This window comes from Pinus tabuliformis, chromosome 2_2 (assembly GCF_031772625.1).
Source record: "Pinus tabuliformis cultivar Carrire ecotype Pingquan chromosome 2_2, CPIR1, whole genome shotgun sequence".
NCBI classification, from domain to species: domain Eukaryota; kingdom Viridiplantae; phylum Streptophyta; class Pinopsida; order Pinales; family Pinaceae; genus Pinus; species Pinus tabuliformis.
The window spans coordinates 785,629,232-785,773,410 of record NC_142300.1 but is presented as its reverse complement, the minus strand read 5'-3'; the positions used below and the strand labels follow the sequence as shown (position 1 = coordinate 785,773,410).

The 144,179-nt window shown below is 38.7% G+C and overlaps 1 protein-coding gene across 2 annotated transcripts; it reads left to right on the top strand.

Annotated features, from left to right (window-relative positions):
• The first annotated feature begins 27,306 nt into the window (after positions 1 to 27,306).
• LOC149195043 (uncharacterized) lies at positions 27,307 to 107,433 on the top strand. Of its 2 annotated transcripts, XM_089405233.1 has the most exons (3): positions 27,307 to 30,331; positions 104,211 to 107,020; positions 107,195 to 107,433. In XM_089405233.1, the coding sequence occupies exons 1-2, from the start codon at positions 27,401 to 27,403 to the stop codon at positions 107,007 to 107,009; spliced, it is 5,730 nt and encodes a 1,909-aa protein (XP_089261359.1). In that variant the 5' UTR covers positions 27,307 to 27,400; the 3' UTR covers positions 107,010 to 107,020; positions 107,195 to 107,433. The 2 variants fall into 2 exon arrangements, with proteins under 2 accessions (XP_089261359.1, XP_089261358.1); XM_089405232.1 differs by having other exon boundaries at positions 104,211 to 107,433.
• The last annotated feature ends 36,746 nt before the right edge of the window (positions 107,434 to 144,179 follow it).

Genomic DNA, 144,179 nt, shown 5'->3' with positions numbered 1-144,179 from the left:
GGGAAAGCTAAAAGGAACCATAAAAAGTCTCAGATCCAGCCTTGAAAGGGATACCAAACTTGGCACAAGTAAATGGAAAATTGTTTGGATGTCTGTACAACATCAAATTGATACTTTTTATGGTTATGTGATAGGTCTCACCACAAACTATGTCCAGTACAGAGTGGAGGCTAGCAAAAATAAAGAAGCAAACAGTAGCAGCTACAAAGACAACATGGCAAGAGATGGAAAAGAGGCGACCAGGAAGGGTAAGAGAGACAATGCAAAAATATTATTGAGGGGGTGAGCAGCCCCAACAGAGAGCAAAGCAAGAGAGGGAGAAAGACAGGACGAGAACACATGAAAACCCTCATCGATGCTTACATGGCAAGGAACCCACCGGAGGTCCGAGCCCAAATAGCTGGCTGGGAGCGAGAACTAAATGACAACATAAGGAACCAAGACATTCCCATGGAAGAATGGGAGGAAATGGTTCATGACCCAGGGAACTCCCGCGGACGACACACGCTCTTCAGACAGACGATCCAGCAATACTGGATCATGAATAACGTGGTGGCTCGGGCTATGACTCTCAATAGGGAACAAGCAGCAAGCAGAGGTTTAGAGGCAAAGGAGGACACCAAGGAGAAGGATCTCATCAAAGTAGAACTCCTCAAGGAGATAGCGACAATCCAAATCCAAACTTATCGAAACAACTTAGCACTGGGAAGAATTGAACAAACACTGCAAGGCATGAAGAGGAGCGAGATGCTGGGCTCCAGTGCCAAAGCACTAGCCCTATTAATATCCTCGGACGAGGATTGAATCAAAGGTCCAGCTACATTTTGTTGAAGTTTTATGACGAATAGTTTTTACTTGTTAAACTTGAATTTCAATATAGATAGTATAGATAATGCTGCTAGACTAATAGAGAAGGACTTATTTAAATTTTGGACAGCTTTCAATGCTGACATGTGGTCACCTGGTTTCCTTCGGGCAAGTAAGGCCACTTGGAACAAATGGAAAATCTGATTTTGGATAAATAATTTAAATAGCGGAAGTACTACTAGGTTCACAAAAAAAAAAGTCTAATCTGTGGAAATAATTGCAATTTAACTACTTCAACATAGTTATGGTTCTAAACATTTTTAAACCCTCATACTCATGTAAAGACTTGTCATAAATTAATTACAAATTCAATGTTCTGCAATCAAAGAGAAATCAAATCTTTATTCAATCGAAAAGTTCGTATGAATATCTTGCACCATGTTGACATTCAAACCATAAACAAATCAAATCATAAGTGTGAGCAAACTTTAATTATAATAAAAACAAACTACTAGCAAATTAAAGCACGAAATAATTCAAATTAACGACAATTAACCACTCTTTGAAACCAAAATCTATCTATCTACATAGAAGAGGCAGTGTGCTTCTCTAACACAAGGGGGCCTTCCTAGCTTGTTGCATGTGTCTGGGTAAACCAAAAGGCTTAAATTGCTACAACCATGATCACAAAATCAATTACAAAATAGTAATGCACCAAACGAGAATTTATAAATCAAAGAACATAGCTTATATTAATATCCAAATGTTTATAGCTTAATTTCCTGTGTGCCCATTGTTAAAACTGTAATGATTTATAAAATATTAAGACAAAATCAGTTAAGAGTTTTAATGCATGTTTTTAGAACAACATATCAATATAAAATTTCATGAATCATTATAAAAGGGAGTTGTCAAGAATGTGTGACAAATTCATGATTATGCGCATGAATTTCTCTCATGAAATCTTGGGATCTCATTGGATTCAATACATATTCCATTCCCCTTCATATGCTTTTCCACCACTGGACTACTCTACCACCACTTGAACTATAGCATTGACCTTGCCTTTGTGCTAATGTGGCAGGTGTTGGGTTGACTTTAATAGGTGAAAGCTTAATATTTCTTTCTGCCACGTCCTCCAACCTACACTTTTGTTGAAACATTTTCGCAACGATATGAACCTATGGTTTGGCTACATAATGAAGGATCCACTGCAGAATGTGTTAGTTTATGTAGCTACAACGTTTTGAACCGTTTTTAGATAGAAATATATAAAACAATAGTAAAAAATGTACATGTCACCTTGGATTTGTCCAGTTTGTAACCTTTGTAGTTCATACACGATTCTTTATCAAAATGATATCATTGTTAATATGGAATAATGACTATGACAAACTTCTAGGAACAAAATTTCCAAACTTAATGATAACATAGTAACAAAAAGAATCCATTTTTAAGTTTCAACGTTAGTGATAGTTAGAGTTTGATGATGCATAGACAATGACATCAATATATTTTGGTTTATGATGGATACTGATAGTTAAATATTTTGCTTACATATTTACATATATATGTTTGTTGTTCATGTTTATGATGGAAAGCAAATGGACAATGAAATTTAAATTATCAACCATGTTTGATTTTGGAGTGCGATAAAATGGATTCCAGCACATTTATTAATTATGATATGTACATTGTTCGAGTTGAAACCCTTAGATAAGTTAGGACCTTTGTCAAATTTGACTAATCTAGCCTTTTACATTCTTGTTACCTACAAATTTATAGTTAAAAATATTTAGAAATTAATTTAAGAAAAAAAATTAAAAAGCAATAGTTTACAAATCTTAGCTTCCTCACTTTCTCCCCTCTTACAAAAAGAGAAGAACTTAAAAGGAAACAAAAATAAAAATAAAAAATTTCACGCTACTCATATTGCATCCAATATAATCTCATACCTTTTATCCTTTTAATAACCTAACAATTAACAATTAATGGTGATCGTAGAAAGGTTTACAAATTTATAATTAATATCTAACACATTAATTGTATATTAATGTCCAACACTTTTATCTTTTTTTTTATATTATTTTATTTCATTTTTTTTATATTATTTTATTTCATTTTTTTTTGTTTAATAAATGTGGTTAATTTTAATTTTTGCTGCTTAACATTGTTGCACATATACATAGGTAGTTGATTTGATTACATAGATTAGATCATTTCATACTGGTCTTCTACCCGATTTTATTTATATTTTAAGTGTTTTACTTAGTTATTTTAATACACTACTTACCTATTTTAATCTATTTCTATGCTAAATTTTCATTGACATTAATAACATAATTCACTAATTTATTTTTCTCCCACATTAAATCTTGTTTCACATATTTCAAATTGATAAGCTCCTCAACATGTGGCATTTATTTGCTGTAAACTATTTTAATATCTTGAAAATAATTAATCACAAACCTTAAATATATTTTAAAATAAACCCACCCACATACACGGAGGTTTATAACCCTTAAGACTTGTTCTCCATTAATGCACATGTCTAGCAACCCTTAAAATTTCCACTAGTTTTCTTTTGTCCCTCGATCATTGGCACCCCCGATATAGGAGCTTGTTAGAGGGTTGATCTTTATCGATTTGAATAGATACAAAATTATGAATGCCATCACTATTAAATTGACCGTCGTCTACTGAGGTTGTAAATTTGGCAAATTTGTGGGGATAAATGGTTGGAATTTGAAAATAAAAAAATTTAAAAATATTAGTAGTAAGAGTATTTGAATCGTATTTTTATGATGGAAATAGATTCAGTGTTATCAAAAATCTTTATTTGAATCGTGTTTTTGATGATGAAAATGGATTCAGTATCAAACAATGTAAATTTTGAAACGGGAACTATAAACTCAAAACGGGAACTCTGGCAAAAAAACATCAAAAATAGTGCTAAAAACGAAAAGTGTGTATACTGGAACGATGTTTTTTTTTTAGGTGTCAATTTTGAACGTGTTTTAAAAATGGCGGTGACTACGAAATTTACTACGAAATTTTCGTGCAAAATATAGCTTCAAAACGAAAGTGATGCTACTGGAATAACGTTTTTTTTTTAGGGTCAATTTTCAAACTTTTTAAAAAATGCTAATAAAACCAATTTTTTATGTCTCAAACAAAGTTAATTTTTAAGGAAAAAACACATTAATGTTTCTGGTAGAATATCATTTTTCTTTCCTAAGTATAAATTTAATATGTTTTCAACCACACCATGCTAGATACAAAAGAAATTGAAAAATTTTCAACTATAAAATTAAAAAACCATGACATTATGAACAAAGTATATCACTGAATTAAATCAAAAGTCTTTATTTGTATATTGAATAAAACAGACATTATATCTCTAATTTGATATTGCATTGTAGATATTTAAACAATAAAATTTATCATACTTAAGACATAATCCAACAACATAAAAATGCTTCATAACTTCTCATTTAACAACATATGGAAAACATTAATTTTATTTGAAGATATGATGCATACATCAGTTATATAATCTGTCTTAAACAATTATTCAAAATCACTCATATTTTCTTGCACACCATCACAATTCACATCTTCAGATGAGTGACTGGATGCTGACGAAGATGTTCCATATTCTTCTCTTTCATCAACTAGTGCCCCATCTGAGTCCACATGCATGCCCAACATTCCAGGTTTCAAAAGTCTTCTAGATCTACGACTGGTTTCAGCAGACTCCCATGTCAACACTATTCCTTCTAGTAACAACCTTTTCAGAATCTCTATCATCTTGAAGCGAAGAGTTCCTCTCTTTGTTAAATTGAAGTCATAAACAAGTATGTCAACATCCTCCAATTGTAATATGTCTGTGCGGCGGCGATTTATATTTGTACCCTTTCTTTTTCTTTTTCGACCATTTTTTTTGTCAACTACCATCTCTGGCTTATACACACCATTGAATGGGTGTGTATTTGTGGCATACCAATGTACTTCAACACTTGTAACATCCTCATTTTCTGTAAAGACCTTTATAACTTTAACAATCCAAAATGGATAGCCTTTGGGATCTCCATCTGCTAGCACTGCAATCATGCAACCCTCCTTAATATCATGTACTGAACCCCTATAAAGGTCTTCCATGGCTTCACGTTGTGCACGAGATCTTCTGGAACCAATATACATCTCTCTTTCCATTGCCTGTGAAGAATTAATAATACCTTGAGTTTGTTGTTGTTCAATAATGTTTACTTCCTCTTGTTCATTCGACACATTTTATGGCCAAATAAATGGATTTTTCTAAGGTATATCTTCATTGGTTGTTGTTGAAATGATATCACTTTGATTATTGAAAAATGACTCCCACCAAACTGAATCAGCAATGTCAAAGTACTCATATGTATATCTAATACATTTTTTAATTTCTTCTACGCAATCAGAATAATTTATATGTCTATTCTGTCTGCGTGCATTCTGAACTTCACCAACTGATTGTAATAACAATATTTTTGATGCAAATATTGGACGATCTGGAATGAACTTCAAAAATTGCAAACCTGATGACGGTGCCCATTCTGTAGTAGTTGAAAACTTCTTGCCCCATATTAGTGTTTTCCCATCAATTTTTTTTATACGAAATTGATGTTGGAAGCTAATGGCATTAAGTTGTTCAATGCATTTCCCCTCACCATATGATCCTAGAATAAACCTTCGCATGTCAACAGTTTCTTCCAACACTTCAAAAGCAGGCTCTGACATGTATGATTTCTTAATACATTCAATTAGTGATGGCAAGCTCCCAACTTCTTTCCTCCTCAATGTGACTGAAAAATGACTGAAAATCTGATCAATATGGTCATGAGTGTGCCCAACAAGAAGGAAACCAACCTTTACCTTTTGAAAAATTCTCAATTCAACAAGCATGTTCAGATACCCAAAAACAACCTGATTTTTGTTTTCACGGCAAGTGTTGTCCAATTGTAGATACAAAACTTCAGGAAGATTACCAGACCAATGAGAAATCACATCATGAATTATGGTTATGGTCAGATTTGCATCATTATGAATATTTGGAGCTATGAAGTACACCCTTGGCAACATTTTCCCATTGAAGACCATACAACCAACCAAGTGAAACTGAATAAAATTTTCCTCTTGTAGATTTTTGGTTGTGCGAACAAAATGTGGTAAAAGTGTTTTCTTCTGGTCCATACCATCAATTATCAAACCCAAATATTTATTTGGATTATCATAACACTTCTTTCGATGCTTGTACAACTTCTTCCTTTCATTTGTTTGTTGTTCGCGATGCTCCTGAAGTTCTTTGACAATTAAATCTACACAACATAAAAGAAATTCATTAAGAAATATGTTTTCATAGTTGATGACTATACAATTTTGAAAGTAAAAGTTATGAACACTTACCTCTTTCTGAGCCTTCACATTTGTCCCTTTTTTATTTAAGAGAAGCACATGTACTGCAAATCCTCATCCTTGTCTTCTTAGGAATACGAACAATATTGAATTCTTTCTTCCATATCTTCACAAAATATTGATATGTAATAAATTGGCCCTGTCCCTCAGCACTTTCTGCATATTCTTTGTATAAGTTGTAGATTTCTCGTCTTGAAAAATTATCTGGAATATGTATTGTCTCTCTATTTGGCATACACTCTCCATGCTTTGAAAAGAAATCTTTCATCCATGACATTGCAGTATTTGATAATGGCCCAAACTGTCTTTTATAACGTACTTCTGAATAAAATGTGGGATCCTTTTCCAAATTTTCTTGAATTCTCGAGAGACGAAAATTCCCAATTGAATGAAACATTTTGAAAGCTTTTCTACACAATAATAAATTCCTAATATGATAATCATAACCTGACAATGTAGATTGCATGCAGCCAGCTAAATATGAGTTTTGCATGCTTTTATTCATTGACAAATATCTCTTCCTGCTTTCTAATGCAAATGTGAAATCCATACGTTTCAAGCAATTTTTTTGGCAACATTCACTTGAAATGAGAGCGCTGATAGAACTTCTTCTCATCAGATATTCTGCTCTACCCCTTGTATAACTAGAATAGTTTGCATTGATACGAAAAGGTTTGCTCCTACTCCTCGGTACAGTATTTCTTGGCAACATCTCCATCATTGGATCATCACTGCTGCTCTCATCCTGTTCTTCATCACTACTGCTCTCATAGTCCTTAGAATCAGGACTAAGAGGACATTGTGATACTCCAATCTTTTGAAAATCATCATCCCGCGCTTCATCACTGCTGCTCTCATAGTCCTTAGAATCAGGACTAAGAGAACATTGTGATACTCCAATCTTTTGAAAATCATCATCCCGCGCTTCATCACTGCTGCTCTCATAGTCCTTAGAATCAGGACTAAGAGGACATTGTGATACTCCAATCTTTTGAAAATCATCATCCCGCGCTTCATCACCGCTGCTCTCATAGTCCTTAGAATCAGGACTAAGAGGACATTGTGATACTCCAATCTTTTGAAAATCATCATCCCGCGCTTCATCACCGCTGCTCTCATAGTCCTTAGAATTAGGACTAACTGGACACTTTGACACTCCATTCTTTTGAAATTCATTATCACACTCATCATCACTGCTGCTCTCATAGTCCTTAGAATTAGGACTAAGTGGACACTTTGGCACTCCATTTTTTTGAAATTCATTATCACACTTTTCATCACTACTGCTCTCATAGTCCTTAGAATTAGGACTAAGTGGACACCGTGACACTCCATTATTTTGAAATTCGCCATCATGCACGTCAAAACTGCTGCTCTCATAGTCTTCAGAATTAGGACTGAGTGGACACCGTGACCCTCCATTATTTTGAACTTCACCATCACACTCTTCAAAACTGCTACTCTCATAGTCCTCAAAATTAGGACTAAGTGGACATCGTGACACTCCATTCTTTTGAACTTCACCATCATGCTCTTCATCACCGCTGCTTTCATAGTCCTTAGAATCGGGACTAAGTGGAAGAATTGACTTTCTATTCATAGTGGAAGAATTCCCGCTATATTCATCAATATGAATAGAGTTGTTACGCGATGAAGATGTTGATGGTGTATAAATCGAAACCTCACCATCAGAACAATCCATCCCTTTCAAATAGAAGATGTTGAATGATACAAATGGAGTCTCCTAAGAAAATTATATAGCTTAAAGAATGAAATATTCCCTCCAAAAAATTTCGCGAAAATATTTCCCTCCAAAAGTTTGTTAGATTTATTTACCTTTATTATTTTATTCTACAATTCATTGAAAAACATAAACTAAATTTTTTTATAAAATCAATCACTGAAATTCAAATTGTAAACTACAACTTCTATATTAATTATTCTAATAGTTAAAGTATATAATATTTACTAAACAACTAATTTTTTTTTATAATTTTTATAATATATTCTAAAACAAATTAATCCCACATTCAATCTATTGTAAAATAACTCTACAATATTCGCTCTATAATAATTTAAAACAAATTATCCCACATTAATCGTACAGAAAAACATCTTCGTAATTTCACTTATATATTAAATTTTGTTATCACTATTACTTACCTCACATCCAGGTTTTCTGAAGTTCGTTGAAAGACGTGAATTTGTGGAGCAGCTATATTGCTATCAACAACATATTCAACGAAGAATTATCGCAATTGAAAGGTAAGTTCAATTTTTTTTTTCAAAAATTTCATATTAAATTAATTTAACGTCGAAGAAGATTTTTTTTTTTAAATTAATAATTTTTCCAAGCCAAAATAACAATTATGTCAATCGTGAGCATGGTGGGCCCAATCAAACTCAATCACCCAATAACCGTGGGTAGGCCGTCGTCGTGCCCCCTTCCCCCAACCCATTACCGATCTTTCCCATTCACCCATGCCCTCTTCCCCCTTCTACCCTACCCATGCGCTAGCCCTTGCCACCCCCAACTCACCCACCCATGCACCCTTTCCCCAACTCTTCCTTCCCTACCCCACAACTCTCCTCCCCATAAGCCCACCCCCTAACTCCCATTCCCCTCCAATCTCAACTCCTCCCCCCCTTCCTTAACGTCGGCCCCATGGGCCCCACCCCCTAACTCCTTCCCCGTGCCCCCTCTCCCTCCACCCCCTTCTGCCCCTACCCCTACCCCCCCACCTACCCCCTAACCCCTACCCTTACCCCCCCCCTTCTGCCCCTAACCCTACCCCATCCCCCCCACACCCCCGCCCTACCCTACCCTAACCCCCTACCCCTCTCGCCCCCTACCCCTACCCCCCTACCCACCCGCCCTACCCTACACCCCCCTACCCTACCCTACCCACCCCGCCGGCCCCTCCCCGGTCGGCCCCTCCCCTACCCCGCCCCCTCCGCCCACCCTCCGCCACCCCTCCACCTCCCCCGCCCCTCCCCGGCCCCCTCCGCCCACCTCGCCCTCCCCTCCCCCTCCGCCGCCCCCTCCCCGGCCCCTCCGCCCACCCCGCCCCCTCCCCGGCCCCCTCCGCCCGCGCAGGGCCACCCCCGGGCCGCCCCGCCGCCGGTCGGGCGGGGCGGGGCGGCCCGGGGGTGGCCCTGCGCGAGCGGAGGGGGAGGCGGAGGGGTGGGCGAAGGGGGTCGGGGAGGGGCTGGGGAGGCAAAGGGGGAGGGGTGGCGGAGGGGGTCGGGGGAGGCGGAGGCGGAGGGGGAGGGGCGGCGGGGTGGGTCGGGTAGGGCGGGTGGGCGGGGTGGGGATGGGGTAGGATAGGGGGTGGGGGGATGGGAATGGGGTAGGATAGGGGGCGAGCGGTGGGGGAATGGGGTAGGGCAGGGGGGGTAGGGTAAGGGGCGTGGGGGGGGAATGGGGGGGGTAGGGGTAGGGTGGGGGGATGGGGGGGGTAGGATAGGGGGCATGGGGGGGGAATGTGGTAGGGTAGGGGGCGGCGGGGGGTAGGGGTAGGGTAGGGTAGGGGGCGGAGCGGGGGGAATGGGGTAGGGCGCGCGTCGGGAATAGGGGGGGTAGGGGAAGGGGGTAAGGGTAGGGCGCGGGTAGGGTGTAGGGGGGGGATAAGGGTTAGGGGGGGGTAAGGGGTAGGGCGCGGAGATGGGGGGGGATGGGGTACGGCGCGGGGATGGGGGGGATGGGGTAGGGGGTGGCGCGTGGTGTGGGGAGTGGTGGGTGCAGTGGGGAGGGGCGGCCGCGGGGAGGTGTTGGGGGGTGTAGGGGGTTTGGGGGCGGGGGATGGGGGGGGAGGGGGTTTTGGGGGCGGGGGTGTGGGGGGACGGTAGGGGGTAGGGTGAGGGAAGGGGAGGGGGGGAAGCTTAGGGGGTTGTGGGGGGCGCGTGGGTAGGGGCTCGCCCATACTTGCCTAAATGTCTACTTAGCCTCATTATCCCTCACCTGACCTCCCGCTCGCCCATCGACCCGCCTGCCCGTTAAAGGTGGCTGGGCAATTCTGATTATACAAATAAAAAATTTATGGTATATTTTTGTTATTAATTTAAGTTAATATGTTTTTTTATTTACTAATTTATGTGTTTTTTTTAGGAAAATGGCATCAAGGATAATTTCTGTGAATCTTTCTGGACCAAAGAGTCTTAAAGGTGTATCTTCAAAAAACATTGGTGAACGAACTCCACCTGAGCTCATGCCTACAAATATTTCAAGTGCTTCAAGTGATAAGAAGCTAATCTCAGATTGGAAAAGTTCAAAAGAGGTGAAATTTCCATCAAGAGTCTGGTATGTGAAAAAAAGAGAGAGCACAACTGTGAATATATATCTATACATTGATATACCCCAAAATAATGAAAATTTGGAGGTGATGGGAAGAGTCATAGATATGTGTTCGGTACCAAACACTGAAGTTGTTTACGTACTTACAAAAGCTCCCAAGTCACATGAAAGGATTAAATACCGACTATCATATTCATTATATGACACGAGAGAGGTATCTACAAAGTTGTGTAAACAAATCGTAAATGAGATGACACAAAACATCGTAAGTATTGTTATTTGTATTTTTATTTTGCGCTTTGAAAGTGTCTCCCTATATTTTTTTTAACTTTGTTTATATTAACATATGATATTTTGTTTGGCAGAATTTTGTTGAAAGCTGTTCAATTAGGTTGGGAGGCATTCATTTCATAGAGCATGATATCATGAAAGTTGTCAGCCATTTTTACTCAGTGTCAGAAGAAGATATGGAAAACATGGAAAATGTAGTAATTGATGATGCTACAAAACTACATCCAAAGAATCAGAAAAAAAGGCCTCTGGTGGATAAATCTAGCAAGGGTAAACAAGTTACTTTTGAGGACGATGAAGTTGAAATTGACAATAAAGCATATGTTGCCATTACTGAAGATGACATTGGAACTGAAGAAGGTCGTAAAAGACCAAAAGTAACAATGCCCAAGAATAGATCTCTTGAGAATGTTATGACGAAAAAAAAGTAGAGTTGAAGATCTTGAAGTAGTCATTACCAGCAGTCAAGAACCTAGTGAAACTTCAAAAGAAAGCAGAGAAATCATTACACCAGGAGCTGATTTAGATGATGGCATAATCAAAACAAAACAAAATGCCATTCGACATAATTTGACAAAGAGAAACTTAATTGATGGTGGTCATACATTTCAGTTAAATGTCAGACAAACCTATAAGGCAAGTGAAGGACAATGCCAATATCAAATCAGAAAGCCACATCATCTGCATGTTCACAACTTGAAGACATTGATGAGGTACAATCCATATGCTCATGTGGTTAGTTATGTGCTTCTTGTTGATCCACTTCAAGTTCCCAACAAAGAAGCATTTGATAAGTCAAAATGTTTTGAATACAATTATTATGTGCTTGGGGGGAACCATTCTGTTGAAGCTCAAAGACAATTGATGGAGGAATATCCTAATAACCCACGTTTTGAAACAATGAAATGTATCATTTATGCTGGTTTAAATGAAACAGAAGCAAATTTAGTGGCATTGGATCATAATTCAGATAATGAATATAGGATGTCTATGACTTTGATCCAAAAGGTTAGATTTATTCATAGTGAATTCCTAGAAAAATGTGGTGGGGATAAGATAAATATTACTGCAGATTTCCGAAAGGAATGTTGTATGGAAATAGGCTATCAAATTGAAGAGAAAACCAATTAAAAAGTTGGAAAAGACAGCAGATATAGCGATTTATTCAGAGGTGTTAATAACATTTTCCAATTGGCATTTAGAACTGGAGATATTTGGAATTTGATTGATGACATTTTTAGCATGTGGGAAGACATTGGCATTAAAAACCAGAGGGTCAAAAAGTCTAAGCCATTGATATGTAGCAACAATAAATCAGCTCCTGAACTGAAGCAACTTCCAGACGATATGACCATCATGCCTTGGAGGGCGATGCAAGGAGTGAAAGATGAAAAAATTGTCAAAACAATATTATCTCGTGTGAGGTCAGGGGAACTATCATTGGAAGAAATGTCTGAAGAATTTCAAAAGTAAGTTTGCTGAATTATTTTTACTTATTTCCAGGATTATAGTTATCTTTTAAATAAAACATGTTGTTATTGGTAGTATTTGTTATACATATCATTATATTAACTTTTTCTTGCTTTATCTATGCAGTCACAAGGTTTACATGAAAATTCAGGAACAAATGGTTAAACTGTTGAATGAAGATAGTTGGGATGATGTTGTACGCAACCATCCAGATTCAAGTTCTACATCAACATTAAAAGCTTTTTATCTTGCATTTAAAAAGGTAACTTGATTTATACATTCAGTTTTAATCATCTGTGTACTATTTTTAATTTAAAACTTACACATACATTTGTTTGTTTGGTAAAAGATGAGGAAAGAAGATAATGGAGCACCAGACAGTTTCAAGACTTTTATTGAAAAAATAAAAATTGAAAGACTGAGAAAGCAACGTATTAAGAATGTTGAACTTGATCCAACTCTTAATCATTTCATTTGGAATGGGCTAGACACTATTCAATATCAAGTAATACAAGGCGACTGTGAAGACATTGCTAAACTCGTACCAAAAAGAGATTATGCCCTGGTTATTGCAGATATTCCCCATGGTTTCAATATTCCAAACATTTACTATGATAGTGACCCTTATACTTATCAAGTTTTTAATAAAGTGGTGGCGGGATTTATGGAAGTGACGTCATCACCATTATGGAGATTTGTGACATTTCATTCAGACACACAATTGGCAATGGTATTGTCAAGCTTCAAGCGGAAAACAAATTCAAGGATGCAGCTTACATGGTAAGATGTTTAAAGGTATATTTGATTAATGTTGAAAAATTCATTTATGTACAAGTTAATTGAACTTTTACTATTTTATGTTACAGGCAAAAGTCAAATCTTCTTAACAATGAAGATCAACAATTTATAAATGACTGCGAGTTCATTCATATTGATAGTTAGGCAAAAGATGATAGCCATATGTCTATGATTTTTAATCGGGTGGAGAGAAAGAGTCATAGCCAAATACTGACTTATGATGCTGTTGTGAGAAAAATAATATATGAAGACAAAGAAACGAAAGGAGAGATAGTTAACATTTATCAGAAACCACAATTATTGATTAACTATCTTATAGACATATGTTCAAATGAAGGAGATTGGGTTCTGGATTTATTTTCTGGCTCAGGTAGGTTTTGCCACATGGAATTGAATTTCAATATGTTCTTTTTTTTAATTAATATGTCATTGTACTAATTTACTTCATTATTTTTTTGTGCTTGATAATTAGGTACAACACTAGCATGCTGCCTTCAAAAAGGAAGAAATTGCATTGCAATTGAGAAAGATCCATTACAATGCAATTTCATTCAGCAAAGAATTAATGCTCTTCAATTTCTTCCACATGAAATGCAAGAAATTGGGTTGAGGAAAGGGGACTTTAGTGAATCACGTGTGTTGGAAATAATACTGAGAGGGGGGGTGAATCAGTATTATCAAGTTCTTTTAACAAATCTTCCTTATTTACACTTTGAATTATTTTTGCATATTAGTACCATAAAATAATTGCATGAACAAGAAAAACAGATAGTCACACCAAAGAACACCAGATATAAGGTGGAAACCCAATGTGGGTGAAAACCACCTGCTGCAATATGTCTCTATCTTCTTTCAAATTAGAAGCTCCTTTTACAATGATTTTGTACTGGTGCAGTCCTTTACCAGTACACAGGCTGCAACCTGCAGAGAGCTACAACTCTCTCTCGTTTTCCAGTCTCTCCTGGAAGGGAGCTACAACCCCCTACTTCTTTTCTTACAAGGACCACTTTTCATAAATTTTCAAACTGGATCCATAAACATCAAATGATCATCAAGTACATGTAAATTACACAGTCAACTGCAGTAACCAGATCAACAATAACAGAACTAACCCAGAACACCTTATCAACAGAAATATTCAGTCAACAGAAGATCTTAAGACAGATACGCAGTTTTTCTTTCTCTGGCCTGCGTCGCTACGCACTTCACCTTCTGCTTCCCTGCGTACACCCGCAGAGAGCCTTCTGCTGCACCGCGTGCCTACGCACTGCTTCTTCAATCGCGCTGCGTATTGTTACAGTAGGTACGCACCCAGATACACTATCGCGCCGCGTACTGTTACTGTAGCCACGCACTCATAGACACTATCGCGCCACGTATTTTTACTGTGCGTACGCACCTGAACCTCTGTCGCACTGCGTACCCACGCAGTTCTCCTTCTTCTGCTCTGCGTACCCACGCAGTGCCCCTTCTTCTGCTCTGCGTACCCACGCAGCTCTCCTGTTTCTCCTCTGCGTACCCACGCACTTGCACCGTTAATCACCTGCGTACTTCTGATTAGGGCCGAATTGGCAGTTCACCCGTGTGCCACAGTTAGTCAGATGCCCAGATCTGATCATGCGCTCGAGAGATCACCCTTCTCAGATTCGCTTTCAACTTCACTTTCATATAGATCAAGCTTTTAAACAATAACCCAATATTTCAGATCTTAAGATATTCAATTTGCAAAAGATACATAGCCAAGTGATCTCCTTTGCTTTATATAGGCAAGCTCCTCCTAAAATCATGGATCAATACCATAGATAACCAATACACGGGGCCCATAAACATGGGGCTCAATAATAATAACAATATAAAACAATACCACGGGCCAAAACCATAGAATCAAGAGCGGCGAGCTAAATACCACGGGCCAAACATAGGAAACCCCACGTGAACGCGCTTCTCTGCCTTGAAGTAAGTGAAACTGGGGGTACGCACCCTCTGAACGGGTGACTTGCGTGGGTGGCCGCAGTTCCTTCACGGTGTGCCTGCATGTACGCATCGTCTGCACTATTCTCCTGCATACTCCTTAATTTTCAACATTTTGAGAGCTTGATCAGAGCATTGCCACTTGAGGGTGTTGCCATCAAGTACAACATCTATAACATAGAGCCATACCGGAATCATAATGCCAACAACGTGTGGCAAAAAAGGCAAAGGAACCCCAACCACCATTACATGGAATGTTTGGAAAGACATATATTGGGAGATTTGCAGACATCAAAGACCCATTAGAAGAGCAAATTGCGCAAAAGGAAGCAGAAAATATTGTGGAAGATGACAATGATGAAACTCTAGAGGACGAAGAGTTTGGACTACGTGACGTTGTTGATTAAATTTAAGTTATACCTGGAAATCAAGCTTTGCAATGTTTTGACTCTGACATTTCATGAAAAGAATAATCAATGAATTAAAGTTGTTATGTGTTCAATATTTGTAATTTGTGATTTTCACATTGATTTTTAAGTTAATTATTATTTTTTGAAAAAAAAAGTTGTTATTATTAATTTTTTGACATGAAATTCATAAAAAAAACTATTATTTGACCATTTTTAGTTAATATTTTTGTATAAAAATTGTGATTTTGACATGTTACTTCTAGCAAAAAATTATCAAAACGTTTAGTTTTTTTGTTATATTTATGTTAAAAATGGTTATTTTTATGTCCATTGTTAAAAAATGTTGTTTTTTAGAAACAATTATTTCATGTGGATTGAAAAATTAATTAAGGATGTATAAATATGTAGATTATCTAAAATTCAAACTATCGACTTTCTAATTTAAAAACGCAAAACAATAAAAACCCCCCTAAAAAAAAAAAAAAAAAAAAAATTAAGATAGAGAACAAGAAAATATGAATAAAATGACCACTTCAAAAACTATCAAATTTAGAAAATAATTTTTTACTTTTCACACACTAGAAAATTAAAAGTCAAAAAATAGGTCTTTCAAAAAAAGGGTGTGATGCAGAATACTCACTTTTTAAAATCAGCATGAAAATCACTACCATTCTAAAACTTAATGCACATGAAAAAAATTAAAGTTTCAAAAACCATGTTCTAAAAAAAACATGTGTATTTTGCATCACCACTTTTGAAAATTGGGTCATTTTTTTGCTATCTCTACGAAATGGGTAACAGAGTCAGTTCCCGTTTCAAAGTTTACATTGTTATCATCAAAAATCTTTATTCCAATCATGTTTTTGATGATGGAAATGGATTCAGCATCATCAAAAATATTTAAGACACTCAAAATCTTGAAATTTGAAATTGTAACCTGAAAACACCCCAAATCTTAAAATTTGACAATTGCAACTTGGATTTATAAAAATTCCTACAAAATTTCCATATTTTTCCAAACAAATTTGAAAGCTAATTAGACTACATCGTTAAATTATAGATGATTTTTCTTAACAAAATATTCTTGGCGATGGTTTTTTCATAATCTTTGATATCTATTTTCAAGCTATTGGTAACCAATATTGGCATATGTGATATGAAAGTTTGATATATTGCCATGTTTATGTAATGGTTGATCTAGTATCATGTTGAAATATAATTTCGTTAGTGACCAAAACTCAATAAAAGTTTAGAAAAAAGGTTGAGGTAGCATATGCAATTTTTATTGACTATAGTCCAACAAAATGATTTATGTATAAAAAAAATATTGCATTATTATATGTTTCTTATTTCTTTGTTTTAATTAAATCTATCTATTTTTCCTACTTAACATAATCTAAATGCCTTGTATCTTTCATAATTCTCAAATAAATCTCAAAAAAATGTATTAAGAAGTTTTTGTTTAATTATCTTTAATGAGTTATTTGTGTAGTCTATATTTTTATGATTGGTGAATTGAGTTTAATTTAGGTGGTTGGGATAAATGATTACTACGATCTCTATACATGTTTAAATTTTACAAGTGACATGTTGCATTCTTAACGAGTATATTATTATAATGGTCTTCAACACTATGTTAAAAAGCCTTAAGCTTGAAAACAATTTAGTTTATTCTCAATATCCTCCTAAAAATGAATTTCATAATAAAATAATTTTTTTATTAAAAATAACAATTTCATCCAAAGTAATATAAGAATATTAGTTATTAGATTATCCCAACACCATGTTTCAAATGAAAGCATGGCTCTTTTAATAATACAAATATTAGATTTGTTGACATGAGAACTTAAAGTAGTGTGGGAAGCATAACCATTTACAATTGGGAGATTAAATTGTCATGGGCACGATTGGCCCAACTATAGATAAATGGTTATGAGAGTTCAAGCAAGAACTTGTAGAGAAAGTTCCATGGGTTCATTGTAGGTTTTCTCTTGAATTAGATTTGAATTTAATAATATTTTTCATTCAAATTTCAAATTTAAGATGGTTTTAATATTTAATAGTTATGTGAATAATTTAAAAAGGTCATTGTCACATTATTGCTATTTGCTATGTTATTTATGAGATTATAGATGTAAGGTAAAAGTTGTTTGAAATTAACTCTTTTAAAAAAATAAAAAAATATTGGATTCCTAGTATACTCTTATATGTTAATATAAGGACATATTTCTTATTTGCTTTTGAAAATTTGATTGCTCTTAAAGTGATTTAAAAGCTTGAAAAATAATAAAAATATTTTTAAATAAATTAGGTATAAAATTTTAAATCATATTCAATACATTTATAGATGCAAAAAAATATCTAATAACAAATAAGATTAAAAATAAAATATTTTTATAATTTTAATATTTTAAAATGGTGTATAAAGTATGTTTTATATGGTCTTAGAGTAGAATTTTAAATTGTTTTTGCTTGGTTAAGAGTCACTTTTCTTCATACTTAAGGAAATGAGTTAGAGATATGACAAGAGAAAGTTTGTCCCCTTACTAACTACCAATGAGTCATTCTCTATAGCATAGTTTTCCTTAAATAATGGTGATGAGTTAGCCTCCATTCAAAATTAGTAACCAATGACAAATATTTCTACTATTGATTTAGAAAATTATTTTTTAATAAAATCCTTCCATATCATTATATATAATATCTTTTGTAAATAATTCTCTTAATAAAATGAAGAATTTTTTTTTACATTAATACATGATGAAAGATAAATTGCTTACTTCACCATATGAGAAGCATTTAATGTTTTTCAAAATTTTGTATTAAAACAAATTTTTAAAAATTAAAAATTATTTTTAAACTTTTCAGGAAAAGAAAAGAAAAAAAAAATTAAATTTGTTTTTTAATTGACTGTAGTGATACACCTCTCCAAAAAGATTAATTACAATATTTGATGTGATTGACCATGGTGTACCACTCATTATTTTTGTCTTGTTACATCATATATTTACCGTAGAAACTCGTGGAATTGAATGACTTACACATGTATTTTATTGGTAGACGTTATAACTCGGAAGTAGTGGATCACGTCATACATCCCCACATTAAATTTTAAAATCCAAAAGATTAAGTAATATGGCATAACTCATTTTAAGTGTAGCTAATATTTGTAGAAAAAAATAAATGTGATAAAAACTATTATATAAAAGTAATAAAATTATTTCATATACTATAAATTTCCTATTTATTCCCTCTTTGCTTTTAAACAAATTTTATAATTCCAACCATCCTCACATATGCTAAAGATGTTTATACTCTTATGTGCACCATATACAACATAAAAAAGGGTGATAATTACAATCTTGGAGATATCCATGAAAATAATAAAATAGAATTTTGAAAGGGAATAATATCTTTGTATATAGAGGTTTGATTATTAGGTGGCTAACATGTCAATTTATGTCAGTTCGGTTGACTAGTTTTAAACAATAATAATAAATTAACAAAAACACTTATTAATATAATTAATAATCATTTTATTACTAAACGAATTAAATGATAGTCATCACAGATTGTAAGATCAGGTATTGCAAGCTGCAGGGTAGCGTGGCTTCCCAGGTTCTCACCTCGCGCAAGAGGGATAGCATTAGTAAGGATGGATACTGTAGGATTTTTGCATTAATGGAGTGCGTTGTTCAAAGCAAAATTGTGGTTGTTATAATCATGGCGATCCTGTATGTTCTCTTCACACCTCGCGCTCAGTCTTATTGTTCCGAGCCCTGGTTTGATGTGGTTTTTGGTGACAAGCAGAACCTTGCAAACAAAGGCAAGCTCCAGGCCGGCTCTCTGTTTTTCTGGAAGAGGTACTATTATGCTAAGGTTCCCCACAACAGGATTAGCACGGCTTTAAGGGGTAAGCTTTCTAAAGCTCTTGAATTTAGAACTGGACGTGTTGCTTCTCCGTCTCGGGCATTCTCTGTGCATTTGATTCAGTCTCTGTGTCAATCATTTTATCCCCCTGTTGTTGTCTCTGGTTTCTCTGTGCCTTCCCCTTCGCTCTTCATAATGGTTCGCCGGGGTGGGAGGAATCGTTCCGGGGGGCGACGTGGAAGCAGAAAATGTCCAACCGCTAGTCATTCTGTGGACCCTGAACAGTCGCCTATCAATCTTCCCTCCTCTCATGTGGATGCGCCTCCTCCGAGCCCTGTGCGCAAGCCAATTCCAAATAGTGCTTTCCAAACCACGCATTTCAAATTCCAAAGCAATCTGAATAGGCCTCTGATTACTGCTCACATCACTATAATCCTTTCGGAAGAAGAAAATCAAATCTCTCCTCTGTCATGCATGGCTCCTGATCCTTCTCAAAGCAGTGAGCATTTAATGGATGAGGGAAGCCAGGAGAATCGGACGAATGATAAGTTTGGTCAGGATGAAATTCCCAAAAGCATTCCGCCTCTTGAAGACATAAATCCAGTGGCCGGGGAAGGGACTTTTGGAGCTACAAGTCATTCCTTGGCGAACCCAGCAAGCGAGACGGGTGGCAATGAAAATTTGAGGATTGGCAGCGCGTGTCTGGTAGCAGAGAAGACTCCTGGTGAGGATGTGGAAGTTTAACGCCACCTGGGTCTGTTTTTTCTCCCTTTTTGGTTTTGATATCGCTCAGATGACTACTTCCAGGCAACTCTGCTCACAGTCAAGGTTCAGCATCTTCAACCTGTTGTTTTTGCTTCCCTTCGGGGAAGTGGTTGTTTATTTACCGGCTGGTTTGCCAAGTACTTAGGCTTTTTTGCTGTCAATGTCTCTATCTACGTTCTACGGGTCTATCTCTGGGTTCTATATCTGTCTTCTAGCTCTTTGTAACTGGTCTCCCCAGGTTCCTTTTGTACGGGGGCAGTTCTGCTGTGTTGAGTGCTCTCGGGTTCTGTTCTCTGAGGCCTCAACTCCTTGTAAAATTATTCCTCTTTTCAGTTAATAGATTTTAGTCTTTGCAGAGAAAAAAAAAAGAAAAAGAAGCAAACTATAATAATTATTATAATTATTAAACAAAAATTGTAAATTTAATAATCATTTTATTACTATTATTTTAATAATTAAAAGCAAATTATAGTTATTATTAAAATTATTAAAAAAAAAATAAATTTATTAAAAAGTTAGAAATGTGAAATATAAAATTAAGTATATTACCAAAGTTTATTGCATGTGCTTTCTAAATTATTAGTCATTTTAATTTTGTAGAAATTTCTTGTAAATTCAAACTGCAGAACAATTGACTTGAATCTACTATACTCATCAGCCAAAACAATAAACGTTCGATGAAATCACGAAGCATATAAGAGAAAGAATTCAATCACACATAACATAATGATTTTCTGGGCAAACTCACAACTAAAAACCCCTGCTATATGTATATTGCATTAATAAAAAAATATGAGAGGATTACAATGCTTTGCTCAAGCTTGAGCAACCTCTACACTATTTCTATTTATATCTCTGCTTCCCAGACAAGCTCAAGCCAATACTTAGCCAATTCTGCGACCTACGAAGCTCCTATTTCCTTGTGTTGTTCCCTTGGGAATTAACCCATATTTAATTGGGAAATCCCACAATTATGAATTGCCCAATCCTCATAGGCCTTCCTCTAATTTCATGCACCACTTGTACAATTAAGATGACTATACAACTACTACTACTGCAGGTTACCACTAGTTGACCACTACTGGTTACACCCCACTACTGCAGGTTACACCCAGTGTTGGATTTCCCACTAATTCCTCCATCAATTGGAACTAGTTTAATTGGATTTAACTCAGTTAAATTGGATTAAATAATTATATTAAAAAAACTAAACCAAGTCTCCTAAAATGTAGGAGACACTCTACATGACTCAAGTTAGACCCTCAACTCGAATTAACTGAGCCAACTAAGTCAAATTAACTTATCTAACTATTACAAGTTGTCATGAGATGTGGAATTACAATTTTATTCCTAATTTAATTCAAGAACAAATTAAATTATGATTTTTTTCTTGATGTTATTTTTAACATTTATTGTTGTTATTTTCAACACTCCCTCTCAACAAGAAAGGAATTCAACTCTATCCTGATTCGGTACCTTTGGAATGTTCTGCATGCAACTCTTGTCACTGTTATTGTTGCCACTGCAAAAAAAAAGGCATCCAAACAAAATAAACTCAATAAACTGGGTCTGCAACTGTCTACTGGGAAAATTGTGTTGCTGTTGACTCTGTTACTGAGCCTCCTGCTCTGTTGTCAACACTGCTCTGCACTCCTCAGTGTCTGACTGACACTGATCCTCCTACTACTGAATATTGTGCGCCCCCCGTAACAAGGTAATGATCCATGAAACAAACACACCTCAATGGACCCGACCCAATTTATAACACTCTTGGACTAAGGTTTCATATCGCCCCACCTCACACCTGGAAGTATGGTTGCATGTGCTCCTTCTTCCCACTTGGCTTGAAATCCCCCCTACTAGAGTTCTCTGCTTGAGTGGATGTCTCCACTCGGTCTCCTCTCTACTTCTCCACTTGTGGGTGCTCCACAAATTGCTGAGGCTTCTTCTGAGGCTGCATGTTGAGAGGTAATTCATGCTCCCTCTCAACCACCAAGTCTCTAACCTTTGCCTTGTTCCTCAAGGCTTTGCATGCATCTTGTACCTCAAGTGCATACAGGTTCTTAACCCGCACACTGATCGGTTTCACTTGTCCTGTGACAACGTGTTTAAGGAAAACGTTTCCTTTGCTAAAAATCACATCGTAACCACGGTCTTCCAATATCGTGATGGAAACAAGATTTAGTCTTGGAACATGCATCACACCTGTGAGTATGAGAGAGGAGCCAGACTCCCTCTAAAAAGTAACAGTACTGATGTCAGTCGCACTATACGTCCCATCATCTCCAAACTCTATGTTTTGCTTGAGGTCTTTCTCCTCCTAGTCACTAAAGAGATCTCTATTCCCCATCATATAGAACGAGGCATCATTGTCGAGATACCACATGCTTGCCATGCATGCAATGAGAGTGAAATCAAGTTCAAATTGTGAAGCCAAAGCTTCACCTACTGCTGCTACTACATGCTCCTTCTTGCTTGCTTTCTTCTGTGGGTATTTCATAGCATAGTGCCCGAACTCGTGACAGTGAAAACACTTTATGTTCGACAAGTCCTTCTTCTTGTCACCCTCCATGCCTTGGGACTTCTTTCCCTTAGATTTTTTTTTTTTACTGACTAATGAAAAGTCCTCTTCCACTTCTTTGGATGAGGTCCCATCTCTGGTGTTCCAGTGAATCTCTTCTTGTACCAAATCAGACCATAAATCGCTCCCACTTTGGTAGCTTCTACCTCCCATTAACCGAGTCTTGGTAGTTGTGCCAGATGTTGGGAAGGCCTAGAAGTGCTAGGCTCACCATATCGTCTTCAACAACTGTAACACCGACACTTCCAAGCTCATCTTGACATTGGGTGAACTTGCTTAAGTACTTCGGTATTGAGTCACCCTTCTCCATCTTGATCTTTTTGAGTTTGTCCTTCAGTGCCAACTTCTTGTGGTCACTGTTGTTTTGAAACAGGGCTGTTAAGGCTTTCCACATTGCAAATGGAGTCTCCTTATCGTGGAGGTTCGAGACAATATGATCTCGAACTCCTTCTTGGATAATCCTTCTTGCCTTAGCCACACACTTTCTCCACTCTGCTAGATCTTGAGCATCAATTGGCTTAGGAATATCATTGTCTATGAATTCCTTAAGCCTGTTGTCTTCCAACGCCGCCTCCAACCTATCCTTCCAAGCAATATAATTAGAACTACCCTCAAGGGCATATTCAAGTTTCAATTCGTAGAATGACATCCTCTTGGCTCTGAAGTATGATACTGCAAATTCGATTTCTCCTGCAAAAGACAAACTTGTATTCTCCTCTTCTATAGTGATTTCAGCTCCGATACCATGTAGAAATTTCTTGTAAATTCAAACTGTAGATTGTAATATACTATAACAATTGACTTGAATATACTCCACTCATCAACAGAAACAATAAACGATCGATGAAATCATGAAGCATATAAGAGAAAGAATTCAATCACACATAACACAATGATTTTCTAGGGAAAGCCACAGCTAAAAAACCCTGCTATTTATATATTGCATTAATAAGAAAATACGAGAAGATTACAATGCTTTGCTCAAGCCCGAGCAACCTCTACACTATCACTATCTATCTCCCTGCTTCCCACATAAGCTCAAGCCAATACTTAGCTAATTCTGTTGCCTACCAAGCTTCTATTTCCTTGTGTTGTTCCCTTGGGAATTAGCCCATATTTAATTGGGAAATCCCACAATTATGAATTGTGTAACCCTCACAGGCCTTCCTCTGATTGCATGCACCACCTGTACAATTCAGATGATTATACAACTCATAGTACACTGTCCTTGAACTCCAATCTCAATTGTGTCTTTCTCTGATTTGACATCCATGAGTTAATTATGAGTGAATCTTTAGTTTACTGGTTGATCACTCCTGGTTACACCCCACTACTGCAGGTCTGCAGGTTACGCGGCATTGCTGGATCTCCCACTAATTCCTCCATCAGTTGGAACTAGTTTAACCGAATTTAACTCAGTTAAACTAAATTAAATAATTATAACTCAAAATAAACTCAACGAGGGCTCTTATAATGTAGGAGACACTCTACATGACTCAAGTTAGACCCTCAATTCAGATTAACCGAGCCAACTAAGTCAAATTAACTTAGTTAACTATTACAAGTTGTCATGAGATGTGGAATTACAATTTAATTCCTAATTTAATTCAAGGACAAACTAAATTAGGATTTTTTTTTCTTGATGGTATTTTCAACAAATTTCTAAGCCACCGCCTGCCAACAAACAATCAGTGACAAATATTTTATATAATGTGATTATGTTTAATACAATCACTTAAACCAAATTGTTCAGTGATGAAAGCATTTGTCTATATGTAATTTTAGTTCTTTATTGTTGTTTTTACTTTAATTTACCTATCAATTACTTCTTACATAAGAAGCAGGTACTAAGTAGCAAGCTTCATATTACACTTGTTTAATAATAAATTGCTTGCTTCAAAATTATAAGAAGCACTTACATCGAAATCATTACCTTTTTCTTTATTTAAAAAAATAGTTGTTTTGATTGTTTAGACCCATAAATGCATTTTTATAAGATGAAGCTTTTGCTTTGGAATGAGGTATTAACAATTGCATGGAACTTTTTAAGGTTTTGGAAAATGTTACTATAATTTGAATATACTTATATAATTTTATAGGCAGTAAAATTGATTGTAATAATAAATTTTATTATTTGAAAAGTAAAAATAATTTTATTTTATTTTTAAATAATTAAATTTATTTAATTTAAATGATAATATTCAATTATTATTTTTTAATTATTATTTATAAATATATAATATTTCATTGAGTTCTAAACATTAACTAATAATAAAAATTTTAATTGATTATTTTCTTATCATATATTTTAGGATTTGATCATTTGATTTTCATAGAAAATATCATATATTTTACAATTTGATCATTTGATTTCCATAGAAAATTAGGGTAGGTCTAAGTGACTTCCCAATAACAAGGCATTCACTGATTAAACTAATCTAATCTTCCCTTTCAAATTTCAAATTCTATTTTTTATTAAGATAAAATTTACATTTAAATAAATTATAAATATAAACAAATCATGGCACATATATATTTATATCTATAATATTGAATAATAAAATATTTAAAATTAATAATTATTTAAAATTTTTTAAAGCTAAATTTAATAATTTAATAGATTTTTATTTATGAAAGTGTATATTCGCTGGTTTGAGTGGAGTTTAGTTATTATTAAATTAGTAGTTAAATTTCATGAAGATGGAGGAATTGAGAATGAGAATTATCTTTGAGATAAAATTTTGTCATGAAGATTACACAATCCATACATGAACAAACGAATTTTCAATCCAACATTAAAACTAATATTAATCTCAACTTCAAAAACAAAACAACAAAATTTTAATATATAATACACTAGCGTAAATCCATCTTAATCTTAACTCCGTATCTAAATCTATCTTAACTCTGTATTTACTAGACCCGAGAAAAATTAGTTCTCTTTTCACTAAAATTTACACCTTAAAAAATTTGATTCCTTCTTAACTCTGGATAAATGGAGAATATATATATATATATATATTTATATATAAAATTAATCCTTGGTACCTTAGAAGAGGGTAAATAGATCCCGAATTAATAAAATGAATATAAAATATATATAAATTTTAGATATCTCAAACATAGATATATGTTCTTATACACACTTTTTCCATTTATCATTGAAATGGTGGATCCCGAATTAATAAGATGGATATAAGTATATATATAAATTTTATATATCTCAAACATAGATATATCTTCTGATACACACTTTTCCCATTTATCATTGAAACTGATCTCAACTGATCAACCTATGCTTACTGAGCAAAGCTTTTCTTATACACACAGCTATGAACTTTACAGACAATGACATCCAAAAGCTGCTTTTGTTATACACACAACCAACCATGAGTCTGAGAGACAATGCCATGCAAAAACTGATCCTTATTCTTCTTTTACAGTGGAAATGCCTATGCAAACGAAGTTTTCTATACTCTACAGAGTCCAGACTTACATTAACTTGCAGAGCAAGGAATATTACAGGGTAATCGAAGGAACAGGGGTACGGGAAGAATCCCTGTTTTCTTATTTTACGTACAGTTGGATCCCCAAAACAGTACGTAAAATACTTTGGGTCACTGATATGAACCATCGGAAACCTATGAACTATATGTTCCGCGATAGAATGCGCGGGCAACTTTGTGTTTTACTGAACAGTTCCGTATTTCGGCTTGCGTGCGCGTCTTTGTCGGGGTGTTGGTATATTCGTCTTTCCACTTTAGTGTTTTTCCTTCTCCGGTATCAATATTAGCTCCTGAAGGCTGAGGGTAGTATGAAGGCAAATATCCTGTTAAACGCTATGGAAGACGAGGAAGGAATGGTTTCTGCTGCTTCAATGGATTCAACCTCTGTGTCTATCTGTTCAACTCTTTTCAACGTAATGTGTGTTGTGCCTGACAGACAGGAGCTTAGCTTTGTTGAGAAGGTCCAACTCCCGCAGGGCCAAATTTTGCTTCTTTGCAATGAGCTTGTTACCAATTCTGCAGTAGCAACGGGTACTCAATTTACTCAAGTGCGCATAGATTTCAATGCTCTGAATCAGCGATGCATACCTGTGGTAGGATTGTACGGGAACAAGCAAATGATGGTAGAGGTTTTCAGGAAGCAAGGCTTGTTGGGAGAAGAAGTTGTTCTTGATCAGTTGGCGCCAGGACTGTACGCAATAGTTGAAAAATCGGCCATTTTTGTTTTCTACTGGCATGAAGGTCAGGATCTCAAAGAAGCCTCGAGGAAGGACGTTTCTTGTAACTTCATTCGATATCTCGTAGAGCTTTCCGATTATCTGTATGTTTGTGTTCAGGGCTACTATCCTTTTGAAGCTTCAGCTTCTTCGGCCAGAACTGCTGCTTTTAAAGGGAGACGCACGAAGAAGCTTCAAATAAGCCATGTGAAAAACTCTGAGAACGATGTCAGGCTTTCCGATGGATTTAGTGTTTCCATTGATAGGCAATTCAAGAAATCGGCTTCGGCGCCTCCCGTAGCACCAAGTAATGTTGTATTCTGTGATGGTTATAATCGTTGTGCTTTCTTGACTGCAGATTACAGGCCTTAAGTATTTCTAAAAGGGCAGAGCAGAAATCTCTGAAAGCTAATCAACTTCGAAGTCAAATCGAAAGCTGGTCGAAGGATGGCGATTTGAGCTTCTGCAGAATGAGCAATGAACATTTCGTCTCTCTGCTACAAATTGGTTATTTTCCAAGATATGAGAAATACTGCAATTTCATGAAAATTCTGAACAATTCCATCGCAGAAGCCAGAGGAGGCGTTTCTGCGGAGTCCTCCATAGAAGCAATTCATAAGAGGGTCGTGGCCTCCTTTCTGAAAATTCTGCCAGAATACTTTAGTGGAGCACAACTTCTTGATGAGGCCTTGCCTGGGACCTCTTCACAAAATCATCAAGAACTTCGCGGCTCTCATTCTGTCGACAGGTTTGATCAACTGCACCAAGAGTTGAGTGAGATCTTAGCAGGCAAAGATTGTGATAAGAAGCTCATCTACCACGGATCGGAGGTCAAGTTTACTGATCCTGTTGATAATGGTGGTCATTTTATCTTTAGGATTGAAGGGCTTCAGAAGCAAACTGGACCTGTTAGATATGGACGAGAAATAATTTTGAAAAGTACAAATCCAAAGAGGGAGTTCAAGGCGACACTGCAACAATCCAACAAAGAAACCCTTCTATCGTCATTTTCATTTTCAGGTGAACGGGTAATCTTGAGAATGAAACGTCAACGTCAAGGGCATTTAGAAGGATCCCTTGAAGTTGTAAGTAGCAGTTCCATTGCTATACAAAGATGGGTTAAGTCGTTTATTCCCAAGAAATTGCAGTGTTTAGGTAGAAACATCGGGTTCGTAGCATTGCTGGTTGCCAAAGGGGAAACTGACAATCAAATGCCCTCGGTTGGAATGCCTCTGATTGAGAAGATTTTGACCACAGAGAACTTGAAGAGTATTGAGCGCGACTTACCAGATGAGATTGTCAAGCTTTTCAAGCAATTCGAGCCAACGGATGGAGCTTCTGTTGATCGAGCGACGTGGGTCAAGCTCTTATCAAATAAACAGGTCAGACCAGTAATTTTAAATCTTTATAAGACATCCAGAGAAGAATTTGTAAATAATCTTGAATTCATGCTGAGGAAAGAATTCTGGAGCGCTTTTCAAAAGAAGCTTGAATCTCAAGTCACAGAAACCATAAATCTTTTACGGCAGAGCCTGCATTTAGAGGAAGACAAATTCCTCTCAGAAATGAAGCGTGAGATGTCAGTGATGAGAGACAAGCCTGTGTGCAGGTTCATTGAAGCTTTTGAAGTCCAGAATTCTTGGTTTAGGTATGAGCTTAATCTGAAGGTTTCAATTGAAGGACATGAAAAGCCTAGCATTGCATGGAACATTTCTGAGCTGATGCCAAAGAAAAATGATTTGGAGGAGTTAAGCCGAAACACTGAGCATCGGATAAATCCTACGTTCACCGATCAATTTGAGTTAGTCGCCCTTGACCCCGAGGTAGAACGAATACTAAAAGTAGTGGCCCTCAAGTCTGGTCACTTGTTAATGTTCATTCAAAATTTGGCTGATCCCTGCCTGTGTGTTTATAGTTGCCCGCGCATGGGTTCAAGGCTAGATCTCATAAAAAGAGTCAGGAGGGGTTATGATTTATTGTCTGTTGATGAAGGTACTCGATTTTTAGCCTTCTATGATAAGGAAACTTCTAAGGTTTCAGTACATAGATTTGGTGAATCTTTCCGCAACCTCGATTGGACAGGGGTGGATGTGGATCTCCGTAAATTTGCTGGCACTGGATTCTTAACCTGGATGCATCTGATACCGGGTAAAAGGGAATTGATCTTGATCGATGATACAAATAGGGTCAGGGTGGTGGAACTCCATATGAAGCCAATGATGAAACCCAAACCACTAATTCTTCCTTCACCTGTTTCGGTAGCTCTTGTTTCTGTGGATGGATCATTTCTATTTGTCTTCCACAAGTCCTCAGACAATCATGATGAAGCGGTAGAAGGTAGCAGGGATATGATGGAGGTGGATGAAAAAGCTATTGACTCCTCTGTCACGGTGTGTATATATGTCTTGGCTGATGTCATGAGCCACTTGAGGAGCATTCCCCTGAACAAAAGCTTCCGAGATTTGGTAGAGCTTCAAACGAAGATTGTGAATTTTGGATCACAGAGTCATCTTGTTTTCTTCAGTGGATCAGCTCCTGGTAACCTCTGTTCCTACATCTTGAAAATTATTTCAGCAAATGAAGTTGTTCAATTGCAAGCGATACAAAGTACAGAAAACAAGGTAGCTCAAGTGCCTGACGAAAGAAGAATTTCTGGATGTTGTCCACCCCTGGAGTATATATACCATATTTTTGACAAGTTTGCAACCAGTCCTGCTTTATTCGGTGAAGATAAGAAGGATGTGTTTTTCAATGTACTGTTAAACACCAAAGAAATTGATCAGAAATGTAATGAGCATGCATGTCAGAATGTCTTGAGATCTCTTCTTCAACAATTGGAGAAGGAAAAAGGTAAAGATTTCTCAAATACAGAGATTCAAATTGATGTAAAAAGATTTGAACCATGGATATCTGGGGGAGCAGTTGATCTAACGGGCTTGGCAACTAAGGCTATGGGAACATGGATTCGCAGACTTGCTTGCCTTGTTCCTATCCAAATAGCCCGAGCAGAAAACAACGGATTGCTTGCTCTCAAGGATGGGTTTGAGATACCGCCGGAACTGAGTTATGCAGACTGCTTATCTCTGACAAATTTGATTACTTTTGGTATTTATGACACAGTTCTTAGGAACTGGGAAGGCGAGATTATAGTGATATCATCCATGGGAAAACAGAGCAGCGGAAAATCTTATCTGTTAAATCACCTGTCAGGGTCTCTTTTGGACGTAGCAGGTGGAAGGTGCACTGATGGAGTGTGGATGACTGCAAGAGCAGCAGAGAAACGCATCTATGTCGTGCTGGACTTTGAAGGACTGGGTAGTTTTGAGCGAACAGAGCAAGAAGATATGCTACTATCTGTTCTTATTGCAGCCATAAGCAACTTAACAATCTTCAACAAAAAGGTAACCTCTCAAACTCTTTGGGATTTTATTTCATTAATAATGTCATTAAAGAAACAATACGTATAATGGAAAATATAGTATATGGTATAATTGTTCATCTCTCTTTTATTAATACAGAGGGGATCTCAGTACCTTGCGAAATTTCACAAGCACACTCAGTAAGGGCAGAAATGGCTATGAATTCAATTTTTTTTCTTTCCTTCCAAAATGCAAATTCACGAATACTGATAATAACAAGAAAGTATTACAACTTTTAAAGCTGTCAGTCTTAACGATTTTAACGATTTTAAAGCGCAATAAGTTAAACCCTTAACTGAAAACATCTCCGTAATAGAAATTCCTTCATAAAACAGGCACAACAGGCTATTTCATTATCTCTCAAAATTTTTTACAATAAACATTGGCACCGCTTTTACAGGCATTTTTTTTTAATAAGTAAGGTTGCATAGATCTTCGAATTCTTGGTTTCAGTTTCATTTATATTAATTTTTCATTAGTGTTTGAGAACAACAAAGTTTTTAACTGTAATTGTTGTTTTCGCTATTTTTCATACAAAGTAATGGTTGTTTTTGCTATTTCTTTATACCATAGTTTTTATTTTACTTTTCCTTTATTATTTTTCATCTTTTTCACTTTTTATTATTATTATATATATTTATATTATTACTATTATTATATATATTTATATTATTACTAGAATAATTTTCAAAATTATGGAAATAACCATAATCCGGAAAAAAAATGAACACACCATTCATACAAACTGATGCAGCGGTATCAACCCTAGGCAGTTCATTTGGTCTTAAAAAATTAGGAAAAAAATGAACACACCATTCATACAAATTGATGCAGCAACATCAACCCTAGGCAGTTCATTTGGTCTAAACCCGAAGGGGTCATGAAGTTTCTAAAGGGAAATTTTTATTTCTCTCATTTATAAATTGTGGGAATTAAAAGTAGTAGGATTTTGATATAGTACCAAAAAATTTCCCTCATTTATAAATTGTGGGAATTAAAAGTAGTAGGATTTTGATATAGTACCATGGAATCTGAGACTGATAGGTTGTTAGTTTGTTAGATGAGCTGGTGTTTTGGGCTATTTCTTTTTACAAATAGAAGGCATTTAGAGAGAGAGTTTGAGAGAGTTCACGAAGACGAGCTTAGAGAGAGAAAAGGAGTCTCGGCCCTCGGGGATCAGAGCAAAATCCACTCAAAGAGGAGCACGAGGGCTCTGCTGGACAACAATTGAGGCTGCAACTGTCCTCTATAAATACATCTTTTGAATTAAAATAGAATCATAGTTTTGCTTTTGTGTTTATTTCCCTTTGTCTGAGTATGTGTAATTACCTTGTTTGAAGGGCCCAATTCTCTGAGGTGAATACATTTGTTCCAGCGTGAGAAGTAACAGGGAAAAACAACTCAAGGTGAATAGGGACTTGAGTATCCAAGAAGGGAGAGCTCGGCCAAAGAACCACGGAACACCCCCTGTAAACATTTCTTAATTAAGTAATGGAATGCTCATTTTTTATTGTGTCATTGTATCTGAGTGCAAGCATTTATTCCACCAGCTCATGTAAAATCCTCGAGAGGGAAATGTGCGAGTTAGTGTTGATACAGTACCCGTGAAATCCCCCTCACAGTTTATGCTACACTGAGTGTAAGTTTGAGAGGGCCTGTCCGAGGAGGTCATGTCTAATTCTGGCTTGAATCACTAGGTCGAGGACGAGTGTTTTCTATACATCCTGGAGTGAGCCCAGGTGCATCTTCGGGTTGAGCACAAGTGTCGAGTGACGTTCGGACATAGGATGGAAAGGTCGAAGAGTTTTGGGTTAAACAACATAAAGTCCGAGACATTTGGCCTTCGCAAGTTGAACTTCACGTGATATCCACTTGCATATGAAAGAAGGCGGAGTATGGAGTCCAGCCATAGAAATGGCTTCGGTGTAAACCAGGGCGACGTTAAATAATTAGGAGAGACGAAACAATGAGGAGGGAATGCAACCGCGATTGCGGACCACCTGGTTGCTGACAATTGTGGACCCCACCCGCAATCAACAAGGCACATTGATTTGCCATCGAGCATTTCAAACGTTCGATTCAAGGGATGAAACTCCCAGTGGGAACAAGGACTGTGGACCCCTCCTCTCGGCTAACATCACAGGGCCCTACCCCCCGGCAGTTCACAGTCCCTTCCCGAGCGAGAAACCTCGGTCATCACCGAGGTTGCTTCGTCTGAGCACATCAAGTGACATGCACCTCGGCTAAGCCAGAGGTCAAAAGGAGTTTGGTAAACGCTTTCGGGCACACCAAGAGGAGCCCTGAGCGCAAAGTTTGGCCCTGTGAGAAAGTGAAAGAGGACCATGGCTAGCGTTAAAGCTTAGGTGCCATAATAACAAGGCAAAGACCTCGCAGTGTGATAGCGTTGTGTTGGCTCAACACCATCAAACAAAAGGAGATAATTCTGCAGCATGTATACTGCTATATAAAGTGGTATTAGAGCGCAGTAACACTCTTTGGGAATTAAAGAGGAGGTGATTTGTGGAGAACTGCAGCCAGCCAAGAGAAAAAAAAAGATTGCTCACGAAGGAAGGTAGAATATAGTTTTGAATCTTATTTAAAACTGATAAAAGTGTTGTGTAAAGGAGGTTTCCAACCAGAGAGTAGACTTCTCGTGAAAATAAAAGAAAAGAGACACCGAGCGAGAAGGCAGAGGAATAATAGAGAGTTAGCAGCAGGAGAATTTCAGGTAGGGAACCCGAGCAAGATGCAGGGAGGAGATCGAGTCATTGAGACTCAGTCTAGAGCAGAGGATTTGGAGCAATTGGAAGAAGTACCAGCCAAGAAGCAGAGCTGGGAGAATTGAGATTTTGAGATCTCAGTGGTGAAGAAAACCTAGCAGGTAATAGGTCTTTAAATTTTTATTTAAATTTAGCAAGAAGCTAATAAGTGTAGAGATAGCTGCAGTATGTGATGGCGTTGACTACAACTAGGAAAGCTGTAAGAGGGAACCAATAGTGTTCTCAGGGATTGTGGCAAAGAACGCTACAACAGAGAGGCTGCATATGAAGTGTTCTGGCTGAGGTTGGAAGAGACTGGAGGACAGAGGAAGTCCTTAAGAGAGGAGAAGACAACAAGTGAAGTTCTCGAGAGGTGAGCAGAGTGCAATAAATAAGAGAGCAAAGGATGTTCAAGAGGTTCCATTGAAAGAGAGTGGAGGACAGAGGAAGTCCTTAAGAGAGGAGAAGACAAGAAGTGAAGTTTTCGAGAGGTGAGCAGAGTGCAATAAATAAGAGAGCAAAGGATGTTCAAGAGGTTCCATTGAGGGAGAACTTGTGATACCAAAGTGCCGAGCCAGAGGAAAGAGCTTGGTGAGGTGTCTGTGGAGCCAGAGGAGAGAGCTTGGTGAGGTGTCTGTGGAGGCTTGTTTGCAGCTCACAATGAGCATGTAGAAGCTCATGGAAAAAGAGAGAGATGACCACTACTGTCATGTAAAGGGTTTTGATGAAAGCCACAAGAAAATGGAGACAGATGCCAAAGCAGATGGCATCAAGGGAAGAAGGATAAACCAAGAAGAGTTTGATAGAGAGATCGCTGAGTTAAAAGAGAGACTCGGTATAATAAGCATGCTGCTGCAAGAGAGGGAGAAGTAATATCAAAGATATCTATGAGATTTGAAGAAGAAGATCCAATGGTCTGTTAGACAGCTGTATGCCAGGAAGTTGAGAAGGAGGTTGAAGCACCTGTTGTGTTCTCTATTGAGAAATTAAGAACTCAGAGCAGTTGAGTGTGAAAAAGAAAAGAGAATTTACTGATGTGAACCAGAGGAAGGAATACTCCTTCGAAAGGAGGATGAGAAAGATGTTGGGGAGAGACTAGTTGAGAGTTTCATGGACTGCATGAAAGGTTTAGACCAGCAAAAGGAGTTGATAGAAGATGTGGTGGAAGAGATATTGAATGGGGCTAGAAAACCTCATGATTTTAATACTGATGTTTGTGTATGGTTGCAGGTCACAGGAATAACAAGGAAGGATAGTGTCTAGAACTGTCATAAGAATAGAGGATAACGAAGGAATGGTTTCCCAAAGCATTGGAGGAAGACAAAATTCAAAATCTGCCATACTGGAGGATAAGGCATCATTGTGTTATAAAGGCAACCAGAGTGAGAAGGACCATACACAACGGGAAAGATTGATGTTGAAGGCAACAGAAGAGGCGTGATGGCCTCATGTTTTTAGGGCTGATAAATTGTACGTGTTTGCAGGACAAGAGCCGGGACAAAGTTACAAACTGTCCAAAGGAAAGGAAAAGATGCAGAAATTACTTCTCAAAAGGAGAGGCAAGTAGAGATAAGGTTGAGGAATCGGCCTTGCAAAATATTGACAAAGATTGTTGTCACAACGAACCAGAATGAGTTGGCTGGTAGCCATGCTGGATATGGAGGACAACCATTGAAGGTTGTCATAAAGAAAAGGAGATAAGGCAAGATTGTGTCTAAGAGACAAAGACAAGGACAATTCAACAAATAAGAGAAAAGGCATTTAATAGTTGAATTGAGGTTTCTGTGATCTATGTCAAGTTATGAGAAAAAATATTTCGGCCTAAATCACATGATAGTACATTTGTCGATGCATTTTGAATCAACGAGTGTGGTTCATCGTCAGGATAAGTTGAAGAATCAGATCATGGCTGTATCTTAAATAGGGAGATCATACTTTCCAACGGCTAGGATTGACTGAAAAATGGCTATATAAGACTGGACCGGGCAAATGGCTATAACTGACCCAGAAATTTAATTAAAATAATATTATTATGTTAAAAAGTATCTTATTTAATGAAAACGCTCCGATAAGCTCGGATCGGACCCGCGTAGCCTACAGCGAGACCTAGCCCCTGCGCAGTCCCTGTCTGGTGCAGCGATCTTTTGCAGCTGCGGCCTTGGCAGCCATGCCCGGTGATGGGGAGGCGGATCCTCCCCCCCTCCCTCCAGAAGTTATAGAATTTCAGAGAATAATCGAAGCATGCAATAAACGGCCTCCCTCTGCTCAACAACAGAAATTTGTTAAGAAAAAAGATTGCATTCCCACGGTGGCTCTCCCTGAGGAGGAAACCTGCCGCTCGGCTTTGAATCTAGCAGATAGAGGACTCATAGGACAGTTCACTGGGCTCTGGCCATCGCCCAAATCTGTAGAAGACTGGATCAAGAGAAACTGGACCCCTCTGATCAAGGAAGGAATTAAATCTTACTTCGTAGGCAAAGGCTTTTTTGTATTTGTCTTTGAATCAGCAGAAGATCGGAGCCTCATCTTCAGGAATGGGCCATATTTCATGGGGCCACAGGGACTATACCTAAATAAATGGTCTCCAGATTTCGATCCGACCCAGGATGTCCCTTCTGCGGTTCCAGTGTGGGTGCGGCTCCCCCATCTCCCCCTACACTGCTGGAGCCAGAAATCTCTCCAAATCATCGGCAACTCTCTGGGCAAATACATTGATCAGGCCGTGAGGAAAGACCAATACTCCTGCGCCCGAATATGCGTGGAAGTAGATCTGGAAGAAGGACTACCTGAAGCAATAAAACTCACAGTGGCAGGATGGTCCCATATCCAGGAGCTGGATTATGAGCAGATCCCCTTCAAATGCAGACACTGTCATGGCTATGGTCACTTCGCAAAACACTGCAAGAAAAAAACGGAAGAACAGAGCCATCCCCCCAAGGGAGATCAATGGACTACAATCCAGAAAACGGGCAACGCAAAAGCAACAGGGAAAGGAGCCACAAAGGGGAATAATCAAGGAAAACCCAGCAAAGAAAATGAAACCCAACAGAAAACGGATGAGATCCCACTTTCTGAAGAAGCCTCTCCATCAGAACCCCCAGAAACGGAACTGATCATACCAGCACAGGCCGAAGAACCACAGGCAAATAAAGAGCGAGGTGGAGAAGCATCGCTTGGCTCTCCTCAGGGAAGCCCCTCCAGGCTTTCATATGCAGATATAACAAAGAAGAAAAAATTGCCAGAACCTTCAGACTCCTCAGAGGAAGAGTCTTATGAGAGACCCTCAAAGAAAGCAGGCAGGAAGACCCACAAAGCAGTCAGGGAGGAGGAAGCAGAGCGACTCAAAATGCAAGGCAGCCAATCCACAATAGAGATGACAATAGGAAGAAATACCAGAGGAAGATCCACCAAGGGAGGAATCCCAAACCCCTCACCAGGTAAATAATGAGAATAGTCTCTTGGAATTGTAGAGGCCTGGGGTCCCAACCAAAAATTGATGCCGTCAAAGATCTAATGAAAATAGAACCCTCAGACATCCTCCTGCTCCAAGAGACCAAAATCGATGGTCAAACCCTCAAGGATATCAGCAAATCCAAATGGAAGAAGAACGAAGGCATAGCAGTCAGCTCAAGGGGAACCTCGGGTGGCGTTGCAACTCTCTGGTCGGAAGATCAGTTCCACCTGGCTAACTCCCATGAGACCCAACATTGGATCTTCACGGAGCTCAAGCATCTAGAAAGTAAGTTAACTATTGCCTTATTCAATTTATATGTTCCTGTTAACTATGCAGAAAAAAGAGACTGTTGGAATACTCTCTCGGCCTTTTTAGATCTTCACTCCCTAAATAACATTGTTCTGGGAGGAGATCTTAACATAGTCATGAAGCCAAAAGAAAAAAGGGGGGGCAACAGCAACAGAGATCAGACTCTCCCTTTGGTAGAGGAAATAATGCAGCAGTGGGATCTTTTAGATTTTGCCCCGGTGAGAGGCAAATATACTTGGACAAATAACAGAACTGGGCCTGACCACATCGCTGCCCGGCTGGACAGATTTCTAATACAAAGCTCCTTGCTGATGGAAAAACTCCTCATATCTACAAAAATTCTCCCCAAGCTCTCCTCGGATCACAAGCCAATTCAACTCCTTTTGGCCCCCGAAGAAGATCTTGGGCCCATTCCCTTTAAATTTAATCCACTATGGATCGAAAAAGAAGGGTTCATGGACATAATCCGATCAGCTTGGGATATCCCCATCAACGGATCCCCAAGTTTCGTGTGGGAGCAAAAAATAAAAGCTACCAAACAAGCTTTAAAGGGGTGGTTAAGGAACCTTCACAACCCCATCACCCATCAGAGAAAAATTGATGTTCAGCAGCTGGACACCTTGCAAATAGGTATGGAAGGGATCCACATCACCCCGGAAATTTTAAATAAAGAAGCAGCCTTTCAAAGAAACATCCATCAATCGATCAGAAAGGAAGAAGAGCACTGGAGACTTAAATCTCGCAGCCTCTGGTTAAAGGCAGGAGACCGAAATACTTCTTTTTTTCACCGACAATACAAAGCCCGCCTATCTCGGAATCATATCACAGAGATTAAAAATGATGAAGGGCAGATCTGTAATAAATTTGATCAAATAAAAATTGCAGCTGAAAATCACTTCAAAGAACTATATGGCACAAGGCATGAAGGATGCAAAGAAGACACCGAAGAACTTCTCTCTCACATTCCTCGCCTCATCACCCATGAGGACAATCGGGCTTTATTGAAACCAGTGTCTGAAGAAGATATTATCAAGGTTATTTGGGCAATGGATTCAGATAAGGCCCCCGGGCCGGACGGCTTCACAATACACTTCTTCAAAATCTGCTGGGACATCATCAAAACAGACTTGCTGAAAATGATACACGGATTCTTTGGGAAAGCCAAGATTGGGGGAGGCATCAACTCCACCTTTCTTGCATTAATACCAAAAGAGGCCAATCCGGAAACATTCGGCAGGTTCAGGCCCATCTCCCTATGCAACGCCTCCTATAAAATTCTATCAAAAATTATGGCAAATAGAATTAAACCCCTTCTTGACAAACTAATATCCAAAGCCCAAGGGGGGTTCGTCAAAGGCAGACACATCTTGGATAATATCATCCAAGTGCAGGAAGCTATCCACTCCAGCAAACAGAGGAAAGAGAAGGGGATGCTGATCAAGCTTGATATGGCTAATGCATTTGACAGAGTCAACCATTCCTTCCTACTCCAAGTTCTACGATCCTTTGGCTTCCCTCCTCAGTTCATCAATCTCATCAAAGCATGCATCTCATGCCCATGGATTGCCCCCATGGTCAATGGTCGCCCAGCATCATTCTTTCAAGCACACCGCGGATTAAGGCAAGGCTGTCCCCTCTCACCTTTCTTGTACATCCTTATGGCCGATTCTCTTAGCAGGAAGCTGGCTGCGGAAATGAATACAGGTGATCTCCCTGGAATCCGAATCGCAAATGCTCTAAACCCAATAAATCACGCTCTCTTTGCAGATGACTCTATTCTTCTAGGAGGAGCCTCTACTAGAATAGCAGTCAAATTTGATGCTGTTTTAAAAAGTTATTGTAGAGCTTCAGGAGCTGTGATAAATGACAGAAAGAGCTCGATTTTCGGATGGAACGTGAGCCAGCAAAACCTCAATAATATAGGCCAGATCCTAGGATTTGAGTGCTTTGCCCAATGGGACAGCATCAAATATTTAGGCTTGCCCCTCACATCTGGAGCCAATAACAGATCTCTGTGGCAGGGTGTCATCAGCAAAATCAAAGACAAGATCACCTCCTGGGGAGGCTATTGGCTCACCAAGGGAGGGAAAACTATCCTTCTTAAATCCGTCTTATCAGCACTTCCCATTTATCAAGCCTCCTTTCTGCTGGCCCCGAAACACATCATGGAGCAGATCTCCAGTCTTCTAAGAGACTTTCTCTGGAAAGGAGGCAGAGGCAACCAAAATAAAATCCATTTGGCAAATTGGGAGCTAGTCAAGCGGCCACTTCTGGAAGGCGGGCTGCAGATCAGAGATCCTGCCCTTTCGAACCTGTCACTTGGATGCAAGCTCCTGTGGAAAATATATTCAAATCCTACACATCAGATCAGCGAAACATTTACCGCCAAATATGCGCAGGGGATCTCCCTCAGGCACCTGTCAGCAAATAACACAACAACAGGTACATATACCTGGAACCTCTGTAGGAAAAGCATAAGCAGCTTTAGTAAACATCTTTACCGCATCCCAGGTAATGGGGAGAAGACTCTTCTCTGGAAAGACCGCATCATGAACAGCCCTCCTCTCAGCTTCCACGCAGAAATCCGGGACATCAGAAATTGGCTCCACGAGGCAGGAATAAGAAAGCTGAGCGATATCTCTGAGTGGGACAGCAGAGGAAATTGGGTCGAATGGGCGATCCCTCCAGTGCCAGAGCAGCTGCAACATCAAATCGAAATCCTCAAATCTCTGCTCTTAAATGCAGCGCCGGTCCACCGCAACATCGCAGACAGATGGGGGTGGGGCGAAACAGGGTTTTACACGCCATCTTTGGGTTACTCTGCCTTACAGACCAAAAAAGACAGTTTGAGAACGCCATCGTTCTGGAAACAGGTATGGGATGCCAAGGGACTTCCCAAAGTTAATTTCTTCTTCTGGACCCTCATGCTGAATAAACAGCTCACAGGGGACAACTTGTCAAAGAGAAACTTTGTTGGGCCTCACAGATGTGCAATGTGTAAAAACTCAGGAGAAACAGCTCCCCATCTGTTTATTGACTGCGTTTTTGCCAGAGAAGTATGGACACTAACTCTTCTTGGACTGCCCGTCTCCCCGCCCCAGCACAGCTCCATTGCCGATCTTTTTTCTGAATGGCTCCAATATTACCCCCAATCCATCCCAAAGAAATCCTTGTGGTTTCACATATGGCTTTCCATTCCCAAATTTGTTTGCTGGGAAATTTGGCTTGCCCGGAATGACTTAATTTTCAATAATTCCTCTCGCTCTCCTGCCAAAACCGCCTCAATTGCCAAAGGTCTTCTTATTGAATCTGTCCTCCAGCATCCTCAAATCTTTGACTCCTCCCTTCTCCCCTCTGAAAAGGCTTGGCTGAACCTCCATAGCCCCAACCCCTCTAGTAAAATCCGCGCCCCTCCCCCTCCCCTCCCTTCTCCTCCTTGGAAAATCAGAGAATCTGAAGAGGTCTTTCAAATCTGGTGGAAGAATCAAAACACAACTTCAATCTTCTTTGACGGTGCCTGCAAAGGAAATCCGGGGACTGCGGGAGCTGGAGGAGTTATTTACTTCGCAGACAATCTCAGGAAGGTTCACTTCTGCTGGGGGCTAGGCATCTCCACCAACAATCAGGCAGAGCTTCTTGCCCTCACAAAAGCCTGCCAAATAGCTCGGGATGAAGGCATCAAAGAATGCCAAGTATTCGGAGACTCTGAAATCCTCATCAGTAAGATCAACTCAGATGACCAGTTCAATAGGGCAATCCTCAACAAGTCCCTCAGAAGATTAAAGCTAATTCTGCAAGATTTCAACTCTTTCAAAATATTTCATATTCTCAGAAGTTTGAACAAGGAGGCAGACGAAATGGCAAACAAAGGATGCCTATTAGCTCCGGGAACTCTTATCTATAATGGCAACAGCGCTTCCTCAAATTTCATACCTTAGCTCAAGGGTAGATCAGAACAGCAAGCAGGAAAAATGGAATCATTCTGAGCATGCTCGAGAGAATAAGTCTGATATCTTCAATACAACAGCTGTAACAGGCCACAGCAAAATGAGTACAGGTAATTCTGGGGAATTCTTCCCAATCCAAATTCAACACACAGGGAAGGCGCAGATAGTTCAAAAGGGAGGCTTGCAAACGATTAAGATCTGTACAGAGGAGACCATTCTTTCGACACTGAAGGCGGAATACGCTCCTCTCCTTGATATTCAGATGGACTCCTTCGACACCCGCTATGAGGACCTGCACTCTGAAAGGGATCGGATGGAGGATCTTGAAAATCGGATAGCTCTTGCGCCACTGTGTTCGGCTGCAGGGCTCCACAACGGATAACAATGGTCAGAGGCTGAAATTAAGGGTCTTCAACAGTCAGCAATCCAATGTCCAAGAATCTTCAGCGATTACCAGCTAAAACCATGGCAAATATAGTCTGTATGACGGAAATGCGCAGCTCAGATAGGTTCAGGCATTACCCAGGCACGCAGAATCCCCTTAGGCGGGAAATAGGAAATGAAAGAAATGTAAACAGGTTGAAAATGCCTGGGTTAACTCAGATTTCTAAATAAAGTATATCCGTTACCGTTAAAAAAAAAAAAAAAGTATCTTATTTAATTTTAATTTTAAGTAAATTTTTTTAACCAATTATGAGTCCAAAATCTAGGGAATGTGATAACATTGTTATCCTGTATTACTATTAATAGAATAATTTTAATATTATATTAACATAAAAGAATTATTCTTATTATTAATGGCTAGGGTAACTTCTTAATATAAATTAATTAGTAAAACACTAATAGATTAGTGTGTAAGGATTTAATAATTATATATTATCAGGGATGTTAGTAAATGTAAGAATTATTTTAAGATATTTCATTAATTAGTTAACCAAAGTTATTAATCGAAAAGAATAGATGTTAATTAAACTAATAATAATTAATGTTATATTATTTTTATAATAATGTTATATTATTAATCTTCTTAACGCTGGTATGTGTAACTGATTAGTATAAATTTAATATCGAGGTTATTTAATGGGAAAAAGTATTACTAGATCTAGGGATGTTAATAAATAGTAAAGATTTAGTAATAACTAATATAATATTAACTATTGTTATACTAAATCATTTGGATTAGTTAAGAAAAGGTAATATCTATATTAATATTTAATGTATATTATTAGTAATATTAACTAAAAATAATGATATTAGTTATTATTATATTCTAGTTATACTAATATTCTAATTATTAATGGTTAGGGTAATTAATAGTTTTAGGAAAAGTTAGTGATAGTAAGGATTTAATGTATTATTATTAAATGAAGGGTAACTTGTTAATATGAATTTATTGGTAAAGTTGTATACATATCATAGGTTGGATAATTTAATCTATCTAGATAGTTATGAAAAGGACCATATAAAAATAGATAAATAAGGGTGATATTTTTGAGAGGATCAAAGGAATAAGGTTCAAGAAAGCAGGCTAAAGATAAAAAGGGAAAAAATTATTTAGAACACACTATGAATAGAGGGAGGAATAGAGGGAGGGGAAAGAAAGGGAAGAAACGACAGCAAACCTGAGGGAGGAATAGAGGGAGGGGAAAGAAAGGGAAGAAACGACAGCAAACCTGAGGGAGGAATAGAGGGAGGGGAAAGAAAGGGAAGAAACGACAACAAACCTGTGACAACAAAAAGAAATATGGATCCTGACAAACATACAAAGAAGGAAGCTGCAGGTGCTAAGGTAATGGATTTGCCTTTAGAAAATAAAATTTTGCCGAATGGCTAGGAAGGTGTGTTAACAGGCCTGGAGCATGGACAAATTGTCCAAAAGGGAGAAGAGAACACACATTTCCTTCAAGGAGACCAAAAAGAAAAGAAGGATTCAACCAAGGGTGGACAATCTTTAAAGATTGTCCTAACAGAAGAAGAAGGCTCAGGGACTGCTTCATAGAAGCCGGGGCAAGAAGAAATCAGATTGTTTCCAAAAAGCAATCAAAGGAAACCTTGCAAATAGTTTACAAGGACAACCATGACAACAAACAATGGCAGCCATGCTGAAGGTGAAGAACAACTCTCAAAAGCTGTTAAGGAGAGCGAAGATGAGGTGGACAACCTCACAAAAGGGAAAGAACAACATTCCAATTCAATGTTGTTAAAATTTATGGATGATTGCTTAGATAATCCATGGTTTGAAGAAGCTTTCACGAGAAATAAAGGAAAGAAGCAGGAGGACGCTGAGATGCCTCAAGGATCTAAATATTTTGATAAATTACAGGGTGTAATGACTGCTGGGGTTGTAGAAGATGGTCAACAAATGTTGTCAGAAGGAGGAAGGGAGAAGCATGAGACAAGTTTGTCTCATGAAATTGAAATTTTATTTCATTTTTCAACCCGGGAGTATGGAGATGAAACTGTTTTGAAAGGTAACTAGTAGCTTGCAATAAATGGAATTGTATATTTTGTTGAGGAAAGAAATGGAGGAGAACCAACCATGAATGAACCGAAGAATTGTTGTAATAAGCCCATATCTTGTGCAAAAGCTGGAGGTACATCCTTCATGACGCAGTTATGGGAAAAACTACCAGAGTCCTTTAAAAGGGTACCTGTTGATGAAGAGTTAAAGCAGCAAGGATATGGCAGTAAAGATGTGGCAATTGAAGCCATGGAATTTTTGGAGGGACTGCTGCAAATCAATAGTATCAACAGTTTGGTCCAGCAAAATAATGAGCTGGCCACTGGAATTGAGAAATTGTGGAGGTTGAGGGTACTGTTGACCACACTTTGTCAACAATCCAAGAAGCAGAGTATATAGCAACAAATAAAATTTTTTCAAGTTAATATCATCATTCATCTTCCATTTATATGATTGAAAACCCAATTTCTGCAAAGTGTGTTATATAATTTTTTGCAATTTCTGTAAATGATGCTAGTATGACCATTGAGTTATATAATTGCACTTACGTAAGCCTATGATTTTGTCAAAGGATTTCATCCTAGTAAGTTTTTTAACCTACCCGAATTATGTGTGTTTGTAAAACAGATAATCGACAAAGTTTTTCTTCCAGCTATAACCCCAAAGCTAGGATGGAGTTCTTTGGCAATGTCTTAAGTGAGTCTTAGTGCTTATCAAGTCTATTGTAAAAGTGTGTTTTGGAATAATTCTAGTGCATGGTCCATCATAATTAGACACCATGGCTAAATCATTTTATTATAGACACACTTGGTTTCATATTATATCATATTGTGTCGCAAAATTGGGTAATGTCTTGAGGGTCTAGTCTAAATGTGTATTTCCCCTTCTAAGGGTTGATATTGTAATAATTTGATGTAAAAAATATTTTAGTGCATTGTCCCTCATAATTAGACACCATGGCTAAAATATTTGAGGGTGGAAAAATAATTAAATCCCCTCTAGAGTCAATTAATTAATTTTTCTAGCAAAATTAAATAAAAATCCCAAGTCAAAAAATTAATTAATTTTGAGAAATTATTATTATTATTATTATTATTTTTTTTTAGAGAAATTAAATTCTTTTCAAGTGGAAAATAATAAAAAATTCATAGGTCAAAAATGAATAATTTTTTGGAGGTCTTCCACCAAGGGAAAAATGGATATTTTAAGAAAATTTGACCCCTAGGACTTTGGTGGTTTAGTCAAAGTCATTTTTTTGAGGAAATTAGTCTAAAATATTAATTTTTGGATTAATAAAAGATGGTTTTCAAGAGAAATTCGAGTTTTTCCTTAAAAAGAAAAATCAACTGTGAAGAATCGAGATTAAAGGAAGATCAAATTATTATCGACGGTGGAGATTATTTTGATGAAGATCAAGCCAACTAGCTGTTATTTTCCATTTGGAGGGGTTCTCTCTATGTAAGGAAGTTATTGAACTTCTATTTCACATCTTTGGGTGAAATAATTTTCTATTGATGTACTTAGCTTCTACTTTGCTGGAATTATTTTTTTAATAATAAAAAGACTTTGGGGTTTTAGTTCATGGTGTTCTTCTATCTGCTGATCTATGGCATGTGCTAGTAGTTTATTTGTTTAAACTCTATATTGTGCCAAATATTGCAATTGCTATTTCGTTTGTCAGTGATAAGAACATTATATTGGTACAAGTTATCTTAGGTGACCTGATTCACCATACGATCTAACAATTATCTTTAAGATTGAATAGAGATCTACAGGTACTCTAGCCCTTGGACTCCAAGTTCACAGACTGTGGGGAAGGACTGTCCTTGTGACGCAGGCAGGAGCCTGCAAATACCAGGATCTTAAACATCTGTTGCATATCAACTTACATCACAGCTTTTTCCCCAAATCAAATCCTCAATACTTGGCAAACTCACACTCTGCCATTATCTTGTGGAATCTATTTTCATTTTATGTTTTAAAATAAGGACCCAACAATCATTACACAAGAAACCTTATCATCATTCAAATCACAGCAATCTTAATACTTCTCATTCACATATGGCTTGATTCAAGAATGCGCCATTACGTTTCCTGTTCGACCAGAATTCAAAATGCCAAATAACACAATACGGTCACTCTTCTTTCAACATATGGCAAATCGATCCACATTCAGTTTTCTCAATAATATATGGTCTTCAGTTCTGAAATCAAATCTTTGACTTGGTAAAAATATACCTGTCCCCTTTAAAACTTTCCATCTTTGATTTATTAAACCCAACACATTTGTGTATTTATTTCCAGCTATGGTAAATTACAATATTCAGGTTCTGTTACATATCGAATGTCAACAACAACTGGGCTATACAATTCAGAACGCGCCTTAGATTCCAGATCTCAGCATTCGATTCATTATATTAATTCAAAAGACCATTAGTGGTAATAAACCATACCTGGGCTATGCAGCGTTAAGCCAATTGCATCAACTATCATATTGACTGTAATTTTTTTATGATTCCTTTTCCTAACTGCGCCTTGGAACGCCTTTACAGTCCAATCATGCCTTAGAATTCCGCCAATTCTTCCATCTCGAATTGTATACCTTGTGTCTTTAATAAATCATGACCAAATCTGACTATATCACGGATTCTACAACCCGATTTAACCATAAAAGCACTGTGACAAACTCATACTTCCGCAATCCAATTCACTCACAGATCGACTGAATATGAATGTATACCTTTAAGTTCTTTTGCTGTTGCATAGTACCTCCTCTGTCTCTGCTAAGGACTGCAATCGTTCCATTCTGTAAAACGTTAACACATTATTAATATCAGCAAATACAACAGTTGTTTAGATTTTCAAAAATGATTTCACCATTCCGGAAAGTGAAATTGCCAAAGCCGTGGATCAATCTCCTCTTAATTGATATCCGAACCCATCCTCTCTCTGAGATGTTCGATTTTTCTACGTCCTCTGTTCAAATGTCAACTTGGACTCTGCGCTATCCTATTTTGTTCAACTCTGTAAGTCGATCACATCTAAGCCTGCAGCATAGACTTCAATCATAATTTCAATATAACAAATACCCAAATTGCTCCAATCGGTCTTCTTCATGCATCCATTTTTTTAACAATCAATCCAAATTAATTTCTGCAATATCCAACATTCAATATCATTCAACCAACAGCGCCATGCACTCATACCATGACTGGTAATTTCAGGGAACCCGCTGTTCTATTTCCATTCTGGTGTTGGCTACAAACTATAGATCGATTTAAAATAGCCATTCAGAAATAAGCTTACACAGTAACAATTGTTAGATAAATATCGATCTGTTCATTGCACACTTCTTTTAATCGAATCTCCAATAGTAGATATGCATTTAACCAGAATCCAACGCAACCTTCCTTGTTATTCTTCACAAAATTGCCATATTACTTTTCACAATTCACATACATAATTTACTCCAAAATCTCACTTCAGAAATCGAATATAAAGTTCCTCAATCCATCAATCAAAATATATAATATGAAGCAATATTTCATATAAACAAGATGAGGCTACTTACAAATTTATCTTTGGCCTGATATCCAACACTCATGGCCCTTTACAATTACTGAAGGCTTATAGCCTTGCTGTTCAAGCCTGCTCTCAATCTCACAAATTCTCACAATCTCAATGTATTTTCCTCTAAAACTTCTTCCTATTTATACAATTTAAAAAATCATTAAATGCTCAATCCCTTCAATTCCTCAACAAACCCCTAAATCTCTCAACATCCCTAAAGGATAACTCTTTATCCCTAAAATCCTTCCACTAATTAAATTCCCTCATATCCTTTTAAAGATATTTACAATAGATCCTCACATTTTCCTATTTTACTCAAATTAATTTAATAAAATATTAAAAATCATCACACCCCCTTTTAACATATTTACAAAATAAAAAAGCGCCCTTGATGCTCCTGCATCAGACTCCCCATGTAAGAAAATTCATGACCACCTGGTCATAAGTCTGGATATCTCCTCCTGGATCCCAAATTTTATTTTGTAATCTTCCCATGCTTGTCGATTGCTTTACTACTGTTGTCATCTGCTGTTGTCTTCCAGGTTTCCATATTTTGTGCTGTAGGGCTCCACTTGCTCTGCTCTTGCAATCTTTCACTGTCATTCTCTTGTTGTCGCTCCTTTTCTTTCTTTCAGCTGTCTTTCTCTGGGATGTTTTTGTCATTAACCTCCTTATCAACTCAATTTCTCTGTCCAGTATGTCCTCTGTCTGCTGATTGTTTCCATCCCTTGATTGCTGAACTCTCATTCTTGCTTGTTCTTCACCCTTACTGCTGTTTTGCACCTTTTCTGCTGCTGCTAATATAAATGTTGCGGCCTCCCAATCTTCCTTTCCCTCTGCAACATTCCTTTGCTCATCACCTGCAACTTCTTCCTGATTATCATTTATGACAACTGCTTTGTCATCCTTCTTCAGCAATCTCTCTTTAACATCCTTCAGTAGATGTTCTTCCTCTTCTTCTTTCATTTGACTATCCACCTGTGCCAAATATGTTCTACCGTCTGCAACAACATCTTCAATCATAAGACAATCATTATAATAAAAAAAATAAGGCCTCTGTACCTCTTTTCCCTTTAGCAACACTTCAGTATGTTGCGTTGATTTCTCTTCTTCTGTCAGCATATCAGTATGCTGATCCAAACTCAAAGAACTCTTGAGACTGTCAGCTAGTCTCCACTTCTCATCAGCTATTTCAATGATGTCTTCCAGCATTTGTCCACTGTAGTGAACTGATTCTTTTCCAGCCTCTGCTTCAAAACTTTCATCTTCTGGAAGGTACTCTTTCACATCTTTGTCAGCTTTAAAAGACTGTCTATCTTCTTCCAAACCTGCAATCACACACAAATCATTAGTTTTAAAATCACAAGACCTTACGGTCTTGTTTGATGCTTCAGTCATCAAATCTTCGGGCTGCTTTGAATCATTCATATGATTCAACTCCTCTAGCTCTTCATCACTTTCAAAAAGCAATGGTCCACTCTCTGGGTAACATATCGAAACTTCAACATCTTCCTTTTGCTGTAGCTCAATTGTTTCGAGCTTCTCTATCCTCTGTCTGGCATCAATAACCTGTTCAAGTTCCCTTAGTTCCTTTATCAACTGCATATTCACCTGATGATTCCACTTCTCTTGTAGTCTCTGCCACCTCAGCTTCCTTCTCATGACATAACCACGCTTCTGGTCTTCCTCATTTCTTTGCAACATCTCCATTAACACCTCAAGCTGAACTGCTATCTCAACCTTCTCCCTTTCATATTCCTTTTTGCTTAACTGTCTCTGTATGCCAATTGCCTTGGCATCCTTCTTCTTTTGTCCTCTGTTGTGGTTGATTTTAGAACCTCTGTTACGACTGTCACTAGTCATCATCGTTTCCATCTCTATGAGTTCCTCACTCACTTTACTATGAGTTGCACTAAAGCCTCTTCAGCAGCAAGTCCTGTCCTGCCGCTACTTACCTCACCAAGCTCTCCTCACTCAGTCTTTTGGCAAGCAATTGGTTCTATCTCTGGAACCTCCTTTGAGCACTTCTCTTTGCTCTTCCCGGCTTCAACTCATCTGCCTGTTCTAAGAACACAACTGTCCTCCTTATCCAATCTCTATTGGATTTCCTCAAGGTTCTGCCACCTCTATGTTTTCACCTAGAAACTTTCACCAGCTTCCTTTATCTGCTAGCAATTGCCTTTTGGGAGTTGCAATAATATTTCAATGCAAAGACTACAATATTCTATTCTTCAAAAACATATCATCTTACCTCCACGGTCTCATCTGATCTTGTCCTTCCATTTACCTGCACTTCAGTCTCATCATTCCTGCAATTCTGTCCAGCAAATCTTTATGCTTCCTCTGCACAATTCACTGTCAATCAGATTTTAGAATCTGATTCTCTCTTCCAATCTTCTGGCTTGATCTGGCAAACTTCAGCTGTCAGCAACAATTCCTTCTTTGCTGCAACCATCAATTCTCAATCTGTTTCTTGTCAGTAAAACTCAAATCAAAATTAATCAAACACAATACCTGCACGATCCAAGTGAATTTTCATTCCCCAACATCGCTGTGGATTCTTTCTTTCTCTGCAATCTCTGCTTAATTCTGCTTTACCTGCCTCTAAGAACTTAACTGTTCTTCTCCATTCTCCTAGCTTCGGATTTTACCTGCATTCTGTTCACTTGTAATTGTATATGCTGCATATCAGATTTAAAATCTGATCTTCATCATTCATCACACAAAAAATACGTTTCAGTTCAACAAACCTTCTTGCCCTTAATTCAGAAAATAAACATTTTTCAATTCAACAGAGCCAAGCTCTGATACCAAAATTGACGCAGGCAGGAGCCTGCAAATACCAGGATCTTAAACATCTGTTGCATATCAACTTACATCACAGCTTTTTCCCCAAATCAAATCCTCAATACTTGGCAAACTCACACTCTGCCATTATCTTGTGGAAACTATTTTCATTTTATGTTTTAAAATAAGGACCCAACAATCATTACACAAGAAACCTTATCATCATTCAAATCACAGCGATCTTAATACTTCTCATTCACATATGGCTTGATTCAAGAATGCGCCATTACGTTTCCTGTTCGACCATAATTCAAAATGCCAAATAACACAATACGGTCACTCTTCTTTCAACATATGGCAAATCGATCCACATTCAGTTTTTTCAATAATATATGGTCTTCAGTTCTGAAATCAAATCTTTGACTTGGTAAAAATATACCTGTCCCCTTTAAAACTTTCCATCTTTGATTTATTAAACCCAACACATTTGTGTATTTATTTCCAGCTATGGTAAATTACAATATTCAGGTTCTGTTACATATCGAATGTCAACAACAACTGGGCTATACAATTCAGAACGCGCCTTAGATTCCACATCTCAGCATTCGATTCATTATATTAATTCAAAAGACCATTAGTGGTAATAAACCATACCTGGGCTATGCAGCGTTAAGCCAATTGCATCAACTATCATATTGACTGTTATTTTTTTATGATTCCTTTTCCTAACTGCGCCTTGGAACGCCTTTACAGTCCAATCATGCCTTAGAATTCCGCCAATTCTTCCATCTTGAATTGTATACCTTGTGTCTTTAATAAATCATGACCAAATCTGACTATATCACGGATTCTACAACCCGATTTAACCATAAAAGCACTGTGACAAACTCATACTTCCACAATCCAATTCACTCACAGATCGACTGAATATGAATGTATACCTTTAAGTTCTTTTGCTGTTGCATAGTACCTCCTCTGTCTCTGCTAAGGACTGCAATCGCTCCATTCTGTAAAACGTTAACACATTATTAATATTAGCAAATACAACAGTTGTTTAGATTTTCAAAAATGATTTCACCATTCCGGAAAGTGAAATTGCCAAAGCCGTGGATCAATCTCCTCTTAATTGATATCCGAACCCATCCTTTCTCTGAGATGTTCGATTTTTCTACGTCCTCTGTTCAAATGTCAACTTGGACTCTGCGCTATCCTATTTTGTTCAACTCTGTAAGTCGATCACATCTAAGCCTGCAGCATAGACTTCAATCATAATTTCAATATAACAAATACCCAAATTGCTCCAATCGGTCTTCTTCATGCATCCATTTTTTAAACAATCAATCCAAATTAATTTCTGCAATATCCAACATTCAATATCATTCAACCAACAGCGCCATGCACTCATACCATGACTGGTAATTTCAGGGAACCTGCTGTTCCATTTCCATTCTGGTGCTGGCTACAAACTATAGATCGATTTAAAATAGCCATTCAGAAATAAGCTTACACAGTAACAATTGTTAGATAAATATCGATCTGTTCATTGCACACTTCTTTTAATTGAATCTCCAATAGTAGATATGCATTTAACCAGAATCCAACGCAACCTTCCTTGTTATTCTTCACAAAATTGCCATATTACTTTTCACAATTCACATACATAATTTACTCCAAAATCTCACTTCAGAAATCGAATATAAAGTTCCTCAATCCATCAATCAAAATATATAATATGAAGCAATATTTCATATAAACAAGATGAGGCTACTTACAAATTTATCTTTGGCCTGATATCCAACACTCATGGCCCTTTACAATTACTGAAGGCTTACAGCCTTGCTGTTCAAGCCTGCTCTCAATCTCACAAATTCTCACAATCTCAATGTATTTTCATCTAAAACTTCTTCCTATTTATACAATTTAAAAAATCATTAAATGCTCAATCCCTTCAATTCCTCAACAAACCCCTAAATCTCTCAACATCCCTAAAGGATAACTCTTTATCCCTAAAATCCTTCCACTAATTAAATTCCCTCATATCCTTTTAAAGATATTTACAATAGATCCTCACATTTTCCTATTTTACTCAAATTAATTTAATAAAATATTAAAAATCATCACACCCCCTTTTAACATATTTACAAAATAAAAAAGCGCCCTTGATGCTCCTGCATCACCTTGTTTGAGCTCTGGGCTTTCATTGTGGTGAATCATTTTGCAGGGGGGTTTTGGCCATTTAATTTTTGAAAATTATTCATCCATAATATTTATTTTAAAATTCTCAAAATTTCTATCATATCTTGGGCTACAAAGATTTAATTTGCTAGTGAGAGCTAATATTTGAAAATTTGTAAATAAATCTAACCCTTGTTTTAGTTTTGTAGCATTTGGGGTTTTTTTCTATTTTTGTATATATTGGGGTTTTGGGAAATTTTCTTCTCATTTGTGCAGGTGAATCCTCAAGTTCACAAAGGAAATCTGAAGTTGGCTAAAGGAACTAGCCCTAAGGCTAGAGTTTGAAGGGTTTCTCCTCCAAGTGAGACGTCTAACCTTCTTGAGCAAAATCGTTGGGGTTTTGAGGTAGATCTAGGCCTAGGAAGGCAAGATCTAGCCTCTAGCCACCCTCCAAGCTCAATGCACAAGCAAGGAGGGCCACTAGCCCTAAGAGGTAATTTTTGGCATTTTTGTGGTAAATTTTGGTGTCTTGGCTAATTCTCTTTGTGATTGCAGGGGTCCGATTTTGTTTTGAGGCCTCCAAGGCCTAGCTGAAACCCCATTTCCTTAAGCCTCAACCTCCATTGCCCCTCTTCAGTGAGCCACAACCCTCAAACCCTTGACGGTAGCCTTATTTCTTGTATCTGGGTGAGCCACAGGCCTGGCCAAGATCTCTTTTCCTTAGCGTGAGTACTATTTGGGCCTCCTGTAATAGCCGCGGGCCATTTTTGGCCTTGATCTCTTGTGCCGTGGGCCTTAAGGGCCTCTAATTCCTCTCGGTAGCCATTATTGGGCTTTTCCCCTTGAGCCGCAAGCCATTTTTTGCCTTGAAGCCCCATCGTTGCCCTTACCCAAGCCCATAGCCTCATCTTTGCCCTTTCTTGGCCTTAATCTATCCCTTTAGCCCTAATCTCTGTCATCTCTTGGTTTGGCACTAACACATTTGTGGTTGCAGGAGTTTTCATGTGGTTTTGGAGCTAATAGTTGCGGTTGCAGGTTGGCAAGCCCATTTGAGGGCTTCTAGAAGCCTCACTAGTCACACATCAAGGCCATTGGGCTTAGTGGTTTGACCCTCTATCCCTCCTCTCTCATCACTAATCCATCTACAGTTCTGAAGTACATTGTTGACAGTGGTATGTTCATGACATAAATACACCTAAAACAACCATAAACTCATTAATTATTCTCTTAAGGCAATAAACATTGATCTTGTGGTTATATTGGTGCCTTACAAGTGAAAATTGGAAGACTGTGTGTTGAATTTCAGGGACTGATATATCACCTACATCTACAATAAGTCACCTACAACAGCAACATAAATACATAACAGTGGCATAAAACTAATTAATAAATCATCTCATATCATTGGGAAAGTATTTGCATTTGCTGGGCTTTCTCATTGCTTGGTGTCTCTTGTGTTTTGGGAGGACTGTTGTGATCATTTCTGGGCTGCTTCATCTTGAATTTCATTGCCATCTCTTGCATCTATTACACTCTTGCATGCACATGAGCATTCACTGTTAGATACATGTGCTCTCATTAAGTCAATTTCCTCAATAAGAAGATAAGTGCTCTAAGGGTAATTGGTATACTTGGGTCAAATTTGCATTCTTTGCATAAGATTAGCTTACTGCTGTCATAAGTTTGCTCTTGCTCTGTTAATGTCATAATAACATTGAGCATAAGTTGCATTAGGGTTTCTAATTGCAAGTATTCTCTCATGATATTGGTTATCAAGTTAATGAATGTTATGCTCTCTTCCTTTCATTGAAAAACATTAGCATATCGTATTGTTTAGAAGGCTGCTAGCATACTTGGTGACATTGATCTTTAAAGGAATACTTTTAATTGGTCATTGCTATTTCCTAAATTGGCTATTGGATAAGTGGTTACATTGCTATTGGGTTTTTTGTGAACGAACTTTGGTAATAAGAGTACTAACATATTGTTTTTTGCAAGTGAGCATCACATCTAAAGAATCATAATCTTGCAATTTAACTCGTGACTCTTAAAGCACTTAATTGATCACCATTGTAATATTATGTCTTCTAAGTAAATTCAAGAATTGTTAATTGTGTTGAATATCTTGTCGAAGGGTTGATATTGTCTAAATTCACACATTAACATTGTTAAGAGGAACATTGGACTTGTGCACTTTACATTTATTGTCATTTTATGAGCAATTGTTCATTGTGGGATTGTTAATCTTGAATTGTTTTACACTCTGCTTGGCATTGGATATTCTAATTGAGTTCATTAAGCACGTCTTTTTGGTGAAGATTTTCCTAAATTGTTAAGTACTTACTTTCATTGCTCTAAATCGAATGTATCTTGGATAATTTATCTTAAAGTACTTAAAACATTTGACGATCTCACCTAAGGCTAATCACTCATTTTGCACTAGCATTTTAGGAATAGTATTGCATTAATTAACTTAACTCCAACCATAAACTTGGTTGAAATACGTTAGGACTACCTCTCTCACCCAACTTGAGAAGTCTAGACCCTCACTTGTGGTTAACACAGTGACCTTGCAGTCGTCAGAGCCACAGTCTCTGTAGCGCCAGAAGCATTGGGTAGTTAGAACTGTAGGGGACGTATCATTAATATCGTTAATATAACCTTTGTTGTTTTTTCCTGGGTTTCTCTCCACAACTTACACTTGAGACTAGCTTCAAAACAACTGAGAGAAAGGACACTTAGATAGGCATCTAATCTAAAATTAACCAAGAGTTTGCATTTCATTTAACTCTAGTTGTTGCATCTCATATAGGATAGTGTGCATCCTAAGCTGCAACTGTTCATCTGGTAACTTGGTAACTAATTTACATTGTGCAAGTGATTTGACTCCAGAAGGCATTGATCTCTCAAATTATCCAATTAAATCGTGCTAATAATTGAATTTGCTAATCATCATTAACCAAGTTGTTAGGTCATTCAGTTGTGTCTCCCGGACTAGTCGGTTCCCGACAAGTCTTTCATTCACACATTTCATAGGGACTACCCACCATAGCCTGCTGTAGGGAGACAACTAGAACGGAGAGGGCAGGGATCATAGTTACAATCTCTGCCCTGAGTCGTTGTTGATTCACCTGTACAATTTGGGTGACAACAAGTACCTAAGAAATGGTACAATGAAGAGGAAGAAGTCAGCTACAACATATCGTTGACTGTAGGAGACTGTGTCCGCAAAATAAGTGGGGAACAAAAGCATAAGATTTGGAAGCTTAGAGGGCTTGAGCCAACAACAGTAGCAAGACAACAACAAACTAAAGTATGGGATCTTGGAAATTTGAAGACACTTGCGGGGCAATCAATCAAGCAAACCAGTGACTAGCAACAACACAAAGTTTGGGACCCAGGAGGACAACAACAATTTGAAGCACATGACCTAGAGGTCATGGGAATTTTCAACCTAGGGGGTCTGATGTAGGAGCATCAACCCTAGGCAACTCATTTTGTCTAGACCCCAAGGGGGTCATGAAATTTCCAAAGGGAAATTTATTTCCCTCAATTGTAATTTATATAAATTAGAAGTAGTAGGATTTTGATATAGTTCCATGTGCCTTGATTCTAGAAGGATCTCGGATTGATAGGTTGTTAGTTTGTTTGATGAACTAGTATTTTGGGCCAAGTGGGCCTTTGCAAACGTAACAAGTGTTTAGAGTTAGATAGTTGGCATAGATGTCCCATTGATTTGTTTTGTTAGGATATTTCTCTTTTCCGATAGAAGGCTATGTAGGTGTGTACAGTTAGAGTTTAGAGAGAGAGCTTGAGAGAGTGCACAGAAAGGAGCTTAGAGAGAGAAAAGGAGTCTCAAGGATTAGAGCAAAATTCGCTCAAAGAGGAGCATGAGGGTTTGCTAGAGAACAACTAAGGCTGTAACTGTCCTCTGTAAATACATCTTTTGAATTAAAATAGAATGAAAGTTTTGCTTTTATGTTTATTTCCGTCTATCTGAGCATGTGTAATTGCCTTATTTGAAAGGTGTGGTTCTCTGCATCACTCAAATTAACATTGTAGGCAATCTTTGAGATGAATACATTTGTTCTAGCATGAGAATTAATAGGGAAAAACAACTCAAGTCGAATAGGGGCTCGAGTATTCGAGAAAGGGGAGCTTGGCCAAAGAACCATGAAACAACCCCTGTAGCCATTTCTTAATTAAGTAATTGAATGCTCTGTTTTTATTGTGTGGTTGTATCTGCTTGCGTGTATTAATTCCACCCAACTCATGTAAAATCTATGTTGCCATGAAATGTGGGTGCAGGGACGGGGACGGGGATGACATTTTTGGAAACAGGGTGTGTGGGTTCGTCGGGTAATATAATAATATTAAATTTTAATAATTATATTTTATAAATTATAAATTTATAATTAATAATATATATGAAATTTGAATTTGTATATTTTTTCAACTTTAAACAAGAAAACTTTAATGATAATCATTTAAACATGCACATCATTGAACATTCAACATTGACATTGAAATTTCAAAATTTATCACCAAAAAACTATTCATTGTTTACATATTAACATGAATCATGATATTAATATATGTCCATTGTCATACTACATTCAAAATTTGCCTTAAAGCATCTTCAAACATGAACTAGGAAATTTTAAAATGCTAAAATAAAAATACTAAATAGCTAAAGCCTAAGGAACAATGGCTTCCTCAAGCCATGTCTTCAACATCCATGTCATCAACATCACTTAGATCTTCAGCTAGCATGTTCTTCAGGTAGGAATCACTCTCATCTTCAGGCTCTCACTCATCCATAGCAATTGGAGGTAGCTCAATAAGGCCATCTGGTTGTATCTCCTCGTCCACACACGCATCATCATCTATGTGTTGGTCCCATCTCTTGAAAGGACCCTCCTTGTACCCAGGGTTTTTTCGAGATATGAGACGAAGTGTGCTATGAACGTACACTAAGTTTTCTGCCTTCTTTGAGCCCAACCTATTTCTCTTTACTGAATGAATAAAGGCATACATGCTCCAATTCCTCTCACAAGATGAAGAACTAGCTACCTGAAATATTAGGGGGAGCCCATTAAATTAGTTATAATTTTAAAAATAAAAACTAAAACTAAAATGAAAATTTAAAATTTAAAAATTAAAATTAATTTCCTATATTTAATTGAGAATTTTTCAAATTTTGAGTAAGATGAGGAACTCCAAACTAGCTACCTGTCCAAGTAACCGTATGGCAAATTGTTGCAACTCAGGAGCATCAACACCATGAAGCCACCACCAATCAATTGGATCCTTCTTCTTGCGTCTATCTGCCAAAGATGCATGTGAACCAAAGACACCTCGGCCACGTGAAAATTGGGCAAACTAAGATCGTATGTCAGAGGCTTCTTCTGTATTACCATAAATTTTCTTGACAGCATTCGAGAATCCTTTGAACACCTCTCTATCTTGGGATGGAGGCCTCCTTCTTGTTGTGGGATCATACCATTTTGGATTAACTGCATAAGCTGCCATATGAAGAGGGGTGTTCAGTTTATTCCAACGCCCATGTATAAACTCTTTCAGTTGTGGCCATAAAGTAGGATCCTTCCTATCTGTGATGGTTTGGATCCGCTCACACATGGAGTCCATGTTCTCATAAATCTCATCTAAACATGGACCATCTGTGTCTGCATAGCGGATCATATCACAAATTGGCTCTATAATTTCCACAACAAATTTGGCATCAACCCAAAAATTATCATTCAAAATCAACCTCTTCACCTCCAAAGATGCATTTGAGGTAGATAACCTCCACTGTTCCCACATGTCACTGACGACTGTGGCAGATAAAGCCTCCTTCATCTCCACAAGCTGCCTAATTAAATTGTAGTAAGTTGCGAATCTGGTATCTACTGGTTTAAGAAGCTCCATTTTTGCATGCTTGCGGTAAATGGCTTGTGACTAATGATGGTTGCATATAAACATTTGAATTTTGCGGCCATTTTCAATTAATGCTTGAATCCATTCAATTTTGCCAATGTCCTTCAATGCATTATTCATAGCATGCACAACACATGGTGTCCAAAACATATGCCTGGGTACATCAAGGACAAAATTAAAATATTAATAAATCAAAATGTTTATGCAATCAAGGACTAAAGTTAAAAAATTTAAAAATGTAATTTATCATTTACGTAATTTAAATATAAGATAAATCAAACTTGAAAATTGAAACTTGTCACTTACTTGTACTCCTTCTGAACCATTGCTCCTGCTGCTTTGCACACTGGAGTTGCATCAGTAATAACTTGAACAACATTGGATGGCCCCACCTTTGCAATGGCATCACATAATTGGTCTTTTAAGAACATAGTGTTCTTTTCTTGACCAGAACAATCAATGGCCTTGAGAAAATAAGGCCTAGACATGGAAGAGACAATGATGTTTATTAATGGACGATTCCTACAATCAGTCCATCCATCCATGACAATGGAGCATCCATCTACACTCCAAGATGTCTTCAAGGGTGCCATTGCCTTCTCAAGACGGGCTTTCTCCTTGTCCACCAATACAGTTCGAAGCTTTTCATAACCAGGAGCTTTATACCCTTGAGGTCCATCATTGATAGCACGAACCATTTGCTCAAAATAGGGGGAACGAGCTGCATTAAAGGGAATGCCACATGCAAGAAAAAATCTTGCTATTGCAAGATCAACACCATCCCTACCTTTCACATCAAACATGTCATAAAGGCCACCAAGTTTAGGCTTCTTGCGTGTTTGACTGGTAGTGCTTTTTGATGCTCTAGATGACACTAACACATGCTCATCACCAGCTTCAACTTCATCATCAAATGGTAATTCTTCTTCATTTGAATCATCATTTTCAGTCACATTGTGAGATGGCCTAGAGACCTCTTTGCTTGCCTTACCGTCAGCCTTTTGTTGCTTTCTTTGTGCACTAGGGAGTCTAGTGGGATCATTTGGGTCTACAGTGCAAGCATCAACACCCTTCCTTGGTATCTGCATAAAATGAGCTTTAACTCTGGTATAGCTCCCTTTCCATTCAAGTTGACATAAAGTGCATTTTATTGTTGCTGTCTCCCTAGCACCTTTTGGAGGTTTTTGCCTATCCACATATTTCCAAAGTGGATATTGTGGACTTGCTGAAGACATTTTTTATTTTGCAAATTTTGGAAGACAATTTGAATCTGTTTAACAAAAGTCAAAGTAAAAGTTATGTTAATAGATGTTAATAATAAATATTAATGAGAGACTAAGCTATATTTTATGACAGCGTAACATTCTTTTGAATCTTTTCCGTGTAACCATGACACTGTGACAGCTATGTGAGAGAGCTCAAGGCTACTACTAAAACTGAAAATTCAAAATACATACTAGGATAAATGCTAGACTCAGCTATTTTGGTGAAACTTGGGACAGATTTTGTCACACACAGGCTTTAAAATACCTATGCAGCTTAGGTTCATTTGCAAGGATGCCTATCAATGAATCAGGCTGTGGTCATACAAACCCTTCCTCCTACACAGCCAAGGAGTGTTAGCATTTTTGCCTCCTGCTCTAATTTCAAGACAGCTTCTCTCCTTATTGAAATTGCTCATTCTGGCTGGAGCTTGAGCTTGTAACTTTGCTTTGAATGTTTAGTCTCTCCCATATAAAAACACAGTTTTTTCATAGGAGATTCTTCTCAACCTGATAGTGGTCTAGAATTTTCTTGATGTCTAATCATCCACCTGTCCCATGCATGGTGTGCTCTGTGGTAAAGCAATCCCAAAAACAGTGGCAGCCTTACCCTTCCACAAAACACGCTTATTAGTCTTTGTTTCCCAATACAATGCATAGCAGCCATCTGATGGCTTGAGGGATAGTTTGTCTTTGAGTGCGAAGCAATGTTGCTTGGGAGCGGGAGTGACCATTTTCAGAAGCTCCCGGTTTGGGAGCGAATCTGGGAGCGATTTTTTAAAAATATATATATTTTTTATATTTTTAAATTTTTGATACATATATGTCAACAAAAACATGTAGAATGATGAATTAGACATAAAAAACATAAGAAAACATAGATTGATCATTGAACCATATCACATCAATCATCTAGAAATTATAATCGTCATCAACCATGTCCACAAGTTAGTAAAATACATATTACAACAGCAACATATTGAGTCTCATCATCATGAATCATGATTCATCAAATTCAATCTTAAAGTTTCAACTTCAAGCTTTCAAAATTGAAAATTCAATAACATTTATCATCATTGATCACCAAAGTTGTACTTGTAAGCTAAGTTTAACCATTACAAGAAGTAATATCTAAGATATTTCTAAATCCTAACTTCTAACTGTTAACATGATATGAAATGTTATAAATTTATAAAATGAAACATGAATAATGAAATGAAATGAAACAACTTTAGTCTTTCACGAAGCATCATATTCATAATTCACATCATTACCAATGAGTTATAATTGCCAAGGCCCAACTTCAAACTTCAAATTTTCATTGTCACAGTGATATATTGTTTACAAAAAATATCATTATGATATGAAAGAGTCAAGAGTCAAGAGTCAAGGACTCAAAACTCAATAGTTACGAAAACTAAAGTCTAATAGAAACTAAAAAAGACAAGTAAATTGTAAATCAGAATCTACATGTGGCCCTTGCCACGAGAGTCTCCAGGTGTATAAGCAGGTCGTGGTGGTCTTCTAGGAGTCTCCCGCATAGACCGACGACCAGAACTAGAACCTCCACGTGAGGGTGTAGATGGAGGTGGCGACAGCAAAGGAACAAGACTCGCACCTCGAGCACTGCTACTGGATGGTGGAGGTGGAGGTGGAGGTGTCATGGCTGCTGCAGCTGCTTCATCTTCATCCCTTACAAGTTCCTCTTCCAGTTCTTCAATATGTACAATGCCATCCTCCAAATTGTCATCCTCTGGGTGATTGTCCTAAATTTTGTATGTGGGATCCTCATAAGCCCGATCACAGTAATGACTCAACAACCTCAAGTTGTAGTGCACATAAACCAGGATTTCTGCTCGGTTTTCATTGAGTCTGTTTCTTTTCACATTATGTATGTAGCTGTAGGTGCTCCAACACCTCTCTGCAGAAGAAGTATTTACAACCTGTGAAAGAACTTTTTTTGCCAGTTTTGGCAAAAGTCCATGCCCGCCATATGTTTCCCACCATGTGAGAGTATCAAATCTATCTCTGTCGTCCATTGCATGGAAGTTACCATACAAACCAGTGCCACTGAAGTATCTGCCTATTTCAAGGCGCACAGCTGCACATTCCTCCCTGTCAGGTACGAACTTTTCTAATGCTTCCAAATATCCTTTAGTTACCTCTGGATCTAAATGGGGTTTGGTCCTAACCCCACCCCCTGCTGCAGGTTGGCCCAACCAAGATGTAGAGTAGTATTTTGGCGTAAGGATATACGCCAAGCAATGTAGTGGAAGATTAAGCCTACTCCACCGTTCACACACACAATCATGAATCAGTTTGTACAAGTTGGGATCTCTATTATGAACAATGTCTTTTATTTCCCCCAACATGGTATCCATTTGCTCATACACCTCGCCAATCACTGGTTTGTCTGTATCTGCAAACCGAATCATGTGATAAATTGGCTTGGTGAAATCCAATACCTGCCTCACAGTTGTCCAAAACTGCCCATCAAGAGTGGCCTCCTCCACCATTTCAAAACCTGCCATGTCAGCTACATTTGTAGCCCTTTCCTTTAATACCTGCCAATGTGGACTTGATACCATGCTAGCTAATGCCTCTCTTACCTTCAAAAGGCGCTTGAAGGTGAGGTAATAGCTACCAAATCTGGTCTTCGCAATCTTCAACAACTCCAATCTCGAGTGACTGCGGAAAAGGCCATGGGTATTGCTATGATTTGTAATAAATTTTATCATTTGTTTGCCTTTCTTGTACAAATCACCAATCCATTGGTATTGTTCATTTTTGTTCTTGACAATATCATGCAACAGAAGGTTCAATGTGTGAACCAAACATCCAGACCAAAATATGTTCGGGTATTTATCCTCAATAATTGCTCCCGCTGCCTTACAATTAGGAGCATTATCAGTGATGACTTGGATGACATTGTATGGGCCAATACGCTCAATTGTTTCAAGTAATGATTCTGCAATGTTGATGGCGGTCTTGAACTTGTCTGAGTAATCATGTGCAGCTAGAAAGATGGGACCACTAACAGACACAGCAAGAACACTTATCAATGGCTTGCCTTTTACATTTGTCCATCCATCAGATACAATGGACACCCCATGGTCAGTCCAAGAACTTGTCATTCTATTCAAAGAATGTGATATTTTTGCTTTTTCATGATCAAGGCCAACGGTTCTTGCCTTGTCATACCCAGGGCTCTTGTATCCTTTAGGGGCATCATTTATGGCAGAAACCATTTCGTGCCAATAAGGTGAGCGAAGAACATTGAATGGTATCCCACATGCATAGAGAAACCTGTAAACCTTTGAATCCACATCATTCCTACACCCCTCATCAAGGAAATCTGATATGGTTCTACGCCTTAAAGATGATGACCCTGTGCCTCCATATCCATTGCCTTGGGAGGATGCTGAAGGAGTTCTTTGTGAGTGTGAGCTTGGTTCAAAGAAACCCCTTGATTTTTTTGATCTGTGTTGGGCTTCCTCCTCTTCTCTTATGTATTTGGCTCTATCCGCCGCTGACACCACTGTACAAGTTTTGATTCCTATTTGTTTGTCTCCATCCCATGGCCTTTTCCCGCAGAGGTGTCTTCTAGCACGGGTGTATGAACCTGTGTAATCAGTGTTGCAATGGGGGCAATGAAATTTAGTGGTTCCACCCCCTCCCTGTTTCAGCCCTGTTAACATATTTCCACAATGGAGTTTGGTCTTGTTTAGTTTTTTGAGGGTCATGTTCACCCTCCTCCAGCTCTTCCTCACCGGGGTTTTCACCAATTTGACTTTCTCCAGCTTCTTCATCCCCCTCTTCAGTTTGGCCCCTCCGTTTCCTACTCTCCAGCACCATAATAACCATAAAAGGGACCAGGAAGAGGAAAATGCCAAGAAATATAGCCAGGTCCATGGTGTTTGATGTTTGTAGGGTTTTGATTCCTGAATCTGCAAATTAATTTAATTTATTGGGATTAATTAATTTAATTTAAATTTATGATTTTTAAACTCAATAAACTAAATTAAATTAACTAAATCACTACCTAACTAACTAAACTAACTAAATTACTAAGTTACTTACCTCTGTAGGCTTGCTCCTCGCTCCTTGGCACTCGCTCCTCAGCACTTGCTTCTCACTCCTTTGCTCTTGCTCTTGCTCCAAACTCTTGCTCAATGAAGTCACAATGAAATTTTTTTAGGCCCATTGGGCTTTTAAAACCATTTTTTTTTTTTTTTTGCCAGATCACTCCCGGCCTGGGTCGGAACGCTCCGGGAGCGATCTTTTACGCCCAGGAGCGATCGCTCCCCGATCGCTCCCGGGCGTTAAAAATCGCTCTGGGAGCGACGGAGCGATCGCTCCCTGAAACGCTCTCGAACAGGGCAGGGAGCGTAAATTTTTTTTAGGGAGCGCGCTCCCGAGCCGCTCCGGCCAGGAGCGCGATTCGGGAGCGGGTTCGGGGGGGGGGGGGGGTGCGCTCTCCCGCAACTATGGTGCGAAGCTCTGCCTGAATATTAATTATCTAAACATAAAACATCTTAGCAGTTTTTAGAGATTACTTGGTGTACAAGTCTGTAGAGACCATATATGATTTAGGCATACTTTCCTCGTTTTAATCTTAACATGATGTTATCAGAATGCTGTGAGAAATTGGCAGATTTTGATACTTAATTTAGCCATTGTCCAAAATATCCCTTCGCCATTTAACAACATCAGTTGATTACAGCTTATGGTTGGTCTCAATCCTACTTTCTATTTGACTAAAAATGTCTGAACCTGTTTGTGTGCATTTACAGTTTATAATTTGATGGTTATTTGGCTTGGGAATGAATGTTTCATTCCAAATTGATTTACAAGAATCTGCAGGCTCAAATTACAGAGTAAGAGGTCTCTTTTCCAGTTCTGGTTTCGATGCCATATATTCTATGTTCTCGACATAAGTGACATATTTAGCTTTTAAATTGAGTTGTTACAATTGAATGTCCATCTGTATAGAGAAGGGAATTATTTATTATATGTTTTGCTAGCTCAATGTTACGTGTCGATGGAAAACATTGCAATTAAACTTGCTAATATGCTCCAAGGAGCCTTACAAATTAGATGGTGGCTACGTTCCGTTCCACAAAGCTCATCGTCGGAACAGAGAACACGGGTCTACAGGCCTGGGTTTTTGTTTTTAAGTAATCACGAACACCTATGGCATTAGGGATATTGCTGTAGTGACTGCTAGTGGGCAATTGCGATCCACTTACAATGAAAGTGTAATGCAACTTAATGTAGTTGAGCCCCTGTGGGTGTTCACTGTTCAAATGTGTAATATAAATTATAATGCACCTATATTTTTCACACGCGGGTCTTGTGAAACTTTTTCATGGAATAATAAAATTGAAAACGAAAACTTGTAAATATCACTACCGTTGAAGCTGCTCTGTCCACTGCCGTTGAAGCTGCCCACTGCCCGCTGCTGCTGAAGCTGCCCATTGCCGTCGGAAATGGTAAACGGGGACGGCTCAAGCCTCAACCAAATGGAAAAAACTAAAAAGTTAAATGAAATCAGTAATCAGTGATCACGGTGTTTGTTCTTCTGGTATGTCGCGGTGCTCTGCAACCAAGAATAATCACGTATCACGGTATCAGTCTATCAGATATTTGCTTGTGTAAAGAGTTAAAGTCTTAAAGATTTAGGGTTTTTAAAGTTTTTTACCTTTGTTATAAGTTATTTTTTAAATTTCAATAAAAAAAATTATTTGAAAATTAAATTTTTAATATAGTTTTTTTTATGAAGAACTCGAAGAACCCAAAGAACCCAACCCGAAGAACCCAAGAACCTAAGCACCCGAAGAACCCAAGAACCTGTTAAAGGAAAAGAACCCAATTTTTTTTTGAAGAACCCGGTTCTTCTGGGTTCGTCTGGGAAGAACCCGTACCCGAATCCAGTACTTGGGTGCGGGAACCCGGGACGGGTTCGAGAACCCCACCCCCGGGTGCGGGTACCCGTGCAACACAGTGTAAAATCCTCGAGCAGGAAATGTGCGAGTTAGTGTTGATATTGTATCGTGAAATTCGCCTCACAAATTTTGCTTTACTAAGTCTAAGTAAATTCGAGGGGGCATGTCTGAGGAGACTGTGTCTAATTATGGTTTGAATCACTAGGTTCAAGGATGAGTGTGTTTCTACACATCCTGGTGTTAGCCTAGGCACATCTCTGGGCATGAGTACAAGATTTGAGCGACGCTCAGACATAGGACGGAAATCTCGAGAAGCTTCAAGTTAAACAATATAAATTTTGGGATATCCAACTTCCGTAAGTTGAAATTCATGTGATATCCGCTTGCGTATAAAACAAGGCGGAGTATGGAGTCAAGCCATAAAAATGGCTTTAGTGTAAACCAGGGCGACGTTAAATAATCAGGGGAGTTGGAAGCTTGGAATGGTGAGGAGGGAGTGTAACCACGATCATCGACCCCTCCCCTGGTTGCTTACTTAGGGGCATACCCACCCCCCCCCCCTGGTTGCTTACTTAGGGGCATACCCACCCCCCCCCCCCCATCCACGCAATGAACAGGGTGCGTTGATTTTCTGTTGACCATTTCAACCATTTGACTGAAGGGACAAAACTTCGAGTGGGAACTAAGAGTGCAAACCCCTTAGTCGATGTTACAATGGGAGGACCCCCACACTTCACAATCGACATTGAATCATTGGTTTAAATCGTGGTTATTGGGATTGAGGGTCCATTCCCGAGCGAGAAACCTTGGTCATCGTTAAGGTCGTGTGGTCTGAGTACGTTAAGTGACAATCGCTTTGGCTAAAGCATTGGTCAAAACGAGTTTGGTAAACACTTTTGGGCATGCCAAGAAGAGTCTTGAGCGCGGAGTTTGACCCTATGAGAAAGTGAAAGAGGACCGTGGCCAACCGAAAGCTTAGGCACCATAAGAACCAGGCAAAGACCTCGCAATGTGATAGAACTGTGTTGGCTCAACACCATCAAACAAAAGGAGAGAATTCTACAACATGTATACTACCACATTTAAGTGGTATTAGAGCACAATAATGCTCTTCGGGAATTAAAGAGGAGGTGATTTGTGGAGCACTGCAGCCAGCCAAAAAAAATGAAGAACACTGCTTATAAAGGAAGGCAAAACATAGTTGTGAATCTGATTTAAAGTTGATAAAAGTGTTGTGTAAAGGAGGTTTCCAACTAGAGAGTAGACTTCTCGTGAAAATAAAGAAAAGAGACACCGAGCGAGAAGACAGAGGAATAATAAAGAGTTAGTGGCAAGAGAATTTCAGGAAAAGGGAATGTGAGAAAGATGCTAGGAGGAGATTGAGACACTGAAACTCAGACTAGAGCAGAGGATTTGGAGCAGATTGAAGAAGTACCAACCAAGAAGCAGATATTGGAGAATTGAATTTTTGATATCTCAGTGGTGAAGAAAAAATGGTAGGTATCTAGTCTTTAAATTTTATTTTAAATTTAGCAAGAAGCTAATAAGTGTAGAGATAGTAATACTATATGATTGCATTGGCTACAACTAGGAAAGTTGTAAGAGGGAATTAGTAGTGTTCTTAGGGATTGTGGCAAAGAACCCTTGCAACAGAGAGGCTACATTTGAAGTGTTCTGACTGAGGTTGGGAGAGAGTGGGGGACAAAGGAAGTCCTTAAGAGAGGAGAACAGAGCATGTAAAGTTCTCGAGAGGTGAGCAAAGTGCAACAACCAAGAGAGTAGAGGAGGCTCAAAATGTTGTAGTGAGGGAGAACCTATGACACCAAAAGGCCAAGCCAGAGGAGAGAGCTTGGTGAGGTGTCTATGGAGGCTCTCTTGTATCTCACAGTGAGCATGGAGAAGCTCATGAAAAAAGAGAAAGAGATGACCACTAATGGTCATGTAAATGGTTCTAATGAAAGCCGCAAGAAAATTGAGATAGATGCCAAAGTAGATGGTATCAAGGGAAGAAGGATAAACCATAAGAGTTTGGTAGAGAGATGGCCAAGTTAAAAGAGAGACTTAGTATAATAAGTATGTTGTTGCATGAGCGGGAGAAGGAAGACCAGAGATATGGATGTGATCCGAAGAAGAAGATCCAATGGCCTGTTAGACAACTATATGCCAGGAAGCTGAAAAGGAGGTTGAAGCAACTATTGAGTGCTTTATTGAGAAATGAAGAACCCAGAACAACTGAGTGTGAAGAAGAGAGATTTTACTATTGTGAACCAGAGCAAGGAATACTCCTTGGAGAGGAGCATGATAAAGATGTTAGGGAGAGACTAGGTAAGAGTTTCATGGATTGCATGAAAAGTCTAGAACAATAGAAGGAGCTTATAGAAGATGTGGTGGAAGAGATACTGAATGGGGCTAGAAAACCTCATGATTTTAATATTGATGTTTTGTGTATGGTTGCAGGTCACAAGAATAACAAGGAAAGACAATCATCTACAACTAACATAAGAATAGAGGATAACGAAGGAATGATTTCCCAAAACATTGGAGGAAGACAAAATTCGAAATCTGTCATTTTGGAGGATGAGGAAGCATTTCTCATAAAGACAATTAGAGGGAGAAGTACCATACATAGTGAGAAAGATTGATACTAAAGACAACAAAAGAAGCGAGATGGTCTCATGCTTTTATGGCTAATAAATTGTAAGTGCTTGCAGGATGAGTCGGGACAAACTGTCCAAAGGAAAGGAAAAGATGTAGAAATTGCTTCTTAGAAGAAGAGGCAACCACATATAAGGTTGAGAAATCAACCCTGCAAACGATTGACACACATTGCTATCACAACAAACTGGAATGAGTTGGCTTGTAGTCATGCTGAAGATGGAGGAGAACCATTGAAAGTCGTGATAAGAAAGTGTAAGATCCCAAACACGAAAAATTATCAACAAATATGGTACATTTAAGTGTTCTAATAAAATACTTTCAACAAAAGGCCAAACACAAGTGGGATCTAGAAAGCAAGATGCAACGACTTATTTAATTAATTACTACAAATAATACATGCCACATTGATAACATAGAAACCCTTGCCAATGGCATGCAAGGCTTCCCATTAAATGAGAAAACAAGACATTGAAGCACAAACGTGGACCCTGGATGGATCCACCAGACAAATCACACCCTCGGGGTTTTTGTCCCTAGGATCAAACTGGAACTGGCCATGCCAAGTTCTCAAGAAAAACACAATAGGATAGATAAACTCAGGATGATCCAAAGGCCTAACTTCTATCCCCTTTAATAGGGGCTTGATGGACTCTCTAGAAATCTTATTTGATTATTTTCCCTCGAAAAACGAAGGAAAATACCATGGGCAGATCCCATGGGAAACAACATGGTAAATACCATGGGTAAATTCTGTCCATTTTGACCATATCAAGAAAAGGGAATATTACAAATCCTCCTGCCCAAAGATTGCTTGCCTTCAAAGAATCCACTTCTATCCACAACAGAAGCATTTGTACATTGATACCAAGATCCCATACAACCTAGTGTGCCATTCCACGCCTCCATGCTAAATGATCTTGAATGGATCCTTTGATACCTGGATCCCAAACAATTCTCTGGTCAATCCTTCCCTTGATAGATTCACTTGGATCCCAAACAATCCTCCGACCAATCCTTCCTCCAATGGATTCTCCTAGATCCCAATGCCACCTAAGTCATGAAACCTGTGGGTTATGATGCCATCTTAGCCCTTCATCACTGCTCGTGCTTAAGGGCCCAAGCTGCAATATGCCCTTGGCCAAGAGTATCCTATCAATAGAGTTCCAACTCATAATCTCACGCCAATCCGTCTCATGGGAAGGATATAGTGCATGAATGCTTGCACATGAAATAAGTCTACCATGCTGATGCTGCCTTATGCTCAACTCATGCTGCTCCACCCGATCACCCAACATGATCCATTTGTAGAACTTTGCCCTGCTCTCCCTAATGTATAAAGATGGTTTGGTAGTGCTGTAAGCCCTATCTATGTACTCTTGTAGAGGGTTGCTCTGGAACTCCCAATTGTATTCCTCCTGCTGCCTTGTGAGGGACTTGAGACATTCCTCTACACTAGATAGTTTGGCCGTTGACTTGACACATACCCCTATGAGCTCCTCAATTTTTCTGTTCTCCTGTAAGATAGTGTCTCAGGCTGTTCGGACTCTCTGCTTCAACATCATAAGATCTATCTTGAAATGCGTGATCTTCCCTTGAAAGTCCTCTATGGGCGATTCTGGTGCCCTGTTGAATATCTCTGTACCTGTTTGCACCGGATGCCCCACGACCACAACTTCAACTTGAGCCTTTGACCGACTCTCTGGGAATGGTTCATCCTACACATTATGTCTGTCATGCTCCTCCTCATGATCATGCTCATCATGCCGGTTCACTACTGTTGGCTCCTCACTCAAGTTTTCCTAGCCTCCCACATATGTGAAGACAATATGTTGTTCATCTTCTCCAGTTGTCGAACATAGATGCACTGGTGGACTGCTATCTATACTTGATTGCTCATATTCTTTATGGACATCCTCCCGGAGACCTATGGACTTAGTTGTATAGGAGTCTACCTTATCAACACCATTAGGTAGAATTTCCTCATGCACTTCTGAATGCTTGTCATCTTGTAAGTCTCCTTGAATAATATCGTGTTGCTGAGCACCATCCTGAAAATCAATAGATTCAACTATAGAAGACTTCCCATGATCTTTAGGAATATCTTCTTGTTTTGTCCTTGTTCACTCCTTCTTATAATTTAGACATGAATGGTTAGGTGCCCAAGGTCCCTCACAAATAAAGCATAGTCCTCTCCTCCTTAGTTCATTCTTGCTGTAGGTTTTGTTCTTACTTCTTCCATCAATCCTTCTCAACTCCTTCCTAGTCAACACCCTTCTGAGCAATTTTATGTTTTGTGTGACCAACTTCTTGACTAGATCATAGGCAGTTGGTGATACCATTGGTTCCTTCCTCCAAATGGTCAACAATTTGGATCTTAGTATCTTGCAGATGTCGACATCTCCTTTTAAGAACGAGGGACACAATCTTTTGCATGCATGTCTTGACATGGTTTGAATGAGCTGATGTAATACTGGTGTAAAAGTTTTGGAGCAACTGAAAGATCAACTCATCACATTCTAAATTCAACATGAATGTGCCAAAGCTGAACTCTGCCATCAGTTCTAGAATTTTGTGCTGCTTTTGAAAGGTAGGAAGCATGATGTTGTTCAACCCTTGAAGGGTTTCTACTATCAGCTGCAATATCTCCCTCATGATATCATTGTTGTAAGGTGGTAGTGGCGATGTTAAAGCTATGATCTTGCTGAGACAAGAGGCAATTGTGAATCTAACCTTTTCACAAGAATGCTCCAAGAACATGGGCTGTATCAAAGCAATCATTGATGGCTTCAAGGCCCAACTTGACCTTTTCCAATCTGATTGCTTTATCAGGGACAAAGCCATATCTAATATGTCCAACCGTAAGAGTACATCTTTGGACTTTGTATACTACAATTTGGATCCTTTGACTGTTGAAGGATATCATGGACCTTCCGAGAGAAAGCCTTGTTGTTCTTCTCTTGCTTATGATCTATAAGTTGTTGCCATTTTTGATCTGCAAAAGTATTGTAGACCAGAGGACCGGCTGATGTATTACCACGTCGATTCCTGAGGTGTTTCCAAAAGTAAAATGATGACATTATGTCTTAGCCTTCCTTCTCTGTCCCCAACTTTCTTTGATAAAATTGATTTACCCCCTTTTGAGAAATTAATTTATACTCGACTTGAATTCTCACTTATAGTAGAGAAACAATACGCTGCAATAAAAATAATAACCCATTGGAAGAAATTCTTCTGCAATAATAGGTGGGTAGACACTGTGCAAAATCGACCCTTTCAATAGCTGGTGGATTTTTTTTTTCAATATTTATTTATTTATTATTGTTACATATTATATGTGAAAGATCGACCTCTTCATATTAAACCTTTATAATCTCCCATAATTAAATCCCTCATCATCAGTACTTTTCCCCTTTGGTAGGGAATTAGAGAACTTTGGTAGGGAATCAACCTACAAATAAATCAGAGAGTTGGAGCCAGGATTCAACCTTCTTAAAGACAAGAAATCTGTCCTTTGTGTCCTCTAAAATTGCTCAGATTCAACTTCTAGGTAGTGGATTGGTCAACAATGTGGCCTCCTCTTTTAATCTTCAAGTTTTGGAAATTCCTCTTGATCACCCTCTCTCCTGGTTCAGAGAAAATATACCAACTCGGTCCTTGGAGCAGAATAATAACATTCCTTGTAAATAACTCTCGGCCCTGTTGACCACTACCGGTCAACTACCCATGCAGTACACCACCCTTTTCTTGGCAAAAAGGGGCAGCACCTGATCAGCGTGTCCGTGCCATCCTGCAGTCATCAGCAGCTTAATCATTTTGATTGTAAACCCAGTCTGCATGTATTAATTGTAAATAATCTTAGCAGATATGAGTCGTGTATGTGAATTGCCTAGGTGGACCTAACTTTCTAGTGGTAATCTACGTCCCGGAAGGTTTTTCATCTCACCGATCCATGGATCGGCAGAGTTTTCCTTCAAACCTGACCCCAAAGCCGGGATGGATTTTGTCATTGGAATTTTAGGAGAATCCTAGTGTGTTGATCTGCTAGATTATAGTTGTGTCGCAGAACTGGGTGATTTGTGAGGGTCTGTATTAAATGGGTTTGTCCCTTAAGATGTAATTTTGTAAAAGTCATGATGTAATGTGTCCCGAGGGTCGAAAAATGTTTTAAATCCCCTCATGAGTCCTAAGTCCTAGGTGATGTTTCCGAAGGCTTAGTTCGATGATCCATTTTAAAATGAATTAAAAAAATTAAAAAATGAATAAAAATAATAAAATAATAAAATAAATAAAAATTAAAAAATGAAAAAAATAAAAAAACATTGAAAAAAGATTTAAATTTTTTTGAAAAAATATTAAAATTTTGTGGAAAATTAGTTTTGCCAGTTTCAGTGGTTTTTCGTGTTATATCTTTCATGCTGAGATCTGAATTTTTTCAAGTCGAGATGCGAATACGATGTCTGGTTAATAATTCATGATTCTCGTGGTGACTTAAGGCATTTATCTCTTCAAAATTTTCAGTTGCCGGATATCGTTTTGGTCATATGATTTCGCTGATGACAAATGATTGCTGTTCACAGTTTATGTTTTTTTTATATCATTTAACAAGTAATCATTTTAATAACAATCTTTTAAGGCACTGGTCTGCTCAATTAATTAAATCATTTTAGTGCTTATCTTGATCGTGTCTCGTGTCTCCCAACCAACTGGTCGACAGTTGGTCCCATCATCTCATAGGGACTGCCCCCCTTAGCTGCGGGAGACAGGCTTAAACGGAGGGATCGGGGATCAAGGTGACAGCCCCCGGTCTGAGGGTTGTCGTGTCAATCCGCGCGACAACAGGCCCTGAGAGACCTACCACTAGATTGGCAAGGAAACACTCCAGAATTTGCCTCTCTAATCTTGTATTCGATCTCCTGGAAAAATTATGGCACTCAACCCTTGGTATTGAAGACGCAGAACTTCAAATCTGAAAATGGATACACATAATCACTCCAAGAGAGCTCGACCTTCTCTAAAGATCAATTGATGGTGAAACAAGACTCAGCTCAATGGTGTTTCCCGAATTTGCATAGTGAAAGATTATATCAAGAAGATACACATGACTTCCTTTCTGTAATGTAATCCACATTTCAAACCAATACTGAATGACCACGTCTAAGCTTGAGATTGTAAAGCTACAACCAACTTTGTAATATTATGATGATCCAACTTTATAGTAGCACATATAATTGTATTTCGTTGCCATTGGAGCGAATACTATGCAAACCTGATACACAATAATGATAACATTTACCTCTAATCATGACGAATCGAATAGAAGTAGTGGGCAATTCTATTAATTAAATGAGGGTTACAATATCAATATGACATCTCCAGAAAATGTCTCGGCCTTGCGATTGGGATGATGTTGGAAGAGACCCTTTATTTTTATTACAGGGTGACGCCTTAAGGCCCGAGTCTCCTCTGAGGTGGTGTCTCTAGCCTCACAACCTCCCAATCTGTGTAGGACGAGTGTATGGCCCAAATCTCCTCTGAGGCAACATCTCTAACTTCATGGCCTCCTAATTTTCTCTACAGTGAGCGTTTGGCCTCGACTCTGTGTTTTACGTTGTAACCCTGGCTCTTGCGATAAATAGAGGGCCACAATACTACTTGACCCTTTCCAAGAATATAGTTGTAGTCTTCAATGGCTCGACCTTCCCTTCATAAACAAAGATGGGAGATGATTCGATCCACTTTTGAAACAAGTTTGCTTGCAATAATATGGCCCAACGAGATATTGAATCTGGGGCAAAATATCAAGTAATCGGCCTCCCTTATGATGCAACAATTTTTTTTCATAAATTCACTGTTGGAACTTAAAATAATTTGGCCTCCTCTGTATATGATTCGGCTTCTAGGAAACTCATGGCGCTTAAGCTCATCGAACCACCTTCTGGCATCTAAACACTCGATCTATTTGGAGCAAAAAATAAGGCCTCAACTGATAAGATCGATCTCCACAATAGCTTTAAGTTTCGTCCTTTTGATTTGGAGAGAAGAATAGAAGACAACCTTTCTAAAATGTATTTCTTTGGCTCCAAACTAAAGCATTTGGCCTCCCAAACCTTTTTGTAAATTCATCCAGATCCTGTAGATAACTTCAGCCTAGGAGACTGAAGATTAGTTCCAGAATTTCATGGAGAAATGATTTCAGAATTAGCTGCCCAAACTTGCACTTGATCTCCTTGGAATGTACAACAGAACTCGACCTTTGCTCAAAGAAAACCCACAAATGTGCAATTCGTACCTTCAAGATTCAAATATGGTATATTATATTTGGAGTGTGGCTAAGCGAGAAACCCGAGCAACTCGACCTTATTTTAGGGTTTACAATAAATAAATTTTGGCCCTTTAGTGGAATCCTCAATCCCTCTAACAAAGTGTGTAGATCAATCCTTTGTTAAAAAGACTTTGGCCTCCTTTACGCGATATAGCTCGGCCTCTTAATAAATTCAACAACTCGACCTTGGCACTGAAATTTCTTTGCATAAATAAACTAGAATGACCTCCTTCTTCACTGTGAATAATTCAACCTCTAAATTGATGTGGAAAAGGATTCGATCTTGGAATTGGAAGAGAATCCGTCCTTGATTATTACTTCAAAAATCGATCTTCCATAGATCCAGTTATAGGAAAACTGGAAAATAAGAAACCAACTAGGGTGATACTAAATACCATCGAAGATGGAAGGTGTGGGTTAGGGTGAGAAGAAATCCCCCGAAGATCCCTGCATAAAACCCTCAGTCTGGAAAGATGCACAACTCTGATACCATTGTAAGATCCCAAACAACAAAAATTTTCAACAGATCTAGTACATTTAAGTGTTCTAATAAAATATTTTCAACAAAACACTGAACATAGATGGGATCTAGAAAGCAAGATGCAACCACTTATTTAATTAATACTGCGAATAATACATGCCAGATTGACAACATAGAAACCCTTGCTAATGGCATGCAAGGATGCCCATCAATGAGAAAACAAGACGCTAAAGCACAAACATGGACCCTGGATGGATCCACCAGAAAAATCACACCCACGAGGTTTTCATCCATGGAATCAAACTAGAACCGGCCACGCCAAGTTCTAAAGAAAAACACAATAAGATAGATAAACTCAGGATGATCCAAAGGCCTAGCTTCTATCCTCTTTAATAGGCTTGATGGACTCTCTAGAAATCTTATTTTATTATTTTCCCTCGAAAAACGAAGGCAAATACCATGGGCAAACACCATGGGTAAATTCCATCCATTTTGACCATATCAAGAAAAGGGAATATTACAGAAAGGAGATAAAACAAGATTGTCTCTAAGAGACAAAGATTGTGAAGTATTAATGGTTGTGAAGGTTTGTTGTTAGGTATGGAGCATGCACAAATAGTCCAAACGGGAGAAGAGAACATAGATTTGCTTCAAGGACACCAAAAAGTAAAGAAGGATTCAACCAAGGGTGGACAAATCTTAAAGATTGTCCCAAAAGAAGAAGAAGGCTTAGGGGCTACTTCACAAAAGTTGGGGCAAGGAAAAATCAGATTGTTTCCAAAAAGCAAACAAAGGAAACCCTACAAACAATTGATAAGGACATGCCATGACAACAAACAATGGTAGCCATGATAAAGGTGAAGAATAACTCTCATCAACTATTAAGGAGAGGGAAGATGAGGTGGGCAATCTGTTAAAATTGGCAACTAGGGCCAAACTCCACGTGGGTCACCTCATTTATGGCATCTGATATTTTTCCTAGATTCCTCTTGTCGAGAGGTGTAGGATTGATCTAAAGATCATCCGATTCCGACAAGTATTTATGGAGATATGAATTTATTTGCAATTACTGGACAAATTGTCAAGGTCGGCCAGCAGTTAAATGTGTGGCACACATGCCCAGTGAATCATATAAATACAAGAGAGGTTGATTCATTTTCTCATCATGTCATCTCACTCATTCTTCTCTCTCTCTCCTTAGCTTTGGGTTATACAAGGAGCAACTCACACGTGGGAAGGAGGACGCATTAGGGCAAGGAGGATGTAGAAGTAGCTGAAGGTATCTTTGACCTACGTTGACTAAGTGTTGACTCATCAAGGGTGTGGTTTTGGTGTGGCTGCCTCTCCTAGGTAGGCCACAAATTTTGGCACAAAATTCGAGGCAATCTGTCCACAAGTTTGACCAGCATTCACTGCCCTAGTTTTGGGTAGCAAGTTGACTTCAGTCAACAACAGTTTGACAATGTTTTTGGGGCTGTTTCTTCAGACTATTCGAGGGCTACTTGATTGGAAATTGACCATGCATATTGGAGGTCAATTTCAACTTGTTTGACCAAGTTTGACTTTGCTGATCTAGGGTTTGCTGTTGCTGATATAAAATTACAAAATTCTGATTTTGTACTATTTCTCTCTGCTGAACTATTGAAGATAAAAGAAGGTTTGATCAAAGGGTTTCCCCGCATTGGGGTTTGTCCCTGGCTAGCTGCCACATCTTGTGTCTCTTGTCTTGGCTTGTTTTCTATTGATCGTTTAATGTTCTATCTGCACTTTACTTAATGTATATGTGATTGCTAATCTGTGGCTAATAAGAAGAAAAGAAGTAAACTGCTCTAAGCATAAAACATACCATAATTTAACATGGTATCAGAGCTGAGGTGAAGAGAAAGCCCAAGCAAGAGCAATCACCGAAAAGAAGGTTGGCAAGGCTATCTTAAAAACCTCATGGGGTCCTCAATGCTCTTCCCTGCCGAAGACAAGCTCGGTGAGAAGTTTGACTATCATGGATGGAAGATGTCTCTCGATCTGACTTTAGAAGATCATGAAGTGTTGGACCATGTGAGAGGCAATATTGTTGCACCTCCATCAAATGCATCCGTTGCTGCCAAAAGCAAGTGGTCCAAGGGAGAAGTCAAAGCAAGGAATATCATCCGGGATTCTATTGACAAGCGCTTGGTGGCCTATGTTTTTGAGCTGACAACCTCCAAGGAAATCTACGATAGACTGGTGAGTTTATTTAAAGTTAATGATGCAAATCAAGTTTTGTTCATTAGAAATAAGCTGAAGGAAATTAAGAAGGGCAAATATGAGAGTATGCAAGCATATTTCTTAAGGGTCGCCGAGATCAAGAATGATCTCCTATCTATTGGGGAAGTAGTTACTGACAGGGAAATGACTATCACAACTCTTGGAGGACTGCCACTTGAATGGTGTATATATTCAGGACTACTCTTCTCAACAATAATGTCATCCCAGGATTTGACGAATTGATGGCTAGATGTATTCAAGAAGAGACAAGGATGGAAGAGCAAGAAATGCCCACACTTAACGGCCATCCCTCTGCCTTTTCTTCTCAAGCTAAAAGAAGAAACAATTTTGGGGCTAAATCCAAAGGAAAGGCTGGACCGAAGGGTGGAAGAAAAGGACGATGTTACAATTGCAATAAAATGGGCCACTATGCGAGGGAGTGCCTTGATAAAAGGGACTCACACCATGATGATGACCAAAATCACTCTCAAGGCAATCAAAGGAATGGCAGAGGTAAAAGAAATGCCGGAAATCAAGGAAGAGGACAACCCTTCAGGAAGGCAAGAAACTCCAAGTATGAATCCAACATTGTTAACAATAAGCAATATGAATATTGTCTACCAGCGGCCCTCTCTACTACTGCTCCCCGAACACACTGGGAAATTGACTTATTGATAGTGGTGCCTCAAGGCACTTCACTGGTTTCAAAGAAGTTCTCTCTAATCTGATAGAGAAGGAGACAAACCTGGAACTTGTTCTTGGGGACAATGCAAAATATCCCGTGAAAGGCGTAGGGAATGTCGCTTTTCAATTGAATCAGGGTAATACAATTGATTTGCAAGAAGTCCTATATGTACCTGATCTCAAAAAGAACTTGGTGTCCGTTTCGGCAATGGAAGACAAAGGCTACAAGGTAACCTTCATCGATGGCTAGGTACATGTATGGAAAAAGAATTTTAAAGAAACTTTCACTCTTGGGTTTCGAGTCGATTCATTATATCAGGTCGAAGGAAGTCCACTGGGTGTCATGTCTTGTGACACATCACTTCAGTTCGAACTATGACATTGGAGGTTTGCTCACCTTCATTGTAAAGCTCTACCCAATGTGAGACAAATGGTGACAAGGATGCCCGAGTTTTGAGTAGAGAAAGAAGGTGTATGTCCGGGATGTGCCGAAGGGAAGCTCAAAAGGGGACCATTCCCCTCAAGCCAAAGCAAGACCTCCGATATATTGCAGTTGTTTCACTCAGACATATCTACTATGATGCCTGTGAACTCCTTGGGAGGATATTTATATTATCTCACTTTTACAGATGACTATTCTTGCAAGATTTGGATATACTTCTTGAAAAAGAAGGATGAAGTGTTCATTTGGTTTCGTCACTTCAAAGCCTTGATCGAGAATCAAACCAAAAGGAAAATCAAGATCTCAAGGACTGATAATGGCACTGAGTATGAATCCAATGAGTTCCATGACTTTTGCAAAGAAGCTAGCATTAAGAGGGAGACTACAACACCATATACTCTTGAGCAGAATGGTGTGGCGGAAAGGAAGAATCGAACGATTGTGGAAGCTGTTCGTGCTATGCTTCACGATCAAAGACTTCCGAAATTTATATGGGCCGAAGCTGCGAATACCATCATATATGTGCAAAACCGATGCCCTCATCAAACATTGGGTTCCAAGACTCCTGAAGAGATGTTCACTGGTAAGAAACTTGACGTATCTCATTTTAGAATTTTTGGAAGTTCGATATACTTTCATGTGCCGAAGGAGAAGAGTAATAAATTGGGTGCATCTAGAAAGAAAAGAATCTTCGTGGGCTATAGCGAAAACACTAAGGGCTATAGAATATATCTGGCTGGTCAAAGGGAAATCGAGATTAGCCATGATGTCACTTTGACGAAGATATGGCTCTTAGCAAAGTTGACAATTTTCCTACTCAAAGGGAATCTAAAGACGCTGACACCAGGGAACCAAAGGAAAAGGAAGATGAGACAATGCCCGATGTGGAACAACCTATGGATCCTATTGATCCCCCCCCGCAAGAGCCCTCCTCTTCTAGGAAGAGGCCTTCATGGCTAAGGGGGACACTTGATGATGCTGAAGGGCATGTTGCACCCAGGGGAACCTTCCGGGAAAGTAAGAAGTTGACTAGGCATCAGGGATACTTGACCATCATGATCACGATCATCCAAAATGAGCCTTCGTCATTCGCATAAGCTGTCAAGCATAAAGTATGGAAGGATGCTATGACTGAGGAATATGAGTCCATCATGAAAAACGATGTCTGGGATGTGGTCCCCAGACCCCAAGACAAAGCAATTGTCACTTCGAAATGGCTTTTACAAGATAAAGCATGCAGTTGATGGAAGTGCGGAAAAGTTAAGGCTCGTTTTGTCACTTATGGCTTCTCTTAGAAGGAAGGTATAGACTATGACGAGATATTTGCACCTGTTGCCTGATATACCACCATCCGCTCGATCATAGCCCTTGTTGCTTCGCAAGGATGGAACCTACATCAGATGGATGTCAAGACCACGTTTTTGCATGGTTTGATCAAAGAGGAGGTCTATGTGGAGCAATCCAAAGGATTTGAGATTCATGATCGAGAATCTCACGTGTGTAGGTTGAAGAAAGCCCTCTATGGGCTAAAGTAGGCACCGTGAGCGTGGTATGAGAGGATCGATAGCTACCCGAAGAAGCTGGGATTCACTAGGAGTGGAGTCGACCCTAACCTTTACTTTAAGGTTGAAGATGACAAACCTCTCATACTGGTGCTGTACGTTGACGACCTCTTTCTAACAGGTTCAAACCCTCTCATTCTCAAATGTAAGAGGGAGTTGGCTTTCGAGTTCGAGATGAAAGACCCAGGATTGATGCACTATTTCCTAGGACTGGAAGTTTGGCAGAAACCAGGGGAGATTTTCCTATCTTAAGGAAAATACGTGGTGAAAATATTGGAGAGATTTGGTATGGTGGACTGCAAGCCCGTGACTATCCCGATGGAGCTTGACTTCAAGAAGTTAAGTGGTAGCGTTGTCGGACTTGTTTTACGAAATGCTCCCGAATATCGTCAACTCATCAGAGCATTGATGTTCTTGGTGAACTCCTGTCCGGATATATGCTTTGCAGTCAACACGTTGAGTCAACATATGGTTGAGCCTCACCACACACATTGGATTGGTGCCAAGAATTTGTTGAGATATCTTTGTGGCACAATCACTCATGGGTTGAGATACACTGCCGGAGATGTGAGACTACTTAGATATACCGATGTTGATTGGGCAAGCAGTGTGGTGGACCGAAAGAGCACTTCCGCGTGCTGTTTCTCTTTGGGATCTGCTGTGATACCCTGGATGAGCAAGAAGCAGAAGTCAGTGGCTTTGAGCATCGTCGAGGTAGAGTACATTGCTGCTAGTATGGCCTCTTGTGAGGTGGTCTGGTTGTGAAAGCTCTTTAGTGAGCTGTTTGGATTTACATTGGATACCACCATGATCATGTGTGACAACCAGAGCGGGATTTGTTTATCGGAGAATCCCATATTTCATGATTGCTCCAAGCATATCGATATCAGGTACCACTATATTTGGGATATGGTGCAGCGGGGAGCAATAAGGCTCCAACATATCGGTACAGATGAATAGGTCACTGACATTTTGACGAAGCCGCTAGGAAAGGTCAAATTTTTGACTTTCCGAGAACGACTTGGTGTCGTTTAGAGACCCTCTTACGAGGGTCAAGTATGATGTATTGAGCTCTGGAGCTCCAGGGGGGCGTGGGGTCCTTCTGGAGTGACATGCGACCACAAGGTGACTCACCATCCCTTGGTGGTGCACTATGTACAGGGTGAAAGGTTCAACCTTCCCCTGTGACACCCCGTGGACACTGTAGGACAGGATGATTAGTTCTCCTGTGGGCCAGGATGATTAGTTCTCCGTGGCGACTGTGGAACATGATGATTAGTTCTCCTGTGGGCCAGGATGATTAGTTCTCCGTGGCCGCTGTGGAATAGGATGATTAGTTCTCCTGTGGGTTAGGATGATTAGTTCTCCTATGGCGACTGTTGGACAAGATGATTCGGTCCCCTGTGGACAGGATAATTAGTTCTCTTGTCGAGGCATCCTACCCATGCAGTCTGGGACTCATGGGAAGTACCTCTCAGCTGATCAATGAGTAGGGAAATGGGGTTAGGGACCATTAGTAGTACTATCAATGGACGCATTATTGTATCTACCGTACTCCCTATGCTAGGATGACCTCCATTAATCTGGGAACAATGATACTGATCTGGGATCAGTGAGAGTGGTATGACACACTCTGAGACTGACTTCGGGTCAGTGGAGGATGTTATGATACATCCTCGATCATTTCTTCTTCATAGTTCAAGCAGAGTAGAGCAGAGCAGGGCCAAGCAGTGCTGGGCAGTGCATTTGATGGCTAGGATAATAGCGACGGTCAAATGGATTGCAGATAGAGTTCTCCCTAGTTGAGAGGGAGTGTTAAAATTGGCAACTAGAGCCAAACTCCATGTGGGTCACCTCATTTATGGCAGTTGATATTTTTCTTAGATTCCTCTTGTCGAGATGTGTAGGATTGATCTAAAGATCATTCGTTTCTGACAAGTATTTATGGAGATGTGAATTTATTTGTATTTACTTGACAAATTGTCAAGGTCAACCAGCAGTGAAAGGTGTGGCACACATGCCCAATGAATCATATAAATACAAGAGAGGTTGATTCATTTTCTGATCATATCATCTCACTCATTCTTCTCTCTCTCCTTACCTTTGGGTTATACAAGGAGCAACTCACATGTGGGAAGAAGGAGGATGCATTAGGGCAAGGAGGACGTTGACGCAGCTGAAGGTATCTTTGACCTGCGTTGACCAAGTGCTGACTCATTAAGGGTGTGGTTTTGGTGTGGCTGCCTCTCCTAGGCAGGCCACAGATTTTGGCACAGAAATCGAGGCAATTCGTCCATAGGTCTGACCAGCGTTGACTACCCTAGTTTTAGGCAGCAGGTTGACTTCAGTCAACAACAATTTGACTGTGTTTTTGGGGCTGTTTCTTTAAGCTATTTGAGGGCTACTTGTTCAGAAATTGACCATGCACATTGGAGGTCAATTTCAACTCGTTTGACCAAGTTTGACTTCGCTAATCTAGGGTTTGCTGCTGCTGATATAAAATTACAGAATTCTGATTTTGTACTATTTATTTCTGCTGAACTATTGAAGATAAAAGAAGATTTGATCAAAAGGTTTCCATGCATTGGGGTTTGTCCCTGGCTAGCCGGCACATCTTGTGTCTTTTGTCTTGGCTTGTTTTCTGTTGATTGTTTAATGTTCTATCTTCACTTTACTTAATGTATATGTGATTGCTAATCTGTGGCTAATAAGAAGAAAAGAAGTAAACTGCTCTAAGCATAGAACATACCATAATTTAACACAATCCCACAAAAGGGAAGGAACAACATTCCAATTCAATGTTGTTAAAATTTGTGGATGCATGTTTAGACAGTCCATGGTTTGAAGAAGATTGCATGAGAAATAAAGGCAAGAAGTAGGTGGAGGTTGAGATGCCTCAAGCATCTAAATATTTTGATAAATTACAGGTTGTAATGACTGTTGGGGTTGTAAAAGAAGGGCATTAAATGTTATTAGAAGAAAGAGGAAGGGAGAATAGTCTGTCTCATGAAATTGAAATTTTATATCATTTGTCAACCCAAGAGTATGGAGCTGAATTTTTTTTGAAAGGCAACTATTAGCCTACAATAAATGGAATTGTAGATTTTGTTGAGGAAAGAAATCGAGAAGAACTAACCATGAATGAACCAAAGGATTATTGTAATAAGCCCATTTCTTTTGCAAAATTTGGGGGCACATCCTTCATGAAGCATTTATTGGAAAAACTGCTAGACTCCTTTAAAAGTGTACCTGTTGATGAAGAGTGGAAGCAACAATGCTATGGCAGTGAAGAGATGGCAATTAAAGCCATTGAGTTTTTGGAGGGGCTGTTGCAAATCAATAGTATCAACAATTTTGCCAAGTAAAAGAATGAGCCGACCATTGGAATTGAGAAATTGTGGAGGTTGAAAGTACCTAAGAAATGGTACAATGAAGAGGAAGTAGTCAGCGACAACATATGGTTGACTGCAGGAGACTGTGTCAGGAAAGCAAGCGGGGAATGACAACATAATATTTGGAAGCTTGGAGGACTTGAGCCAACAACAATAGCAAGACAACATCAAACTAAAGTATGTGATCTTAGAAAGTTGAAGACTGTTGCGGGACAACCAAGCAAACAAACCAGTGGCGAACAACAACACAAAGTTTGGGACCTAGGAGGACTACAATAGTTTGAAGCACATGACCAGGAGGTCATGGGAATTTCGACTTGGGTAGTCAGTGTAGGGGCATAAACCCTAGGCAACTCATTTTGTCTAAATCTTAAGGGGGTCTTGAAATTACTGAAGGTAAATTTATTTCCCTCAATTGTAAATTGTATAAATTATAAGTAGTAGAATTTTGATATAGTGCCATGTGTCCTGATTCTAGAAGAATTTGGGACTGATAGGTTGTTAGTTTGTTTGATGAGTTTGTGTTTTGGTCCAAGACTCCACGTGGGCCTTTGTAAAGGTAACAAGTGTTAGGAGTTAGACAGTTGGGACAAATATCCCATTTGATTTCTCTTTGGGATATTTCTCTGAGTTTTGATTCCAAAAAGTGTGATTTGATGCCTCAAAGTGGCTTTAAGTTTTTGAACCCCAAATCATCAAACTAGGACTTACCCTTAAAATGGGCTCTACAAGACAATCCTTCCAATTTTTCCTCCTAAAAAGTACCTAAAGAGATGGAAAATAATATAGTGGTTCATTTGGATCATACCTCCCCATTTAGGGAGGCTTTTGGTCCCCAAAATCTTTTACTAAATGAGGTGAGAAATTTTTCCACTGGCATTCTCCTTGGAGTAGATTTGGGCTTGTTTGGATGTTTCCCTTTTAGTTGTATCTTCCAGAGTTCATGCTACCCCTATTTGGTAGGTCTAGACTACTTATGTAAAACTATATCTTTTTCCAACTTTGCCTAAGATTTTTATTTTATGTTCTCAACGAGAGGTAGGATCTTCTCCTTAGCTTCTTGATCCAACATGGAAGGTTCATAGAAATTTCATATTTTTCACATTCACCTTTGAGTAAATGCACACATATGGGGGTAGACCGAGTCTATAATCGTTAACACCACTTTTTCGATACTACAAAAGGACAATACCATGAAGCCTCAATCTTCTTATTATGACCTTGTAGCCCTTCCTTGTTTAGATGCAACCAAAATCCTTAACCCACCTTGAATGCTTTTTCAATTTTGTGTTGATCATGTTAGGCTTTGTACTTTTCTTGCAACTTCTTCAATGTCTCTTATACTGCCAAATGGATTTGCCTAATCTTTTCAACAAAATTTTCTAATTTCAACTCATTTCTTGTGATGTCTTTCATCACATGTGATGTTTTTCATCACTTCTTGCTACCCATGTTTAATGTCTAAGGGTGATGGTGACAAATACCCAATGCAAGTTTCAAAAGAGGACTTATTAGTAGAAGTGTGTACCACTTTATTACAAGAGTGTTGAATATAGATCAATTTTTCATTCCAAGTCTTTGGATGCTTTTGATTATAACCCTTCAAAAGCTAAACCAATGTTTTGTTTATTTCTTTTGCTTGGCCATTTATTTGTAATGGAAAGTTATAGATCTTTTCAACTTGGTGTCTATCTTCTTACAAAGTGTAGTTCAAAGTGCATTAAGAAATATGGTATACCTATTAGAGATGATGCTCCTTGGTATCTCAAAGTGCACCTAAATCTTTTCAAAGAATATATTTGCTTTTTCTTATCCTTTGATGATCTTTTTACAAGGCATACAAATGCATATCCTGTTGAATTTGTTAACTACCATACCTTGATGGTCATATCCCTTCGTAATTGTTAGAAAACCACCAATAAAATCCATGGAGATGTTATCCTAGTGTCTAGTGGTTATTGGTAAGGGATGGTATAAACTTTACTCTCTTCTACTAGGCTTGTTGGTACAATAAACTATGCATTCTTTAATAAAGCAAGCTACATCTTTTTTCATTCTGGGCCAATACACATATGTCTATAAGTTGGCAATTGACTTCCCAACACTAAAATGTCTTGCAACCTTGGAGGTGTTAGCCTTTCTAATATGATGCAATATTTCCCCTTTAGGAACACTGAGCTTGTCTGGATGCTAGAGAAATCCATTTCACAGATGACAGTTAGCCTTGGCCCCATCCACCCTAGATCCACCCTCCCCATCAAGGCCCCTCATTAGGATATCCCGCCTACTGGGCTCAAGGCTCAAGGCTCAAGGCTTGGGGGCCCCATCAAGGCTCAAGGCTCAAGGCTCAAGGAGGGGCCCCATCAAGGCTCAAGGCTCAAGGCTCAAGGAGGGGCCCCATCAAGGCTTCAGCTCGTCGGGCAAGTTTCTTATTCATTGTTAGTGGTCTTGCCCGACGGGTTGAAGCCTTGATGGGCCCCCCAAGCCTTGAGCCTTGAGCCCAGTAGGCGGGGTCTCCTAATGAGGGGCCTTGATGGGGCCCCAAGCCTTGAGCCTTCCTTGATCTTCGATCCATCCATTGCATACTATAAAATTCGAAAAGGTGCCAAGTCGAAAAGGTGCATCGTTGAGGCACATGTCTATTCCTATCTCTATTTGAGATAGGGCTTATCACCGAGCTCTCAATTAGGAGGGAATGAGTCAGAGCAGGGTGTATTATTGTTCTTTGATGATAGTGACTTGCGTGAAAGCTTCGTCGAAACTTCAACAAGGAGGGGGCCCAAATAGTTGATGGATAAAATGAGCGAAAATGGCCCCAAGCAAATGAGTGAAAAATGGCCCCAAGAAAAATATGGCCCAAAGCAAAAATGGCAACAAGCAAATGAGCACACATTGCGACCCACCAGTTGGGGTCTCGAGCAACCGTCCTCTTATCTAGCTACCAGCCTGTTCTCACCTCTGTATTTATCACTTTGTAAATACAGGAAAGTTGATTTCAGTTACCTATTGGTTCATGGCTACCAACCCATCCCAGTACGGGACTGGCTCAAGATACGAACCCTATCCGGCAACTGAGGCGAGCTCACTTCAAGTGGTTGACCACTTCCCGTTGCCTTACCCAAGGATGGAGTCCCGTTGCCTTACCATAGGTACCATAGATTGTGTTTCCACAAACCTGGGTTTAAAACCTCATCCATCTCAAACAACTAAGAGAAACTTGTCTCTCTCAATGAAGAGATGCCCAGGTATTGGTTGTATTATTTCCGGGGAGCACCTAGCCTACTATCTTTGCTACTGGGAGTCATTACTCTCGAGGATAGATACTGGCTATTGGTTGTATTATTTTTGGGGAAGTCAGGTCTTGGGTAGAGCCCACGGCCAATTCACCCTAATGTGAGTTAACCTCAGGAGGAGGTGAGGGATTTAGTAAAGTAAAGAGGGGAGTCAAAGAGGACCCCTGAACGGAATACTGGCCAAGACATCTCGTCAAGCTTATGGGGGCTCTCCAGAGGACAAACAAGACACCTGAACGGCATACTGGCTAAGTTATCTCTTTTAACCAGGCTATGATTCTTATAAAACAAAGAAGTTGACTCTAATATTCTCAAACTTGAAGGGGGGAGTGATGTCACCTTCTTCTACACAAATTTGGCTCCATAGCTACTGAAACACCTCTTTAAAGTCCTCATGTTCCATGTATGCCTCTTTGTATGGATCACAGGTAAAAGGATCCATGTGCATAAGAATTCCCAAAGATGTAATCTTGGATGTGGGTGGCCCCAACTTATTGGTGTTTCCCTTCCTTTATTTGATGACTAGATAATTTTTTTGCACAAACCCATCTAATTGTAGTGTTTGGTTTGTTGAAGCTTACTTTGGGCCTGCAAATATTATAATAGCTATTGATCAATGTGGATAATGGTTTTTGTTACCCACCAAAAGTGGGTGACCCGATAGGAGAATTTTTCTCCTAGTCATCTTTTCCAACCGGTAACCAATAGCCCCTAAGAGCAACCTTGTAGCCGATGTGATGTGCCATTCATATCTCTGCCACCTGCATCAGTCATATGTCCCCTCACCCATTTGTCAGTTCACATGTTGGAACGTGGGATTCCGGTCAAAAGGTACTTTATTCATTTTTCATTCGGGTGCTTATGCTTGTTTGTATTTGGGCATTTTGGCATGGACTATGGGGTGACTTGAAAGGAAAAGGTTCTTCGCCGTAGTCTTGTTCCCTCACTTCAAATGGGAGGGTTAATTTTTGATCCTAGTCTAGCAGGACTTCCTCTAATGGCTTATTGCTTTAGGAAGGGGCACTACTTGGGAATCCATGAATGAGATAGCGTGTTCCATCTATCCCTTTTCATAGTTATCATTCCCCGCCGTACATTATGAACCCTTATTTCACCTCTTTTCTCCGGGTCCACTTGCCATGGTTCCTCTGGGATCTAGCACAACCCCTCCACTTTTCCACATATCTGGGTCGGGCCTGGAAATGTTGCCACAGGAGATTGATGCAACGAAAAGAAAAAGAAAAAGCATATCACGACCACAAGAAATAAACAAATGAAATACAATTATAAAATGCAAAAGAATGGCCGGGACATTAACATTAGCATGTGGGCAAAATCCAAACATGAACTCTACTCCTTATCAATATGGCCATCACTTGGTTCTTGGGGCTAATGTTGCACTTTCACATCATTAATAAGGAACCCTTGCATGTACCAAACCCTAGTGGGCGATGAACTGCTCCACCACTAAGGGGGTAACCACTGCTAGATATCATTCAAAGCATTCTCTCATTTCCTAGAGCTTCGAGCAACAATACAAAGAAAAATCAATAAGAAGAAAAAGACAATAAGAGGGGTGGAAAAACAAAGGCCGGGGTAACTCATGCATCCACGGACCACGATTGCTACCTCCTCACGTCTATACGACCAATATGTGGAATTCCTCATCATTGCTACCCCTTCAACCATGGCATTTGGCTTCCAATCCCCTTTATCCCCTTCCATTCCATCATTATTCACTTGACACCTATTGATTGAGGGGAGGACTGAGGACATGTCACTTCCCTTTAGGAGTTGGAATCATGATTAAAAGGGTCATTTATTAGTCACTCCTACCTAGGGAGGTAACACCATTATGTGACTAAGCCCCCGAATTTGGAAGAGGAACCTTGTATGAAGTGTCACATTACTTGCAAGCCTGGATCACTTAGATGCAAAAATGATTAAATATACCTGATGTCATAAGTCGCGCCATTGGATATTGTGTATGATTGGCAAGTGGTTTCATTATGGACTAGGCAACTTCACTGGGGGCAAATTCCACCAGAGGATCACATTGACACCCACAGGTGAGGTGTTGAGGGCCATGGGTCGTCGAAGATTCATGGAGCATCACTTGCATTCATAGGTAGCTTCAACACCCACAACTTTTGCACTTTGCCCTACATTATTCATGGGATGATGCACTTGGACCAGTTAGCCACCAACCGACTTAGCATATGTGCATGGTGTGGCAGTTGATCCAAGGCCCATATGAGGTTTGTCTCATTCATTGAGACATGGGAGTGCTAGTGTTGGTCAATTATTGTCATTGATGAAATATAAGCATGCTTGATGGATGCTGCACTATTGGAGGATTATAATTGATAACACACCTGATGACATATATCATATTAAACCAAAGTTAAATCGGAGAAATATCATATCGGCATTTTTATTCTGTGTCACCACTCAAAACCTCCGATCTTTGATATGTGATATCATATATGCGACTTGACTTCGATCTTCGATATGCGATATCATATATGCGCCCTGATTTCGATCTCCGATTTCTGATATGTGGACTCGAATTGATTTAAGTTACAACTTAATTATCAAATCACATCTGCCACTTTATCAGAACTTTTGAAATGGCACCTCCAATAAGACACCTCTGATTTGCTCCGATTTCTGATATGTGGACCCGACGTGATTTAAGTTAACGAGTTAATTATCAAATCGCATCTGCCACTTTATTGAAACTTTTGAAATGGCACCTAAGATAAGACCTAATCTCCGATTGCCAATATGGTTGTGGATCCGATTGGCTTTATCATAACATTTTTAATATAATATCACGTCCGCTTCATCAAAACTTTCCTATATCGCAAGTTTTGTATGCCGTGTCATGTTAAAGTTTCCGATACCCAAACCTCTGATACCCATACAAAGAAAAATATTTTTGACGACTAGTCGACCTATACCCTGTCTCTCAAGTCGACTTCCTCCATAGGTCATGTCTCTTCACTTCAAGTTGAAATCCATATATATATGAACTTAGATCTTCATTTCACAATCATCCAATTCGGTGAAGAGAACCACAGGAACAAAGGAGGAGAATAATTCACAACTCGTGAACTAGAAGGATTAAATAGGACGAGATTTGATGAAGGGTTCTAATTGTGATTGATATATCTCGGACCTGTGGATAGTCTCATGTGGAGGGATCGGACCTGTGAACAAGTGTGTGGACCATTATCTGTGAAAGTTCGGACTTTGAAAGGCTTGGACCTGTAGCTTAAAGGCTCAAAGTTACAGTCACCTGTGGAGCTCATACTACACATCGGATCCATGATTACTTTAAGGACAATCACCTGTGGCTTACATTTCAGATTTGTAGCTTGCATACTATTCAGATTAGTGGGTTACACAGTTCGGACCTGTGGAATTGTGGCACACATAAGCTCGTAACTGTGGTGACTTGATTGGTGAAGGTTTGGACCAATTATAGCTTGGACTTGTAGTAGACTTATGCGTGACATTTCAAACTTGAAACCTCTGTGCACTCTTGAATAGTGAAGAACTCATGGCCTTGAACAGTGAAGATTTTGAAGGCTTGAACAATGATGAATTTGGAGGATTGAACAGTGAAGCACTTGGAGCCTAGAAAAATGATGAACTTGGAGGATTGAACAGTGAAGAACTTGAAGCCTTGGATAATGAAGAACACTCCTATTCAAATCTTGGATAGTGGACAAAATTAGGAGTCTGTGGCAGTCTTGTGGAGTGACTGTTTGACTATTGAAGGAAGTCCTGAAGTTTTTGAAAGTAAGTCATTTATACATTCTGTTTGTTAACTAAGTTGAAAATTGGAGGGTTTGTGCCCTAGAGGCTGGAGCCTCTAAAAACAGGGTTGGAGCCTTGAGAAGGATAGGGTTGGAGCCTCACAAAAGTCTAAGTTGGTGCTTGGCAATAGGTTGGAGCCTGGAAGATTCAAGGGTTGGTGCCTTCAAACATCATTGTACTCAAATTTTTGTAAAAGAGGATTGGTGTTCTCACTTGTTTATAATAAAATCCTTATTATTTATTTTTCTGATTATAATTGTGAAGAATCTTAATTGTAAACATCACAATTGAAGAGAAATACTAATTCACCCCCCTCTTAGTGTTTCGAACAATTGGTATCAGAGCCGGCATCTTCATAATCAACCTAGCAACTGGAAGAAGGATTCTTAAGTCACAATGAAGAATCGAGATTCAGGAAAAATTCCCCAATTTGATGGAACAAACTTTGGCTTTTGGAAGTGTAGGATGACATTCTATAAAATGTCTCTTGGACCTAAAGTATGGAAATCAGTTACTGATGGGTATAGAGTTCCAGCTACTCCACCAACAGATCAGGACAGGCAGAAAGTTTATATAGCAAATGCCAAAGCACTAAATTCCATAACAAGTGGAATTACTAATTCAGAATTTACAAAAGTTATGAATTGTGATTTTGCCAAGGAAATATGGGACAAGCTTATTGTTATCAATGATGGAGACTCCTAGGTCAGAAAGGAAAAACTCCTAACACATAGAAGACAATTTGAGAGTCTTAAGATGGATTAAGAAGAAGATATTGCAGCCTTTTTCCTCTGAGTAGATGAAGTTGTCAACTCACCCAATGGTTTAGGTGAAACAGTTGAAGAAAACACAGTGGTTCAAAAGGTTTTGAGATCACTTCTAGAGTGTTTTGATTCCAAAGTTAGTGCCATAGAAGAAATGAAGGATTTGGATGACCTAAAAATGGACGAACTTCATGGGATTCGCATTGCATATGAAATGAGAAAAGGAATCCCTAACTCCAAGGACGCTGCATTCAAAGCTTCAAGGTCATCAAAGAAAGAGAAAAATTATAATTATAGCGGTGATGATTCCGACATTGAATCTAAACTAGCTCAATTCGTAAGAAATCTAAGGAAAGGTTCCAATCTCAAAGGAAAGTATTCTCTCATTTGTTTTAAATGTGGAAGAATAGGACATTATGCTGCAAAATGTCCTCATAAACATGATAGTGATGATGAAGATGAATATAAAAAGATGTTTAAGAAGAAAGGGTTTAATAAGAATAATTTCTTCTCCAAACAAGATGACTCTGATGAAGAAGAATTTGTGATTACTAAGAAGAAATCAACTAAAAATACCTTTCTACACAAAAGAGATGATGATGAGTCGATAAAGAAGATAACTATGCTGGAAACAGTGAAGTATTATTTATGGCATTTACAAATGACGATGATTTCGAACAAGAAGGAGAAGGAAATGTGAATGATTTACTAATGAGTGGCATTAAAGAAAATGAGAAATTACGAAAGGTGGTCGTTTCTCTCAAAGTGGGAAAAGAGGAAGCAAAAAGGAAGGAAGAATTCTTGAACAATAAACTAAAAGAAAGAGAAGAAATTTGTGAAAAATGCGAAGCTGAAATTATTTCCCTAAGAAAAAAGTTGGCAAGTTAAAAAGAGTTGGCAAAGCTCTCAAACTCTTGATAACATCCTCAATACTCAAAGACCTCAACATGACAAGTTTGGAATTGGTTTCAAAGGAGAGTCATTAAGTACAAAGTGGAATGTAAAAATTCAAAGAAGTTATGCTGACATCCCTTGCAATCATCCAAAAGAGGAGAAGCCATCCCACCAAGAGAAAAGGTCCACCTTTAACAACCCAAGGAATGAAGGAAGGCTACCTCCAAGGAAGAATACTACATCAAGTCAAGGCTATCCTAACAAGTATCAATCTTTCTTGGTTATTGCTTTCATTGTAAAAGCTTTGGTCATCAAGGTAAGCTTTGCAAATCTCATAAGGATAATATTTCAAGATATAAGATCAATCATCAAAGCAAGCCATGTAGCCTAAAAGCACAAGGACAGATCAAAACTTATAATTCATTTGATCCTTTGGCTAAGTATGATCTTGTTTGCTCAAATTGCAATGACTATGGCCATGATACACAAAATTGTTCATTCAAAAGAGAAGAATTGAAGAAGGAACCCACGACTGATAAATGTGGTCTAGCTTTATGTGCACGTAGTGATGAAAATTAATGGTTTGTGGATAGTGGATGTTCAAGACACATGACAGGTGACCAAAAGAAGGTTATATTGTTAAATAAGAAGGATGGAAATGTATCTTTTTGAAGTGGATCTGCTAAAATCGCTGGAAAAGGGACTGTTGCTCTTGTTAATGGAAAGGGGAAAGCTCAAAATGCACTACTAGTGGAAGGGCTCAAACACAATCTATTAAGTGTTAGCCATAATTGTGACCAAGGACATAATGTTGTCTTCAATGCTAAAGATTGTGAGATAAGGAATTCCTCCTCAGGAGAACTGGTGGCAAAAGGAGTAAGAACACTAGACAACGTATATATTTAGAGTAAAATTCAAGAAGATAAATGCTATATGAGTCGAGCAGATGAAAACTAGTTATGGCACAAACGATTGGGTCATCTAAACTTTGATAACTTGGTTAATATTAATAAAACAAATGCAGTAAGGGATATTCGAAAAATTGTCAAGCTAGATCAAGTTGTGTGTGGCCCATGTCAACATGGAAAGAAAACTAGAACCTGCTTCAAGACTAAGGAGCTCTCAACATCAAAACCTTTGGAGATCATACATGCAGAGTTATGTGGACAAACTAGAACTCTAGCTCTACAAGGCGAAATGTACTTTGCTCTATTTGTTGATGACTATACTAGAATGATGTTGGTATTCTTTATAAAGTTTAAATCTGAAGCATTTGAATGTTTTAAGAATTTCAAAGCTCTTGTGGAAAATGAAAAAGAATAAAAAATAAAGTGTCTTAGAACAGATAGAGGAGGAGAATTTACTTCAAAGGAATTCAATGATTTCTTTGATCTACATGGAATCAAAATAGAACTTTCCGTAGCGAGAACTCCTAAACAAAATGGAGTAGTGGAAAGAAGAAACATAATCGTGCAAGAAATGGTAAGAATAATGTTGCTAGCAGCTGATTTACAAGCCAAGTTTTGGAGAGAAGCAGTTGGAGCAACAGTGTATACCTTGAATAGAGCCCAACTAAGACCAAATAATGACAAGACTTTGTATGAATTATGGAAAGACTTGCGTCTGTAAATTATTCAAAATTTTTGGAAGTAAATGCTTTATGAAGATCAATGATGACTCACCAGGCAAATTTGATTCTCGGGTTGATGAAGGAATATTTATTGGATATTCTACAAGGATAAAAGCGTACAAATGCTACAATAATCGACTACGAAAGATAGTAGAAAGCATTGATGTGAAGATTGATGAGGCACTCCTAGAAAAGGAAAATGAAATCTGTGAAGAAGATTCTATTTTTGAAGATTTTGAAGAAGATACAACAAAGGAAGAAAAGGATCAAGAAAATCAAAAGGAAGATGGACAAATCATGAAAAATAAGGCAAGGCTTGTTTGTAAAGGTTATTCACAAATAGAAGGAATCAACTTTGAAGAAACCTTTGCATCGATAGCTCGTATAGAGGCTATAAGGGTGTTTTTGGAATTTGCTTGTTCAAAATGATTCAAAGTTGATCAAATGGACGTGAAATCAACATTTCTAAATGGTGATCTAAAAGAAGAAGTTTACATGGAGCAACTAGAAGGGTTTGACCTAGCAGAAGGAAAAGACTTTGTAAGCAAGTTGAAAAAGGCGTTGTATGGATTGAAACAAGCTCCTAGAGCTTGGTACGCAAGATTAGATCATTATCTACAACAACAAGGCTTCAAAAAGGGAGTGGCAGGAAGCAATCTCTACATGAAGATGGACAAAGACAAATTGCTAGTCACTCTTGTATATGTTGATGATCTGATTTTTGCCAGCAATGATGATGGGATGAGCCATGAATTTGCTCAAAATATGTTGAAAGAGTTCGAAATGTCGATGATTGGTGAGTTATCTTACTTCCTTGGACTACAAGTAACTCAAACTAAAGTAGGTATGTTTATATCCCAAGCAAAATACCTTAAAGACATGCTCAAGAGATATGGGATGGAAGAATGTGCACTTATGAGCATACCGATGACCATAGATTGCAAATTGAGCAAAGATGATGAATCCCCTTCGGTTGATGCAACTCTTTACAAGTCAATAATTGGACCTCTCCTATACTTAACTGCTACGAGACCTGATATTATGCAAACAATAGGAATGGTGAAAAGATTTCAATCAACTGCTAAGAAATCCCATTTATTCGTTGTGAAGAGAATTCTCAGATACTAGAAAGGTACTCCTGATTTTGGTCTATGGTATCCCAAAAGCACAACTCTTACCGTGACAACTTACACCGACGTTGTTTGGGCTCGAAGCTTTTTTTCGGAAAAAGTGCTAGCGGAAATGCATTCTTCATGGGGGATTGTCTAGTACCTTGGCTTAGCAAAAAAACAATTTTCTATATCTCACCACAGCTGAAGCTGAATATATAGTTGTTGCAAATTGTTGTACACATACCATGGATGAAGGAAACATTGAAGGATGTCAACATAAAGACTAATTAGCCAATCACCATCTATTGTGACAACACTAGTGCCATCAATCTTTCAAAGAATCTGGTAATGCACTCAGAGACCAAACATATTCCAATCAAATACCACTTTCTCTGTGACAAGTTGCTAAACAGAATATAGTTGGAATACATCAATACAAAGGAGCAAATTGCAAATATCTTTACAAAACCCCTTCCACGAGAAGCATTTGAATATCTTCGCCAAAATATGGGGGTCATTGCTCTTGCATCACATTAAGAGAACACATTGACAAGAGTAGAAGTGACATGGCAGGGGGAGCGACTTGATAGGGGGAGTACTTGGGCACCTCATTTTCCATTGATGTCAAAGGGGGTGAGAATGTTGAAATATTTCCATCAATGATAAAGGGAGATTGTTGGTCAATAATTGTCATTGATGAAATATAAGCATGCTTGATGGATGTTGCACTATTGGAGGATTATAATTGATAACACACTTGATGACATATATCATATTAAACCAAAGTAAAATCAGACTCGGATCAGACTGCAGAAAAGGGATATCTGGTGGGATATAGCGAGAACGCTAAGGCATACAAAATCTATTTTCCAGGGAGCAGGAAGGTAGTAGTACGATGAGATGTAAAGTTAATGGAGGAAAGAGCTTTCAGAAGATCTCGTGAAATGCCTTCCGAAGAGCAGTGGAAAGAGGATCCGTTGGTCATGCCTCTTCAACCAATAGAAGTGAAGAATTCTTCCTTAGGTCAGGAAGATTCTCAGGATGAGGAGGAGCAAACAAAAGCACCTGCTGGCAGAGGAAGAACTAGCAGGGAACTTCGTCAGATTTTGTGTGATGCAGAGAACTTCATCAGTGAGCCAAGAACAGTAAGAGGGAGTGAAAACAGCGAGACAGATATCAGGCGTTAGTAGCTCAGGATGGAGAGCCTACTAGTTTCAAGGAGGCAGCTCAGCGTCAGGTCTGGCTAGATGCGATGGTAGAGGAGTATAACTCCATAATGGTGAACGATGTCTGGAAGGTGGTGTCAAGACCTCAAGACAAATCTGCAGTAGGTTCAAGATGGATCTACAAGATCAAATATGATGCAGACGACAATGTTGAGAAATAAAAGGCCAGGTTTGTGTTTGAGGGGTATGCTCAAAAGGAAGGGATTGACTATGAGGAAACCTTCGCCCTGGAGCCATGTATACATCTATTAGGACCGTGATATCTCTTGTAGCTCAGATGGGATGGGAGATCCATCAGATGGATGTCAAGATGACATTTCTGAACGAGGTAATAGAAGAAGAGGTATACATTGAACAACCAGAAGGCTTTGAAACTCATGAGAAGAAGTCTCATGTATGCAGACTGAAGAAAGCCTTGTATGGGCTGAAGCAGGCACCGAGAGCGTGGTGTGGTCGAATAGATGGCTACTTGCAGAAGATGGGGTTTGTTAAGAGTGACGCGGATCTGAATCTTTACTATCTGGTTGTAGAGAACGAGCCACTTGTCTTAGTATTATATGTGGATGATCTCTTTTTGACAGGATCATCTAGACTCATTGAGGACTGCAAGAAGAATCTAGCCACAGAGTTCGATTTGAAGGATCTGGGACGAATGCACTACTTCTTAGGGTTGGAAGTTTGGCAGCAGAAAGTAGAAATCTTCCTTGGGCAAGGGAGGTATGCTACAGAAATCCTGAAAAGGTTCGAGATGGGAGACTGTAGACTTATGGCTACGCCAATGATCATGAACTGGAAGAAGATTGATGCATTAGAAGACAAGGATGTCGATCCCACCCTATATCGGCAGCTCATAGGGTCCCTGATGTATCTGGTCAATACCAGGCCAGATATTTGCTACGTTGTCAGCACCCTCAGTCAATTCATGGTGGAACCAAAGAGGGCACATTGGGTAGTAGCTAAACACGTTCTCAGGTATTTAAAGGGAACAATTGATTATGGGCTCTTATACACCAAGGGGAAGAATACCAGGTTGAGTGGATTTATTGATGCAGATTGGGTAGGAAGTTCAGTGGATCGAAAAAGTACCTCTGGGTATTGTTTCAACATTGGATTAGGAATGACCTCCTGGTGCAGTAGGAAACATAAGTCTGTGGCTCTGAGCTCATTTGAGGTAGAATATATGGCAGCACGCACAACTTCGTGTGAGGCCATATGGCTTAGAAAATTGCTGGTGAACCTCTTTAGAAGAAATAGGGAGGCGACCAGGATCATGTGTGATAATCAGAGTTGCGTCAAACTCTCTAAGAATCCAGTGTTTCATGATAGGTCGAAGCATATTGATATCTGGTGTCACTTTGTCAAAGTCTGTGTCCAACGAGGAGCTGTACAGTTGAGCTACACTCCTACAGGAGAACAGGTGGCAGATATCCTCACCAAGGCCCTTGGAAAGTCAAAATTTGACTACTTCAGGGAAAAGATGGGGATGGTAAAGAACCCCTTTTAGAAGTATAAATGAGTTTGTTAGCAACACGAATGAAGAGGGAGTTGCAGTGCAGATGCAGTGTTGGGAGAAAGGACCAACAGCAGCACAGATGCAGAGGAAGTTGTTGTACAGATGCAGCAATGGCAAAGCCATGGGCAGCAGTACAGGATACGATAGTATAGAGGATGTTGGGCAGGAAGGCCTAGCATCAGCACAGGAACTGATGCCGGATGATCAGGGTGATACTTAGTGAGGAGTATTTCCAGAGCACAGACCTCGCTAAGAGGGAGTGTTGATTTGGGGTAGCATCGGATGTGATCTAGCCACGAAACTTGGTGGAGAGGTTAAGGCACATGAGATCTCCAATACCCAAAAAGGGTTTGGGAAGATTCTAAACAGTTTGGGAGATATTAAAATAATTAATATTTTTAATGTAATCCCAAAGTCTAAACTTAGAGAAAATAAAATATTAATTTGAATTAATATGAAACTATGTTAGAATGGTCCAAAAGTCATGGATCAAGCCAAATCTAATCTTAGCAGTTGATTAGGGACTTAATCTCGACCGTTGATTTGTTAACAAGAAAAGTATAAAAGGAGGCTTGAGGGGCACTTGGAGAACACACAGAGGGAGACCAGTCAGTTCAATTTCTGGAGCGGGGTTAGCTGAGAAATTGAACCAGTGGTCTGGAGAGCAGTCAGGAGGCAGCAAGTATGCAACAGAGAGATGGGAAATTAGCACAGACGCAGAAAAGGTAGACGTAGGGCCAAAGCGAGCCACGCAGAGGCAACAGAGACTACGCAGAGCCAATAGGGCTTGCGTCATCCACATAGAGGCTGCAGGAGTGACGCATAATGTCAGAGAGGCTGCGCAGAGTCTCAACAGGCTGACGCAGAGGGTTTCAGGTCACGTAGAAGTCAGTAGGGCTGACGCTGGGTTCAGAAGAAGTGCCAAAGAATTTGTCTATCTGTGGTTAAGCCAATTTGGCACCCTATTGTACTAGAAAATTGCTGAATAATAAAATCCTCCCTTGCTGCACTGGTTTTCCCACATTGAGTTTTTCTGGGGACATTAGTCCAAAATAACTGTGTCAATGTGTTGATTATTGTGCATATGTTTGTTTCTGTATTATGGTGTGATATCTGCAGCAATATTTATTTTAATGTTTATTGAAGTAATTTCATGAATAACTTATGGTGAAATAAGTAGGAAAGGTAAATTAGTTGCTACAGTGATAGAATTTTCACAGTGTTGTGATGGTTGTAATGATCATTGCATCTATATGAACTATTTCGCTTGATGATTAACGATTTTTCCTCATTTATGTGCATGTGCCTTTACTAGAATAGTACTATTACATTTCGTTTAGAGACTCACTTTGTTTCCTTGCAGTGAAAGAGCCTTGATATATTTGCAATTGAACATTACACAAGGCGTACTTTCTTTCTCATTCAAATGTACATGCACGCTACTCTCTTATGCTAATTGTTCAAGCCAAGGCAAATCTTTAAGTAAATGGCAACTGGGCCATAATTTGGATGAGACTCCTATACCAAATGGTGTGAGGTCTAATTGACACTTCATATCAAGGAGATCCCCAGTATGTTGGCGCGATCCAACACTGCCAACAAGCCTATAGAGGGATTTTTATTATTGACGGAGATTTGAGGGCCAACCCTCAAATGATAAATTTTAGAGGTTTCTACACCACACTTGGCACTCAAAAGCCTCAACGCTTGGTGTTCAGGGCTCCTTTCTTGCATGACGTCAACCTTAGTATGCTCAGGGTTCACACGTGTGCGCTTCTCATTGCATCTATGACAAAGCTAGTTGGGTTGGCTTGTAACCCAAGGATTTCATTGTAATAGTACTTGTTAGTAGGGGGTTTAGACTAAAAATTATACCTTGTCCTCCTCATATAAATAGAGGAGAGGACTTGTTCATTTGTCATCATCATCACTTGTGAATTCAACCTCTCTACTTGAGAATTTCAACCTCTTATAGCTATTGGAGAGATGTCCTCTATGGAGCATATTTTTTCTTGGAGCTATATTCTTGTCTTTGGAGAAGTTACACTAGATCAATGATTGGATTGTACATGCATATTGTCCTGTAAGTGCTTTTTCTATTGAAATTTTCTGATTTCATGTCTAATGTATGGAATAAATTGGTGATCTAGGTTAAATATTGTGCCCTAATTTTGTTGAATATCAATTTTATGGAAGTTAGGTCATATTATTGCATGCATTACTCATTGTATGATATGTGAATGACAATCCCCTTGGTGATCTTACATTAGCTCTCTCAAGTGAATTTTGATCCCTCACAAAGGTAATAGTAAGGGTCTTGATGTTAGGGCATCAAAATATCCTTACTCCCTCGCAAGTTTTAGCCAACCTAAAGATTCCATAGACTCCATCAACCCCAGGACTAGGCACTGGCCATCAATTTGTTGGTGATAAAGTCAATTTTAACTATAAACTTTTACTCTTTGTCTCTCTTACCTAATTCGGTCCTCTTAAGGCCAAGCGACCATCTAGGGCTTAGTGTGAATTGACAAGGAAGGGAGATTTTTGGGCTTGGAAAGTCTAAACATCAAGGATTACAATGGTTGCCTCAAAATCATTCTCCTTGGAGGGAATTCATTCCAATTTTATCCATGATCTCTCTTGCCCTAGATGTTTGCCCTAGGTGAAAACCCTAGTTTGGTTTTAGCTTCAACTTGAGGGCTTTTTGAGGGTTTCATGTGCCATAACCTTGTCGAACTACGTTGTGGGAATTTTTTCTTGGCACTTGACCTTGGTTCACCCCAAATCTCAACCTATCAATCAAACCCTAGGCCTTGCCTTGCCTAAATTTGGCCTTTACTTGGAAAGAAAATTGCCCCTTTTTAATCATTGGAGCCTTGTACCTAAAATGTGTCTTTCCCTTAGAAGCCTTTAGATCATCTCGCACCTTTAAAACTAGAATACCTATTAGGTGACCTTTATATTGGGACTCCTCCCATTGGTGAAAGTGCATAAAGAGTAGAGATAGTAGCTGTAGTGATAGTGGGCTACTACTTTATTGTTGTCACTTGGTCTAGTGATAGCCTTGTAGGGTACCCCTCTTCAAGGCCTGCTAGATTTTGCAGCAACAGGGTGCATATAGTATTCTTGATTGCAAGTACACAACTATTTTCATTTTCGTGATTTCAAGTTCCATTCAAATATTGCATCACTATGGAATTGTCAACTTTTCCATGTTCAAATTTTCACGAGACTTAGAATTTCTAGCAAAATTCATTATCTTCTAAACAGAGCAAAAATTGGAAAACTTTAGTAAGACAAAGTTGTTTGGCTTGTTTGGTTTGGGGTCCCCTTTCCCCTTTTGAAAATCTCAAATGTCTCATGAGTAGTGGATTTTGGCCTCAGTTCTGCTTTCCCATTCCAAACCTTTTCGAATCGGGCCAAAATCTCCACTAGGTTTCCTCGTGTCTATTTCCTTGACTCATAGTAAAAAATTTATTAGCAACGTGGTCTTTGTCAAGAAGTGCCGTTCTGTTCTACAATAATTATTAATTTGTAGGCCCTTACTGGCACTTTTGTAATCCTCCTGACTACGGATGTACTCCTAAAATTTCACTTTAATTTGAGCTTTTCTTCTCTTGTCATGGCCAAAACAAGATTTTGGCATCAAACTTTTTTCAGCTTCACCAACGTGGTGACATTGGTGTCTATGTGTCCAATGATTCTATCTTTGAATGTAGCATATTGCACTGCCCAAAATATCTTGCCTCCATGATATTGCAACTATCCAAACATTCTCCATCTGCAGTGTGTTGTACCAATTCTAGTTTTGGTATGATGTAATGCATTGCATCTAAATTATTTTCATGGGATAACTTTTGTTTTTTCCCCTTCATTTATCACATCTGGATAACTTATTTTCCTTGTGGTGTATTGCACCAGCATTATTATGGTGTGATACATCGTATCACACCAATATTATTTCAGTGCAATACATTGCACTATATAATTATGTTCATTTGTGCCACACGAAATTTTCTTGCTTTCATCTAGAAATTTTTCTTCTTGCATCACATGAAATTTCTTTTTTTGTATGGTGTATCACACCAACACAGCTCACCACAACAAAAATATCTTTACGTGATACATGAAACTCTTCAAGTTTACAAGAAATTTTTCCAAATATTGTAGTGTATTGCATTACCTAAAATGTCCCTCCTTTGCAGTGTATCATATTGATCTTTTATTTAGTTTGATATGTCACACGGCAACAAAAATATTTTTGTGCAATACATGATATTCCCATATTTTTTGAAAAATTTCCAAGTCCTACGTCACAAATCTACTCTCCTAGGCAATAAAACTGTGTTGTACAAATAATATTTTATCTGATACACACTGTATTGCACAAAATGACACAGAATATTCTTCTAAATATCTACATTTTTTGCACTAGGTAATTTTCCGAAAATTTGAAGTGACAGCTATCACAGAAACCATAGACCCGGGCTTCTGGGTTGAGTTTGACCACTTAGCTACTAATTGACACCCACATTAGAGAACTCCAATACAAATCAAAATTTGGGGGTTTTGCCCCCGATTTTTTTGTGCTGGGTGAAATTGATTTTTCACCCAAATTCCTTGCCTGGCTACCATGAATTTGGCAATTTTGGCCTCCATGACCAAAATCCATCGACTGAAATAATACATTTTACATACCCGTGTTGATGATTCAAAATACATCAAGAAATTGGGGGCTTTTGCCCGGTTTTACAATTTTCCCCAAATTCTACAGAGTACAACTTTATTATTCTGTAGTAGACTCAGTGTTGAAAACACCAATTTGTAATGTACTTGTTACGAATCCAAATCAAAGTACTCAGATACAATTAAAAATCAATACATGTAGCATGACATATAGGTTCACACATCTATCAATAATTTTAAATTCATGAATGTGGATTGTTTAGACTTTAAACATACGCAACATTATTTAAACACACAGCACAAAGTAAACACAAGATTAAAATTATAAATATGAGCAATGGAACACTTATTTCATGAGAAGGTGTCACCATATAGTTGTGTACAAGGGACATTCCACCCAACTATAGACTTTGTTGCTCCGGATCTCTCAGTGGCAAGTCAGCCCTGAACTAGGGCTATGAGTTCAACAAAATAATTTCTATGATTGGCTACTATCCACTCAAATAATCCAACACCTAGTAAAATTCACAATATGCTAACTCCTATTGCAATTCCAATCAATCAGTCTTCTTCCTAACTTGCACAATCCAAAGAATGAAATCCCTTTCTTTGCCATGCTCTCCCTTAGGTTATCCCACTTCCCTCTAGGGTTCGAACATAAGTTGGCTAGGAAATCTCCAAGTTGGAGACAGCAGGAATTTCAGCTGCAGCAGGAGTGCTCACAGCAACATTCTCACATGCTTTTGGGTAATTTTCTCAACAAAAAAATCCTAACAGGCATGATAGCCTAGTTCTGAACACAAATTCTAGCTCCTCTCATGGTTGGTTTTTACACAAAATATGCCTGTCCTCTTTTTCAAAGGCGAAGTCTATTTTTTCCCCGCCTCTTTTTCCGAAAGTCTCTCCTCTACCTTTACTCAAATGATCTTTTCTCTTGTGCATGTTTGACTATTACAATTCCCCCAAAAATGATTGCACTCAGCCCCGGCTATCATAATTAAATGAGATGACTCTTTCACCAATCTCTTATCTGGATTCAATATTTTTTTTGATTATATGATGACAAATTGATTTTAGGAAAACGGCATGACATTCTAGACGTGGAATCTCCCCAAAAGCCCCTTTTAGCCTGCAACTGTTGTAGAATCATAGGCCATTAATGTTACCATCCCTCTTGTATCACAGCTAAATTATTAATAATAGTATCAATGCACAATATACATAGCTTGGCTCTTGACCATATTGTTTGTCTCAGAGTCTAAATCACATCTACACAATTACATTACAACTATTCGTTTGTAAGTGTTCAAATTTAGGGGGGGCAGTGAAGCGAACAAAGTGAAGTGATCAAATTTAGGGAGGGATGGATTGCTGAGATCCAAAAACAGTGCCCGCTCCGTGTTGCTCGACCCTCCACAGTGAAAAGTGGCCCGAACAGCCTACACTAACACAGGCTCTGCCAGCATTGCCCAGAATAAGTTGGCTGCTCATGCATCACTTATTGAGATAATTGCTGCAGTAAAGTGGAAAGAACGGAAAATTTGAAATCCGATTTCCATATTTAAAACTTTAAAAGAACTAGCTTTTAGTGAATCTGGTCACATGCCTTATTTGAATAGATCTCTTAAAAGGATGGCAACTTGAATAGATCTCTTAGAAGGATGACCACTATGCATTCGAGTACAAATTTACAGCGTAATTTTCAAGTTGAAAATATGACGATAATTAATTTAATGTTATAATCGACTTTAAGTTAAAAAGTTGATGCCAGTCATCAAAAAGGGCTTTGATGAATGGCTGCTCTCCAATAAATGGAGCCTTAATTATGAAAGTAAAATTCTATTGAATAATGGCCTATTATTGATGAGCAAATTGACGTTCTAAAATATGAGTTTAATAGTCTCATATTTAGGGCATATTTATGACTGGTGATTCTACTCTGCCTATTAAGCTTTAATAATAATTTCTGGAACAAATCAACTACACAAAAAACTCTAAATTTTATGAAACGCTGTAAGACCAAACCTTGCACAGCCTGGTAACATTTTTATCTTGTATATGGGAAGGACCACTGAGCAAGGTGGGAGAGCCAGCACTAGCTGCGGCAGGAGATAGACGTCTGGCTGTTATGCTAAAGGTAGGTTTACCATAAGGCCGTCTTCATTCCCTCAATATTGATCGTAAAGATAATTGAATTGATAAATTTGTGGTGTTTTCTTTGAGAATAAAATATTACTACTCTCTAATGCTTATTCTGTCTGAGATCAAAGAGGATTTTCTGTCTTCAAATTTAATTGTGACCTGTTTTCTATATTCCATGGATGGCTTCAGTAAGATATATCCTCTTTACTTAATTTTCTTGTTTGAAAAATGGGGTTTCAGTAGTACACGTGTTTCCAAGCTTTTTAATAACAAATCGATGTATAACAAAGTCTAAACCTCTTCCAGACAAATTAACTTCTATTAGAATTGTAATTTAAATGGTTACTAAAATTCACGTAAGATTCCTGTCCGTTTGTAACAGGACTTTCATTTGGACAAAGAGACAGAGGTAGTCTTTGACCGCTTCCAGAATGGGATCAGCCTTGTTAAGCAGGACAAGGACAAAAGGCTCTTCAAAGGAATTTTTTATATCGCCATCAAGGACGTTGACAGTTCGGATGTGGACGATTTGAAACATGAATTCGAAGAAAAAATTTCTAGAATATGTTCCAAAACTCCTGAGAACTTTCTTTCAAAAATGTATGGTGGAAAGGTTGAAATAGCTGCAATGCCTCCATATAATCGACCTGACTACCAGGATAGTTTAAGGGAAATTGCAAGTACAGTAGAGGAAATGAATTCATGCTATCACAACGGTACCGCTTTCTTGAATGATGTGAAGCTAGTGATTGCTCAGATTGCAGCTAAAGACTGGACGTCTGTAGATAGTAAACGTGTAGCCCTAAGGGTGGACATACTCAGGAGAAATCTACAGTCTGCTATTGAGAGGGGATGCCTCTCTGCCGCGGGGGAAATTCAAATGCTAGTTAGCTTGGATACGGAGGAAGAAGTTTCGGATTTTCCCGTTGTTGTCGAGGAGTTCACGTTTGATTTCCCCGATACTGGCTTAGAATTGGCTCCTTCAGTAGAACCAACAGCAGTTCCTGGAAGCATTGTATCTGAGCTCAGGTCAACATTTGAAAGTGTTGTGCCAAGAAAAGGAACTGATGGTGAATGGTGGCACTCTGTTTTTGAAAGATTTTTGGGTGCATTGGCCGATCGAAGACGAAAGCGAGTTGAACAGTTTTTGATATCAAATACACTGGATTTTGCCAGTGCTGATGAGGTGCACAAATTACAGTTAGAGGCTGCTGCGGGTATTGCAGGAATGAAGCAAATGCTGTCTGTTTGCGGATGTAAATGTTCTGAATGCTTTTGGAGATGTGTGCTTGAAAAAGGTCATGTCTTATCTCATTCTTGCATGAGTAGCCATGTATGTTCAGAAAAATGCACCTTCTGCACCAAGGAGGAAACAGAGAATTCAGTTGAAGAATGCAAGTATTTAGCAGGGCATGATGGCCCCCATGACTGTAAAATGAAAAACCACACCTGCGGTGAAATTTGTGACTTGTTTAAGAAGTCATCCAACTGTAATAAGTCTTGTTCTGTTAAGCTTGGGCACGAGGGTCCACACAAGTGCAATTCTCCACAACATATGTGCAAGAAAAAATGTTCTCTTCCTACTTGCCAAAATCCTTGTGTTGTCCCAATTGAGTTTGGGGATCATGATAGGCATGCTTGCCATGAAAGATACTGTCAAAGCCCATGCCTCATGAAGGGATGTACAAGGACATGCGGCTACAAGGACCATTTTCATGACCTCAATCGCGATGCGGAACATCTATGTGGGAATGAGCATGTGTGCCCTGAAAAATGCGGGGTGCCTGGAATATGTGAGATTTTTACTGAGTTAGTTCGCCAAACAAGGCAGTTCCAAGGGCGCAGAGGGTCTTTCGAGTATGAGCATGTATCTGAATCAGAGCAGAACGGTCTACGAAAGGATTGTTGTGTCCCAGTACCAGCCTTTAAGAGGAGCCATGAAGGACCCCATGTTCATACAACTAACGAAGAAGCTGTACATTATTGTGAGACAAGATGTCATTCTTGTGGCTATTTTTGCCAACTTCCGATCGATCACCCTGGTTTGCATAACACAGTGCATGGCAATATGAGAAATGTTAAATTCATTTCAGAAACAGAGGAGATTGATATCGATGAGAGAAAATATGCATGGGGAGAAACGGGGCTGGCAGAAATGTGCAATATGCATTGCAGAAAACAAGGCAGGGGCCACATTCATTTGGTCCCATGCCCAGAAAACTGTACCAGCAAGCTCTACGATGGCTCCAGGCACGAGACTAGGAAATATGGTCCCGACCTGGATGTACCGAAGGATGAGATGACCCATGAGACTTATTGGAAATATATTAGATTCGTTGATCTCTGCACTGAGGAAGAGCAGAACGAGTTTGGCCTCTGCAATCACTATTGCAGATCCGAGGAGCATGAAGATCTTCCAGACAAAAAGGCTGGTGCAGCTCCGAAATCTTATTGCACTGAGAAACTTTGGCATGCTTCCATCAAAAGAACTGGATTGAATGTCAGTTCTGCGGGCTATATAACAGATGATGGGCATCATTTCGGCTGTGATCATTCCAAGAATGTTCCTCATCATGTGATATTTGTCATTGATAAATCGGGGTCCATGGGCAGTACAGATATTAAGCCAACAATGTCCATGTTTTCTCCTTCACATGACTGTAGGCTTGGTTGCGTATTTGAGGCGATAATAAGATTTATAAGAACTCGTCTTAGGACGGTATCTGATGATTCGGTATCAGTGATTCTCTTCGACTACAGCTCAGTTGTTGCTCTAGAGATGAAAGAGATGAGGGAGGAAGTTGTTAACTCGCTTCTTGATTATGATGCGGATGGAGGAACTACTTATTCTTCTGGACTGGAATTGGCTGAAAAGGTGATGATCAAAGCTTCAAAAGATCCTACAACTGATCACAAAAGACCAATGATTGTGTTTTTGAGTGATGGAGGAAATAATGGGGGAGGGGATCCTCTATATTATGTCGACAGAATGAAACAACAAGAGCCGAGGATGATTCTTCATACCATAATGTTTGGAACCGACTCTACAATCAATATTCTCAAAGAAATGGCCAATATAGGCAACGGAACATTTCAGCTTAGTCTGGACGAAGTGCAGTTAGCGAGAAGCTTTGAAGACTTGGCCACAAGTCTTAAGCCCAAAGTTGCAGCCTTAATGTAGGGATGCGGCAGGTATTTTAGACCAATCTTCCCTTTTAAAAATGCTAAGACATGCAGACTTTTGTTTTCTTGGTTAGATATCTGGATTTTTGTTTTGCAAAATCACCCCCCTTATGTTGTAGTTTTTATGTTTTACTTAATTAGTGTATGTGTTATGGTAAATCAGTTTTATGTATGAATGAACAGAGAACCTGCAGCAGCTTATGAGGAACCATCTTAATTATGTAGCCAGATTTGGTTCACTTAAATACACACCTTTGAATATTTGGATCATGTATTGTTTCATGTAATGGGATATGGTAGCTCCAGATTTGTGAATGAACATAGAATCTACAGCAGCTTGTGAGATAGAGCGTAACTTAACCATGTAAATAATGTAAGCCATATCCGAAGTTCACCATAATGCACATATTTGCTTTAGTGAAGTTCCCATATTTTTAGGCTTCAATGAAATTTCATAGTATTTTTTTTTTCACAATTTCCAGTAGTGAGCTCCTCTTATCTACTTAGTTGGATTTGTTATCAATACTTAACATGTTAGATACACGTTATTTGATATCTGTTAATGTGTATACTGCAAAACGAACTTGTGGAATGAACTGTTTAGTCAGTTCGTTGGAATAGTGAAACATCAATTGCTTTTTTTGTGAAGATTCGGAAAAACCTCACAGCTGTACGGAAAGTTCGCAATAGGACAAACTTATAAATTGCTTCCTTCAATAATATGACCGGACTCTTTTACTTGGAAAAAAACTTATTAACAATCAACTTCGACGGCACTTGAAAAAATTCAAACTTAAGAGAGCAAAATTCAGAGACGGAATTAATAGTGAAAGTCTCCAATCGCTTTCATATGTGTCACCTTGAAAATTCAACTTACTGTGTTAGAACTTTTGCGTGCGCTTGGCCACTACTGAAAATATTCGTGGCTGCTATAGAAATTGTTCCTCGTTATTCTTTCTCAATTTTATCTTGGAAATAGTTTTGTAGTTTTGTTGGAGGTTTGACAACTAATTATGGAAATTTGGGTAAAATGTAACAAGTTAGGTTTATACCGAATCATCGGTTATGTAACTGAGAAGGCACATATAAAACCAAATGAATGCCCGAACTATTGTATGAGAATCATTATTGATTGAACAAAGATTCCAATCCCTTGCCCCGTGGATGTTTCCTTAACACTCTGTCAAGATTTTACCATGTAAATCTTGTGTTGCTACTTGTGTGTTTGAATTCAGTTTTCAAATCAGTTATATGTTTTTCTTGTTCAATGTATAACTAAATGTTTTCCTTCTTTACTCATTTTCCCTATTCGAACTACAAATGGTATTAGAACGAGTTAGTTGAGTTTGAGGGAGCAATCTGCCTGTGGAAAAAAAAAAGAAAAAGGGAGCCATCTAAGGCCATCTGCGTTGGAGTACGTTGCAGTACGTGTTTTTTTTTTCTTTGCGTTGACTGCGTGAGGAGGAGCCATGTGCGTGAGGAGGCCATGTGCATTTGAGGTGGAGTACGCTACCTATCTCTGCGTGGGAGTCCGTGCCTTTGCCTGCGTGAAGCCTGTTGTTGTCTCTGCGTGAAGGCGAGGAAGTTGCTGTTGTCTCTGCGTAAGGAGCAAGGAAGCTGCTGTTGGTGCTGCGTGGTGTAAGTGTGCTTGAGACTTTTTTTTTCTTTCTGCGTGAAGGCTCTAGTGTGGTGCTGCGTGGTGTGACTGTGCCTAAGACTTCTGCCTTCTGTGTGTGCGTGAAGCGTGGCTAAGCATCGCTGTAGAGGAAGTTAGTTCCCATTGCTGGCTGAACTCCATTGTTGTCTGCATGAAAGAGAGGAAGTTGCATGGCTGAGGGTGGCCATTGTTGCATGTAAGAGAACGGGAGACTCCATGCTGCGTGAAGAGGAAGACGGTGTGTGGAGAAGCCCATTTGTCTGCGTGAGGAGGAAGCGTCCCTCTGACGGCCTCGACGAGTTGCTGTCTTGACTAGTTTCTGGGTGTATTCTCTGCGTGAGGTGGAAGCCACCAAACCCTCTGTGTGTCTGTTGAAGGGCTGCGTTGCTGCTCTGGAAAAACCCTGCGTGTACAACGTGCTGCCAGAACAGAGCCTGCGTGCGGCCATAGGCCTGGCTTATGGATTCGGGTAATTTCTGTTAAATTTTGAGAGATTTTTTTCCAGAAATTTGTGAAAAACAAAGGGGTGGATTTGTTTAAATTGAAGGAAAGAATTCATTTAAATTGAAAGAAAAAAAATCAAAGGGTTTCTTCCATTAAATTGAAGGAAAGAAAACATAGGATTTGAAAATAAAAATCTATTGAAGGGTTGTTTTGGGGAATTATTTTTTTATATATAAACCCTAGTTGAAACACTGAAGACTGAAACCCTAAAAAAAATAAAAAAAATGGGGCATTGGATGGGGCAACTAAGAAACTTGCAACCATGACTGATTCTGATTGGGAGGACTTGGATGCCTGAGTTCTCAGTACCATCAGGTTATGCCTGGCGGATGAGGTTCTCTTCAACATTGTTGAAGAGAGTACAACTTTAGGTTTATGGGAAAAATTGGAAAAACTCTATATGACAAAGTCATTAACCAATAGAATTTATCTGAAAAGACCACTGTACAGTCTTCGAATGAAAGAAGGTTCAAAAGTTGCAAAGCATTTGAATGTTTTTAATACACTTATATGCCAATTAACAGATATGGAAGTTAAAATTCAGGAAGAAGATAAAGCCATAACCTCGCTGTGTTCTCTGCCCGAATCATGGGATCACTTCATAACTTCAATCAGCTTGAGCACTGCTGATTCTTTGAAATTTGAATCAGTCGTGGGAGCTCTCTTGTTTGAAGAAGTACATAGGAAATTCAGTACTGAAACAGCTGCATCAGAATCCATGATAGCTAGAGGACGGTCAAAGGAAAGAGGAAAAAGACAAGGGGGTATTCCAGATCGAAATCGAAGGGAAAGAAGTGTAAGGCAAAATGTTGGCACTGCAATAAAATTGGACACCTGAAGGAAGATTGTTGGAAACGAAAAGAATCTGATAACGCGAAGAAGGAAGCGAATCAGGTCGATTCAGGTATGATAGACGAAGTCTTATCTGCTGAAGAATTATTTATGATAGATGAAACTTCACCTGAATGTAATGTCTCTCAGGGTTTGGAAAGCTGGTTGTTAGACTCTGGTGCTTCTCATCACGTGTCCACACAGAAATTGGCTTACTTCGTATGAAAATGTAAATGGTAGTTCTGTGTTTATAGGTAATAATGTGTCATGTTAGACTATTGGAATGGGAAATATCAGGATTAAGGTGTATGATAACACAGTTAGAACATTAACTAGTGTTAGACATGTACCTAATTTGAAGAAAAAATTGATTTCTTTGGGAGTTTTGGATTCAGATGGTTATAAGTTTACAGGTCAGAATGGCGTGCTGAAAGTCTTTAAAGGCGCCCTAGTTGTTATGAAAGCAGAAAAGGTCGGAAATCTTTATAGGTTAAAAAGAAGTACTTGGGTCAGTGAAGCAGCGGTTGCATCAGAAAAGGAAGAAGCAGGGACTCGTCTATGGCATCAGCGATTGGGTCACATGAGCGAGAAAGGTCTTCAGATATTGATGAAACGTAAATCTTTTCCCGATCTGAAATCTTTGAAATTAGATTTTCGTAAACATTGTGTGTATGGAAAACAGTGTAAACAGAGATTTAAAACTGAAAATCATAATAGTAAAGATATTTTAGACTATATTCATTTTGATCTATGGGGACCATCCCCTGTTGTGTCATATGGAGGTGCTCTATATTTTTTAACATTTATTTATGATTTCTCCCATAAAGTTTGGGTCTTTATGCTAAAAAGGAAGGCTGATGTATTCAATGTCTTTAAACAATTTAAAGCAATGGTAGAGAAAAGAATAGGGAAATCTATTAAATGTTTAAGAACTGACAATGGTGGTGAGTTCACTTCAATTGAATTTGAACAATACTGTAAGGATGAGGGAATTATTAGACATAAAACCACTGTTTATACTCCTCAACAAAACGGTGTTGCTGAACGTATGAATCAGACTCTTATGGAAAGAGCCAAAAGCATGATCAACAATGCTAACTTGCAAAAGGAGTTGTGGGCAGAAGCAGTATCTACTGCTTGTTATTTAGTTAACAGATCACCTTCAGTAGCAATTAATTGTAAAATTCCTGAAGAAGTTTGGATAGGTCAGTCTTGTGATTATTCACATTTGAGGATATTTGGCTGTGATGCTTATTCTCTTATTCCTAAAAATCAGCGTTCAAAATTAGATCCAAAATCAAAATGTTATGTCTTTGTTGGGTATGACTATGCAGTGAAAGGATACAGGTTGTGGGATCCTACATTGCGGAAGATAGTCATTAGTAGAGATGTAACATTTGATGAATCTTCTCTTTTAAAATCAAATGTTGAAAGAATTGAACATGAATAGGTATCGCCAAATCAACGAGTTCAGTTGGAGGCTAGACCTTTCGGTGACAGTCAAAAGGAAGGAGAGACTTCTGGAGAAAAAGGTGTTGAAGATACAAAGGAAGCCGTTGAAGTTTTTGAACCAGTTCAAGTTTCTGAACCAGTTTAGTAACCTGTCACTCTAAGAAGGTCTACAAGGGAAAGAAAAACTCCCAAAAGGTATGAAGATTTTGCATCATCTTTTCTTTGATTACTGAAGATGGGGAACTTTCTTGTTATCAGGAAGCAGTAGATGATATAGATAGCGAAAAATGGAAAAGGACTATGAAAGAAGAAATGGATTCCTTAGCCAAGAACAATACTTGGGATCTTGTAGAACTTCCTGAAGGGAGAAGTGTTGTTGGATGCAAGTGCGTCTTCAAACTGAAGCGGAAAGTTGATGGAAGTATTGAAAGGTATAAGGCGAGATTGGTAGCAAAAGGGTATTCTCAGGTTGAAGGTATAGACTTTCATGAGATTTTTTCCCTAGTTGTAAAACTTGTTTCTATTTGTACTGTGTTGGAACTAACTGCATTACTTAACCTTGAGTTAGAATAGTTAGATGTTAAAACAACGTTTCTACATGGTGATTTGAGTGAAGAGATATATATGGAACAGCCAAAAGGTTTTGTACAAGGTCGCAACATAAGATTAGTTTGCAAGCTCAGGAAATCATTGTATGGTCTGAGGTAGTCTCCTAGACAATGGTACAAGAAGTTTGATTCCTTCATGGTGAGCCAGAACTTTATAAGAAGTGAGTATGATCATTGTGTATACTTCAAAAGTTTCAATGGCATATTCATTATCTTAGCTTTGTATGTTGACGATATGCTTATTGCAAGCAAAAGCATGGAAGAGATCAACAGGTTAAAGGCTTATCTTTCTAGGACGTTTGATATGAAGGATCTTGGAGCAGCAAAACATATCTTGGGCATGGAGGTACATAGAGATAGGAAAAATGGTAAGCTTTGGTTATCACAGCAGAAGTATGTGGAGAAAGTACTTGAAAGGTTCTATATCAACAATGTGAAACCTGTTAATGTTTCATTAGCTTCCCATTTTAAGTTTTCTTCGGTTTTGAGTTCTAGAACTGATGAAGAAAAGTAGTATACGTCTCATGTACCATATGCAAATGTTGTAGGCAACTTAATGTATGTGATGGTATCTACAAGACCTGACATTTCACATGCAGTTGGAGTTGTCAGCAGGGTCATGGCAAATCCAACGGAAGAACATTGGCGAGTAGTGAAATGGGTGCTTCGATACTTAAGAGGCACAAGTGACCATTGCATCATCTTTAATGGTAGTGAAGGATCAGTCTGCGGATATGTAGATGCTGATTATGCAGGTGATTTGGACAAAAGAAGATCTACTATAGGTTATGTCTTTACTCTTGCAGGTGGAGCAATTAGTTGGATGTCAAAGCTTCAAGAAACAATCGCATTTTCCGCTATCGAAGTAGAATATATAGCTGCTTCAGATGCCAGTAAAGAAGCAATCTGGTTAAAGGGTCTGCTTGATGAGATTGGACGGACACAGAAGAAAGTGAATGTACTTTGTGACAGTCAAAGTGCTATTCACTTGGTTACAAACCCTGCTTATCACAGTAGAGCCAAGCACATTGATGTAAGGTATCATTTTCTGAGACATGTGATAGTGGAAAAGTAGCTTTTAAAAAGGTCCATACACGAGAGAATTGTGCAGACATTCACAAAGCCAGTTACAGTAGAGAAGCTGCGATGGTGTTTAGCTTCTCTTGGCTTACAGAAACGATGATGAATGGGCATGGGCAAGGGATTAGGAAAATTGTTGTCAAGGTGGAATTTGTTGGAAGTTTGACAACTAATTATGTAAATTTGGGTAAAATGTAACAAGTTAGGTTTATACCGAATCATCGGTTATGTAATTGAGGAGGCACATATAAAACCAAATGAATCCCTGAACTATTGTATGGAGAATTATTATTGATTGAATAGAGATTTCAATCCCTTGCCCTGTGGATGTTTTCTTGACACTCTGTCAAGGTTTTACCATGTAAATCTTGTGTTGCTACTTGTGTGTTTGAATTCAGTTTTCAAATCAGTTATATGCTTTTCTTGATCAATGTATAACTAAATGTTTTCCTTCTTTACTCATTTTCCCTATTCGAACTACAAATTTCACTTGTATATTGCCAAATTTTTTGCACCTACAAGAGTTAGTGACAGAGTGATAATTGATTAGACATTAACACAATTTTTTTCGGGCTTATTTAAAAACTGTCTTTGGAGTACAAGTTTCCTCCACTGATTTCACAGCAACATCTTTCAAACATTTAAATAACTGAAATGTGGTTTTAAGAGAAAGAAATAACAAGGGCTTAAGCTTTGTTATTATCAAACCTTGATTATATCATTGTAACATTGAAGATAAAGAAGTACTTTTTACTTAAGTAAACTTATAAAATAATATTATGAGAGTAGAATACGATTTGATAAGATGATTATATTAATGTTAACATATCACCATAAGTATAGGTTAAAGGGATGAAAAAGCATCAAGTAAAGACAAGTACAATGCGGGAATATTGAAGGCATCTTTTAGAATAAAGTAGCAGAAAGCATTGATTTCACAGCTACGTCTTTCAAACGTTTAAATAACTGAAATATGGTTTTAAGAGAATGAAATAACAAGAGCTTAAGCTTTGTTATTATCAAAGCTTGATTATATCATTGTAGCAGTGCATTGCAGATAAAGAAGTACCTTTTATTTAAGTCAACTTATAAAATAATATTGTAATATAAAATAAGATTTAATAAGATAATTTTATTACTGTCTAACATATTAGACTAAGTATAGGTAAACGGGATGAAAACAAAATACAATGCGGGAATATTAAAGGCATCTTTTAGAATAGAGGTATCAGAAAGCATTGGGTTGATGAAGCAATTTAAATATTAGAGTATATGGTAAATTGATAGAAGTTGAGATGTATGTTTTCATTGGGTTTTTTTTGCAAATTATTTATTTCTATTTTAAGTTATTTATGGGTTGATGTTAGGAAATTTAGACACTTGGGAGCTAGTTAAAATCAATTTGGTCCATTATATCTTTAGGTAATGTGTATTTTTTTTTAGTGTGAATTGTAATTATATAATTTAGTGATCACGATTATGTTCTAGATATAAATTAATCTAGTAGTTCATCTTGTCTTTTATACTAATGGTCCATATTGATTTGTGGATTAACATCTAATTGATTCATGATCTCTACTTAAAGATCATGGAAGGTCATTTGCTGATGATTGATTGTGAGAAACTTATATGTAAAGTACTTTTATATTGTAATGATTTATTGCTTCAAGTGGCTATGTTGGTTGGGGTTTGCGTTATTTCACTCTTTGAGATTTTTAACCATATAATACATTGATGTGTTAATCTTTTCTTCATTGATGGGAGCATGGGCATTACAATTTTCAACCTTTGTGGATATACCCTATTTATTGAATATTCAACACCACGGATTTTTTAGAAAATAAAGTGGGTATTAGTCATTTTTGTATGGCTCCATGGAAACAAACACCCTGGAACGATCTCAAGCTAGAGTTGGTAATTACGACCCTAATAAGTGTTGAAGAAAAGTGTAACTAGGTTTGGTTTTCATCACAAATTGTAATTATAAAGAAGAAACAATGTTTATATTATTCCTTGCATCATGGGTTTTGTAGGGTCGTTAATATGCCATGATTATTCTCACTTGTGAAGGTTTATTCCACCCATTTCCACCATTCTTCATCATGACATTTATTATAATTTATCATTTAAATCCATTTTATAAATAATTTATGCTCTCATGGATGAATGTTATTTATTCTCTTTTATTTTTAATAAATTGATTATTATGCATTAATTTATCAATGATAGTTCTAATAAGTTGGTTGTAACATCATTCGCCATTCTTAGCCTCCAAAGTAACTTCCAGATTGAAGATTTGATTTCTAAATCAGCCAACTCAGAAATTCGCTGGTTTAAGGAGTGACAGTTTTGCGGTTAAGATTCTGAGCAAATGAAGACGAATTTGGAAAATCCGGAACATGGGTTTTGTCCAGAACGGGCCCAATTATCTTCATAGAGAACAGTTTGCCCAAATTCGGCTTGTACAGGGAGAAACGCAGGGTTCTTTGAGCACGATTTTCTCTGATTTGCAGTTGCGGCCGTCCTCCAAATCTCCGCTGTAAACCCAAATCCGCCTTGTTCTTGTTGATCAATTGGTTAGAATCCATCCAATTTTGTAAATCAAATCATGTTGTACTTATCTATGCTCTGATCTTCTCTATTTAAATGAAACCCAAGATCAGAGATGGGGATGATTTGAGTGAGACGTGATGATGGATTTGGGGAATGAGAAATGATGGACAACAATGGTGGATTATTCATGCTGTAATTCTTAAGCTTTGCTATTGTAATGATTCCACAATTGGCTGATTAATAAATGATTTGGGAGTGCTGTTCAATTTTCTCATTCTGAAGTGACCCCGCAGCATCCGCTGGCGGCTAAGGGCCCAGCCTCTGGTGGAGTACGCTGCTGCTGCTACTGTATAGTATATTCTTGTGTTTTATGCGTGGTTTGCTCATCAGCGTGATTCGGTAATCTGATTTGGTTTATTATTTTACAACGCAGCTCTGTTACGTTTGATATGCTAAGTGATATCGTTTCTGAGATAGGAATATCATATTGACTTTGCAGCGCATTGCTGTTTCTTTAATTGCTGGCATAAAATGGTTTTTACCGGATACCATTGTGATTTAATTATGGAGTGCCTGTGTTGTAACATTCGACCATTGGTATTATTTTCATCTTAGAAATCATATTTCCTTGCGGTTGTGAATCTATGAACGTTGCTGTTCCATTACAAAATACAGTCGTATTCTTTATAACTAAGACTGATAATTGGGTTACCATATGAGATTACTATTAAGGCGTGCCGTGTGTGTTTATATTTGACTTTCCAGCATTGTTTCATATTCCATCATTATTCAATGCTGTTCTATTTCCTTGTGCTGTTCGATTTATTCTTAGGGTAAAGATTGCTATTGATTTGGCTTGGTTGTTGTTCATTTCCATTAGTTAAAGTTTGCTGTTCAGATTCCTTTAATTCCAGTTGCTATTCCATTTACGGCCGTTCCATTTTAGACTTGCTATTTCATTTTCTGAATTGCCATTCCACTCTGCTTTCTTGCTGTTCCATTTCCTTTTTCTTGCATTTATTGCTTTGGTGTGAGAGGAGGATCAAGGCTGTCGTGAGACACAGCAGACGCTATTATGCTCCCAGATCCATGATCCATACTCTAATTCCTTTTCCTTCATCAATTTCTAGAGGAATGAGTTATTGCTACTGCATCCTCGATTGGTGGTTATTTGAATGAATGATTTAGTTTAGAACATTTCAGTTTCTTGCTGTTTCAATTAGATTTCTTTTTCAAGCATTCATTTACTTTTGGGTTTTAAGCACTATACTGCGAAACATTACTCTTAAGTAAATAGCCGCCTCAGACAGAGTACACTCTTGAAATAAAAAGTCGTCCCTGGGTTGATAATTAATGTGAGGTAATTAGGAGTTCACAAGACACCTTTTTATCGCTCCACATTTTGGCGCCGTTGCCGGGGAGAGTGTAGCCATTTCTAAAGAGTAGTGTGAATCTGATGAGTGCCTGCTAGGGAAGAGTTGGATCTTAAAAACGGAAGGTAAGAACCTGCGTACGGAGCATGTAAAAGCCCTGCTCCCCCGTCCGCTTTCCAGCAGGACTGTTAAAGAACCTAGAGTAGAAATAGATGTTTGAATTTTTGTGTGAATTATTAGGAAAAATAGAAATTAAAAAAAAAAAAAAAAATGAATCACATGATTTCACTTAAGTGGTGATGTAAGCACCACCCATTTCACTAACTAATTGACAGGAACATTTGAAGAAGGAGCCTTGAAGAAACACATGAAGAACATCTTCTATTATGGTAAGAAATGGCTCACGTTTCTACTTTTGAATTTCCTATCAAAGATCTAGGAGTGACACAAATGCACATAATTCCCCCATCTTTACCAAATTTTCATGGTTTAGCAAATGAAGATCCAGATACATTCTTATTTGAGTTTGAAATACTTTGTAGAGGATATGATTATTGTACTGACGATCAAAGATTGAAAGTGTTTCCTCTTACTCTAAAAGGAGCAGCTCTCCGATGGTTCATGAGCCTAGGTGGGAATTGCATCCAATCATGGGAGGACATGAAGAACATATTCTTGAAGAAGTACCAAGACTATTGCAAAGCCAATGAAGATATTTTCAGTATGATACAAGGGGAAGATGAAAGTTTGGAGGACTATGTAGATCGATTCCAATACAACCTTCAAAAATCAAAATATAAGCATTTGGAAAAAGAGATCTTAAAAACACTCATTCTTAGAGGAATCAAAGATGAATTTTTAGAACTTTTAAATCTAATAGGAAAAGGTGATGTTTTTCAGTTATCATATGATGATGTTTGTGAGTTGTGCATAAGGTATTCAAGAGGAATCTCCAAGGCTGGTAAGAATTTTAGAGATGTTTGTTTTTCCTTTTCCAAATCTGCTACAAGAATAGGAGACATAAGAGCTGAAATCAATGCTTTATTTGAAAATTTTAAATTTGATTTTATTAGCTCTCTAAAAGAAAAATTGGATGTTTTGCAGGTTCATAAAAATCAAGAATTGGATGAAGTGTTTTGTTCTCATGACCGAAAGGAGCATCTCATAGATACTCACTCTTCCTTATCTATGATGGAAGTGCCATATCAAAGAGATAAGAAAGCAGCAACAAGGCCTACAGGTATGGTTCAAAACACTTTTTCTTCATTATCATACTTGCATAATCCATTATGGAATGCTAATGTGTTAGGGCAGCCATGTCAATTTCAATATAACCACCTATCTTGTTTACAAGTTGGGCATGGTTCATCTTATGATGGTATGACTACTCTCCCTCATTTTGTAGCACAAGCACATTCTCCATATTCTCCACCAGCTCTTTCACAACACCTTGCTTGCCCATTCACACAACCCAATCAGCCACATCATCAAAATGCTCCTGCTCAACTAATTTCACACCCTCACCATAATAAACCAGTACAACATGCTTACAATGTTGAGCTGGAAAATTTACCCACCCTTCCCACCCTTCCCACCCATTCTATCTCACATGTGTCATTAGAGAAAACCTACAATGAGATTCAGAATGTTTCAAATGCAAAAATTGTAGAAGCTAGGGTTTCTTGTAGGATGCATCAACAAGTTATTTTAAAAGACCAAGGACTTCATGATCTGATGGATATGAGAAATCAACAAAGTAACGCATACATTGAAGATTGGTTTCACTCCATCATTTATTTGCAACATCACTCCATGCTTCAACAATTTTTGATACCATTTTTTCAAGGGAAGCCACCTTCTCATACCCTAATATCCATTAACATGCATTTTTCAAATTTGGGTATGTGCATACGTGAAGCCGTATTTCGAAAATGGCTTCACTGGAAGTATTCATACACGTAGTCATATTCATTTTTCAAATCAAAATAGGTTAGTGTAGAAAATAAAATAAAACAAAATAAAGACATAAATAAGTGCATTTTGCTTTTTTGTAAAACTAGGGTTTTTTTTGCAACATGCTATGCAAATTAACATCGGTGATAATTCCTTTTATAATTTGTGTATGTAGATGAATCATAATGGAAATAATAAGTGCTACAAACACTCATTTTCATTTTTATCACCAATTTGAAAAAATGCTTGAATTTCATTTTTTTGGCTTGCGGGCCTGAAAAACAGTCGGGACAGTCATGTTTTGAGGGACCAAAAATGAATATTTTTAAAACCTGTTTCTACCCTAGGTAGCCCTTGATGTCTAATTTCCAATCCAATTTGAATCACTCAATTTGGATTTGAAACGAAAAAGTTAGAGCCAAAACATTAACCGGATGTCTAGCGGGCAGCTCAGGAACAGAGTTGGGACAGTCAGTTTTTGGAGGCCTAAATGAATGAATTTTTAAAACCTATTTCTATGATAGATTCCCCTATGAATCTAGTTTACAATGCAATTGGAATCACTCATTTTCGATATCGTATGGGGAAGTTATGATCAAAATACTGACTGTCTATCGTAAATCAGCACCCTTAAAACTATGTCTTTCCGGCTGTTCCTTACAATATTTGACCTATCAATTCTTCTTGTCTTCAAAACCTGTTTCTATTGGAGATCAATAAATGAATCTATTTTCATTTCCAATTTGAATCACTCGAATCCGACATCAGACGAAAAAGTTACGCTTGAAATATCAACTGTTGGTCTAAGCCGGGTAATCGAAAATGACTCTATTATGCAGGTTGTTCTAAACAAATTTGACATATCATATGATTGAATTTTTAAAACCTGTTTCTACTGGAGATAAACCTTTGATTTAGCTCTCATTTGGCTTTGGAATCACTCAATTTGGACGAAAAACAAAAAAGTTGTGATTAAAACACTGCTGGTTAGTATGGTCGACCACTGCTCTCCCGCAGGTAACAAATAAATTTTACTTTGTTATTTTCTCTATGGATTTGTTATACAGAATAACTACTTGCTGTTTTTTTGCATAATTCTTGGATTAGGGGAGCCCGATCACCTCTCTTTATCCATGATTTAATGTTTTATTGTAGGTAGATACTTGTTTTTTGCAGGTCCTGGGAAAATAAAGAAGGTCAACTTATGGACGAGTGATTTTTCAAAGAAATTTTTATAAAACAAAGGAATTTTATCCAAATCATTACCCAACGGATTCATAATAGAACAAATGAAGAATTGATTTCAATTTCAAAATTCATGACTTGTCACTGCTGCCAAAACATTTTTCAAATAGATCATTTTTTTGACATAACATCATAGCTGTTGCAACTCAATTTATTTATTTACATACTGCTTTTTGTTGTTTCTTTTCTAATTTCTTTTATATTTTGTGTTTCAGGTGTTGCTTCATTCAAAAGCATCAATGCAGTGAACAGCTAATTCATTCTTTGCGTGTTTGCATTTTATGGTTGTGAATTTTGCTATTCCTTTTCGAAATGGAACAGCTGCTGTTCCTTTTCGAAATGGAACAACACTTTTGCACTTTCACGTTGGGTGTGTTTTTGCTGTTCCTTTTTTTTCAAAAGGAACAGCAGTTTGAGTTTTTGCCGTTCCTTTTTCAAAAGGAACAGCAGTTTGTGTTTTTGCTGTTCCTTTTTCAAAAAGGAACAACAGTTTGAGTTTTTTTGAGTTTTTGCTGTTCCTTTTTCAAAAGGAACAGCAGTTTGAGTTTTTTTTGAGTTTTTGCTGTTCCTTTTTCAAAAGGAACAGCAGTTTGTGTTTTCGCTGCAGTTTGAGTTTTTTGAGTTTTTGCTGTTCCTTTTGAAAAAAAGGAACAGCAGTGCATGTTTTTGTTGTTCCTTTTTCAAAAGGAACAGCAGTTTGAGTTTTTGCTGTTCCTTTTTCAAAAGGAATAGCAGTTTGTGTTTTTGCTGTTCCTTTTTCAAAAAGGAACAGCAGTTTGAGTTTTTTTGAGTTTTTGCTGTTCCTTTTTTTCAAAAGGAACAGCAGTTTGAGTTTTTTTGAGTTTTTGCTGTTCCTTTTTCAAAAGGAACAGCAGTTTGTGTTTTCGCTGTTCCTTTTTCAAAAAGGAACAGCAGTTTGAGTTTTTTGAGTTTTTGCTGTTCCTTTTGAAAAAAAGGAACAACAGTGCATGTTTTTGCTGTTCCTTTTTCAAAAGGAACAGCAGTTTGAGTTTTTGCTGTTCCTTTTTCAAAAGGAATAGCAGTTTGTGTTTTTGCTGTTCCTTTTTCAAAAAGGAACAGCAGTTTGAGTTTTTTTGAGTTTTTGCTGTTCCTTTTTCAAAAGGAACAGCAGTTTGAGTTTTTTTGAGTTTTTGCTGTTCATTTTTCAAAAGGAACAGCAGTTTGTGTTTTCGCTGTTCCTTTTTGAAAAAGGAACAGCAGTTTGAGTTTTTGCTGTTCCTTTTTTTCAAAAGGAACAGCAGTGCATGTTTTTGCTGTTCCTTTTTCAAAAGGAACAGCAGTTTGAGTTTTTGTTGTTCCTTTTTCAAAAGGAATAGCAGTTTGTGTTTTTGCTGTTCTTTTTTCAAAAAGGAACAGCAGTTTGAGTTTTTGCTGTTCCTTTTTTTCAAAAGGAACAGCAGTGCGTGTTTTTGCTGTTCTTTTTTCAAAAGGAACAGCAGTTTGAGTTTTTGCTGTTCCTTTTTCAAAAGGAACAGTAGTTTGTGTTTTTTTGAGTTTTTGCTGTTCTTTTTTTCCAAAAGGAACAGCAGTGCGTGTTTTTGCTGTTCCTTTTTCAAAAGAAACAGCAGTTTCGCGTTTTTGTGTGTATTTTTTCCTTTTTGGTATGCATTTTCTATGTGTTCCTTACACGAAACACCGCTTTGTGAGTGTTTTTGCTGTTCATTCAAAAGAGCAACACTTTGGGAATATTTTTGAGGGCAACACTTTCCTTTCTCTTGTGGGATTATTCATAGTCAGCTCAACCACATTCTCCTGATTCTCTTTCATGGCATGAAGTACACTATTTTTATGAGGACAAGAATTATGGATTCTTTTGAAGCAAGTATTATCATTTACGTTATGATCTTTAACAGGACAGCTCCTTGATGACAGATTTTTTTTTTTCAAAAGAGACACAATTATTTATATACTACTTTACTGCATTGTTTTCTGTTGAACATGATATTGATTGATCATCTTAATACCATGCTGGTTCCATCATCCCTGGTTATAATCTTCTGTCTGTAATAAATGAGATTATGGGTATATTTTTTTCTATTGACATCTTCAACTTTTTCCGCCATCCCTGCTCTTAAGGAGTACTGAGCCTCCCTCTTTTTATCATAAAAATGTGTAATAATAACAAAATTTTGTTCACAGATGGAGGATAGGGGGTCTCATTACGAGCCAGCCTACCATGTTCATAAGGCTGTAACAAAGTGACATTCCCATTATGGCCACCACACCAGGGTTATGATCCATTGGATAGCCAAATTACCCTTGGAACAGGAGGTCTCATCACGAGCCGGCCTGATCACTTTTGCTACCTCCTAGTGAATGGCAGTGTGGGTGTCTGGTTACCACACCAGCACACTGATCTCTTCTGTAGAACAGCACTAAAACTCTCCATTTATAAATTGAGGATCCTGGCTCATATGGGTTAAAAAGCAACCCTGCCGAGGCTATGGACGCCTGCTGGCAGCAGCGGCTCTGCTTATGGTATTGAAGTTATATCTTTTCGTCAATTATTATTATAATACCCTTTTCTTATTTTCTTTTTATCAGAGAAATTATTTCCTTAACTTTTTCCCTGTTTGAACCTTTATGCATGAGAAATTGTTCTATGATCAATCACATCATTTTCAGCTAGAATACCGTCAGCAAAGCATCTTTTTAGCATATTGTTGTCATTTTTCGTTTTGTATAAACTATCATCAATCCAAAGCGTCCTATCTCTTATTCATAACTATCTTTACACACTTTGCTCTCAACATAACCATAATTTTCACTGTCCTATCATTGATAAGTGTACTCTGCTCCCTTACTGATATATTGTTCATTCCATTGCCTTGCCGTCAGCACCACCCCTCTCATATGCCTTATGGTTATGGAACCCATTTTCCAATTGGAGGGGGGGAATGTATGCATTATGGGATTGCATGCGATATGATTACTACACTTTGCCATACCTTGTTGATTTGACAACATCGTAGTATTGCATGTATACATAAGTTTTTCTAATTGCAATTTTGCATGCATTTTCGCTGTTGCTATTCAAAGCTAACACTATGGATTCAAGAACATTGTATGCAAAATAGTGCTTTGTTTACAGGAGAACAACAAGTATGGGCAGCATTCTATTCGTAGCATGACCACACTATTGCACTTCACAGTAGAGGCTCGTGAACGTGAACAATTCTTCAGACATGATGTGCTTCCCTGGATTCTACCTTTTTGCATCGCTGTCAGCACCAACTCTGCCTACATCAGCTTCAACAACTGCCAATATTTATATGTCATTCCACATTTTTGGAGGTAAAACTTGAGGTAAAATTGCATAGTTTTCTAATTTATTATAAATTTAGGAGAATCTAATGCAAATCCATTTTGAGCATTATTTGTCATCCTTCATTCCACATCTTTACCACTTTCCCTTTTTCAACAACATATCATTTTCGAGTATGGGGGAGTGTTCCTTTCATTCATTTCTTTCTTATCACCACGCCATTCATATTCTCTATCCTCCAGTGCTATTCTTATTCACTCTCACCACCCCCCTTATTCCATGTTGTTTTACACTAATCGTAGAATTCAACAGCTGGTAGCAACCACCTCTATTTGTTTTCTAGCATCGCATGAGGACATGCTAATTTTTCAGAGAGGGGGAGGAATTGCTACGCATGATGGATGTTTTCTATTTTCTCTCCTTTAAGGCATACAATTTCAGTATAGAAACTGATTTCCCTGATATTTTCAAAAACTATGAACTCAATTCTTGTGATCTCTAGGAAACACAGACATACTATTAAAATACACATACCTAGATAAATTCAAGATAAATTGGTTCATAAAATTTCGGAAATCATGCACTCTCACCTACAGCCATTTTGTTTATATCTCATGATCCATGCATCAAAACGATCTGATTTTTGGATCATAGAAGCCTTCGTGTATTGAAAATTTACTTGCAACATTTCAACAAAATCTGGTTTGTAGTTTTGAGAAAATGCTTAATGAAGTTTGCTGTTATCTATATCATATTTTGCTGCAACTTCATACATAATGTCAATGTAAAAATTGTTATGCCTTCATCGAGATTGCTAAAATTGAATATTTATTAATTAAAGGAAGCATTCAGTTATTCTCAAATTTTTATTGCTTGGTTAACCCATGTTTTTTTTCTTTGGGTTGCATGAGAACATGCAATATATTCAGTTTTCGTTGCATGAGGACATGCAACATATTGAGTGTGGGGGTGTGTAGGGTCGTTAATATGCCATGATTATTCTCACTTGTGAAGGTTTATTCCACCCATTTCCACCATTCTTCATCATGACATTTATTATAATTTATCATTTAAAACCATTTTATAAATAATTTATGCTCTCATGGATGAATGTTATTTATTTTCTTTTATTTTTAATAAATTGATTATTATGCATTAATTTATCAATGATAGTTCTAATAAGTTGGTTGTAACATCATTCGCCATTCTTAGCCTCCAAAGTAACTTCCAGATTGAAGATTTGATTTCTAAATCAGCCAACTCAGAAATTCGCTGGTTTAAGGAGTGACAGTTTTGCGGTTAAGATTCTGAGCAAATGAAGACGAATTTGGAAAATCCGGAACATGGGTTTTGTCCAGAACGGGCCCAATTATCTTCGTAAAGAACAGTTTGCCCAAATTCGGCTTGTACAGGGAGAAACGCAGGGTTCTTTGAGCACGATTTTCTCTGATTTGCAGTTGCGGCCGTCCTCCAAATCTCAGCTGTAAACCCAAATCCGCCTTGTTCTTGTTGATCAATTGGTTAGAATCCATCCAATTTTGTAAATCAAATCATGTTGTACTTATCTATGCTCTGATCTTCTCTATTTAAACGAAACCCAAGATCAGAGATGGGGATGATTTGAGTGAGACGTGATGATGGATTTGGGGAATGAGAAATGATGGACAACAATGGTGGATTATTCATGCTGTAATTCTTAAGCTTTGCTATTGTAATGATTCTACAATTGGCTGATTAATAAATGATTTGGGAGTGCTGTTCAATTTTCTCATTCTGAAGTGACCCCGCAGCATCCGCTGGCGGCTAAGGGCCCAGCCTCTGGTGGAGTACGTTGCTGCTGCTACTGTATAGTATATTCTTGTGTTTTATGCGTGGTTTGCTCATCAGCGTGATTCGGTAATCTGATTTGGTTTATTATTTTACAACGCAGCTCTGTTACGTTTGATATGCTAAGTGATATCGTTTCTGAGATAGGAATATCATATTGACTTTGCAGCGCATTGCTGTTTCTTTAATTGCTGGCATAAAATGGTTTTTACCGGATACCATTGTGATTTAATTATGGAGTGCCTGTGTTGTAACATTCGACCATTGGTATTATTTTCATCTTAGAAATCATATTTCCTTGCGGTTGTGAATCTATGAACGTTGCTGTTCCATTACAAAATACAGTCGTATTCTTTATAACTAAGACTGATAATTGGGTTACCATATGAGATTACTATTAAGGCGTGCCGTGTGTGTTTATATTTGACTTTCCAGCATTGTTTCATATTCCATCATTATTCAATGCTGTTCTATTTCCTTGTGCTGTTCGATTTATTCTTAGGGTAAAGATTGCTATTGATTTGGCTTGGTTGTTGTTCATTTCCATTAGTTAAAGTTTGCTGTTCAGATTCCTTTAATTCCAGTTGCTATTCCATTTACGACCGTTCCATTTTAGACTTGCTATTTCATTTTCTGAATTGCCATTCCACTCTGCTTTCTTGCTGTTCCATTTCTTTTTTTTTGCATTTATTGCTTTGGTGTGAGAGGAGGATCAAGGCTGTCGTGAGACACAGCAGACGCTATTATGCTCCCAGATCCATGATCCATACTCTAATTCCTTTTCTTTCATCAATTTCTAGAGGAATGAGTTATTGCTACTGCATCCTCGATTGGTGGTTATTTGAATGAATGATTTAGTTTAGAACATTTCAGTTTCTTGCTGTTTCAATTAGATTTCTTTTTCAAGCATTCATTTACTTTTGGGTTTTAAGCACTATACTGCGAAACATTACTCTTAAGTAAATAGCCGCCTCAGACAGAGTACACTCTTGAAATAAAAAGTCGTCCCTGGGTTGATAATTAATGTGAGGTAATTAGGAGTTCGCAAGACACCTTTTTATCGCTCCACAGGTTTCATGAGCAAGATGTGTTTACCATAGGTCAACGACTTCTTCTTGATGTCTTTAGGATTTATTAATATAATTACAAAGTCATGTTACACATGTCAAACCCCTACTCCAAGACGTTGTCACTGTTTCTCTTACAGTCAACTCAATGAACACAAGGATATGTCGGTTCAGTTCAAGGACCTCATGTCGGCCTATTGGACACATATAAGTCACTATAAGTATGAATGTGATCTCACCTCATAATGACAGGAAGGCTCGGGTATCTCTGTAATTTACATACGAAACTCAGCGAGGAAGATAAGTCTAAAATACATCCATCACAGTTTCGTACTAAAGTTATCTCTGTCTCATATATATCCATCAAGGTTTTGAATCAAGGCTATCTCAGTCTCATCATTTGTGCCAAGAACTAGTCACTGATCTGAAATTGATCTAAGACAATTAATAGGGTATTACAGACTCATGTGCATGGATGTAACCATGTTATTTTGTGCAACGGATCGATAAGATTGCAAAATACACATGCAATGAAGCAGTAAAAGAAAACATAATAGGCAACACATATAGACACCAAGTTTAATAAGGAGTTCACCCAATACTCCTGGGCTATGTCTCCTGGTCCAGCTTTCAGTGGTGGCCTCTCTATTATGTCTTCGTAGCAGAGTTTTTACAACAGTGAGCTCAATTTGAGTCTCACACAACAGATACAAATCAATAAGACTGTACTTGGATCCCCCAAGTCTCTTTTGAGTACACATACTCTCCTCACTGACTCTTGGTCTCTGTTGACTACAATAGTATGAACCCGATCTGAGACTCAATACATGATAGGTGGGAAAAGTTCGCTTGAACCTCTCAAGCCTTCTCTGGAGCACACAGACTCTCTGACCCTCTCTGTCTTTGTCTTAACTCTGGCTCGGCGCTGCCTTTGCTTCTTCAGGTAAGCTCCTCGCTTCTTCTCTCTGCTTTCAGCTTACTGCCTACTGGTTACTGCTCTCTGTCAGTTTGTGGCTTTAAAGCCAATTCGCTTCCTGACTGTTCATTTCCGCTTCCCCTGCCTTTGTCCGTTTGAATCCATCTGTCCTGTGTAATCAGTCACTGTGTAACGCCTCACAGGGAGGTGGCTACTTATTTCATAACGGATGAGTGTCAGTTCCCTTGGACATATTTGAAACGACCGTTTTTTCCATCAACTCCAAGAATGCTTGCGAAACACGACCTTTTACCAACGCATCGTCCATATCGGACTTCAAATCCTATGTGATTTTGCTTTATAATCTTGTCAAATCCGGTCATCCATCGGAACGTGTCTCCGCCGTTGATCTGGGGGTCCCAGATCCTACGGTTGTCGTTCATATCGGGCGGCTGAGTAGCATGATGTTTACCCGTCCGATGTGAGCGGTTCTCTCTCTCTTCCGCCGGGACGTGTGGCAATCGCTGTATGGCATCGGGTGGAACTCGGTTGAAACCGCTTACCGCTCGAAGCCCGTCCGATATCCTGCCGGTTTTGTGGAATCCCGCTCCAATGGAACTGAAACAATATTTTCCGCGTTTTATAATTATTTTGGGTCCGGGTGCTCGGGGCTTCTCTTCACTGAGAGGTTTTCCCTGTGATATGTGATTAGCGACTTGTTGCTAATCGCATATCGGAAACTACCTCCGCTGCTTAAATTTGTCCCTGCATTTGCTGGTTGGTGTTAGCGTGCGTTACCATGGTCCGCCGCTCTGTGCGCTAGATCGATAGCCCTCGTTGATCCGCGTTGATTGCTATTGCAACTATCTGAGGATTCCCTCCGATAGCTTGTTCTTTATAAGACTTTGAATCTTTGGCATGATTTTTAAAGAGTTCATGAAAACTTAGAGAGTGTTCTAGGATCCTATTTGGATCAGTCACTGTCCTAGGAAAAGACTCATACAGCGAGAAGCCATGTTAAGCTTGGGTTTGAGATATAGAAGAATCGAAGATAGAGGAGCTATCTTGTCATGCGAAGAATATTATCAATAGCCTTGGACTATGGATTGTATTGCGAGGAAGGAGACAAAGACTCTCCTTAAGGACTGTGTCAAGGTAACGAAAGGAGACCGAGACTCTCCTTACAACAATGCTACAATAGTAAGAAAGAAGAAGAATCTCAGAGACATGCGAAGAAGGATGACTGTGAATGAATGAGATAGTGACAAGTCTTGAAAGTAAGTTTGAGTCAAGGAATTTTGTCAAGGGTCTTGGTATTCATCAAATAGATATCTATAAGAAGAGATTGAAGGGTTTTCCTCTCAAGAGGAGAGGTTTTTCCCTGGCTTGGAGCCTACATCTTGTGCACTTGTATTTTGTTGATTTTCTTGTTTTGATAAGCTGTTTGATGATTGAAGAACACACTAACATAAAGAAGTTAATTCTAATAAGAAGACATCACAAGCAATTATCTTAGAAAGAAGAATCATTAATGTTAAAATTGCCCTAGATTCTTCAACATGGTATCAGAGCTATGGTTCATACAGGGCATGAAGAAGATCAACTATACCATGAAGAGGCTTGCAAAGAAGTGCTCATCATTAGCATTTAAGTGAAACTTATTCAGTTTGAAGGCTATCCTCAGTCTTGGATTCGTCTACATTGTTGGTAAAGTATTACCTCAGTCCAGTAACATATACCAACTCGGTGCCACCCTCAGACCTTAACACATGACCAATTCAGGAATTCTAGAGTTGGTCTCATTATACAAAGGATCTCAGATATCTCTGAAATCCTTGGTAGTAATCACAGTAAGTTCAAAAAGATATCGCAATCTCAGAAGGTCTCTATTCTTCGATGAATAATATAATGAGGATCTCGGTGCAGGCATACTAAACACAGTCTCAACATACTAAATGCACTCTCGACATCCTAGATGCAATCTCTATCTCGTCTTAACATAACGAAAAAGATAAGGAGCACATCACATTCTCGACATCCAGTCTTGATCTCGGTGATACTCTCTCAGCGTACTTTGTTCTGGCATAACTGAGACTACACAGTAATACACGCTCAACATAACTTGTCTCAACGTAAATGTGATTCCACATAATCATACTCTCGGTGCATACTCTGTCTCGACATACTAAACAAACACAACATATCCATCATGATGAAGATCTTAATGCAGGAATAAAATCACAATCTTGGCCTCGACATTCTGAACGCACAACTCTAATCACAGGCTCACTGTCTTGGCATGTTTGACGAGGATCACACATAAGTACACATAGTCTCGATGTAATATTCCTAATTGGCCATGGCTAATTGGAATATTCGATTTTGTTAAATTTTTGCCTTCTATAGTTATTTGTAAATAAAAAAAAGTGAGGACAGGGGACATAACTCACTTTTAGAATAAAAAGTCACTTCCTAGTAGCACAACGTTGTGACTTAGAGGGGAGCCAAGGGGGCCAAAGGGGGACGCAGACATGGAGCCCACGCAGACACATGGAGGGACTGCGCAGGAGGGAAGAAACACGTGGCAAGAGAGGAATCACGCAGGAGGAGGTGAGCCTTGGGATTGAGAGAGGCAAAGGCTATAAAGGAGAGAGGAGCCCCCTCATTTTGATCATTTCGGTTATGAGCATTTGTGATAGTCATTTCGACTTAGAGCACGCTGGCTGTTTAGCTAGTCTGCAGCACTGTTTAGTGCATTGAGTGTCTCCGTTTGGAGATCTCACCCTTAGCCCCGGGGGACTTCGAGTGCCTGCTCGGGCAAGGTATTCCCATTGGCATTTCGACAATAGTTTCATCAGCATTTCAGCAACAGTTTCATCAGCGTCTTTGAGGAACTGCGCAGAACCCCAAGGGGGTGATTTTCGGGGGTCGACCATTTCAGAAAAGCTTTATGGGTTTTTCTGGGTTTCTTGAGTAGAGTCCGATTCCAGAGTTTTAGCCTTTTCTGAGGAGGGGAGCAGCCCCAAATCCTCATTCGATTTCCAGCAGCAGCAACAACACGACAATTTTCCAGCAGCTGGGACGCAGATCAGTGTGAGGCCATTCCTTTGTTATTCTGAGTGTATTTCTTCACTTGCCTTGTGCAAGTCGAGGTGCCATCCTTCTGATCACCTCTGTACTCATTCCTTTACTCAGTATAATAAAATGGCTTAGCATTTCTCGCTGCATTTCGTGTGTATCTGTTTATATTTCATATGTTCATTATTGTCGCTGCACTACTATTATATCTCTGTCATTATATCTCTGTGATTTTCTCGGCTACTATCCCACTTGTGCGTTTTCTTGGTTGAGATTTTGTTGGGGTTTGAGGAATATTCCGGGTTAGGGATATTACAGTGGTATCAAAGCATAGATCTGGCTCAGCCTGTGGAGCTAGCAATCTATGACACTGGGGGAAAAACCCTATATCTGTTACAGAGGTCAGAGATACAGAGACACTGGGCGTAGGTTGGAGAACACTTACAGAGAGGGAGACTGTGTTCCAGTGGTGGACGCAGAATAGGATGAGCCTGTGGTGGACGCAGAGCAGGAGGATCCGATGGCAGATGATGACAAGAAGAGATTTGCGGATATGCTCCTCAAATCCGTGCAGGATCTGTTGAGGCAGATTGAGGTGATGGGGCAGAGATTCATGACAATAGAGGTCAGACAGCGTGAGAGCCCACAAGTTTTTCAAGTTGGTGAGGGATTGGGCGCATCCCACCATTTGCCAGGGCAGCGTGATACTGTGCAGTAGGTGGCCTCACATGCCCCTACACGCTCTACCATGCCCACTTTCTTAGGAGCCGACATGGGGGCCATAGCCCGGCAGGAGGCAGAGCCCGGACATATGGGAGATTATTTTGCAGAGTACCAGGCCTATGGGCAGGAGTTCAGGGAAGCCCTCTCATTCAGAGATTTTGTTCAGCTCCAGCGGGATAGTAGACCCCGTGACTATCACAGAGGGTACCAGCATTACCATGATGGTGACACCCACTGTGCAGCGAGTAGATTCCACTTGTCTACGTTTGATGGTTCATCAAACAGTTCAGCAGAGTCTTGGGTGGAGACGCTGGACATTTATTTCCATCTTAATCAGATGTCGGAGACAGAGGCCATCAAGGTGGCAACATTGCATTTGGATGGTGAGGCCCAGGATTGGTGGTTTCATGGGATGGTTACACTAGGGCACTCCACAATGACGACATATGCCGAGTTTACCAGGAGACTGATGGAGTGATTTGATCGGAGGGATCCAGAGCAGCATTTTGTTGAGTTGACAAGGCTTAAACAAACAGGGAGCCCAAAGACCTACATTGCAAATTTCTTGAGGGTCTCTGTGATGGTGCCAGACCTATCCACGGCACGGAGGGTCTATATGTATGTTGAGGGGTTAGCAGAGCCACTTCAGGGTTTAGTCCGATCCACTAGACCAGCCACACTCCAGGACGCTATCAGTAGGACCCGAGACTTACAGGATGTCTTACCCAGGACCTGGACACCTTACCCCCAGAGACAAACTTTCCAGTCTAAGGGGAAGGATGTGAGGATTCCACCTCCAAAGGGGAATCCAGGACGAGTACAACTTGACGATGATGCTAGGAGGGAGCTGAAGAAGAAGCGGTTGTGCTTCACCTGTCAGGAGCCATGGGCACCAGGACATAGATGTGCTGCTGGTAAAGCACATTTTATTGAGGTCTTCTCCGAGAGCAATGGAGAAGAGGATGACGAGGATGATGGGGAGGCAGGAGATAGCCATGCTGTACAGGGTCCTTTGCCACCACCACCGCTAGTAGCAGGTGGTGCATCTTTTGCACCCACCGGAGGGGCCCTTGCAACATTGCGAGGAGTTCCCAAGTATTTGACGCTATGCGTACGAGGGACAGTACGTGGCCAGAGAGTATCAATTTTGGTTGACAGTGGGGCGACCCACAACTTCATCGATGCCCAGATAGTTGAGCGGAGAGGTATATAGACAAAAAGCTTCGATGCGTTTTCAGTCTTGGTCCCAGGAGATTAGACCATGACGTGTGCTCGTTATGTTCCAGAGCTTTCAGTGACGATGGGCACCTACACATTGACTGACCACTTTTTCATGGTCGATATTTCGGACACCAACATGATACTGGGTGTTCAGTGGCTTATCACTCTAGGGAAGATCACGATAGATTGGAAGACCCTGGAGATGGAGTGGGATGATGAGAAGACAGGGAGGCATGAGAAGATACAGGGACAACACACATATCCGCCTCAGTCTGTTTCGGCTCATCGGATGGAGGCAGTCTTGCGAAAGGGAGACATAGAGTGGGCAGTGGAGTTGCGTGCATCAGAGGCAGGGACTACAGGGCAGACGGTACACCCAGAGATACAGTCTATCCTTGATCGGTATGCCATAGTGTTTGGGGAGATTCCACCAAGACAGCCACCGGATCGGGGGTTTGAGCACACCATCGAGCTTGAGCAGGGCATACAGGCCGTGATTACCACCCCCTATAGGCACCCCAAGGCCTATCGGGATGAGATTGAGAGGGCTATCTAGGAGTTGCTGACTCTTGGGCATATCCGACCGAGCACGGGTCCTTTTGGTTCTTTTGTGGTGTTAGTGAAGAAGAAGGACGGTACATTGAGGATGTGCATTGACTACAGGGCCCTGAACAAGAAGACCCTGAAGAATAGGTACCCCATACCCAGGATCGATGAGTTGATGGACGAGTTGAGAGGGGCACGTTACTTCTCAAAGATTGATTTGAGATCTGGGTACCATCAGATTCGCGTGAGGGAGCAGGACATTCCCAAGACCGCCTTCAGGTGTCACTATGGGCACTTTGAGTTCTTGGTGATGCCTTTTGGGCTAACCAACGCCCCCGCTACATTTTAGTCCTGCATGAATCACATCTTCCGTAGTCACTTGAGGAAGTTTGTGTTGGTATTCTTCGATGATATTCTCATTTACAGCAGGACTTGGGAGGAGCATCTCCAGCACATTGAGACAATATTGCGTATCTTACAGGAGCAGCAGTTCTATGCCAAACTCTCCAAGTGTGAGTTTGGGTTGAAGGCGATGTTGTATTTGGGACACATCATAGGGGTGGATGGAGTGAGGGTCCACGAGGAGAAGATCAGGGCCATCAGAGAATGGCGAGAGCCGAGAAACGTGATGGAACTTCGAGGATTCATTGGCATTTGTACTTACTACCGGAAGTTCGTCAAAGGTTTCTCACAGCTTGTTGCACCCCTGACAGATTTGATGAGGAAGGGGGCTTTCAGTTGGTCGGATACAACGCAATGAGCCTTTGATAGGCTCAAGGAGGTTATGAGCAGCTGCCCAGTGCTTGCATTGCTAGATTTCACGCAGCCATTTGTTTTGGAGTGTGATGTGTCGGGAGAGGGGATTGGTGCAGTATTGATGCAGGGAGGTCACCCTATAGCCTTTGAAAGCTAGAAGCTTCTTCCGCACGAGAGGTTGTATTCTATATACGACAAGGAGATGTTGGCTATCATGCATGCATTGGCTAAGTACCGACAGTATTTGGTGGGTAACAGGTTCAGGGTGAGGACTGATCACAACAACCTCAAGTTCTTTTTGGAGCAGAAGCAGCTACAGGAGAGGCAACAAAAGTGGATCAGTAAGATCCAAGCATATGACTTTGACATTGAGTATGTCAAGGGTAAGAACAATGTGGTAGCAGATGCCCTTTCACGTAGATCAGCCACGTTGTCTCTTATGAGTTTGGATACAGACTGGAGGGCTCGACTCTTAGTAGAATACTCCAAGGACAGGTTTGCATGTGAGGTCCTGGATGGGCAGGTGGCAGATGACAGGTACAGGTTGGTCAATGAGATCATCTATTACAGGGACCGGATCTTCTTGACTGAGGGGTCTCATCTCAAGAAGAAGATACTCCAGGCATCACATGATTCACATTTGGTAGGACATCAGGGGTTTACCAAAACCTACAAGGCCATTAGAGAGAGGTTCTCATGGAAGGGCCTCAAGGAGGACGTACTCTAGCACATCCGGGAGTGTGATGTTTTCTAGAGGAACAAGGGAGAGATGAGCCATCCCACGGGTTTATTGCAGCCTCTTCCCATTCCGGAGGGGAAATGCGAGAGTATTTCGATGGACTTCATCACAGGGTTGCCAATGGTACAGGGCAAAGATTGTATCTTTGTCGTCGTTGATCGACTGACAAAGTACGCACAATTTTTTTCCATATCCGCACACTATACAACAGCGCAGGTGGCCGAGCTGTTCTTCAGAGAGATTTTCAGGCTACGTGGTCTTCCTAAGACCATCGTCAGTGATAGGGACAACTGTTTCATGGGTAGGTTTTGGCAGGAGATTTTTCGGTTGGTGGGGATGGAGTTGACACCGAATACCAGTTATCACCCACAGACAGATGGGCAGACAGAGATAGTTAACAAGTGGCTGGAGGGCTACTTGCGTAACTATGTCAGTGGGTAGCAGCGAGCATGGCTGGAGTGGCTGCATATGAGGGAGTACTGCTACAATACTTCACATCACATGTCCATTGGTATGTCACCATTCTATGCCTTATATGGGTATCATCCTTTATCTTTTGTTGACGTGATGTTTGGCGATAGCAAGGCTCCTAGAGCTAAGATTTGGATCCAAGAGAGTCAGGATATCCTCCGAGCTCTCAAGGATAACATGGCTACAACGCAGAACTAGCAGAAGCTGTATGCCGACAGGGGTCGAGTGGAGAGACAGTTCGAGGTAGGGGACATGGTCTACCTATGATTACAGCCATACCGACAGTCACCACTGAAGCAGAAGGGGGCTGAGAAGCTCAAGCCCTGCTTTTATGGGCCATACAGGGTGATACGCAGGATTGGACAGGTTGCATATGAGTTGGAGCTGCCCCAAGGCAGTAAGATTCATAACGTTTTTCATGTATCATGCCTGAAAAGGGCATTGGGGCAGTAGGTGACAGTGACAAATGAGCTACCACCCATGGATGATGAGGGGCATTTGGTATTGCAGCTGGAGGCTATCATTGATACCAGGGAGAGGCAGTTGCGGAGCAGGATGGTCCGGGAATTCTTGGTGAGGTGGAAGAATTTGCCAGATGAGGATGCCACTTGGGAGAGTGAGAAGATCTTGCAACATCCATCACTTCAGTTGCTTGAGGACAAGCAACATTTTGCTGGGGGAGACTGTAATATTCCTAATTAGCCATAGCTAATTGGAATATTTGTTTTTGTTAAATTTTTGCCTTCTATAGTTATTTGTAAATAAAAAAAGTGAGGACGGGGGACATAACTCACTTTTAGAATAAAAAGTCACTTCCTAGTAGCACAACGTTGTGATTTAGAGGGGAGCCAAAGGGGCCAAAGGGGGACGCAAACATGGAGCCCACGCAGACACATGGAGGGACTGCGCAGGAGGGAAGAAACACGTGGCAAGAGAGGAATCACGCAGGAGGAGGTGAGCCTTGGGATTGAGATAGACAAAGGCTATAAAGGAGAGAGGAGCCCCCTCATTTTGATCATTCCGGTTATGAGCATTTGTGATAGTCATTTCGACTTAGAGCACGCTGGCTGTTTAGCTAGTCTGCAACACTGTTTAGTGCATTGAGTTTCTCCGTTCGGAGATCTCACCCTTAGGCCCGGGGGACTTCGAGTGCCTGCTCGGGCAAGGTATTCCCATTGGAATTCCGGCAATAGTTTCATAAGCATTTCAGCACAGTTTCATCAACGTCTTTGAGGCACTGCGCAGAACCCCAAGGGGGTGATTTTCGAGGGTCGACCATTTCAGAAAAGCTTTCTAGGTTTTTCTGGGTTTCTTGAGTAGAGTCTGATTCCAGAGTTTTAGCCTTTTCTGAGGAGGGGAGCAGCCCCAAATCCTCATTCGATTTCCAGCAGCAGCAATAGCATGATAGTTTTCCAGCAGCTGGGATGCAGATCAGTGTGAGGCCATTCCTTTGTTATTCTAAGTGTATTTCTTCACTTGCCTTGTGCAAGTCGAGGTGCCGTCCTTTTGATCACCTCTGTACTCATTCCTTTACTCAGTATAATAAAATGGCTTAGCATTTCTCGCTGCATTTCGTGTGTATCTGTTTATATTTCATATGTTCATTATTGTTGCTGCACTACTATTATATCTCTATCATTATATCTCTGTGATTTTCTCGGCTACTATACCACTTGTGTGTTTTCCTGGTTGAGATTTTGCTGGGGTTTGAGGAATATTCCAGGTTAGGGATATTACACTCGACATATGTATTATGAAGATGATCATATACTCTTGACATAATTATGATGACAAGGGTCTCAATGATATCCTCTGTCTCGACATACAAGAAATTGTGTAAATGCAGTCATGATCTTAATAAAGGCAGAGCTAAAATTCTCAGTACGACTCTCATGGATAGATAAATATCTCAATATAGATTTCGTTGGTATAATGGTGATCTCAATGACTCTAGTGAAGGTGTAGCAACTCTCAGTGAAGCATGAAGTCTTGATGATAACACAATATGCTAACTGTTGCATACCACTTCGTGCTAGGTCTCAGTGCCATGTCAAGTATATCATAAAGACCTGATAAGGAGTCAAAATACCTTAGGAGTTAAGATGATAAAGCAGTTTCGAAAACCATAATAACATATAGTCTGGAGCAGTTTTTGTCATGCTTGGTGCTGGACAGTGCAGGAAGGATACTAGTGATGGGCAGCTCAAGCAAAGGAAGCATCAAGGTGAAGATCTCCTCTTCACATGCCAAGTAAGTATCTTTCATGTTTAACCAATTTTTGGTTTAATGACTTTATTTTGCAAGGAAATAGAAATATTGGAGGAAAGTCATAGTCCTCATGAAAAAGGTCCTTGCATAGAATAAGGAGGATTGCCATAATCCTCATAGAAAAGAGAAGTCATTGATGTCTATGGAAAGGTCTCTGAAGGTCAAATAGTGCTTGAATGCATCAAGAGACTCATAGGATTCATATGAAATCACTCAAAGGTCCTCCCATGCCTATGTAGCAAGAAGAGGAGACATAAAGAGATATATGAAATGCTAGAAGATATATTCTCTGAAATTATAGCAAAGAAGGTCACATCACTTAGACCTACACAAAAGCAATGGTATCTAAGAACAAAGGAATATCTTCATGAGATCTCAATTGGGAGATCTAGGAAAGATGATAAGAAGGGTACCTCATTCAACAATCTGTGGCCTCTATGCTAGATAGAGAAAGACAGTATAAGATTCAATACTACAGAAAGAATGTGAATAAAAGCTCATATCACTGGAAAGATGGAGGAAGCTGAAGAAAAGGGCCAAAGAAAGAGGGAGCAACAAATCTCTCACAAAAAGGGGTCCTATCATAAGTTCCTAAATATTTTGATATAACCATAAGATTAAGATGCATCGTAGCATCATGAAAGTATTAGGAGCAAGAGCTTGTGGCATCACCATGGGAATCATGAAGGACAAAATCCATGGCAATCAAACATAAAGGATATATCTCTTGGGAACCTCATTGGACATTGAAGGAAAGAATGAAGTCATCCAGGACAAGGCTCATCATACATCAAGTCAAAAAGGAAACATCTACCAGATGAGGATATGCAAGATCCTCAAGATTCTTTGATGGAATCCTCATTGTAGGGTTCACTAATCTAGAGAGGAAGCAAGTGTTTCAACAAGAACTCCAATTTATGGAATCCATGAGATGATGATATGATGACATAAAGTAGATCAAAGGATTGAAGATCTTTTCAATCAAGGACGCTGTTGAAAGAAGCCTTAATGACTTCAAGGTAAAATAAGGTATGTATGCTTGTGTTTAATATTATAGTGACATGTCATATGGTTTCAAGTAACATAGATCATTACTTCTATCTTGAGAAGCATGATGAAGAGAAAAAGGATCTCCTCCTTTGAAAGGATGCAAGAAGACATAAGAAACGCCAGATGAAGAGAAAAAGGATCTCCTCCTTTGAAAGGATGCAAGGAGACATAAGAAACACCAGATGAAATCAACATAATGTGTCCTCATATGAAGTATGAGGTGGCTGATCATAACTAAGAAACTCTGATTAAATGCACCTAGGAATGGAACATGTAAGGAAGGAAGAGATCGTGAGATATGCAACCCTGATGAAGGGAATCAACATCCAAAAGACCAAGAAGATTTGATTAGGAAATCTCCCAGAAAGATATGAAGACTCTGATGAAAGTCTGGAAAAGATGAGGACCCTTGACAACATATATCTTTGGGAGATGTGTCAGTATGTGAGCAGGATGATGATACCTACAGGAAGATGTCACGATGAAGAGCCATCTCGTAAGGTATGATTTAATTTAATATGATGTTTTGTTTTCTTGAATAATATTTGGATGAGTTCATGCAGGGCTACTAGAACAAGACTTGTAAGTACAAGTACAACCAACATTCATGCGGTGGATGGAAACCCCTGAAAGAAGCATGAAGAGAAAAGAAGTACCCATATGAAGAAGGTTCCAAATATGTACCAAGAAGGCCACTTTCCATGAAGAAAGGAATGACATGACGAAATAAGAAGGAAAGTGATAGATGGTTGTTGCCCTACAAGGAAGAAGCTCAACTAAATTTCATGACATCAAGGAGAGAAGTTGATCAAGCAACTGAAGGACCCATGAAGAAGATGTTGCTGATGTATAGAAGAGTCCCTAGCTAAGAGGGAGCTCTGACAAGTCCTTGATTGAAAGGGAGCTTGGGCAAGTTTTTGATAAGAGGAAACTTGGGCATATCTTCCCCAGTTGAGAGGGAGAGAGAGACACAACATTCTTGTCTTCACTTGGGAAGAAAGAATGGAGGATTGGGTAATCATATGGCATTTGATGCTCTTTGAGGATGTGTAGGGCATCCAAGATAAGGGTAGGCAAGAGGACCGATATTCTTTGAGGGTTGGGAACTCAAGATAAGAATAGTCCTAAAAGGTCATACTTAGTGTACACCCGGGTGGGTATGTAACTTGAGAGACAATAATGAAGGTGTCTAGTGATTGGTCTTGCCAACATTGTGCTCTGATCTAATGAGTGATAACACTGTTAGTCAAGGCCTTGCTGTGGAACCAATGTTGGTTACTATGATGCTATACAGATGGGTTACCAATCCGACTCTTCTTATGAGATCTCTTCAAGATTGAGAATAACCATGTACCATTTATGAAAACCTCCCTAGTTAAGAGGGAGTGTTGAAGAAAAGTGTAACTAGGTTTGGTTTTCATCACAAATTGTAATTATAAAGAAGAAACAAATATTTATATTATTCCTTGCATCATGGGTTTCATGAGCAAGATGTGTTTACCATAGGTCAAAGACTTCTTCTTGATGTCTTTAGGATTTATTAATATAATTACAAAGTCATGTTACACATGTCAAACCCCTACTCCAAGACGTTGTCACTATCTCTCTTACAGTCAGCTCAACGAACACATCTATCTTCATAAGGATATGTCGACTCAGTTCAAGGACCTCATGTCGGCCTACTGGACACACATAAGTCACTATAAGTATGAACATGATCTCACCTCATAATGACAAGAAGGCTCTCGGGTATCTTTGTAATTTACATACGAATCTCAGCGAGGAAGATAAGTCTGAAATACATCCATCACAGTTTCGTACTAAGGTTATCTCTATCTCATATATATCCATCAAGGTTTCGAATCAAGGCTATCTCAGTCTCATCGTTTGTGCGAAGAACCAGTCACTGTCCTAGGACAAGACTCATACAACAAGAAGCCATGTTAAGCTTGGGTCCGAGATAGAGAAGAATCGAAGATAGAGGAGTTATCTTGTCATGCGAAGAAGATTATCAGTAGCCCTGGACTGTGGACTGTATTGTGAGGAAGGAGACAAAGACTCTCCTTAAGGACTGTGTCAAGGTAACAAAAGGAGACCGAGACTCTCCTTACAACAGTGCTACAACAGTAAGAAAGAAGAAGAATCTCAGATACATGCGAAGAAGGATGATTGTGAATGAATGAGATAGTGACAAGTCTTGAAAGTAAGTTTGAGTCAAAGAATTTTGTCAAGGGTCTTGGTATTCGTCAAATAGATATCTATACGAAGAGATTGAACAATATTCCTTTCAAGAGGAGAGGTTTTTCCCTAGCTTGGAGCCTACATCTTGTGCACTTGTATTTTGTTGATTTTCTTGTTTTGATAAGTTGTTTGATGATTGAAGAACACACTAACATAAATAAGTTAATTCTAATAAGAAGACATCACAAGTAGTTATCTCAGAAAGAAGAATCATTAATGTTAAAATTACCCTAGATTCTTCAACAATAAGTATCAAGGAGATGCGTCTTTTGACTCTAAGAGCCATCTCAAATTGAGAACTATGATAGAACAATGTTGTCAAAGGAAAACTCTGTTTTCCTGAATTTAGAGGGGGTCCACTAATGCAAGTGTCAGGTGAGCTCACCCTATTGGATCATTAATCAATGGTGTTATCCATTTATTGGGGAGATATTAAGATGAGAATACCCAATTCATGCTAGGGGAGCTATTAAGATGAGGATACCAAATTCATGCTATATACTCAATGCTTCCCATCTTTAACGTCTAGTTTTCATGCACATTGGTAAGTAGACTTAGGACTTACTGCCTAGAATGTAGGGGAAATATATTTTGATTGAATGATGCTATTGGAAAAGCCACTATGTTCATTCATGGTTTTGGCCAATTAATTACCACTACTCATTAGTGACATCATATGGTTGTGAAGGAGCAATTTGAAGAATTGCCTTGAATACTTCATTTTATGCCATAGAATAAAGTTATTCAAGTAAGAGTTTCCAAGTTTAGGAAAATTTTGAAAGTATACAAAATTTGTTGAACTCAAGGTGCTCAAATCCTAACATGGTTACACTGAATTGGAACTAGGGACTAATTTATTGCTACTTTTAGAAAATTCTTGGGCACTAAAGAAGCAAGGGAATGCCTTGTACCCATTAATACCATTGATGGTCAAGTAATTATGCAAGAAGATATTGGGAAAGATTTTGTTAGATCCCGCTTGATTGTTTTTAAATTGAAAGTGTAACTTGATGGAGGAATGTAAGGATGGCCATGCAAACTTGCATTGACATTATGCTAGGGTGTCTCTCTTTTGAACAAGAAATATTGTGTGGCAAGAATTCAATGTTACTTGAGTTGATAGAAGCCTTCAAGATGGAGATGGTTGATGATAAGTTCCTTATGCTTGATGCATATCTATGTGAGCTATATAAAGCCACATGGGATATTGTTTGAGGAACCTCTCAACAGTGTACATGGAAGTTTCCTAAAATAAATGATTGAGTTCACTTGTCAACAAAGGTATGTTGAAGCTTATTCCTGAAGAAAACAACATACAACTTATCACTCTCTAATAAAAGATTACCTATTGATTTTTTTTTTTTGAAAAAGTGCTTGCTTTGTGTATTAGATACACCTTGTCAGAAATTTTTAGGGAGAAACAAACTAGTTTCATTTAGGCATTGCTTTATCGTGGAAAATATTATTGCAATCTAGGAACGTTTGGAATATGCTCGTGTTTGGAGGGCCCTTTTCATTAAAATTGATTTTGAGATCTAGTTGAATGCCTTTTCATCCAAGCAATGCTTAAAGCCTTGAGGTGTGATCATTTCTTCATCCAAGTAGTGGAAAATTTCTTTGCAAAGAAAATTGCCCACGTCTTTATAAATTGTGTTAGCCCATATAAAGTTGGCATGTTCAAGTTTATGAGACAAAGATTCTTGTTGTCATCATGTTGTTTATTATGGTTATGGATAATTTGTGTTCTTTGCATCATTATAAATTTTCACTAGGACATATTAAAGGCATTAGCATTTTGGAATCATAAAAAACTTGTTGGCTAACTTATTAATGACCACTTTGTAGGTGACTCCTTTTTTACCATTTTGGAGTAGTAGTCCTCTATAGACAACACAATGAAGCTTATCTAGATTTTTAACTTTGCTTTAGGGACTAAACTACGAGTGTAATCAAATGGAGTGGTATTGATTATGTTAGGAAGACCCCTTAGGTTCGTTTATCAACATGGATTTGTCTTGGTCTCAACTTGGATAGAGGTATAAACTTTTTGGCATCCCATTTACATTTCAAGGCTTGCCATTAACCTTGTGGGAAGTGGTTCTCCAAAGCATTGCAAAGAAGTTAGATGAGTGGATTAATAACTCTAGTAGTGAGATTTTAGATTTTTTCTAAGGACTTCATTGTCATGCATGCTATTTTACTCATTTTGTGGATTTCACTATGTTACAATTGTGCTGTCGTTTTTGTTGCCCTAGTCATGAATGCAAAGAGTGTCATAGTTTGGAGTAACACCACTAGTCATTGCTCTTAACAAATTCCTTTGGTTTTAGCAATTTACATGGAGAAGCAATTTAAGGAAATGAGACAATGATGGATGGGACTTTACTCCAACTATTGGTGAGGTTGCCAATATGGTTGAAGCCCAATCCTGAATGATAAATATTCCTACTTGACTTGGGGATTTTGCATGTTATTGTTTTGGTATATATCTTTGCCTTTTTAGGGCACACTTTGTGTTAATTTTGGGTTTTAGCGTCATGCATATGGATACTTCCTTATGTGACCTTTTTGTATCTAAATATATGTACATAGCAAATTTTTTAAAAATAGTTATGCAACCATAATAAAAATGGCCATTAAATGTTGATAGGCATCAAAACAATTACCTCATGATACATCTCACAATGCCAAGATTAAAAAATTCATTAAAATTAACTAAATTAAAAGTTGATTGTCAATTATTATTATTGTTACCTCATAATACATCTCACAATGGCAAGATTAATTTTTTTTTATAAAATTAACTATATTATAAATTTATTTTCAATTATTATTATTATTAAGTATAGTTATTATTTTTAACCTTTAATATGTATTTATTATTAGTAATATTCTAGAATACTGTAGAAGATAAATTTTTATCATTCATCTAATAATTATTAATAATTAAATTAAAATTTTAAAAACTTTATTCTAAAATAAACATTTATAAACTAATTAAAATTAAATATTAATATATTCTTAAAATTATCAAAATATGTTATATCATACCTTAGGAATGAAATTAAAACTTGGAAACTAGTTAATTGGGAGTCCAAGACAATTGAAAACAATATTTAAAACTTGGAAACTAGGTAATTAGGAGGCCAAGTCACTTGAAAACAAAACATGTGGGAGGAATCTAATAGAATCATTTAGCGTCCCTCCTCTCTCTTCTTTTAAAGTTGTATCACCTCATTTCATTAATGTGAATAATGTTAACTATACTCACGCTAAAGTAATTTCTATTCCTCCACGGCCACTTTTGGTGTTTACTTTTAATATTTAATTCTTACTCAATAAGTGGCATGGTACATTCAAAATTTCTCCAACCTCGTTAATTATGTTGCTAGCATCCATATTTTTCTGGATTACTTGGGCCTATTCAAGGCGTGTAGCTTAATGGTCAAGAAGCGTACTTACTTTGAAAAGCCAATTGATCTTATGTCCAATTTTTGAATGATCACCGTTGGAGAGAACATCCAACATCCACTAAGGTAATATCAAATGTAATAATTGAAATGAGCAGAGGTGAGGAGACATAGGACAATTGAGCAGAGGTGAGGAGACATAGGACAATTGTTAATTTGATGTAGTTTGTCTAATATGTGAAGAGAATCCACATTCTCTTTAAATAATTGTGGTGTGTAATTATGTTTGATAAAGAGTATGTTTTTTAAATAT

What these genes read in the sequence shown, in the direction of transcription:
- LOC149195043 (XM_089405233.1), top strand. Translation starts at nt 27,401, where the DNA reads ATGAGCAATGAACATTTCGTCTCTCTGCTACAAATTGGTTATTTTCCA. An exon ending in TAACAATCTTCAACAAAAAG is followed by an intron (nt 30,332 to 104,210) that starts GTAACCTCTCAA and finishes CGTTTGTAACAG; the next exon opens with GACTTTCATTTGGACAAAGA.